Source organism: Mytilus trossulus, chromosome 3, assembly GCF_036588685.1.
Source record: "Mytilus trossulus isolate FHL-02 chromosome 3, PNRI_Mtr1.1.1.hap1, whole genome shotgun sequence".
NCBI lineage: Eukaryota > Metazoa > Mollusca > Bivalvia > Mytilida > Mytilidae > Mytilus > Mytilus trossulus.
This window is the reverse complement of record NC_086375.1, coordinates 33,246,351-33,390,529: the sequence shown is the minus strand read 5'-3', so window position 1 is coordinate 33,390,529 and position 144,179 is coordinate 33,246,351. Positions and strand designations below refer to the sequence as shown.

General features: G+C 31.4%; 7 protein-coding genes across 9 annotated transcripts; 4 read left to right on the top strand and 3 right to left on the bottom strand.

Annotated features, from left to right (window-relative positions):
• The first annotated feature begins 10,985 nt into the window (after nt 1-10,985).
• On the top strand, nt 10,986-29,375 carry LOC134710695 (uncharacterized). Its single transcript, XM_063571086.1, has 12 exons — nt 10,986-11,087; nt 15,176-15,277; nt 16,350-16,448; nt 17,237-17,335; nt 18,107-18,198; nt 18,676-19,024; nt 19,587-19,775; nt 20,847-21,115; nt 25,464-25,734; nt 27,433-27,751; nt 28,335-28,365; nt 29,191-29,375. The coding sequence occupies exons 1-12, from the start codon at nt 11,055-11,057 to the stop codon at nt 29,249-29,251; spliced, it is 1,914 nt and encodes a 637-aa protein (XP_063427156.1). The 5' UTR covers nt 10,986-11,054; the 3' UTR covers nt 29,252-29,375.
• A 1,904-nt stretch (nt 29,376-31,279) lies between these two features.
• Nucleotides 31,280-35,281, bottom strand: LOC134711299 (protein SPATA45 homolog). Its single transcript, XM_063571828.1, has 2 exons — nt 34,980-35,281; nt 31,280-31,554 (listed from the first exon to the last, which is right to left on the bottom strand). Exons 1-2 carry the CDS (start codon nt 35,206-35,208, stop codon nt 31,532-31,534), a joined length of 252 nt encoding a protein of 83 aa, XP_063427898.1. The 5' UTR covers nt 35,209-35,281; the 3' UTR covers nt 31,280-31,531.
• A 1,222-nt stretch (nt 35,282-36,503) lies between these two features.
• Nucleotides 36,504-42,730, bottom strand: LOC134709373 (leucine-rich repeat-containing protein 74B-like). Its single transcript, XM_063569542.1, has 11 exons — nt 42,554-42,730; nt 41,710-41,930; nt 41,214-41,386; nt 40,615-40,722; nt 39,928-40,021; nt 39,702-39,751; nt 38,868-38,949; nt 38,376-38,461; nt 38,001-38,195; nt 37,390-37,485; nt 36,504-37,086 (listed from the first exon to the last, which is right to left on the bottom strand). The coding sequence occupies exons 1-11, from the start codon at nt 42,604-42,606 to the stop codon at nt 36,949-36,951; spliced, it is 1,296 nt and encodes a 431-aa protein (XP_063425612.1). The 5' UTR covers nt 42,607-42,730; the 3' UTR covers nt 36,504-36,948.
• Nucleotides 42,731-46,168: 3,438 nt separating this feature from the next.
• Nucleotides 46,169-53,689, top strand: LOC134709372 (uncharacterized). The gene is made up of 5 exons (XM_063569541.1): nt 46,169-46,367; nt 48,649-48,829; nt 49,406-49,623; nt 51,199-51,447; nt 52,936-53,689. The coding sequence occupies exons 1-5, from the start codon at nt 46,322-46,324 to the stop codon at nt 53,385-53,387; spliced, it is 1,146 nt and encodes a 381-aa protein (XP_063425611.1). The 5' UTR covers nt 46,169-46,321; the 3' UTR covers nt 53,388-53,689.
• A 989-nt stretch (nt 53,690-54,678) lies between these two features.
• LOC134711296 (E3 ubiquitin-protein ligase FANCL-like) lies at nt 54,679-88,597 on the bottom strand. 2 transcript variants are annotated; one of them, XM_063571825.1, is made up of 14 exons: nt 88,478-88,597; nt 82,313-82,443; nt 72,902-73,015; nt 72,254-72,310; nt 63,522-63,619; nt 63,141-63,237; nt 61,265-61,333; nt 59,719-59,869; nt 59,065-59,148; nt 57,564-57,609; nt 57,010-57,091; nt 56,358-56,474; nt 55,764-55,832; nt 54,679-55,270 (listed from the first exon to the last, which is right to left on the bottom strand). In XM_063571825.1, the coding sequence occupies exons 2-14, from the start codon at nt 82,391-82,393 to the stop codon at nt 55,241-55,243; spliced, it is 1,095 nt and encodes a 364-aa protein (XP_063427895.1). In that variant the 5' UTR covers nt 82,394-82,443; nt 88,478-88,597; the 3' UTR covers nt 54,679-55,240. The 2 variants fall into 2 exon arrangements, with proteins under 2 accessions (XP_063427895.1, XP_063427896.1); XM_063571826.1 differs by having other exon boundaries at nt 88,562-88,597.
• LOC134711298 (GTP cyclohydrolase 1-like) lies at nt 88,595-112,293 on the top strand. The gene is made up of 6 exons (XM_063571827.1): nt 88,595-89,030; nt 99,080-99,189; nt 100,624-100,679; nt 103,132-103,163; nt 104,933-105,017; nt 105,918-112,293. Exons 1-6 carry the CDS (start codon nt 88,751-88,753, stop codon nt 106,039-106,041), a joined length of 687 nt encoding a protein of 228 aa, XP_063427897.1. The 5' UTR covers nt 88,595-88,750; the 3' UTR covers nt 106,042-112,293.
• A 12,173-nt stretch (nt 112,294-124,466) lies between these two features.
• On the top strand, nt 124,467-142,667 carry LOC134711295 (protein Smaug homolog 1-like). Of its 2 annotated transcripts, none has more exons than XM_063571823.1 (13): nt 124,467-124,621; nt 129,441-129,684; nt 130,872-131,291; nt 132,081-132,320; nt 133,044-133,153; nt 133,500-133,586; nt 134,074-134,227; nt 134,868-134,956; nt 135,657-135,766; nt 136,307-136,502; nt 136,851-136,926; nt 137,311-137,403; nt 141,489-142,667. In XM_063571823.1, the coding sequence occupies exons 2-13, from the start codon at nt 129,483-129,485 to the stop codon at nt 141,506-141,508; spliced, it is 1,797 nt and encodes a 598-aa protein (XP_063427893.1). In that variant the 5' UTR covers nt 124,467-124,621; nt 129,441-129,482; the 3' UTR covers nt 141,509-142,667. The 2 variants fall into 2 exon arrangements, with proteins under 2 accessions (XP_063427893.1, XP_063427894.1); XM_063571824.1 differs by lacking the exon at nt 124,467-124,621 and adding an exon at nt 124,704-124,794.
• Nucleotides 142,668-144,179: the final 1,512 nt, after the last annotated feature.

Genomic DNA, 144,179 nt, shown 5'->3' with positions numbered 1-144,179 from the left:
CGATACACTATTGCCCATGGTACAATTTAGCAATTTTTTATGAATCGTTATATTTTCAAAACATTTAACGTAAAAGTACGGATATACTTACCTCGTTTTATTTATTCGTCGATTCCCATACACGTGTTCGTCTGTTATCTATTTATCTCAAACCTTCTTATTAAATATGCACTCAGACTATCGGTGCGTCTGCTCCGTGATAATCTGGACAACAATACACATCTGTCACTAAAACACGTCATTAAAACATTTTTTGGAATGCATCTAATTTTTAAAAATGTCATTATAGGTATTCCAAAACAAAGAACGAAAATGAAAGTAGGATTTCAAACTAATGTAGGAATTATATTTTGATATTTAACAAATCTGTGAAAAGGGGGTAGCTTTATTGTTATCACTATATGATAACTCTTTATACAAAAAGTATAATCACAAAAATACTGAACTCCAAAGAAAATTTAAAAAAAGTACGTAATCAAATGGCAAAATCAAAAGCTCAAACACATCAAACGAATGGATAACAACTGTCATATTCTGAACTTGGTTAGGCATTTTCTTATGCCGAAAATGGTGGATTGGACCTGGATTTAAAGCGAGATAATACTTTCATTTGTGTGACGTTCGCACCAAATTCCATTATATTAACAACGATGCGTAAACAGAATAAACAGACACAATAGCCAAACATGTCAAAAATAGGGGTCCAACAGCCCACATTGTTCTATCATCTTAATCACTGTAGATAAAAAAAACAATGTAACAAAGAAGCACAAATAAAACATACATCGAATTTAACAACCTGATTTGTCTTTTTCATTTTATAATATACGATTTTATTTATCGATGTAGATATAAACGATTTTAAATGCTGGCGTAGAATCGCGCGTTTGGCGTCATACAGGTAGATAATAAAATATTTTTGTCGTTCAAAGTATGACGAGATACATAAGTACAGACTCACGTCAAATGGATATCACAAAAAAATATGCCTAACAGTATATTTAAGTAATATTGATAAAATAAAATAATTTTGTCGTTCTGTATTAAAGCCGAATAATACATTCGCAGTCCCTCCTAACCAAATTAAAGGTCTGTTTTGAACTATGCATAACATAAGGTAGGTAGATTTGCAGATCAATTTAAACCTTCCAAATTATTATAAACATTAAACCGATTGCAATATATTGAAATGCTTTTGTGTGATTTAACACTTACCTTGTCAAAATGCTGAATTTAACATCGCGATGTGTGCTGCTAGTACATCAATTTCGAATTGTTTTATGATTGAGTTGAATCAGTAAACCCGAGGTTTATCGGTGTAAATAACGTCATTGAGCTATTGGGTTTGTTGTGCCGTAAAAACCTAAGCATTGTAACAAAAAAATACAATATATGTACATTTTCGGGGGGGATATGTGTATGAGATTTAGAAACAGGACGAAAAGCGAGGCTTGCTGAGCTTTTTTCCAGTTTCGTAGCGAGTACAAACAAATTTAATATTTTCCAACAATGTACACCTATTGTTTTTATCCTGAAATTTATTCTCCACACTTAAAGCTAACTATCAAACATTTCAAAGAAATCGACATAGTGTAAACGCGGACCGCGAAGAGGGTCCCAAAATTAACTGGTGCGGAAAAAAATATCCACATAACCGCTTGCTCAACCTAGAAGTGAGGTAACAGGAGACGTTATTTGTTCAAGTAAGGCAAATACTTATTTTTGTACCTGTTATTTGTACAAGACAACACTAATTGCAGGATAAAAAAGATGTACGGGAAAATGCAAGAATTCAAAGGACGTTTATGTAGCATGAGCTTCTCAAATAGTTTTTGCACCGGAAGTAAACACTTTTTACGAATTAATTTTTTTTTGTCATAAAGTTGTTTACATATGCAAGCATCAAGCGTAAGAATAAATATATTTTACATTGGACACAAAAAAGGAGGTTTTCTCACAATGCAATTTTTTACATTATGTCACTTAATATTCTCGTTAGTTTTAAGTAAATATATGAAATGATATCTGTCAAGATCAATTTCTAAAAACCTTTCAATGTTAGGACACATGTTACATTCATAAAAGAAATAGATGTGAATCAATATTTTTATCAATAGATGCTTTGGAAAAGACTGAAATGTTCAAGATGGTGCATTTTCTATACACTGATATATAATGAATATTTGCCCGATCTAATAACGAGTGTATCTTATTGCATTAAGTTTTGTAGAATCTGATTGTTGCTAGTTTTCAAGTTTTGTTGAATTTGTACATTGTTTTTCAAAATTGAAAGCTTAGAAATTCTTTCGTAAGATTTTTTTTCGTATTTGAAAAAAAGAAATGCACTCTTCCTCTTTGATTGATAGTTTGGGTTTGTGGTACATTTTTGTGGTTTTGACTAGAATTATTTTCTATGTTTTCTCATTTAGAAATTCTAGATTCACTGGGATTCTGCCGTGGTATTGGTATATCGAGCCATTACAGCCTACGTCGCTATAGGCCAGTCGACCTTCATATATATTTAAATGAACTTGAAAAGTATTACCTTTTTAATTTTGTTTTTTCCTTCTTCCGTTTTTAATCCATTTATACCAGCATATTATATTAACAGCTGTTCTTATTAGAATAGATTATTCATTAATAATATTATATATTCAAACTTTCATCGTTATCAATCGAATATTCAAACCTAATTAATCTTGTTGATATAATAAAGTTGATCAGTTTACTAATAATACAGGTTTAATAAAAGTTTAAATTCCGTATTCGTTCTCGAGCCCTCTACTTTCGTATTCTTAACCTTGTACGTGTTTGTGACCTTTTCACTGTTTATAGACGTTTTCAAGAAAGAGGCACTTCTAATGCAGTTTGATATTCATGATGGTTTATCGTTCGTATTATTTTCAAAGGAACAATTGTCGCAGTGTTCATGCAGGGGCAGGATCTTGCAAGATGACAGTTGGTCATTACCCTACGTTAGTTCATATGCCAGCATAATGCCTGTGGTACCACTACAAAGTTGTGTTGTTTATAATTGGTCTCCTCTTGTATACCAGAGTGGCCGGTTCATTACTTCTACCAATTTTGAATTATTTTACTCTTTAACTTTAACTTCTTATCAGTTTTACAAGTGCCGGCGGTTGTATCGTCTTGTCAGACCTCGTTTACTGCGGTCGATATTATTCCACATATTATGTCTTGAATTGTTCAAATCTTGGATCAGAATGTAGATGTGGATTGATTCGTTAATTCCTCATAGTATTTCTTGAATTGTTCAAATCTTGGATCAGAAATGTAAATGTGGATTGATTGCCTATGACACAACTCAAATGATTAAGGGCATACGATACAGTTACAGGGAAGGTGATGACGTTGCTAACGTAATTTGTTATTTTCGCGACGTCAAACTGTGACATATCGGGAAAAGATGCATTTTTCGACTGATTTTTATCATTCAAACTGATGTAATTTGAAAACGAGTTCATGGACCCCTATTTTTCAAAACGGCATTTGGTTTCATTTTGCAGGGAGATTGTGTGACCCAATTTTTATAAAACTGTAAATAGAGGATTTTTTTTAATTGTGATAAACATGCAGTAAAAAATTACGTTTTTTTTCTCAATTCATGAACATTTGATAAATATGAGTTATTTCTGAATAAAAAATTGCATATTTTTTTTAAATATTTATAAAATACAGAAATTACCGATTATTTAACAAAAAACAATTTGTTATTATCTTTAATAACAAAAAAGTTATGTTTTTCTTTCGAAAAAGAAATTACGGCCACAAATCTGAATTTCAAGCAAATATACAAAATTTCGACCTCATTTTACTCAAAAAGTAGCACATGAAGGTATATTTTTTATTACATATTTGATTTAATCAGGTAAAAAATAGCCTGTATGCAAATTTTCATAAACTTGTAAATACAGGATCAAAACTGTATCGTATGCACAGGCACTTGTCTCAAAAAAAAAATTTCCTATATACCTTAATATAACACAAGGTACTTAACTAAATTTTTAGAAAATGACACCCAGTCCCGAATTCACGTCATTTTTTTTATTTCTCGGTTTTCAAACCTACTTAAACTTAATATGCCGTAAATCTAAATTGATTTATCTACACAATGGTATATGACACGACTATCACTGTTGTCGGGATCATTAGTAGCAGGCCTCAGAAGTCGGTCAACGGGATGTTTTTTTGCATTCGTCTCAATTTTTGGCAACACCCGGTCCGCATGTAATTTTATACTGGTTTCTCATTGGTCAATCGTCTGGCTAAAAATAAATGTGGGAAATTTTGGTCAATTTATAACTCTACATTAGTGTCGTTGTGTACACGTGTGTTTCATAACAAAGTTATTTGGGTTTGTTTCACATAATCTGTAAAGAATTTACAATAAAGGTAATAATTCATAGTCAGAGGGAAGCTAACAGTTTTTATTTTAATATTTTTTTATAATAATTCAATCACTGCGGGCTGGGTGTTGCCAAAAATTGAGACGAATGCAAAAAACATCCCGTTGACCGACTTCTGAGGCCTGCCACCAATGATCCCGACAACAATGATAGTCGTGTCATATACCATTGTGTAGATAAATCAATTTAGATTTACGGCATATTAACTTTAAGTAGGTTTGACAACCGAGAAATAAAAAAATAACGTGAATTCGGGACTGGGTGTCATTTTTCAAAAAATTTAGTTAAGTACCTTGTGTTATATTAAGGTATATAGGGGAAAAAAATTTGAGACAAGTGCCTGTGATCGTATGCCCTTAAACGAATTGTAGACAATCGACAATCAAAGGTGACCTAACAACCTTCAATAATGAGTGAAACAAATACCTCATGCGGTCGAATTTATTCTAAAGAGTATGCCTTGAATTATTTAAATCTTTAATTAAATCTACTTCTTTTCAAAAGAGAACATGTCATCGATTCATTTTCGGAAATTCATTCTCGCGGAAGTGCATTTTAACGGAAGTGCATTGTAATGTTTATTTGTCATTAAAAAAAATCTTTTACACTGATCTATTTGGGGTTTTTTTGGCAATTTTTGAAGAAAAAAAATCAATGAAAAATTCGAATGAACAAGAGAAAATAAGATAACAAACTTACCTCATTTAAGCAGACCGACAAATTTTTCAGATTTGAAATAAGGTACTTAAAAATTGGTGGAGTACACCAAATGGGTGGCCAAACACAAATAAGTTGAATTAATCGTGATCAACAATTACAGTATCTGACAATTATTCATATAAGATTACATTTATTTTATCTCAAGACTTTGCTTTCGTGTATTAAAAGACAACAATGAATAGGACGAAGGATTATTTGGTTGACTCTAATTTTAATAAAGGAAGACGAAACCAAAAGAAACAGATTAATTAATGAAAATGAAAAACCATGGCGAAAAAAATTCCAAAACACAACCTAGGAAAAAAATCCTCAATGCTCCGGAATTTCAAGCAAAGAAATTTGTTAAGAAACGATATTTAAGATAAAGTGATCGTTTAGAGTGTGTAGTTCTAAAAAAGGATATAAAACGTTGTGCCTAATACAAATACAAATAAACACCTGAGTGTTTTAAATAATTCATTATCTATAAGCCGTCAATTTTCAGGAAAATACTGACTACTGGGCAGGCGATGCTATGTTGAGATACAAAAGTAAAGCTGCCAGTAGAAAGTTATTCACTTAAGAGATGAAGGATCAAAACTGATTCTGAAATATACTGCATTTTGGCAAAACATTAAGGAATTTTCGGGCCTCAATTCTCTGCAACTTCGTACCTTTTTTTACTTTTTTTAATGGAGCATCACTGATGAGTCTTTTGTAGACGAAACGCTAGTCGGGCACATATACAAATTTTTAATCCGTGTATCTATGATGATATTATCTACTTATTGGCAAATAATTTACTAGTAAAGTTGATACTAAATCTAATCAAATTGTATTACGAATGCAATAAATATCCAGAAAATAATTTGACCGGAATGAATTACTCGTTTCATAGATCACAACGCATATGTTTCGTTTATGGTATCAGAAGTCAAGTCCTTCTTCATCATTTAAAACCTATATTATTATTACTGATTAGGGTGATTTCACTAGTCATGAGTATCACAGGTACCACAAGTGTTACCATGACGGCATAACCTTCCGCGACAAATTATCATTGCTTTTAACTAGATTTTCCGTTATGTATTTGTCATTTTTATGACAATACCTGTTTGTCTTTTGTCAATAACGATATTACGTGCAGACAAGCTGTACATACTATTATATTCAATTTAAAGTTCACTTTCTGATTAGAAATAATTATGTGTACAGTTGACATACCATGGACATTTTTAACAATTGATTTCAATATTTTAATTTTTAAAATCAGTCATGTAAGATTAATTAAGTATGTATTACATACACTCTTAAAAGAAAAACTGTGCAGTGGAAAAATTACAAAAATGAAACAACTTTGTATGGTAGGTATGGTATTTCATTATCATTCTTCCGTTCTTTAAAGATAATATCTGAAGTTGATACTGTACTCTTATTATATTTACGGATAAATAACGTTTCTTTTTGGATTAAAATGTCTGTCTCTTAATTTATTACTTAATTCTTGCAATATTACGATAAAGCTAACGTAAAACACTTTAGTCGGTAATTTGTTGATTTAATTTATCAAATACGGTCTAAATTTAAAATAAGAATATGTGGTATGAGTTCAGGTGAGACAATTCTCCATCCAAGTCACTTTGTATAAAGAGCTACCATTAAAGGTGAAAGTACGGGTTCTAACGTAGCCATGGCTCACTCCGAATATCAAGCTATGAAGAGCACAAAATGTGTAAAACAATTGAAACCAAAAAAAAACTGTCTTATGTATATGTAAAAGACGAGAAATAACCAAACCAAACAAACGACAAAAAACGAACAACAGGCTCCTGACTAAACACATTTGTACCGTTATTTAACACATTTATATCATTAACCATCTTGTAAAAACTTGCGCTCCTTCTTGTGCTGGGTCGAAAATGACATTGTCGTTAAGAGTGAGGCATTTTTTCCGAGTTGAAGAACTTTCTTTCACATTTCAATTCATTGGATTTTTTCCAGCGCATTAAAAAAAAATTTAACGAAAAAATTCTCACCAATAACAATTATTCTTCGGTTTGTATTGTTTTGAGGGCATTCTAAAACTTTTGGCTTACAATCAAATTTTGCAGAAATAAAAACAGAATTACATAATATTTGTCCTTCAAGTTGGTAGTATTTTTCAAAGATCAGATAATTGATTTACCTTTACAAACTTAGACAATACATTTTAAATCAGAGAACAATATAACATAGATTTCCTCATTCCCTAATTTCATTTCTAGTATCTATGATGAGTTTATTTACACTACTACATATGTACGTACGTGTCTGGTAGCGAAATATACGAACCAGCAAAAGTCAATTCGAGCGGTAGTGTCAAAATGTATTTTTGAACTTTTGATTGTAAATTAAAATGTTATTGTTTCAATGTATTAAAGAGTACGAAATCTGAAGTTGCCCTTTTAAACAAAGATAATGTTGTTTTTATAAAAAAAAAAAAAAGTTTGTATTCTACGACGCGTTTAGAGCAGCATTCAGCATTTCTGTTCTATGTTCCTATGCTGTTTTTGTTTTGTTAATTATTACTTTATACGATTCATAACCGTTTAAATAAATGCAACAGTAGTATACCGCTGTTCGAAAGTCATAAATCGATTGAGAGAAAACAAATCCTGGTTACAATCTAAAATCGATCGAAAGACATCAACTCAGTCGGAAACCATGTTGAATAGAACAAAAGAATCGAAGCTCTTTGTTAGAGAAGGCGATAAATGTTAACTGTATAGTTTACTATAGTGAAATTTTTTTTTAAAGTTAATAGAAACAAACAAAACTGCAATTTTCTTCTCAATAACGAGGTGTTTTATTTCAAAAATACCATTTGCATAAGTTTTCAATTTATCTAGTACATAGTTAAGCAGAACAATTAGATATAAAGTCGACGACATGGGTATCTTTCAAGTTGGATGACGAAAATGCATAACATCCGATTTAAAAAACAAAATTACCACGGACGGAAAACATACCAATCTATTAGTTCAGTAATTTTCGTGTCTGCCCTTCCATTATGTGACTGAAGAAAAAATTCAAAAAAATAGGTTACAATAGTATCGAAAAGAGAAAATCGAGTGCACCTTATTATGTTAGGGCGTGTTTGAGTTGAGTATTTTGTCTTGATATCGTACAAAGTAAGAATATTTCATACATCGTCTCACTTCAGATTCTATCATTTTTATATATTAAAGCTACAGGTTGACTTTATAACACAAAAAATAACAGTACTAAAAGATGAAATATATGGGTCAAGTGAAATACCTATCTAATGAGACACAAAAACAGAGAAGGTGTGTTCGCATGGCTATTTTTTACTGAAAGTACTTGACGACTGTCTTACAAGTTGGATGATGAAAATGCATATCTTCGAAAAATTCTAATTTTTTGTGTGTGATAACTAGGGTTTATAGTCTTCACCACTAAACAATCTAGTCTGTCCTTCCACGAAATATTAAATTAAATTTTTTTTAAATGTTTATGATTTTTCGAAAATTCCACCTGACAACCGATCAGACAATAGTTTAAAGTTGAATCAATGCAGACAAGATCATTAGCTGATGCTCATTAGCTAGTTGATACATCTGTCTTTTTAAATATAACTGACATATAAGGATCGTATTGGTGCAATGTGGATAAATTTATCGGTTCCCAAGAGCAAAATTGGTAGCGCGTCATCGCTACAATGCCTTCCATTTTTACGATTATGAAAATGAACTGACGTAATAGGGAGATAATTTTGACGAAGTATGATTCTGACTGAACTATAAGAGGAAAACAACGAAACATCAGAAACACTGACGTGAACATGATATTTTAAGAAGAAATTGTTGGTTTAACCTCGTTTTGTGGCCATCCAAACCTGGTACTTTTATGGCAATGTTAAATATAACACTAAAATGACACCATTACATGACAGAAATGCAGTACAAATAAATGTAAGATCATTTAGGACAGAGACATACACAAATAAATAATATAATAGTGCATTTCGACATGCTAATCACAGAATAAAAACAACCACGTAAAACAACATAGGACAGCACTAAAAAACTGCACAACAGAACCGCAAAATGTCTTTCACTAGACTGAATCAACGCCACAAACGTGTTGTCACAGATAAAATTGAGAAAGGAAATGGAGAATGTGTCAAAGCGACAACAACCCAACCATACAGCAGACAACAGCCATAGTCTACCAATGGGTCTTCAATGTAGCGAGAAACTCCCGCATCAGTATGCGTCCTTCAACTGGCCACTTAAAAAATATGTGTACTTGTACAGTGACAATGGACGTCATACTAAACTCCGAATTATACATAAGAAACTTAAATTAAAAATCATACAAGACTAACAAAGGTCAGAGGCTCCTGACTTGGACAGGCGCAAAATTGCGGCGGGGTTAAACATGTTTATGAGATCTCAACCCTCCGCCTTTACCCCTAGCAAATGTAGAAAAGTTGACGCATAACAATACACACATTCATATTCAGTTCAAGAGAAGTACGAGTCCGATGTAAGAAAAAGTAACAAAATAAAATAAATAAAATGACAATAATACATAAATAGATATAGGAAGATGTGGTGTGAGTGCCAATGAGACAACTCTCCATCCAAATAACAATTTAAAAAGTAAACCATTATAGGTTAAAGTACGGCCTTCAACACGGAGCCTTGGCTCACACCGAACAACAAGCTATAAAGGGCCCCAAAATTACTAGTGTAAAACCATTCAAACGGGAAAACCAACGGTCTAATATATATTAACAAAACGAGAAACGAGAAACACGTATATATTACATAAACAAACGACAACTACTGTACATCAGATTCCTGACTTAGGACAGGTGCAAACATTTGCAGCGGGATTAAACGTTTTAATGGATCCAAACCTTCTCCCTTTTTCTGAAACAATAGCATAACATCACAACATAGAAAAAACATACGATAAAATATCAATTGGCAGACTTAACTCAATCAAAAAACGTATGATTACACAATGAACGAATAAATTTCAGACTACTAGTGATATATTTTTAAAAGATTTGATACTGTTCAAGATCAGGTTTGTAACTATGTCATTTGAAGTATTTTATAACTATTACAAAACATTAATATAGAATTGTTAGTAATTATATCATTGATTGTATTATCTTGCTATATTGGTATTTTTGTTTTCTAAATCTAACTGTAAAACAAATAAATCGTGTACATGTAGTTGATTTAAACTAAAATCTTAAAAATGAACCAGGTGATTATTTATCTTTACTTTTCCATACGAATAGAAAAAAAGATAGAATTACAACTTCAAGCGATAAGACATTTATCAATATCTGATCAAAATATAAAATACAACATCATAACTAAATACATGAATGTTGTATAAACAAGTCTTATAGCAATGGGATTTAACACTCAGCATAACAGCCATATTCGGGAATAGTTTATGTTCGGTACTTGCAAGACCAGATGATATAAATGCATGGTAAATCCCAGTTTAAGACGTGGTAACAGTGTCCTTAGTTAGTTTAAACACAGACACATTGCATTGATCAAGCAATTCCTGACGGTGTCCTCAAAACTTCACAGAGCGTCATTTTTAATCTTAATCTTCTTATAAATTTGTTTGAGCAGTTTCTACGTATGGAGCACACTCCTGTGTATGAAGTCCGTATAGGTTGAACATGCACGTGCATATCTTGTCAACTGAGATAAACAATGTTTCGCATATTATTATTATTTGGTGTATTTCTAATTGCAATGTCATAGTATCTTCTAAATTTGAAACTGTATATGTTACTCAATAACTTTTACTTTAACTTTTCAGCTGATGTCTTAAAAGTTTAATTTTGTCTTGTTTTTATGACTTTATATAGACAATCAAAGACATTGTAGCATGATGGAGAATGAAAGCGTTCTACAACAGCTAGTAAGTTTTTTTGTTTTTTTTTTATAATTTTATCTTCTCATCATTCTTCTTATTTCTATTATTTTTTTATTTGATTTAAGTTGGGTTTACTACCGGATGTTATCTTTTGAATATGTGCTTATGATAACTACTCAATACCCAGTCCTCTCATGACACATCTTGTTTTACGATTTTCATTTGATAAAATATGTTGTGGTGATCACATTAAGTTAACATCCCCTGTACGCTAGGTTCACGGGTGTCATTCGGTTTATCGAGAGAAATGAGCGTGAAAGAATATCTAACGGCGGTCAAGTATTGAGCGACGATCGTGAAAGTTCTGGTAACGGATCGTGAAAGACATTTAATCGAGAAGACATATGAAAGGTCAATACATATTATAATTTTATTAATAACACAGACAAATTTACGACAAAATAAAACTGTCTGTCAAAATGGTTCAACATTATGATTAGTATGTGAGAATATCGAGTTTTAAAAGTACAGAGTTATTACAAAACAACAAAAGGCAGATTGCTTCTCGAAATTTCAATGACATAAAAAATGTAAACAAACATGATTTTTTCACAAATTCGACTAGAAAACCTAGTTTAATACGAATAAGGGCATTCTATTTGAATTAATCAAATGGTTCTTATAGTTATTTTGCATATACATAATCTGAAACTTGGTAAATAAAGAACTATTTACACAAAAATGGACTTTTTGGATCGTGAAAGATCACGTACCGTATTTTTGAAGATCGTGAAAAGGATCGCGAAAGATCCGATGCTACGAAGACGTTCAAATTATTCTTCAATTATATCATAGTTAATATTTGTTATTGGTATTGAGAAAAGCTATATAGTTCAACATCCTCAATAGGTTTAGCTTTTCAAAGTATAAATATTTTCAGAAAATGAAATGTTGGATGATTGTAGGATGAACTTTTTAGTGTCATGTGAAGTACTCACTTATCACGAGTTATAGGATACCCACATTTGGTATATTGGATCCTATAAACTACATGTCCGCCAGACAGGATTCACCTGACCCCGAATTTGCCTTATTTCATGGATGAAGATTCATTTTTGTGGTCAAGTCCGTATCGCGGATTCGTTAAGCTTTAGGATAAGTGTCTGTTGTTATGATTGTGAGGTGTACATTTTCGACTTCTGCACATTGAACCCATTTTCATACATCATTCGGCAATGCTCGTTTTATGTTGTCTAGCCTTTGGATATATACAGTGGAGATCACTTCTAACCTCTCATTAAATCTGTCAGGAGAACTGTTCTAGAACAGTACGTAGAACTGTCAGCCTTACACCTTTTATTCAGTTCTAGGTTAGAACTGTTCTAACTGGAACTGATTTGGTCAGCTCTACCTAGAACTGATTTGGACAGTTCTACCTAGAACTGATTTGGACAGTTCTACCTAGAACTGACCCTGACAGTTCTACTCTAGAACAGTTTTTATAAATTCTACGGCCAGAATTAATTTATAAATTCTACGGCTACACTGATTTATAAATTCTACAGCTAGACATGCTAGAGTTGATTTATAAGTTTTAAGAACTTAATATAAAGGCTTGGGTAAAATATAACTCGAATAATTCAAGCCCTTACCGTCTCCGATTCTCCCCACCTTTCGATGAGTTGGATAATCTTCCATCGACTTAGATATTTGTACATGTAAAGTTATATCTATTCATCAAAAAATATAGAAAATCTGATATTAGATAGCAAAGTAATTGGAAGTGATTTATTTCTTCTAAATTCTAAAGTGTCCTTACTGCAGTTACGTCATTTAGAACTGTTCTACAGTCCTGACTGATTTAGTCAGTTCTGCTGACAGTTCTACGCTTAGAACTGATATGGACAGTTCAACCTAGAACTGATTTAGACAGTTCTACCCTAGAACTGGTCCTGACAGTTCTACCTAGAACTGATTTAGTCAGTTCTGCCTAGAACTGATTCTGACAGTTCTACTTAGAACAGTTCTAGGTAGAACTGTTCTAGGACAGGCGAGAATAGTTTTATGACAGATATTCTGACAGTTCTAATGAGAGGTCAGAAGTGATCTCTACTGTAACTGTATGCTATAGCGCCATGGTATTTCGTGTAAAGTGTACATGTCTGTTTGCATGCTTCATAAATGACCATAATGACGTCAAATGTATTTGATATATTGAATGATAGTAAGATGTCTATGTCTCGCTGTCGGTCAGGGTTCATATAATTTTGACCTTATGTTTCGAATTATTTGGCTAAGCATAACTTTTATATTTGTCAGTTTCTAAGGCGCTGTAAGGATCGGAACACATTTATTTGGTCTACGGGATATTTGTAGAGATCTGTATGTCACGGTTCATCTGACCTTGCACTCTTTTTATTAACCATTGACAATAATAATTTGAAAAAAAATGTGGTATTATTACCAAAGAGACAACTATCCACAAGAGACCAATGTGACACAGACATTAACAACTATAGGTCACCGTACGACCTTCAACAATGAGCAAAGCCCATACCGCATAGTCAGCTATAAAAGGCCCCCATAGTGACAATGTAAAACAATTCAAACGAGAAAACTAACGGCCTTATTTGTATAAAAAAAAATGAACGAAAACCAAATATGTAACGCATAAACAATCAACAACCACTGAATTACAGGCTCCTGACTTTGGACAGGCACAAACATTAACAATGCGGCGGGGTTAGACACGTTAGCGGGATCCCAACCCTCCCCCGAATCTGGGACAGTGGTATAACTGTACAACATAAGAACGAACTATAAAAATCAATTGAAAAGGCTTAATTCATCAGATGGACAAAAATACATTAAGCGCATTAAGCGCATTTGACACTTCTAGTAATCCCCTTGATATTATAGACGTTTCCTAAAATTAACTATCATAAGTAAAGCAGACGAGACATTACCGCATTTGCGATCTGGTATTCTATAGTCTGTAGTATATAGTTAAATCAATCCACATCTGCGTTGTATATACAGAACTTAAGAAAGTATTGTTGCACAAAATGTTGGTTATCGTTCAATCTCAAATTACTTATGAAAGATGCTGTTTTGCTGTAATTTTTTGTTTGATGGATATTATTTTGGTTTAAACGTTGCATATCCATATTATTGGCTATTAGTAAATAGTGTCAGTCTGCCTGAATTGCACTTGACCGATTCTCTGAGAGCTGAATCTTTCAAACTTATTTAGAGATGTTTTAGTTGTTGTTCTTTTAACTTTCGAGGTAAAACGTTGAATAAAAAAAAATAGCTTTAATGTTCATCCTTATCAAAATATATAGTTACAGGCTTCAACCAGTTGCAGGTTTATCAAATGGTAAAAGAAATACTGATTTCTGTTTACTAGTTATAAGTCTGGTCACGCATTATCTTACACGATCAAAATAATGCGTTGCCTGATCTTTCACGATCAAGTTTGATGGATATTCAACAAATTCAAGGTTTTCATATACAAATTAATGCTTTTAAGAGAAGATCATACCTTAGTTTTACTGTACTATGAGATACACCAAAGATTAAATTTCAAATATATCACGATGAACTGAAACATGACCATTATAGTAACAAAAAGCGTGTTATTTGTAATTATTTTCATAGATATGCATTGCGCCTTTTGTGTTTTTTCATAAAGTAATGCATATTTTCTCTTTCTTATTTCACAGTAATGTTTGGGAAGTTAAACCATTTTGACAGACATATTTTTTTGTTCGGATTTGTTCCGCGTTTTGAAAATTAAGCGATTTTTTAAAAGATTCTGACCTAGAATTTCCATTAAATGTCTTTCACGATCCGTTACCAGAGCTTTCACGATCGTCGCTCAATACTTGACCGCCGTTAGATATTCTTTCACGCTCATTTCTCTCGATAAACCGAATGACACCCGTGAGGTTGACTTAAACGACTTGCAGATATAATAAAATCATTTAGGTATTTATATTTTATTAAACGATATTTGCTTTTAGCCTTCCAAATTGCTTCCCATTAGTCAGTTTTAGAAGATAATTCCAGAAAACAAATGTCAAGTTCTGCCATTTGTATCTTTTTTTTCCACAACTAATGTTTTGTTTCAGAATATTGGAAGGCAACCTCTACACATTGCAGCATCAATCGGAAACACAGACACAATAACAAATCTTGTGGGGCGTGGTTCTGATGTTAATTGCACTGATGAGGTAAACATGCATGCTACTACTGGACGTAGAAAAGATTTCAATACTGATAAAACAGTAACTGTCGACTATTAGCCCCTGAATTCCTCAATAGTTTTTTGGGAGTTGGTGTCAATCAATCTGAAGACGACTGTGTCACATGATGTGGATTTTTGTTATTCTTTTGGTTATTTCATGTCGGAGCCGTGCCCACTTCTAGTACATGGTATGAGTTTTTCTCATTTTGGAAAGGCATACTGTTACCTATAATTGATTAGGTCCAGTTTATTTGAAATTTGGTGGATAGTTCTCTCATTGGTAATCATAATGCATCGACATAGGTCATCTTAATTACAATAAGTTTAAGCCATAGTTAAACAGCCATATCATACTTAATGAGAAAATTGTAAATTCACTTGATCTAAAATGTATCAATTAAATTATGCCTGAAACAATGATGGTTTAAACCTGGGTTTTTTTACCTCCCGCTTACAGGGCAATGTTGAAAATACCGCTAAAATGGTACCACTGCTTACTAGAAACACAGTACAAACACTAAAGACAGATACATAAATTGATAATATTATAGTTCATTACAATATGCAAACCACAGAATAACAATGAACATCTCCCAAGAATTTGCCAATGAGACAACTCTCTACCAGAGACCAAATAATTTAGAATTGTATCAACAATAGGTCACATAACGGCCTTCAACACTGAGCAAAGGTTATACCACATATCTAGCTAAAGAGCCCTTAAATAACAATGGGGAAACAGGCACATAACTAATGAGCTCGATACACAGCCATAGTAAAAACAAATCGCAAAAGACACAAAGTATAAATCTCAGAGTAGTAGTAGTTACTGATAACTTATTAAAAGACAATAACAACCAATAACAACTAATAACAACTAATAATGTTATATTTGGTCTATCAATATTTAAATCTTTTGTGTAGATAGTAGTATGATTTTAAACTCGTCATTTCAGCATTTTTAAAAAAGATTATAAAGAAACTTCATTAACTGTTAATTTTTTTTTAAAACTATTATATCAAGTATATTACATTATCGTGAATTATTTGTAATTTAGAATGGAGATACGCCACTTCATTTAGCCGTGTCACGTGGACATGCTCATGTTGCTGCATTGTTGATAGCTCTTGGTGCAAATTTAGAGGCTGAAAATAAGGTAGGATATAATCTGTTTTATTCCAATTTGAGACATATGTTCGCTCTGTCGAAAACAAATGAAAAACAGATATATTAAGAGTATACCATTACTTTAATGAATAGTTACAGATGTTTTTGAAGATTTGTTGTTCTATTACATTCTGATAAAAAAAAATACTGTGCATTGCATTTTGGAAAATCGTTTGTCGTAACATTAATAAATGAAAAGAATATATGAATGAATCATGATATCTCGAGATTTTGCTTGGTATTACAGTAGAATAAATAACCCGGATTTGTTTTCTTCTCTCCGTCGATTTAAAATTATGACTTTTGAACACGGGTATATTACTGTTACCTGTATTTACTATGTGTGTTCATCATAGGTAGTATTACAATATCAAATTTACCAATCTTGTCAACTCGTCTGATTTCATTTTGTTCTATTCAGGAAGATCTTGATTTATGAAAAAGATCGAAATTGATATTTCATGTTTTCTGCTACTTTTAGTCCATAAAGTAATTTGACAAATTAATTTTGTATCTTGGTTAAGTGTTATATTTGTTATTTTATCAAAAATATTAATGATGCATACGAGATCTAGAATAGCAAGATGATATATTTTTTGAGGTACTAAGAAAAATACTCTCATTATGACAATAAATATAGTATCAATTTCGTTTTCTCTGTTTCAATATGTGAAGGTACAATAATTTAAAGTATTAAGCGTTTCAAATGCATCTGCATTGTTATATCAATTAACATTTTCGATTCCCAGTATTCATAATTTCTATGTTTATTAACAGGAAGGCTATAAAGCATTATACATAGCTGTGATGGATAAAAGTCCTCGTATGGTGGAAATATTACTCAGATTTGGTATCGATCCATGTGTAGTAAATTGGGTAACTCTTCTTTTGAACTTTATTAAATGATATTATGGGGAGCCAAAAGTTTTGGTACAATGTAATCTCAATTTTTTCTTCGTTATTTTACGGTTCTATATAAGTTTTATCCTTCAGTGTTATTTCAAGTATTGGCCCTTTTTTTCAAATGTTATAAGTTTAAAGGTAAAATCACAAAAATACTGAACTCTGAGAAAAATTCAAAACGGAAAGTCCGTAATCAATGACAAAATCAAATGACAAAACACATCAAACGAATATACATCACATGTCATATTCCTGACATGGTACAGGCATTTCCAAATCTGGTTATATAGCGCTAATCCTCATACTTGTACGACATTTGCATCGATTTCCATTATATTGACAACGATGCGTGAAAAAATGGCCTTCCGCCGTCTTAGATTAATTAATACAATTTGACCGCCTGATCTGAAATTTAATCGATTGTTTCCTATTCCCGATTGTCACATTCGCATGGCAAGTGGTGAATACATAGCAAGAGACACACCCGGTCTCGGTCCATTTGGTGTTCACGCCGTTACCTCGGTTTTCAACTGTTGCCTTGATTTGTGTCTTATTGGGAATTTGCAAGATTTGAACATTGATAAACTACTCTCGCCTGAATTCAAGGTATTTCACGTGTCATAGAGTAAAAGTTATATTTTTTTTATGTTTACAAACTTACAAACATGCACTGTTTAAAAAACGATATTTGCAATTTTATATAGCTGCTGACTTTGCAATTTTATATTGAAATTGCACTTTTAGGATTGGGCTACCAACAGTAATGGCTCCAAAGAGCATCAGATATTAGAGGCATTTGACAGACAGTGTCAGCTTATTCCTGGGTTCAGAAATGGGTATTTATAGAATTGTCTTTATATTGAAAACACCCTCAAAATTGAGTTATGAAGATGTACAGTAAAGCAAGCATAGTTCAATCAATTAATCTAAATTCATCTAAAATCCTTTTTTTTTTCTTCTTTCTTATAATTTTGTGTGATGTCTTTGTATGAGAAGTTGATTTTTTAATGTAATAAAATGTTAAATTATTATAAACACTAATGTTATTTAATCTCCAAGCAGAGATATCTTTTGTCGTGTTTTGCATCGCTATTTGGACTTCGCTTTTGATTTATAATTCCAACTGGTTAGATTCGAAAATTGCTTCTTAGTCTTGTTTTGCGTACAAAATTTTAAGCCTGGTATCTTTAGAGAGATGGTTATTTTTCTTTGGTCCTCCATAGAGTATTTCTTGAATATTTTTAAAATCTATTACGTGGAGTTGTGTTTTCACACGTTTTCCTTTAAATCTTTTTGTGCATTTCATTATTCAGGTTTGTCAGCAAGGCAATAGTTTCTGTTCACCCACACCAGGCATGCAACTGTAAATCTGTGGAAATTGTAGTTGACACCACAAAGATCAGTAGACCATTTGTTCTTCAGCTTTATAAAATGCAACTTGAATTTTCCAATACCCAATATCATCTACAAACTTCTGAACAGTATTTTAGTGACGTATATGAATTAAGAGCATGGGACTGTAAAGAAAAAGAGATACAACTAAAAGTTCAAGTAAATAGTATAATGCGACCCAATAGACAACTGAAATTTGTGCCTTTGGAAAACTGTTTTGGGCGTATAGATGATTCAGAGAACACGTTCGTGTATACAGAAGATTTGCAGGTAATTGTTATTGCTAACTCAAACGAAAAATTAACAATTTATTTTCCAGGGAACCGTAACACAGACTACTATACCGATATACTGACTCAGAAACTAGCGATTTTCATAATGTTTGTATAAATCAGTTTACTACTTAATTGATATATTATTGAATACTAAAAGAATGGCAAAATGTGATCGCTATTACATGATGTCAACTCCGTCTAATTAAACGTATCACTGATCACTGAAATAATGACTCAGACACTTGTGGTTTTCCTACTCCTAATTGACTTCGGTTTATTTCTTAAAGGACGTTAAAAGATTTGTATGCGCTTTTAATTCGTGTTAAATAACTTTTTATCAAGTTTTGACAACCAAGCACTGCAACCAAACGATATCCAGAAATCCACATACAGTGTCAAAAAAAGATATGTGTTTAAATCCGAAGAAATTTTTAAAATATAGACACAGAAAGAAAAAAAGAAAACTCAATTCGCTTTATGCATTCAATTACCAGTATACACTTCATAGCGGTATGGTTCAATACTTTGGCTTTTTTCTTTAAAGTTTCTCTTTTCAGACAACTGTGTCGCTCATTCTAAAAATACAAGATGGCGTATACAACAAATTTGTATTAGTATCGGAAGAGAAGATTGAAAAAATTAAAATTTCGAATTCAGATACAACATTCCAACCAAACGTTATGCCTGGTGCAAAAGTGTATATACCAACGAATACATTAAGACAGGACACAGTCGTCTCTTTCAAAGTACGTTTACATTATAAAACGCTGTCTTTGTTTGGTCATCGATATTACAATATCGTTTTCATAAGACATCCGTTGGTAGTTTTAAGACACGATGTGACGGGGAGTTTTAAGACATTTTAAATTACAAAGGTGTAAATTATTTGGTTTCATATGTGATTTTTCTCATTGGTTACAGTGCTTTGTGTGGGTGAGTTCTCCGTGTACCTGTTTGCATAGATTTTTAGCAATCATGGCCTCTTACCACTAAAAAGATTGTGCAGGTAGGTCAGTTTTTCTGTGTAATTTTTCACAAAGGTTGGTTTCTAATGGGGATTAATGGTTAAATTGTCAAGACTTATGGAGGTTATGGTTGGCTTTGTTGTGTTTTTTAACAAGAGTGTTTGGGTTGTTTTTTCTTATTAATTTATTTTCAATTTTTGAGATTTTACGTTAAACAAAACACCAAAAGAGAAGCGTCTTCTTGGAAGTGGTATGGATTTTTATGACCGTGATGAGTCTGTTCTGAAGTGGCATGAGTTTTTATGACGGTGAAGAGTCGGCTCGGAATTGACATGACCTTTATTGACTGTGTCGAGTCTTTCTGAATTCGTTTTGCTTTTCTCGGATTGTGAAATTTTATTTTAAGATTAATGGTACAACCAAGTAGTTTTACTAGTACTATTTATTTCATTTACCGTGTAGTTATTCGTCTTTCATCGACATCTCGTCTCGACTATTTGTCAATGGACGTAAGGCAACAAATAATCAGTCGACATGAGTTTATGATTGTCATCTATTTTTAGTTTCTTGTTTTGGTGCTTTTGTTTATTTTAGCATGCACTGTTTAGTAATAAAAAATCAAAGATGGAGAGTTTAGATGCCTTAAGTTAAAAGTTTCAAAAAACTTATTTATCATATTTTTGTATATCGATTTTTTTGTTATCATTCGTGCTATTTGTGTAACTTTCATATATTTTAAAAATCACTGAATGTTTTATCCCATGTCTGTCTCTGTTTTAGAAACTGCATATTTGTTATCGAATGACCGTATGATAAATTTTTTAATGTATTTTATATTTGGTTTTTTTTCAGGTAATAAATACAACAGAATTGAGCGATGAAGTTTTAGGAGGAAGAATATTCAGTGACATTTTAGTTATCAATACATTTCAAAATATTCAGCTGCAGAATGATGTAACAATAACCCTTCCTCTCCATTCGAAAACTGAATGTGATGATTTAGTTGTACTAGCTTCAAACAAGGTTCGTCCAGAATGTGTGGCTGACTGGTGGCAGTTAACCGAGCCTACTGATATCCCCAGTACAGGCTTTGTATCTTTTAATACTGATAGATACCCATTGTAAGTGATTGAACACTGATGTCTTTTATAACATTTTTTTCTGGTTTTAATAACCTTTTAAGGGTTTTATGAACTCCCAAGATAAATCAACCTAATTAAGTAATTGCAGAGTTTCTTTTCAGTTGACCCTATAGGTCTGTATTGTATGTAAGTTATTATTTATAGTTAGAGGCAATAAAAAAGGGACGAAAGATACCAGAGGGAAAGGTCAAACTCATAGATCGAAAATAAACTGACAACGCCATGGCCAAAAATAAAAAGACAAACAGACAAATATAAGTACAGAAGACACAACATAGAAGTTTTCCTATGTTTAATAATTGCAGATCATTTAATGTATACAAACAAAGAAAATATTTCAGAATAGGAAAAATTTATTGACAAAAATACCCAACTCAAATGGAAATTCAAAAAGAGTGAAGTCCATAAACTCTGATAAATACAAACGCTCGTCTCTATCAACCAACGAATCAAATGGAGAATTCTGACTTGGCACAGAGAAAACAAAATGTTGTTTAGTTTATAGCTAAACAAGTATGCATCAACCAAATAACTTAGCAATATCTGTTTGCATAGCAATAGGCACATAGCTGCACATTTCCGTATACGAGATGACTGATTAATTGTATAACTCACTGAATATATCAGTAACATCACACATAACGCTGGACTGGTTTTTTTAGGTATACAGATTTAATGTTGAACCATAATGACATCTTTAACTTTAAACTTGGCATTTCTCATGTCCAGCTTGATATTTTTCATATCTCAATTTAAAAAAAAAAGTTCAAAATTCAAATTTCTTAGTTCCAACTTGATAGTGGGAAATGCAAACTTAGAACACAGAAATGTTTGAGATAACAAATTTTGGACAGAGTTTTAACAACATACTGTCCCTGCAAATGTCGTAGATATCAGTTCCTATAGAAGAAAAGCCAAAACCTCCTATAGATGCGACAACTGTTGTTTGCACAGTGCTCGTATCTAACCAAATTGTGTCTTTCTTAAGGCTTCCCAAAAACATAATCCGTTAAATACAACGTACATTTAAATAAGCTGCAACTAGTTTGAAACTATCATAGTACTATAAAGCGATTCTACACTCCTTTTTAAAAAAAATATATTCTAAACAAAAGTGCACTCAATCCACTATTTTCTACATAAGAAAATGCCTGTATTAAGTCAGGAATTTGACATTTGTTACCAAATTCAAATTCAAGTTCAAAGTTTTATTGCCATATAAACTTTACAGTTTATGACATAATATAACAACAACAAAAACAAATAAAGACAATAACTAAGTTACTCAATATATATACACAAATTCAGGTAAATATTAAAGGGTCACCTGTCCTCAGTTCCATTGACTTTTTTATAAAGGATCCTAGTTTATTCACTTGTGTTGGTGTTGATGGGTTAAGTATATGTTCCGGACCATATGACCATACGCGTATGGTCGTGACCATATGCGTATACTCATATGGTCCGACCATACGCGTATGGTCCGACCGTACGCGTATGGTCGGACCATATGAGTATAATACTCGTTTGGTTATTAACGGACCGGACCATATGAGTATTTAGACCATATAGGTATTTTTTCAAATTACATTATAAACGTTTCAATAATACAAAAACTTTATCTAAAAACAACAGTGATGATTAAATGACAATATATTAATTTTATAATAAACTACGTAAAAATTAAAAATTGATGCCATAGTTAGTTTTCATCGCTAGTAACATTCTTGCATTCTTGCATGTAGGCTTATGTGACATTCACTTCCACACGGCATCATAAATTTTTTGCATTTGCTAGAATTTTTTGCACGATCCTTGTCATTTACACCTTTTGCTTGCGAGTGAAAAGCTACCCTTTTTGCAGCTGCGTACAGTGATACCGAGGGCTACGTTTTTTTTAAGAAGCTCTAAATGACTGCAATACACCATATTCACAACTTATTAAATAAACTGTGTTACTTTTCAGTGACTTCTTATGTAACAGTTCATAAAGAAATTTTTGAGATATATATTTTTTAGTCGACATATATTGCCATTCACCCCTAATAACAAATCGGTAATGACCATCGGTAATGGCCATTGGTATAAAATGTGTTTACATTAAATTTGACAATTAAGTAAAACTAACTATGTGAAACTTAAGAAATAATTCATGGAAGCCATAGATTTGTTGGAAATTTACACATGGCCTGGGCCGTGATATTCGAATTTTATCCTGAGCGTTAGCGAGGGATAAAATTAACGAATATCACGGCCCAGGCCATGTGTAAATTTACAACAAATCTATGGCTTCCATGAATTATTTCGATTCTAATAGGACAAATAAGTTAATTTAAATACTGAAGCGAGGGTTGGTATGCCGTGTGTGGAGCTGTTCTTTTTTACTCCTTGTTAGATAAAGCTCAAATATTCTCATACATCTTTAACTTGCATTAATTTTTTCGTTAATAACCGCTAGAATAAATATGTTTAATTCTCAAACCCAATATTTCCGATCATTTTAATTTACATGACTTTTGTTTTCTCGTAAGCTACCGTCAAATCCAAAATTGACATTTCGTAAAGAAGGAGCTGTCATGTTGACTCGCTGAATCAAAGGCAATAATAGAAAACCTCAGAATTCCATTTTAATACAATATTATACGAACTTCGTTGGTTACAAAAAAGTTTTTATTTTTGTGATATTGACTAAATATTGTTTTTATACTGCAACTTAAATTAGTATATTGATATTTTTTTAAATCGTAACATAAATATCAAGCTTATTTGCATCCCTTAATGAACCCCTCATTGTAGAGAAAGTGTTCCATGATGAAATTGACATTGCACAAAATATACAGTGTTACTATATTTAGGAAATAAACAAAACTAGTTGCAATACATTAATTCTTTTTATTATGCATCTGAATAAGTCATTTTTTTTTAATAAAAGTTCTGTAATGTTTTTTTTTTAATTAAAATTAGTAATACAATAAATTTGGCATATCGTTTGCAATGTAGGTTCAAATACATGTGGATTTACGTGGGAGGTATATTGTAACATCCATTATTATGTATATCTCTGAGTCTGCGCTAAGTATAGATATATCGAGAATTTTCACACAGTGTTGTTCACAAAGCGAAAGAAGCACGTCATATTAGAATTCTTATTTTTATTTAGCTTATCTTTGTATAATAATATAATAATAAAATTACCTATATGATGACGTCATTTTAATAAACTGTAATACCATAAAAAGAGTTTAGAAGTATTAAAAGTAAACTGTAACAGAGTGTTAACTACCCCGACCATATGAGTATATACCCATATGGTCATGACCATACGCGTATGGTCCAAATACTCATATGGTCCGGAACATATATAAAACTTTGTCATTGTCAGTGAGATTAGCAAATAATTACATTAGATGTATGTTTCATTATAATACGTTATTCTGATTGGCTAATTCCACATAACATGTTATTCCGTAAGCAGTTGCATGAGACAATAACATTTTATTCATGATGACACGAGGTCCCACAATAAAGTGCACAGGTGAATTTAAAAATTTAACTTCATGAAAATCGTGTTTTTATAATCCTAGCTAAAAAATGTAATTATAAGTATTGAATGCTTCTTTTTGTAACTTTATAGGGTTGTAAAAGCGTTGACCGTGCGTACATTTTTAGAATGAAGCGCTTCCGCGATTCATACAAAATGTACTTCGGTCAACGCTTTTACACCCCAATAAATTTACAAAAAGAAGCATTCAATTCTTAAATGAATTACTTTCTCTGTTAATGCAGTCAAAATATGTTAATCTAATATTTGAATTATGGGAACAATTTATTAAGAAATGTTTCTCATCATCTAGTACTTTGCATTTTTTGCAAAGTCTCTCTTCGCGAGGAATTTTAAAATGCCTCCCTTTTTCAATTAATAATGAATGGTCACTGATTCTAAGTTTTGTAATTAATTTTCTAAATTCAAAGTTGGGGTTAGAGAGGTAAGGTTTGATCAATAGATTTGGCTCAAGTGCTTTATAAAAATTTAATTTACTTTTATCATCAATAGATGTTAACTTACTTATCAACAGGTTGTTGTAGTATGAGTTTATTTGGGGTTTAATATAGCTTTTAATATTTTTTAATTGTTTTAAATTATCACAGGTTTTTAGTCTATCTATATCAATGTTAGATTCAGAAAGAATATCTTTTGCTGCCCATTCGCTTGATGGGTTTAGTCTTTTTATTTTGCCATATGATCAGGGAGTTTCCGTTTAGAATTTTCCTCAGAGTTCAGTATTTTTGGGATTTTACTTTTTTTTTCACTAATCATATATTATAGATTTGCAGTTGTATCTAGAGCCTCACTGTCATCAGAATCTAGCTTCTCAGATATTCACGAGACACTATGTAATGTATTGGAATATAAAAGAAAAATAGTAATAATGATTTTAACAAAGGAGGTACCAGAGACTGGTGGAGACCTGTACATTGTTGTGCATTGTGTTTTACATGAAAAAGCGAATAACACACAAAAGTTGTGGGAAGAAAAGGGGTATACACTTCTAGGGGTTTCGGATCAATTACTCTGTGTGATGAACACTAAATTCCAGGTAAATTTAAATTATTTATTTATAGTCAAAACAGTGTCAACATAGAATACAGTTCTACTAGACCCAAGATAATCGGGTTTTTTCCGGTAATATGTTTTGTAACGAAAGTTACAGGGTATATATCTCCCAATTGATACGATATTCCCGTGCTTGCATTTCCTATCATGATTTTCTTGATAGAGGGTTGCTGCTCACAAGGAAGCTATTAAACCAAGAGTTCCAAATGGTGAAGTTGAAATCATCCCTTGAGTTTGTAAATTTTACGGACGCCATCATGAGTTGGTTGACCGTTATGGAATAACCGTTTCACAAATGATATCGGATATGTTCCTTACTTCGTAACTACAATCCACTTCCCTTTCATGAATGTGACCTACCGAATTAGACTATTTACCGGATTTGTTATCACATAAGCAACATGACGGGTGCCACATGTGGAGCAGGATATTCTTACCCTTCCGGAGCACCTGAGATCACCCCTAGTTTTTGGTGGCGTTCGTGTTGTTCATTCTTTATTTTTCTATGTTGTGTCATGTGTACTATTGTTTGTCTGTTTGTCTTTCTCATTTTTAGCCATGGCGTTGTCAGTTTATTTTAGATTTATGAGTTTGGCTGTCCCTTTGGTATCTTTCGTCCCTCTTTTACAGTTGCTGCACACAAAAATATTATGCACATGAAATTAAAAGAAAATATACCACCAAAAGCAACATAAGCAGCATGTACATGAAGGCAACAAATCCTCAAATTCTTTTGTAGAATATTAAATGTCTGTTAACATTATATTAAAGTCAGCATCAAAAACGTTACAACTAGATGTATAACTCCTTGCAATTTAAATTATATAGCAACGGTAGTTTACCTGTGTTCAAATCTCTTATCTTCGTTAAGAAGATATAAATTAAGATGAAAAAAAAAGAATTGCACGAACTAAACAGGAGCAAGAATGTTGTATCAACAGGATCAGCGTCTCTTACTTTATAGATAGAAGAAGATGTGTTTGAGTGCCAATGAGACAACTCTCCATCCAAGTCACAATTTATAAAAGTAAACCATTATAGGTCAAGGTACGGTCTTAATATGTATGTGTCACACGCTTTTAAGTAAGTTGATGAGTATACTGACATCATATAATGCAAGAGTTTTTCTGCAGATTCAGAGAATCTTTAGTTCTTATTTCATAAACAAATACACAAATATTAACAAAAATGCCAAACTTCAAGATAAATTCAAAAAAGGAAGAAGTCCATAAAAACATCATAAAATCAAACGCTAGACTATAGCAACCAACCGAACGACTGGAAAGCAACTCTCACACTCCTGGCTGGATACAGGTATATGACGATATGACGAAGAATATGAGTAGCTTATATCTGTTTGGATTTTTTGGATCCTCAATGCTCTTCAACTTTGTACTTGTTTGGCTTTATAAATATTTCGATATAAGCGTCACTGGTGCGTCTTATGTAGAGGAAACACGCGTCAGGCGTACTGAATTATAATCCTGGTACCTTTGATAACTATTTATACCTAGCTAAATCTCTCTTTTGTGTGACAGTTGCTTGTATTTCAATCATATTGACAAACTTGGGTTAGCAACCCAACAGACATAATTGGTTAATGTGACAATACATGGTAAATTTAATGTTTTACTAGAAGTTAAAACAATATTATATAGACTGAACATTTGTTTCATTTCAGATTTCATTATCAGGTAACATTGTTGAAATATTCCATACGAAAAATATGGAATTACTATTTCAACTATGTAAAGAAAATTACAGAATATTTAATGTAACAATCGCAAATAAGGAATGTAAACCCGGGGGTACTATAAAGGTGCTTCTCGCCACAGCTAGAAAAAATGTTGGAGATGTTAATGAAGAAGACGCTTCTTGTATTTCCTGTGGTAGTAACAGTCCAAAAACAAAAAGGATGGATGAATTCACCTCAGTGTTGTCCTGTCGTTTGTCCTTCAATACAGAAGCTTTGGAGGTCAAGGAACAAACAAACATTGACAGTATTTATATATTAACGGATATATTAAAACTATTATTACTATTTAATGTTTCTTTTGTAAAAATTTTCAGTGTGTAAAACGGTTGACAGAAGCACTTACACTATATTGTGTCTACATTCAATGCTTTTGCAACCCAATTATTTACAAAAATAGTATTTCAATTATTAGTATTTTAATAACATTGTATATGTGTATGTTATTACCATGAACTTACTGGATTAGAACTAATACATTCGTTTGTTTATTATATGCTATGTTTTAAGTTGTCACTGAAAGCACCTGCAGTCATATTTGTCGCATTTTATACGAAAATAAAATAAAACTAGCAAATTAGAAGAAAGAATTCGTATGAAACGTATATGTTATGTTATTATATAATATCTAATCCCTCATTTGATAACCGATATATATGTTACACAAAGTACGCTTTCTACGCTAACGCTAAATGTTAACGTCTTTCATTTGAACAAACGGCGTCCTAAAAGTATGTGTTAAGCTGGCAAACAGTCGTTCCATAAGTAAATTTTATCGGGAATTAAACTCATGGGGCTGGAACACTCACAATGGCATTTTTTTGTTTCAGCGTCAAGTCAAAAGGCAAAGCTAAGAAAAATGTAAGTTCTTTATAATAGCGGAGGTTGAAACTGTCAAATAGGGTAAAAGATGCCAAACATTAAATAAAGTACAAATATGAATCACAGAAAAAAGTACAGAAATCCGGAGGTAAAACGACGCTGATGAACGGAAAAAAGTTTTAAAAAAACACGTATTTGTTTAAGAATAGCAAACTAAATTCCGATAAAATCTATGTTATTGATTAATAACAAGCTGTTTAATAGTTTTGGTTTTTGCATGCACAGAAGTGGTTCCAATATGTATTGGGCATGAAATTTAACGAGAAGAAAAGTCTACAATCTCATGAACCGTGTATTTGAATGGAAACTACTCCTTTAGTAACTGTGTTTTGCTGGGTGTTCTGTTTAGTGTGGATCTATTCGAAAAAGACGTGAGTGGTACCGAAACAAAATGAAAAATATTGCAAACTTAGACTACTGGTGCCTTCCGTAATCATAAAAATACAAACACTTACTACTTCTTATCGCGTATGTGGCTCGTTGTGTGTCATGTCATCTTGAATCAAAACGCGTGGATCTATTCGAAAAAGACGTGAGTGGTACCGAAACAAAATGAAAAATATTGCAAACTTAGACTACTGGTGCCTTCCGTAATCATAAAAATACAAACACTTACTACTTCTTATCGCGTATGTGGCTCGTTGTGTGTCATGTCATCTTGAATCAAAACGCGATAGTTCGTACGGGTTTCGATATTTTCAATTTTGAATATAAACAGACAATGATTTAGCATTGTGTATGTCAACCATAGTAGTTCTGGTATATTTCTGCAATAAATAACGAATTTGAATTTGTTTTTTATAGCTTCGATGGATTCAGATTGGTTTATAACAGACCAAGAAACAAAATAGTACCCATGGTCTGACCTTTGGTACAAAGAAGCACTTTCTTGATACATTGTTAATACTTATACTCGTCTTGTCGGCCATTGCATGTCCAGTATCGCATGCAAGTGACCATTTGTCGAATTGGTATCATTTATTACATGGTTAAAAACAGATAGTAGACATAGGGAGCTCTGTTATAATATCAAAGTGTTTTGTATTATCTAATGAAATTATTCATTGATTGTTGATCTTGAACATCTATTCATTTCTTTTCTAGTCTCATTGCGATTTAAATCTTGACTTATTGTATATACCATTACATCATGTTGTCATTAAATATATTTGATATCTAGCATTTATCTTGCTGTATCATGAGACACGGCCGCCCCCTCCACCCCTATGAATTATTAAACGTTCATTTTGTATTATTTATATTATCATGCAGTGCATATCAAATATACTTTATGTGTCGCATTGACTTATAACCCATGATTAATTTTACTACATGTGCAGGGATTTCTTGATGTGTTTAAAAAGAGTAAAAGTAAAATTTATTTATTGTTGTTCTCTTAACCCTAGTAAAATACCATTCACCAAAATAAATTTGGAAGATATAACTTTGATTAATTGGTATTTAACGTCAGATTTCAAATATTTCATCCGTACTCTACTTAATAACTTTTAAGTTCACGATTTCATAAAAATGAAAGTATATTTACACTACACAATATTTTTAGGAAATATGCCGTTTTCGCATTCACAAAGCAACTCTTGACTCCCCCTCATTTGACGAAGTTGGCAAAGACATACCTATGGGAAGGGATGTCAAAACAAGTCTCCCTGTCATTTTCACGCTCCCTCAGCGCTTTTTTGTTGTTGTTTTTTTTTGTGTGTTTGCTTAGAGCACAGAAGATTACATTGTTGGTATTACATCAACGGGTTTTTTTTTTCTATGTTGCGAGCAAAATTCCGATAACAGTGGTTGTCTTTGAGTATGGTCTTTTATAGTTCAATTTTTCTTTGGTTTAAGCAGGATTTAGGTCGCTAGTTTGCACTTTTTTTAATTATTTCAGAATTTGGCATCCCGCTGCATTTTTCGAATAATTATACGGTTTATTTTTTGTCATTATTGGAGGCCTTGTGTGTTGTTCTCGGGATTTTTCATTGCCAATGATACCAAAACTTCTTATTTTTTACAGCTTGTCCAGATTTTATCATGGCTATTAAGAGCTTGAAATAGGATGTGGATATATAAAAAGAAGATGTGGTATGACTGTCAAATAGACAACTCTTTACAAGAGACTAAATGAATAATGAATCAGAAATTAACAACTACGGTATAGGTCACTAAACGGCCTTCAACAATGGGTCCTTTTACGTACAAGTTTTTGAATAACTGTCTCATATCTTTTTTTTTATGTAAACTAATAAGATCGTCAAAACTTTATCTGAACAACGTTGCTTTCTAGACAAACTGTAATTTCGTTTTTTATGTATTTTGCCGTTTGAGTTTGCCATGTGATTAGGGACTTTCCTATTTGATTTTCCTCTGATTTCAGTATTTTTGTGATTTTACTTCTTTATTCTTTAAGCATTAAACGAGAAAACCGACTTTACTAAAATGCTGGGAAAAATTTAACTGACGCAGGATAATTTAGAGCTTGACAAATTATATATACTTTTGTTTATTGTTGAACATCGCATGTTGAGCTCTATGTGTCCCCTGGTTTATGTGTATTATTGGGTTGACGTCACATTGACATACACGAAACATCTCCTTTTATTCGTGAAACTTATCATTGTAAAATTGAGAATGGAAATGGGGAATGTGTCAAAAAGACAACAACCCGACCAAAGAGCATTGTGTATTCAATTTTAAAAAATAACCTTGAAATGTGATTTAGATTAAGTTTATAACTTGATATTTTGTATATATTGGTAAATTTAGAGAAAGCATTTCAATATCAGTCATAAACTAAAATACCTTTTGAAAATATTACGTAATTTGTAGCAATTAACATTAAAAGGATATTATCTGCACCAACTAATAAATACATGACAAGAAATTAAATTTTATAATTCAGTTTTAATACTAGACACATGTAAGAGTGCATCTTATTGCACTTGAGCGTATGAATACAATGTAATACTGAAAGGTGTATATGAATACATGTGCAAAAGCAAAGATGTAAAAACAATATATATCGAATAAAATGAGCAATAGCTTAAAGTATTTATAATACTGATAAATGAAATGTTTTCTTCTTTTGATTATTTTTTTGATGTCATTCGTTTGTCTCTTTCTCGTTCATTCTTCTCTATATCTGTAGCACACTTTTGTCTGAAATAAAGAAAAAGAAAACATATTAGTGTTAGAGAATGAGTAAATAATTTGAATCTAAAACAGTAAAATATAGATACAAGAATGTGTCGTATGAGTGTCAATGAGACAACCCTCCACCAAAGTCACAATTTATAAAAGTAAACAATTATAGGTTTAGGTACGGCCTTCAACGCGGAGCTTAGCTCTTACCGAGCAGCAAGCTACAATATGTGATCATCTGTTTGTACACAACATGTATAAGTAAAATAGTGTTTTGTGCACCAATACGTGTTACTGTTTCTCGCTTCATTGTATTTAAAAAAACATAAAAATGAAAGAACAAAAAAATGAAAAAAATTAGAAACAAGGGAGACACCGATTTTAAATAATTTTTAATCGTCCGCACCACATTCAGATTCATGAAAATTGAATGATTGTTTGTTGATTGACGTCCAGTGGCAAGACTTTAAAATAATCAACTGATTTTTCTTTCAGACACTGCGAATTTTAAACTTCTCCTCTCTGATTCACTTTCACTTTCGTAAATAATTCCTTTTTTCTGAATGAGATCTATATATAAGTGGATTCATGTTGTTATTATACACGAAGATTCCTAACAAACATTAAAAATACGAACACTAATATAGTTTGACATGTAGTTACATCGAAGCCAAGCAGATAACGAAGATATAAGCAGCTATACGCAATAAAGACTGTTATCATGAATTTCAACTATAGTTAAAGTAAGCTTTACTTTTAGTATTTTGTTAAGTTTAAACATATATACTTTTAACATTCTTAATATACATTGTAATGCAATCACAGACAGACAGACAATGAAGTAGAATGAAAGCTAACATGCAACGTATGAGCTAAGATTTTAATTTATTAGCTACATCGTATACTGTAATTTCAAATGTATGTTCATGTTCATGTGAACTTGTTCTGTGAATGTCTTACAAAAATTAAAAGAGCTTTGAATAAACGTATGATATACATGTTCCCTGTTGAGCATTATCTTGTTAATTAAGTAATTCAAAGCTACGTTTACAAAATATTAAACTTCTAAGTCCTCTAAATAAACTACGCCTGTAATAATTTCTGAACAATTATATGTCAAACACATTAAGGGAAGTAGCTATTTTATTCTAACTACTCTAAAAGGGATTACTAAAAACTCTTTATTTTCTAAAGAAAAATATGTGAGGTTTGTCGGTTTCTTTCAAGTCGTTTTCAAACAGTTCCGGTTTACCATATATATCGGTAAAGAGTCTTATGTTTAACAGTTATGCTACTGTAGACTTAAGAGCGTAGTTTGGTATTTTTTTATTGTTTGACATGCTTGTCGTGCTTTTTATAGCTTACTCGCTGTATGTGTTTTGCTCATTGTTAAAGGCCCTATGATAAACTATTTAACTATAGATGCAAAGATCTACCTTATTTGGTGGAGAGTTGTCTCATTTGCAATAATTCCACATCTTCTAAATTTTTAATATCATTCATGTAAGGTTATATCGTGACCTCTGAACAGTTTTCTATGTTGCTGACGCAAGAACAAATAGCATGTCTTTCCTTTCGTTCATATTCTTCATGTGAATGGATAGAGATACGTACGATTATCGGATGTAGATGAATTTTAAAACATGACTATACTTGGGAATTGCATAAAATCTACAAGGTTAGTTTCACTATAAGCTTAAAGACAATAGTTCATTATACATTTAAGCATATGGAAGCGTCTTACCATGATACTACTAAATCAGAAAACCTAAAATTTCAAAAGTAATACAATGTAATACACAAAGTGTTTTGATATGCATAAAATACAAGTTAACCAATATTTATGTTTTACCTCAAGATCATCAAGTAACGATTTGATAATAACATAATAAATCATTATCTTTTTTCAATTTTAATAAGTGACCTTTTTTTATATCAAATCTTATTAGCGAGAAAAAAAATAAGATGGTCGGGGATTAAAAGTTTTAGAGCTACATGTGGGGCACATTAACTTGTTTCACATGGTATAAAAAGGACAATTTTAAAACTTCAATTTTTCTTTAAAATCATAGTATTACAACTTCAGTTTATGCGATTCTAACATCATGATGACAATTTTCTAAACCTGCAACAATTTTCAGAGAATATCCTTAAAGCTGCTTCAACGCAAAAAAAACATGTCTGGCTATAAATCTATAATGAAGAAAGGAGTAGGTTCAGTAAGACCTCTTTTTGGCCCCAAAATATAGCAGTTTTACAAAATTGTTAAAATTTAAACTTTTTCTTAGCTATTGGATAGTAGAATGGTTCTGCTACAATAATATGGGCTGTTTTTGACAATACAATGCACATATATTGGGTACTAGAACCATGAAGTCGTGCTAAATTACTAAAATCTTCACAATTCCAGCATTTTAGTTAAATTTTAGACGGTTTCCGGGTAAAACGAAAGTGGCCGCATTCGTGTTCATCCAAAATATTGAAATGGAAGTTGTATTTGATGATAATACATTACATATGTAAAGATTGAGGATGAACACGGATGCGGCCACTTTCGTTTATGACAAAAACCATCTGAAATGTGACCTTTTTTCGCATATTTGGTCGATTTTTCATAGTTGAGCTTGAATTGGATCGTTTTTAATGACTAAATAGGTTAAAATCTTGCACATAGATTAATTGAATCATATGAAATAGACACTTCAGTGTTTAAAAAGTGGTCAAAATCTTTTGTCAGATGAAACTTAAATTGAAGGCCAAAATCGATCCTTACCGGACCTACTCCTTTGAACACAATTTATATTTCCCAATGAATGCATTTTTACAGATAATCTGTATTAGTCTTAACGATAAATCGACCAGACTGTGTAAGAATTCCCCAAAAAGAACACAGGACAAATCTATAAACTATTTAATTAGTATACCTTGCAAATTACATTATTGAACGGATGCCAGGTAAAACAAATTATGTCAATAAATGATTTATTAAATAGTTGATCAATAGATCAACCTTTTACATGAGTTTAATCAATAAAACAAGGTTAACGAACTGTGGCACGTTCACACAATTCAAATTTGGCAAACATTTAGTGTCTGTTATGATTCAACACCTTGTTTAATCTTGTATTATCGTTTATTTTTCCTATATGTAACACATGTGCATATAGTACAATAATCAGGAGCATAGCCGATATAAGATTTGAAGACATTCGTATTTTTTTTTTTTTGCTGAGACTATGATAAATATGCTAGTTTAGGACAATCGTTTGGGGTGGTAATTTTTGTCATACATGATATATATCATGGTTCTGTTTGGAGATACTGGTCAGTTAAAAATATTAATAGGACCGGGAAGTTGAAATATGCTCGCAACAAAAAAGATCGGACCATTTATCAATGAAAGATTTTGCCATACATCAGTACTATATTTTTAAAAATCTTACTTTGTTCCCTGTAATGTTTTCTTTCTCTGTGTGTAGGTGCATTTATCTCAAATGTACAACGTGGCTGATATCCAGGTTTGTGTTCATCAAATGCTGTGCTTGTAAATTGATCCCCATGATGCTTTCTTTCTGTTCGACACCAGCTCTGTTCCTTTTTCATTTCTACGGCACACCATGATTCCCTAGCTTCTCCAATCGCCCGAGCATCAGTTGGAGATAGTTTCGACATTTTGCAACTAACACATGTAACCTAACAACGATCAATGACGCTAACGTTCCGCTGTTGCCAAGTAATAATCAAACGTAGAAACTAAAAGTAATTGATAATTAACTCAATTTTATTTGAATATAAGTATTGATTACTTATAAATGACAATTAATTTCATTAAACTATCATTGTCCACTTCAACTTTATTAAATTTAGATGGCACTATTTACAATGCGAATTAATTTCATGTTTAGTTTTAAATCAAGTCCGGATCGAAGCTTTATTTTTCCGACTTTACAATGTTATTTTAAAAAATTTAAATGTCCGGTAATTTAAGTATTGATTACTTATAAATGACAATAAATTACATTTAACTTAAATTGAATTTAAATGGAACTATACGCAATTCGAATTAGTTTCTGTTTTCGTTTAAAAAATCCTCTCCAATCGAAGTTTTATTTTCCGACTTTAGTTAACCGTTATTTTTTTATTACATGTATATGTCCGATAATTTTTTGTTTTAAAGATTTGTTTACATTCCACGGGGCAGTATATCCAATCATTTAAAAGAAAAGAAATAGAACTTTAAATTTCTGATTTTCATGTGACTGATCAATTTTAAGTGACAATGATCACAAAACTTCGAATAAAACTTTTATTTTTGGTTTTTGTGTTCATCCAGAACGATATATACAGTTTAGCGAAAAAAGTTTTTGAAGCAATGGCCAATCACCATCCCTACCTTTACCCTTGTTCCATGGCGGATGAAATTTCGAACTGCCTTGGAATTTATAAGATACAGTGTATGAAATAAACACGGCATTACTTAGAAGAAGGGTGTTTGAATTGCAGTTGGAAAAACTAAATTATTCTGTATGTATGTGCTTGTCCCAAGTCAGGAGCCTGTAATTTCGTCGTCGTCGTTTGTTACTATGTTACATATGAAATTTGCTTTCGTTCGTTTTTTGTACTTTAATTAGGCTGTTAGTTTTCTCGTTGGAATTGTTTTACATTTGTGATTTCTAAACATTTAATAGCTGACTATGTGGTATGGGCTTTGCTCATTGTTGAAGGCTGTATGCCATGATCTGTTGATATCTGTTATATTTGGTCTCTAGAGGAGAGTTGTTTCATTTGCAATAACACCACATCTTCTTTTTTTATTCATATAAACCAATTTACTAGTGGGTTTCGTGTCTAATATTCGACTGCTACTCCACCAAAGAGGAAAACAGACGAAATGTCCTAAGAATGAACTTTAACCAAAGTTTATATATAAACTACCATGTAACGACATATACTAGTATTTGAGAATTATCAAATTTGATCATATCTACAAGCAATGTTTTACTGTAGTATATTCCCACTTTCATGTTCTGAAGTCTTTACAAAGAACTAATGGCTCATCACTCTGAACATAAACATTTTTCTTTAATTTCATATAGGTTCACTTATCCGACCGTGTTGCTTATAAAAGAAATAATCAATTAGTTTGATGTCTTGTTTTGTAGAATTAATCCTTTAGTCTTAATCTTGATACAAAAAGTCATTGTTTCGAATTTAATTCCATTTTACACGGAACGGAGAGCTCGACATTTTTTCTCTTGAAAATTACAGATGAAAGACTGTTAGTCTATGGCACTGATGACAATATATGTTTATCACTTACGGCTTATATCATTTAGGAAAGCTATTATATGATGTTAGAACACGCTCAGACAAATGAAAACCATAATCCTGATGAATAATAACACTTTTTTTTTACATTTTGTTAGGTCTAACACATCGAAGAATAAAATCCTCTGATAATACTGTTACATCGTGAATAACTCTAAAATTGTCTTTATTTTCCTTAATGTCTGATGCAATTTCTAAACAGCTTTGTACGACGGGCACATCCTAAAATGACAAAAAAATAGAAACGGTTCAAGCTATAATAAATTAATATCTAACATATGAGTTTCAAGCACTTATACGTGACAGTCGTCTATTTAAAAAAAATCGATAGCAAATAAAATTCAACTGATAAATTGAGTGCAGTTTTGCTAATTTTGCTAATTTCAAAAGCAACTAGGTGTAGACAGCCTAAACACAAGATTGAAAAACAAAATCAGTTTTTCTTGTTGTTCAGAATTCTTTGAAATTATTTTAGAGTTTTTAAGATTCCATAGAGATAAACATAATGCATAGATGATATTTTACCTGAAGTTCCAGACGGTCTATGGCACTTGTATGGTTTTCTTTTATGGCGACAAGAAGTTCTAAAGCTCCACGTGTGGTAATCGAATTGTAATTCATCTGTTAATTACAAAATATTACCAAATACAAACTTAATAGAAAATATTTATGATAGATTTGTCTTTCTTTTACAAGCAAAATTTTAAATTCATCTGCGATAATTTAGTTTATAGTGATATGAAAATGAAGAACTGCAATTCATAAAACTGGTTACAATGGAGTATTAATCGTTGGTTGTTTAACGTCCAGTGACAAATAGTTCAACAATGTTCTGGTCTAGAATGACACATTAATTAAATTCATTTAAGTAAAAGAAGAGTTTGTGTCCTTGTCCATCAGAGAGTATATTTGAAAATAGAAATAAAAAGAGCTGTCTCAGTGGCGGATCCGGGGGTTGGGCCCCCTTTTTTTGTTTTGGAAGATCAATGCATTTGAATGGGGACATATAGTTGCCCCCCCTTTTGTCCTGGGTTGGGACCCCCCCCCCCCCTTTAAAATGGCTGGATCCGCCCCTGTTTTGAGTTGTTGGGTTTTGCATTTTAATTCTAAAATTCGCGGTTTAAAATAGAAGTTACCTTTAAGCAGGTCAACGTATTATTAAGAACTAAAGCTTTGGCAAGATTATGACATCCTTCATATCCGATTCTATTACTGGACAAATCTAAGGTGTCAAGGCAAGAATTTGATGTTAGTGCTCTACCAACTGCTTCACAACCCAAGTCTGCAAAACCATTCCAGGACACATTCAGTTGTTTTAACGATTCGTTATTCTAAAAGAAAAAAATATAGAAAATTTCCGGCTTTGACGCCTTTAAAAAAATTCAACTGTAAATTCAGCGATAAAATTTGGACAATTTTTACATTTGTCAATCAAAAGTTTTATTCTTTCTTTCCTATTATAGAAAGAAGGAGTAGGAGACAAAACAACCCAATTTTACAAAATGTCTGACCTGCAAACTGTTTCCAATAGCAATAGCACCACAGAGTCTCAACTGGTTCCAGCTTAAATCTAAATCTTGTAAATAGTCATTGTTCTCTAAAATATAAAATTAATTGTATTGACAACCTATTGAACATACATTTGTGTAATTGAAAATGTACATACCAAGGTTAAAATGTACATATAGTATTCAATACTTTATATATTTGGTGCTTTTTCCACATGTCTGTTTTAAATATATGAACAAACTTTTAAAAGCAGTCGAAAATGGCATAACTCGATAGATACAAAGAAGAAAAACTAGTAATAAAGACAAGGACCGGAGTTGGAGGGATATTTATTAATAATTACACCAAAAAAAATGAGTATTAGTCTTAGAGTACTCGCAGTTACTGACAGCTAGTTTAAAGCCAATATAAAGTAATAAAAAATTATGTATCTAAGACTAAAAGTTCATCCAACATTGACATTTTTTTTTATTATTGTTGTCCAAGTAGCATACCTAAAGCCTCCGCAAGCAGCGACCCTCCTTGTTCCTGGATATTGTTGTCACTTAATATTAACTGACGTAGGTTTGTATTTTGCTGTAAAAAAAAGTAATCATCATAGACTATTGTCTTGTCTAGTATTCTGTCATTAGAATAAAACAACTGTGAAAAAAGCAATCATAGTTGGGTGTACATGTGGCTCAAACGACAAAAGCAACGTACTGTAACGACAAATAAAAGTTGTAAAATATTCCTACAAACGTAACTTTTTTCAGTCCATTTTTTTTTTATCAAACCTTTGTTTTATCTTTGGTTTTTTTTTTTTTTGTGATGTTAAATTGGTGTCTCAGTGTCGTAAACAATACATATTTTTTCAGTTTGATTTGAAAGAACTGTTTTTCAAACTTTGCGCGATCTTCTGTAGTACAGTTCCAAAATTTAGGGAAAAAAATAAAATATTTGAGTCTATTTATTATGGTAGCATCTGAGCAACAAGACAAAAAATGTACATAATGAAAGAACCACGAAGATAGCACTAATGCAATGGTCATCCGGCAACCTAATTCCTTGCTCCACATAATTTTTTCTCAGTTATAAAATCTGTTATATTGAGCAACTTTTTAAATAGAAATATCTACTTCACCAGAGTGACGATTGAAATTAAATCATACTTCAAATATATTAATATTTCGATCTTTTCACAGATATTGCGTGATACATTAAAATTAATTTAATGTGTAAATAATGTTTAGAATTACAAACACGCTCTCTAGCAGTATTATATAACAGTTATCCCGATTTCATTCAAGATTAAATATCAATAAGTTACATAACAATAACACGAATACCTTTAGAGCTTCTGAAAAGCATCGGGCTTCGTCATTCCCAAAACTGTTACCTAAATCACAAAACAATTTACATGTATAGGATAGCAAGTAGAAAAAATAACAACATTTTTCTGTATTTGAAATCTCAAAGTCTGTGATAGAAAATTACAAGTACATTAATACTTAAAACCATACGAGGCATCTTTTTAAAATAATAATAAAATGGAAGAAACAAAATATAATTTACCTGCAGCATTTAGAGATTTCAGATGTGATTTGGAACTGAGCAGCTGTTCCAGAAGTATGGCACCTTTAGAACCAAGGTCGTTATAGGAAACATCCTGTGGAGAAAAATAAAACATGCTTTTTAAAGTTGTAATTTTACACTACTGTCGCCGGTATGGGTGAAGGTTGGCGCCTGTTAATTGTTTAAACCTGCTGCATTTTATTGCATTTGTCTTTTAAAAGTCAGGAGTCTGTCGTTCAGTGGTTGTCGTTAGTTGGTGTGGTTGACAGTGGTTCATATGTATTTCTCGTTTCGGTTTGTTTATATCAATATAGATTGGACCGTTGGTTTTCTTTTTAGAATTGTTTCACACTAGTCATTTTGTGGGCCATTTAAGGATTGCTTTACGGTATAAGCCAAGGCTTCATGTTGAAGGCCATACTTTGACAATTAAATGTGAACTTTTGGTGGATTGCGACTTGGATTGAGAGTTGTCTCATTGGCACTCAGACAACATCTTCTTATGTTTACTTGTGATTGGTACATAAATTATTGCAAGCAGTATAGATATTTCTTTTCTCAAAACTGCTGACTGTAAAATGTTTCGGCTATTCTTTTGAATCCCTTTTAATCATGGACCTTTATTATTCATACATCTTTGGTTATCTCAACGTTTGAATCAAAACTTTTACTCATACAACAACTTACAAGGTCAGTTATCGACACGTTTTCCTCCAGCATTCTACTGAAATGTTTCAAGCCTTCTCCTCCAAGATTGTTTCCAGAAATATCTAATATAGTTATGGTATTGTTCATCTGAAAATCACAAAAAAATATTTATGTCGAGTCTGCTTTGTATTGAAGATGGTGTGGGTCTTAAACGCACAGAAAAGATATGACCCGTGTAAAGCTTAAAACTGCTGTCAATCTAGTATTTGGTTTTGAAAGCTGGAGAAATTCAGTTCTAGTAGATAGCAGTTCAATGCATGTTGCTACTGTTAAGTTAACTTTTTTTTTTTTTTTTTATTTGATTCAAGTTATAAATTGATTTATCTGAAACAAATCCGGGTCGTAATCCAAAACCGAGGGAAACACATCTACTATTAGAGGAAAACAACGGAACAACAGAAACACTGTCAAACTGTTACAAAAACAGACGCCAACATACATAGAAATGTACTAGTATTTGAAAACAACTGCCATATCCCTGACTTGGTACGGGATATTTAAAAAGTGATGAAACATCCATTTGTAGGGTCCACTCAAATTAAATAAACTATGAAGTTTATAAGAAATATTAAACTCACCGTGAGTGAATATGCTAAAGGTTGGATGTCGTGGCGTGTCAGTCTACCGTTGTTGATTGACAGTTTGTCTGTTAGTAAATGTTTCAAAACTCCATCACGTGGTGTGACCCCAAACTTCTTACAGGAATTATTGTACACCAGTACACTTGTTTCTGTGCCGTCTTGAGTAGTTTCTGGTGAAAACAAAGAGAGAAAAAATGGTTGCATGCAGATAGAAAAGAAAAAAAACATGAAAAAAATGTATGTAGAGCGAGAATTCTTTTCGATAAAACAATAAAATGTTATTTATATTAGTCTCTAACGTATAACCCTTTCTCAATTTTTCTGGGCCCTCTATCTCCTTTTTGTTAGATTAAGGAATGATGGAGCAAACGAATAAACGAACGAATGAACGAACCAACGAATTAAGGAACGATGGATTGATGTGAATGAAAGAAAGAACGATGGATGGATGGATGTGAATGAATAAATGATTGAATGAATAAAAATAATACACCTTGCTGCTCATCATCGCTTTCTGACAAAGAAGCGTCCACGTTAAAGTCTAGCCATAAGTCTGAGTTAGCTTTTGAAGCTTTACGGGTTAATCGTTGGTCATTGGAGTATTTGTGATGGCGTCTGGTTGACTTTGGACTCTGTTGTCGTCGTTTTGTTTTTGCTCTTCCAATGTGTTGTCTTTGGTGCGAGCCTATCTTATGGTGGATTGGCATACGTTCTCTATAAGTAAAAGTTAAATGAAAACATGTTTAGGCGATGACCATTTTATAAAAACTAAGGTTAGAAGGGGCAGGAGTTTTTTTTATAAGTTTCTTGGAGTGTATTATGTGCAAAAAAAAATCTCTCTGAAGGAAGCTTACCAATAAATATCGAAACCAACAAAATGATTAAATTCAAATAAATACTCATAAAGTGTAGTTTCATTTGTAAAATCGTTATGAAAACTAATTAGAAATAAATGCTTGTGCAAAAAAAGTCTTCTTCCCCTCCCCCTTTTATATATCATTGGTTTATTGCTGACATCATATATAACTTTTTTTCTTTTTAAAATTTTTAATGATTTTTAACTTTGTTTCGTTAGATTGTTATCGGATTGTCGTTCATATCTTTTTATGTGGCTTTTAATGGTCAAATCATTGTAAGTATTTGACACAAAACAGTTCTTGCATGTTAACAATTACAAATATTTTAGTAACTTTGTACGGTAAATCATAAACTAAAAGATAAAATACTTTAAGTACACGAAAGTGATATAATAAAGTAGATAGTCTTCTTATAAAGAAATAAATCAATATTATAATAATTTATATACTTTAGAAATATTAAACTATCAAAATACGTACAGATTTGGTATAAATTCAGGTTTTCTTAATGTATTCCAGTCCTCATCAGCCATTTTGTTTATATATTTGTAGATTTAGACTAAGATAGTTTAGATGTTGCATTGGAAGAACAATTTTAACATTTTTGTGTTATATTTATCCTATTTAAGAACGTCAATAGCGGGACTATGGCTATTGTAGAAGATTTTAGGAAGGTTTAAATTCAAATTATTTTGTCACATTGATATAAAGACATTTAAAATTTACCGGAGTAGAAAATTGTCATTCTCATAAAAAGAAAATTTGAAGGTTAAATTATTATTTTGATTGAAGGCATACAATTAAATCATATATGATATGATATTTTGATATAGTGAGACAATTTTTAATCATGAAATCATGAAAGGGAATCCATGAAATCGATATCATTACATTTATGTTTCTGCAAGTTTATGCGCATTAATCTATAAATCCATTTTAATGTCTTTCTTTAATGTACAAATAAGTGCATTCTATCGTTAATGAGTTAATTCAAAGTGGAATGTTTGCTTCTTTATCGAAAATAGATACGGAAATTAATACATCCTTAAACTCTGCATGTGTTTTTTCAGTCAAATATAATCCTTAAATTGTGTATTGAACATTCTAAATCTTGATTTGATAATTAAAATGCAGTTTCTCATATATAACCTGATGTATACCCTATATTGGAGAAGCAACATTTCAAATATCTTTGAAAGATAAAAAGATAGAGAAATTGGCATCAAATAAGTACTTGAATTAACTTTATTTACATATCATGAAATTCTTTTATGCCAATTTGAATATCATTGCAGGAGTTAATTATTGCGATTGTTGGTTAACAGATAAAGATGTAATATTGATAATCGAAAAAATTGGAAAAATACAATAAACAAGTTCTTGTATGCTGTTCATTGGAATGTTTTTATTATATCGACATTCATCCTATGAAATCTCATCAACAAACAGCATAATTTCTTCACATAACCTTGTGTTGCATTGATTTTTGTTCATTGCTCTTCCATAGTGACGAATGTCCTATATGTAGACATATATTTTGCTCATGTGAATTTCAAATGAATCTCAATTGAAATTAAAGTGAAATTCAACTTCAACGAACGAATACGTGGAACTCGCATGGAAATTTCACTTGAATGTCACCGTTAATTAATAATTATCGCTATTTTGCTAAATTTTCATTTGATCTTACTGACTGTTAATTTCCTTTCTTAGCACAGTAGAGTGATATGAAAAATAGTATCTATTTTACGAAATTTTCATTTGATCTTACTGACTGATATATAGAATATCGTTGATCATCTCAACGAGATTGGTTTTCTCGCTTGAGCCGGTTTCAGCGAAAGTGAGAAAAGCAATCGAGTTGAAATGAACAATGAATGATAATCTTTTTATCGCTATTTTACCTATGACGACGTTGTCATTTTCATTGACCCACGAGCACCTTCAGTTTCTGGCGATATTTTTTTTTTTATTTCACTCGACTCCGCTGAGAAATATAGATTCTTACATTGACACCAGTGGATTATCGGATTTATCCAATCGCGATAGTTAAATTATCAATTTTAAAGTTCGGGCCGCCTCGGCGAGTACTTTAAAATTTATAATTTAACTATCGAGATTGGATAAATCCGATAATCCACGAGTAACTATGTAAGAATCTGTTTCTCTAATGATTAAAAAGACATTTTCTTTTTTTGTTTACCGAAAATCCCCTTCGAGTGCCTTTCACATAGCACGAAGTTGTCAATTTCATTAACACCTGTTATCATATTTTGGTTCATCCAGTCAGCCAAAAAGGTCATGACCCTTAAAATCAACCAATGATCTTCTGAGATCACCAGCAACCACACGTTGATTAAATTTTTTTATACAATGGGTTCGAAAAGGGATAAATTTCCATAGAATTAGAGAAACGAAATTATCAGTCGGCAAGATCAAAGAAAATTTTCGTAAAACAGCGATAATTTCCTTTCTCAGTGCAGTAGAGTGATATGATAAAATTATCACTAGAAACTAAGAAAAGACATGCCTTTTCTCAATGAAAGGTAAAATAGCGATAGACAAACTATCATTGGTCATCTCAGCTCCATTGATTTTCTAACTTTCGCCGTAACGGCTCAGGTGAGAAGAGCAATTTCGTTGAGATGATCAACGATAAACTATAATTATCGCTAGAATTTCAGGGCGCACGTACTCTGTCAGTGAATTTAAGAACGTCTTCATAGGTAAAGTCTGTAGAAATAAACAGATTAGCATTGACATTAGCATCAACTCGATTGCTTTTCTCACTTTTGCCGAAAGTCAACCTCGTTGACAAGCACATTTTGTATTGATTTCATAATTTGAAATAAATTTGGAACTTTGATGTTATTTGAAAAACTTTTTTGGTTTAAAATTCACGTTTAAAATCAGTTTACACGACTTTCACTATACACGTGAATCTCAATGCACGTGAGATATTTTATTCTTGTGCATACGGAGGAAGTATAGAGAACACCCTAAACTTACTTTACACAGAGAAATGTTTTTGTGCTTGTCAATAACACTGTTCTGTCTCTTTAAAATGTTGCTTTCTCGACCCTTTGTAAGTTTAATGTAGATATTTCGATTTCTGGTTGACAATTTCACGGTCTGTCCTAGATATGCACTTTTATAGTGTTACTAAACTGTTGGTTTTCTGTGTAATGTGTTGTTATTGCTGTTCGTCATTATTTTGACCATGGTGATGCCGTCTGTTTTGATCAGACTTTTGATTTTAGATCCCTCCCTTGACATATTCTCTCTTTCTTGCAGCAATCGAACAACACATACAAAACTAGGAAGACATGGAAATGTTGTCTTTCATGTCACAATCAAGTTGTATTACTAGCTAATAAGCATAAACAATACTAGTAGGCTGTTTGTACTTTAACAGAAGGTCTTAAAAAGACAAGGGTGTTTACCGTATGCCAAGCTCTAAATTATCTCAGGTATATATGAATGAATGAATGAATATCTTAATATCAAAGTGCAACCTGAATTATAGCAAACAATAACTTTCATATATACAAGTAATTTTCAGCCAGCCAAATAGGCTTATGATGCACTGTACATTGTGTATTATTTTAGACAAGTTTCAAAGGAAATCTGAAAACACACACAAATCATTATGCAATTATTCAAAAAAAAAATTTAAAAAAATTTAAGTATATAAGAGCCTGACACTGAGTGACAAGGTATATACTTAGACAAACCTAACGTATACTAAAGTAACTGAATAACATGCCAGATTAGCATGGTATAGTTATGCAACCGAAAAAAAGTCTCAAACTTTTATTGTGTTGTTATGCTAAGAAGGTCATGTCGATCCGTCTTGTTGCATAAATTGCTTAGGATAGAACTGAATCACACCGTATTGTGTTGTACGAACATATCGAAGACCTGTCAAGCTATTAAAAGTATTATCCCTGTAGTGTTATATTATCTGTTTTAATCACAAGGAAGTTGGATAATCGAGTGTCCCATCGTCTTTGATAACAGGAACAAACGGAAATAAAAATCCAATAAATAATAAGAAAACTTGTCTTAATTTCATTGTCAATCCATAACCTGGGTTGTAAAGCGTCAAGAATTACTTCTGCTTTGTGTGTTTATAACTTTATATAGATTCAAATGATGTTATTGTCTTCTATTAGAAATGTAACTGCTTCCCGCTCAAAAGTTCATTCGTTTTTATAGCAGACGAACAAGCAAGTTAACGCCAGAACAATGTTGGTAGCGGTTGTATGGATTGCTTTATTTTCTGTAAGCCATGGTAAGATTTCACGTTATTAAAAAAAAAATCGTTATTCTATATGAAGGAATATATGTATTAACTGTATTTGGCAAAACTTTTAAGAATTTTTGTTGGTCTTAAATGCTCTTCAAGTTCGTACTTTATTTGGCATTTTTAACATTTTTTAATCGAGCTTTACTGATGAGTCTTTTGTAGACATAACGTGCGTCCTTGGCGCAAATACAAATGTCATTCCTGTTGTCTATGATGAGTTTATTTAAATATGTTCATATTTTTCATCATATCAATTATAGGTATGAGTGGTTATAATGTTTCTTGTCATAAAAAATTCAATTCGCCTTATTTAATCTTGAAAAACATTTACAACAATATTCCGTGCTAGAACCTTCATCATGTTCATATGAAGTTCTCTTAATATAATTTGTTGGACTCAAATTGTTGGACTCAAAATGAGTAAAAATTGTGGTATTTTATCAGAACTAGGGTTTTTAACATTATGATTTTGTATTTAAGTCAATTGTTGAATGCATCTATAGCTATAGACAAGAGATTCACAAATATACCATAACTGCTTTGTTCCACTGTTGATTTTTTTTTTAAATATTAGAAAGTTTTGAATAAACAAGAATTAAAACAGTTGTAACAAAAAAAATTTTTTTTTTATATACGTTGCAAATATTCATAATAAAAGTTAGTAAATGTTTGAAAGATTGTAATGTTTAAATAAAAATGCTTCTAGAAGAAAATTGTTTGAAATTTAGAAGAAGAAAATCGTTATGAAAATTGTCTCTCTTCAATTTGAATTTAGAACAGCTATTGATTTGTACGTTATCGTATATCTAATCTGCTCATAAGCTCAAGTTGAATTTTGCCGTTTTTTTTAATATAACTAGAGATGAAAGAATTTGCAAAAAAATCCTCCTCTTGCTGTGAAATCCATGTTTTCACTTCATGCAAAAAAATGTTACTCTGACAGATATTCTCTCTTTGGCTTTGATTGCCAAAACTCCTTTTTGTGTTTTACTGGACAATCAGCAAAAAATCGTGTATTCATTAAGCTATGAAGACAATCAACTAATGCAGTTGGAAAATTTATCAAAGTCAATATGAGTTAGATCTATTTTATATTTTTCATGTAGCTATAATATATCATACAAACCAAGGGTGTTATCGAAGTCTTATTAAACTGTTTTGTGATTATGAGTTTTAAAAAATCTATGTATATATGCTTTATTCCCTTATACATGCATGTAAGCTCTATAATGATCTTTGTTTGTCCTTTTTTGTGCTATGAAATATGTTCTTGTTCTTGTTCTTACACCACGAATAGCATTGGTCCGATCGTATGTATAAATCACACTATGGTTATGATCATATGGTAAATGCAAAATGCAAACCGATAGCTTTCAATAATTTCGAATTAAAGTCTAACAGGAATTTGAGTTTTTTCTAACACAAAAGATTATTAATGCAGGATAACGAACATCTTGGTGTAATAATATTTTTTGGGGGAGTTCACGAAATGTTATGCCGTGTCTAGATATTCATAACTTTTTATATTAAAGCTGAAATATTAATATTCAAGGGTAACCTTTTGATAGAAAATTATGTAAAACAAATACATTTTCTTTTCCGTATATATCAAATATTTGTTTAGTCGCATTATTTTATATATGTCAAATACATTTTCTTTTCCGTATATCAAATATTTTTTTAGTCGCATTATTGTATATATGTCCAGATATATATATTCGATTAATTACGCTGAAAGTTAAGAAGGATGAAATATGCGTAGCTTTAGTTTAAACATATTTATTTATAGTGGATTGGGAAACACCTTTTGCAACTTATATTAATCCCTTTCCACTTTGTGGGTGCGAGTGCTGACTTGTAGCGGCATTATCCTGCCCTTTTTCGAAATCTACAAGGGTGTCTTTAACGTGCAAGAGCTATGGCTCTCTTTTAACACGGGTCAGCCATTTAACGTCCCTTCCGATGGACTATCATTGTAGCTTTATTACTATATGAACCTTTTGTTCGTTCTTTTCGATTTGATTTTTATTTTTACAAGTCATAGTGATTTTTTTGTACGTATTAAAATGGCATGCTGTCCATCAAGAGCCCTTAATTGCAGAAATAAATATTTTTATTTTATTCTTTATTTATTCCGAGAGGGAGCCGAGAGTTGTCAAAGCTTATATAAGAGATAAACATTTTCCTTATCAATTTCGTCTATTCAATGTTTAATTTCCATGTTAACAAAATTAAATAATGTGTGTGTCTTTCGTTTGTGTTTAAGGAGGAACAAAAATACCCGAAACCACCAATGTCATCTTTAGTATGATAGAAGGGGACATGAGCTGGAACGAGGCTTCCGTGGAATGCCAAACACGTGGTGGCCGTCTTCTTAATATATATGATGAAGTTCGGAAAATTGCAACCTCCTATTATGTTAGACACATGAAAGATTCCAGTGTTTTGTAAGTTTCTTGTTCATAGAATACATAGGATCATTCAACACTTTAATTATGGCGGCAATCGGCTTCTTGTGGAGAGTTGTCTCATTTGTAAAAATACCACATCTTATGATTATATTGAATAAATATAGGAAACTCGCTTTTAAGTCTGTTTTTTCTAATCATACATAAAGACATGAAACGACCACCAACACATATTTTTGATTTCATGATCCCATTTGATAAACTAATTCCAAAAAATTATGAAATGAGATTCAAGAAACAAAATATGTCAAATCATCCAAGTTCATATTAAAAAAATGAAGGATACCAGGAATTTTAATCCGCGTTCAAATGTTATCAGCTCTTTATGCTAGACATAATCAACCAGCCAGCTAGCAAACTCAGACCTCTGAACTAATCCATTTAAATCAATCTATATTATATGAATAATGTATATTATATGAATAATGTATATTATATGAATAATGTATATAATATGAATCAATGTATATTGTATGAATCAAAGAATATCATATGAATTAATGTATATTACATGAATCACAAATAGTATTTCATGAGCAATCACCTACAATTCAGGTCGTCTGCCTTCTGGATAGGATTGCATGATGTAAATGGTAGCAATACAGATGGTATTTTCAAGTGGTCAGACTGCAGCGCCATAACGTCTTCATATTGGTCGACCACAACACAGGCGAACGGTGAATTCTGTGTATCTGCCAGCCAATTTGATCTGTCATGGAAAATTCGTCCTTGTACTGACAAACTGCCTGCTGTATGTGAAAATCGTCAACCATGTAAGTTTGACTAAAAAATGCACAACCCGTAACCGAAAAAAAAGATACATTGAGTCAATATTAAGATAAACAGAGGTGGTATACATATATAGCCAATGAGACAACTCTCTAAGTGAGACCAAATGTCATAATGGTTTACAACAGTCAATTTATGTCACAGTACAGCCTTCCACAATTAGCAAAAACATACTGCATAGTAAGCTAAAAATTGAAGGCCATGACAATACTACTCATTTTGCAACTTTCGAAGTAAACATACAGACTTACAGAAACTTACTAAAAAGAAATGATCATATCCATCTAAACGGTACAAGAAAACGTGTTTATCAAAATCAGCCATATGAAGAACGCATACGTGATGTTGGATTGCTTTTTTACCACAGGCAAGTGTCTCGGATCCCCCTTTTATATGCCTTAATATAACACTTATATATGTCAATTTAGATTTTCGACATAACAAGTTTTCTCCGCCCCTCTTTAGTAACTGAATACCATCAACTTTTTGAGGAAGTTACTTTACATTTACTGGGTTTGACAACCGAGAAATTGGCATATAACGGTATTTCGCGATCGGTTGAATTTATTTTTCTAAGACAAATGCCTGTGATTTTAACTGACTGTCGAATGACGGGAAAACACTACATACATAGAAAACTATGATAACGACTGTATTACAACACTACATGCATAGAAAAATAACGACTGTACTAATGCAACACTACATGCATAGAAAAATAACGACTGTACTAGTGCAACACTACATGCATAGAAAAATAACGACTGCACTAGTGCAACACTACATGCATAGAAAAATAACGACTGTACTAGTACAACACTACATGCACAGAAAAATAACGACTGTACTAGTGCAACACTACATGCACAGAAAAATAACGACTGTACTAGTGCAACACTACATGCACAGAACCTTCTGACGATCACATTTGTTCCGGTAGGGTACACAGATTCTGCACCATACCGGTATCTTGCACCAGGTTAAAAGATCGTATACCTGTATTTAAATGGTTTTAAAAACATACGCTAGACACTGAAGTAGCATATTCGTTAAGATGCAGCCAGTGGTTGATCCAGACATTTTCAAAAGATAATAATTATTAAATATAACAAACAAGATTTTAACTTGTGACATGTTCATTTTTTTATAAATAGATATACGTTGTGCCTATATGGGTGGATCCAGTAATTTTCAAGAGGGGTTCCCAACCCAGGAGAAATAGAGGGGGTTCCAGCCATATTTCCCTGTTCATATGCATTGAAATATGCAGAAAAGGGGGTTCTGCCACTGAACACTGTAATCATCCGCGGTTTAAACAAAGATTGGTTGACCAGTGTTTCATTTCAGGTAGCAAATATTAGTTATATTATGATATCTTCAGGTCAAAGTAATAAACAGTCAGTATAAAAATGTATCACTATCACCCTACAACAAATACGCATTATTTATTAAGCAATTCGATGTTTGTTTTCTCTAAGCACTTAACACGATGCTCTTAACTGAAATTCAGCCTGATTCATAATATATATATTATCACCTTTTTTCTATTATATCCACAGGTTCTTGTAAACTTAGTTTTGATTCTGACAATTGTGCTGATTTAGAAACCTCTGTCAGCTCAACAAAACTTGGACTATCAGAGGAGGACTGTAAGACTCAGTGTCTGCTGCATGTCCGGTCTAATGAGCAGTGCTGGGGTATATCTTATGATCCCAGCACGTCAACTTGTATTCTACATGAAAGACTACAGACAAAAAAAACATGCACTCTTCCTCTAAGATATTATAGGAAGGCTTGTTTTTCTTACCGTAAGTGAATACTTTTGATAGCATAAAGAGTTTTTTTTTTTTTTTTTAAATATATATGACATTGATGAGAAATGTATTATGTTAAGGACTGTCTGGGATAGTGAAACAATAAGGTGTATATGTGGGTATGTGTACGGCTAGTATGAAGTCTTTATACATCCTTTAATTATAAATATTTTGGTAAAGAGAGTCCGGGATAAAGGTAAATCAAGAAAATCTATACAGGCCTCTACTCATAGTTATCAAAGATACGAGAATTATAATTTGATACGCCAGACACACGTTGTGTCTACATACGACTCATCAGTGACGCTCAGATCAAAATAGTTATTAAACTTATTATTTTCTAGAATTGAGTCCATACTGTTGCTTGTGGACTGTTAGTCAGGGAGAGAATAATCAGCTTAGTAATTAGTGATTTGGTACTGACATGATCTATACCATATATTTTTTCAATTCTACTTTTCAAATTTCATTTTGCAAATATGACCTTATACAGATTAAATGGCTTTTTCATTCAAGGGTGCATTTAGGTCATATAGCTCTTTAGATATTCAGGTCAGGCATGGGGTCATTGTAATCAGCTGTTATCGATTACATTTTGCAGTGTAATTGCATGTAATCAGTAATCATACATTTTCTAAATACAAGTAATTGTAATGTAATTGATTGCAAGTAATTGATTACCAGAAATCGTAATGTAATTGATTACAACTAATCGTGATGTAATTGATTACAAGTAATCATGGTGTCATTGATTACAATGCAAAAACAGGTGTAATAATGATTTTAGGTTATCTTGTTCATACATTGGTACTGTAGGTATTACTTCAATGGAAAAAGCAAATGGTGACCTTACAAGACCTGCTTTCCCTTAAAATAAAAGTGACCTATATATCAGTTTTTCCATAAATCAGTATTAAGGGTCATCTAGGTCTGGTTAAATCAAAACACATTTTAAAATGCCTTCTTTTATTATTAAAGGAACCAAAAGAGCAAAAAAAATAATATAGGTCAATGTACTTGTATTCAAGATATTAGCCATTGAAATTCATCTAGGTCTGGTTAAATCAAAATACATTTTAAAATGCCTTCTTTTATTATTGAAAGATCCAAAAGAGCAAAAAAAATAATATAGGTCAATGTTCTTGTATTCAAGGTATTAGCCTTTGAAATTTAAGCTGGAAAATTTTCTCTCTTGCTTTTTCATGGCTTAATCATTGACAAGTTTAAGTTCTCAAAAACTATTTAAAAAAAAATAAAGATTTTATAAGACTTCTACAGATGGCTTTTAATTATACATGTAAAAGATTTATAAAAAGAAAATGGCGGTCAACGGGCAATTTTTTTTAAAGGGATTCAAATGGATAAAACAAGAGGATTTTGAAAATCTGCCAAAATTTCCAAAACATGACACACAAACATCCTTACACACCATTTCCTTGATGAATGATGAATAAGATAAATATATTTGATTCCTTTTTCCAGGTGCCGATCCTTTCCCACGTAAAAACACAATTTTCACCAACACTGACGTGAACCCGGAATCTGTGTGTACCACAGGTGATGACCCAATTGAATCTAGCATTGATTGTAATTACACACTGTCGGTGGACATTACACCTCCACCCTGTTCCTGTCCTAAATGTGGATCACAGGTGTCTGGTTTACCTGATTTCTGGGGTAACAGTACATTACAAGAACAAATTGATTGGCTTGTAACAAGCCTGAAAGTAGATAAAACTAATACTTCTATCATGCGCCGAAGGAAATACAGTGCTACCGATTCTCGTGTGACTGCAGCCAGTATTGGCTATGCAGGAGCTGCCATTTTAATACTGGTTGTCAGCGGTATTGTTATTTTAGATATGAACAGACTATGGAGAGATATCAAACAGGCATTTAAAGGAGTACACATGTACATATTAAATAAAAAATGATTCCATTTGATGGGTTGAAAACCAAGGGTTTTTCCAGATATAAATGTACAAAGCTTGAAGACACATTACAAAACTTTAAAATCTCATGATTTCCATTTTAAATACATGTATGTTTAAATTTTGTATTAAAATTTTCATGGTTTTATTGATTTGTGTCCTTTGTTTAAAAGTTGTGTAATTGCACTAGATTTTCGTCATATATGTTTCCAAATACATATAACTTTCAAGCTTCTGAATTATGAAGTCGACCTTTCAACAGTGATATGTGTTTTATGCTCCTGTGATCAGATCAAAGACTGGAGTGGAAGATCAAGAGGTAAAGGGGACTGTAACTTCCTATTACTGTGGATTTATCAATTTTTCGTGGATTCCAATTTTCATGGATTAAAGAAACTTCATATTTTTTTTTGGTACATGTATTCGATTTCATGGCTTTGTTAGGGTCTGCATACAAGCCTATAGAAAATCTGTACTTTTTTTATTATTTAAATTCATGGTTCACCTGTAACCACAAAATCAACAAAAATTGGTATCCAACGATTAATAATGAACCCACAGTAAAACATTTCTGTAACAACCCTGATCATATACAGATGTTTATATCCTTGAAGACAATTACTTTTCATGAACAATATATAAATATATTACGGATTACAAATGTGTCGAGGTTTGTGATTGGATAACAACACAGAGATGTCAGCATATATTCAGGAAACTGCCGGTGTATATACGACGTTTTTATCCCCAATTGGAACCCCAGAAACGTCATCATAACACCGGTTACTATGTGACGTAGTCAAAAGCTATCAGACTGTCAGAGGCTCACAGAGGGAAAATAATGACGTGCTTCAGTCAATAATACATTTTTAATACAAAATTACGCAATTAACACTTTTAATACTTAAATTTAATGTTTTAGGTGTTATTATAAATTATAATTTACACGATAAAATTATGTTCACAGCAAATTCGAAAATCCTTCACGTATGCCGAACTAATCAGATTGGGTTTTTCAATATATATGTGTTGTCAACAAATACCTGCATTGGAAAATAACATTAAGTCAGGGGTAATCTGTAATATATGTGTAATTCAGGTCTCAGACAGGGTATATACTGTGACATTCCCGGCTTAATGCTTATATCCCCTTCGCCTTCGGCTCAGGGGATATAAACTCTAAGCCGGGAATGTCACAGTATATACCCTGTCTGAGACCTGAATAACATATAATGTGTATGTTATGTTACACAGAAATGATATCTTATATATTTTATCTTTAATTTAGAATTCTATAACAAAATTTTATGTAGCCAGTTTTGAAAAATTCACATTTTGAATAATTTAATAGACATTCCGCTATTAAACGTTATGAGATTTCTTAGCAATAAATGTTTCAATGTACAATTAGTTCATTTTCTTCCAACAAATCATAACTTTTTCAGGTTTCTAGCTGTGTCTGAATGATACTTGGAGAGTACACATGCTATATGTAAGAACCTGTAACACATAATTAAATGCGGTCATCTATTAACAAAAGTGTTTTTAAACTCAACAAAGTCAACAATCAAATCACTGTAAATTATCATTGGCACTTGTTAAAAAGTTTTGAAGATGCCCTTGACTCAATGGTATCACTCTCCTAAATAGAACTGGTAAATCTATGGGTTGTGCAGCATTTATTTGCAGAAGTGTTTTTAAACTCAGCAAAAATCTATATTTTAATCACTGTAGATTATCATTGGTATTGGTAAGCTACTCTTAGGTTTAATGTTATCTCTCTCCTAAATAGAACTGGTACACCTCTGTTTTGTCCATGGTGGTTGGATTTATATATAGATATTATTGATCTGTAATCAAGTTGTTGGCATCTTGACTGTAATTGGCTGTAAAAAAAGAGAGTAACTTACAAATAAAAGAAACAACCAAAAAAACAACAACAAAAAACAAAAAAAACTTACAAAACCCATATTTTAATATCTATTTAATGTTAAAAGGAGATAATTCTATGCACAAAAGTGCAAGGTACAATGTATGAGAATTAGTCTCCATGACCAAGTGGTCTAACTAGTTGATAGGCATTAAACTAAAGAATACTTCTGTTTACATGCATTCCAGATATGGTAGAGGTGCAAATCTAACTATTGTCAGTAAAAAAAATGTTAGTAAACTCATCTACATGCTAGCATTTACATATTTAAATAATTTAACTATGTCCCAGTGTTCCAGTTCATCAAATTTTGCACATTTTAGATAGTTGTGGTAGGTGGATTCATTTTGACAAATAAATTATTAATCATTTTAAACAAACATATTTAAAACAGCAAATATTGTATACTGGGAACTAATGTGAACATGTAAAAAAAACAAATTATTTACCTTGCTGCAATATGGGCATTCTCCAAAAACTGTATTAAAACTTTGTCTGCATCCAGATGACCTCAACCACTGAAAATATATCAAAATATCTAAGATGCATAAAGAGTCAATATAAAAAAAACCAATATGATTTGGTTAATTTAATCCAACTCTTATCTAAAATATTTATAACTTTATATACATTTACTGTAGTATGCTGCTTGCTGCTGTATAACAATTTACTAAGCAGTTTTTATTATTGGCCAACATATTTGAGGGGGGATAGGACCTTTATCGGGACTCCGGGATCAAGTGTTTTTAAGCTCGGGATTTTGGGATTGACCCTTTTGTGATCTGGGAATTCTTTTTTGAATTTCAGGACCTCGGGATTTCATGTTTTTAAGCTCGGGAATTGGGGATCAGGACCCCTCCTACCCTCCCTCATATTCGTGTGCATATTTTAAAGATATCGATGGGAAAATGTTTAAAAGGGCACATGGACAAATTAATATTTTTTCAAAATGTAAAATATCACAGTACATGGTCATAATAATACTTTTCTCAACAAATGTTGTGATAAAAACGTATGTTATTCAACAATTAGTTGTATATTACCTCATACAAACAGGAATGATGGTAAGCCTGTTCACATCTACTATCGTTACATACTTCATTGGGTAATTCTGTCTCCAGTTTATATGAATAACAGATCCCACATTCCATACTGAACTCCTGAAAATATATATATACTAGAAATAAAACAACACGTTAATTAGTACAATGAAAATATTGGTTGGTGTGCCTGTTGTGCTGTGAAGTATTTTGGGGAATTCTTTGTTATATATCATGTTATGTATTAGAACCTTCATGATTATCTAAGGTTGCATCTTAGTATTTTGCAAACTTTTAACTTTTTGTAGTCTCTATTGAATTCATTCAAATTTCATCTAGATTGTGCAATCTTGAATTTTACCTTAGATAACTTTGAAGTCTTTTCTGGTTTCATTGATGTAACTTGTCTATGAACGCATAGCTTTCTTATTCCCTTCTTTCAACAAACTAAATGTAATATAATTGTACTTGAGGAAACAAAGATTGTTTGATTGTTGGTTGCATAATGTCCAGTGGCAAACAATAGATTAGATGTTTCTATATAAGTAATGAGAAGGGACCATGCGACATTCACAAATGAAATGTCACGCAACAGCTTTCTCAGACTAGCATACTATAAAAAATTATACAGCAATAAAATAAATGAAACTGGCACCTCTTTCTTTGATGTTGTAGGAGTAGGGAAGATTATGTCTAATAAACTCTGTAGATTCTCTAGCAGATTTCCTTCTGGATCCCTGTAAACAGTATTCAGAACATTTGTTAGATATGAATTCCCATATAAATAGAGGTTTTAAATAAAAATTTCAACAATTTGTTATATTTCTTGAAGTTCTTGTTCAATGAATTTGATACAAAGTCTAGACTGAGCTTGAAAATATGATGTATTTTGAAGTTGAACATATATTTAATTTCTAATAATTTTTGTTATCTATATCCTTGAACCAATACAATTAGGCATTTTACCTTGTACGTGTAAAATTAAGAATAATTAAAATCTTGCACATTACTTTATTGTATTGATAATGCCACATTTAGTGCAAACATATTTTTTTAAAGCTATTTTAAGTATATAACCATGTAGCAAAGATGGTAGGTGTTCACTTTGTGGTAAGCTAACAAATACCAGGCTATTTGCTTGTGATGTGATATTTCATGCTTTTAAATGTCCTATTGTCAGATAAAATGAAGAAATCAATTATATCTTACCAGTGATAAAGGTTAGAGTTCATGTTCTGTCTTAATTGACTCACACCTATAAAAAAAAATATGACCTTATTTCAATATATCAGATGCATACTAAAAACCTGACATAGTATGAGTTACAGAATCTGCAGATTTCATTACGAGGGCCATAACTACCTATGAGGCAGGGGAGGCAACTGCCTTCCCTAAATTTTCTACACCCAATATTTTTTTGAAGTAATAAAACGAAATATTGACATTATGTAAACGAAGAACATGAACTAATATTAAAAAACAACACAAGTTTACAGTTTGAACAGTGTTATCATGATATGTAATATATCTATCACTTTCCGGATTTTTGATCAATAGTGAAATGTTTCAGTATTTGTTATATTTATTTTGTGGCCGTCCGTCTGTTAATCAGTATTTGTACGCCTAAAAACACATATGAAACAGTTTTGAATAAAAATCTCCAAATCACATTTATTTAGGGACTCAATTAAGCTGAAGAGGTTCCCTTTGTATTGTGAATCGTATATGATATCGTAAATTTGTTACCCGCTGAATCATCTGTTAGATCATTTTTTTAAACGTGTCCCGACTGTACAAGAACATTATGGTGACTGCCTTATTAGTTAAACACTCCTATTCATCTAATAGGGACTTTCTATACTAAGTATATACTAGTTTAGAAAGTCCGTGATTAGCGTAGTTATATAGATGTCTGTTCAGCTTTCAACAATACTGAAATTCCTTGATAAAAAAATATGTTGCGTTCTATGATCTTGCTTTATTATGTTTGTTTTTTTACTTACCAGTTTGCATGGTTTGATTTCTAACAAAAATATTTTTAAATACAGATAACAACTGTTTGCATAAAAATTACTTCCAGGACCCAGCAATACTGATGTTTCTAATCTTAAAGTAGGGGAAATCGAAGGAATATTTTTAACCATTTTACTGAGAGGAAAAAAATCTGTGTGGGGCTGCGTGCATGTTTTGCATAAAAATTGCTTCCAGGTTCAAGCAATACTGATGTTTCTTAAGTAAGGAAATCGAAGGAAAACAGGTCATATTAAGCCATTTTACTGAGAGAGAAAAAAATCGGCGGGGTTTGGGGCATCAAGCGGCAGTCCCCAAACCCCGGCCTCCCAAATTCGAACCCTAGTTATGGCCCTGAATACCAAAAAGTAATGCTGCAGATGCTGACATTTTGTAAACTTTTTAAATAATTTCTTTATTCTTATTCTGAATTTGAATGAATTTTGACAATAGAAGCCTACCACTAAACCAAGTGACATTTAACATTATGTTATTCCATTGAGCATTAATGGCTACCTAATGTAACTTCACAACTTCTCAGCAACAGCAAACTTGCTATAACACTGTACACTCTTACCCAGTCAATAGGTATACAATATTGCATTTGTGACTTGTCATGTAATCGAATTTACCTTATAATACTAGGAAGAAATATTTTGGAACCCTATTTCCACTGGAAGAAATATTTATGACAACTTACTATGATCAGCTCCCATAAATCTACAACTGGGTAATAACTGTGGTTGTCTTGGATCCACTGTAATTTGAACTGATGCAGATGAACCTGGAAACAAAATCATTGAAACTTAAATTAAATTTTTATGATAAGCTTTGATACATATTTTCTCACAGACCTCTTTTTTGGTTGATGTTGGTTGCTGTTCGCTATTTGTGATTGTTTTGTTTTTATTGGTTGAGGGCTTGAGGCAGTCAGAATACCTGGAGAGAAAACTGACAATCCTAGTCAGATTAAGACTAAGTTGTAATTTCATGACACTTTCAAAAACATGTAAAACATTATTTTCTAAATTGCTTTACATGGGGATGAGGGAAATAATAAATGTGATGTTTTTAGAATTACTTTTTAAATGTATTGGTGACCTTCTGCTGATGTCAGTTCTATGGTCAGGTTGTTGTCTCTTTGACACATTCCCAATTTCCATTCTCAATTTTATTCCTTAAATAGAAATATCTTAACTGATTTGGTAGTATGTCCTGTGTAACACATATTGCAGTATAATGTTTCAGCATAAATATATTTTTTATACTACAGAAATGATTAAAAGTGCTAGTGTATGCTACTCAAGCTGACCATCAAAACCATTTGGTTCACATATAAGCTATTTTATCTTACTAATGGCAATACGTCTGTATACTGCACTGAAGCTTGGATTGTCTGGTTCTAAGACCCAGGTATTCTTGTCTATGTCTTCCATACAGTCCCAAAATAACTGGTAACTATTTACACTGTGTGTGAACTGGTTGTATAAATCTTCAAGTGTACTCTACAATATATTAAAACACATTTTTAATATTTTTTTTAAAGATTATTACCATTCCAAAATCTAAATTGCTCAAGTCTGTTAAAGTATGGCAAATAGCCTTAACGAAATTTTGGATTGAATTGTGTAATAAAGTTTTCAATTTTTTTATACTATATTGTATTGTTAATATACATGTATTTCCATTCTCAATTTTATGTACATGTAAATATTGTATTCCTCTTATTACATATATGGAAGGTGTCTTGAGTGATCAAATGTTTGAAAGTTGAAACTAAAGCTAAAATATTCCAAAGCTTGCATTATGTTACTTTGACACGCTCATCTCTTATAGGCAGTCCTGTTTAAGTCTGACCCAATTTATACAAAATAACAATCAAGTGATAAATTTTAGCAGTGCCATCTAAAATAGAAATGCATACTTTTCAAATCCTATTTGATTTGAACTCCTATATGTCATGTACAGATAAGTTTATTCAAATGTATATTTATTGTAATGTCATATGAAATACAATTTAGCAATTTTTGAATTGCTACATTAATGTCCAATTTTATGTTTTCAAACTATCTCTTTTCTAATGTTATTTTTCTGTCCATGGTAAAAATATTTTTGGAGAAATATGTTTTCTGGAAGTCTCAAAGGGAGATAAGTAAGTTCTATTACAAATTCATATTTAAAAAGAAGATAAATCAAACATATTCAATTATCTCCCTTGGAATTTTATTTCCAACATATCTAAACTTTATATATATTTCAATGAATATCAAATTTTTTAATCAAAATTCAAGTCTGTTTTATAGTTATATAGAAGACATTTTAAAAGACATAGTTTTAACAATTAAATCTTTACAATTGTATAGCAATACAAAAAGTCAATTAAAAATCACTAAAATCGATGTGTTAAAAGAAAATAAATCCTTTTAATTTCAATGACAGTTGTGGAAATCAAATCAAATAGGAATGATGTAACTAGCTTTCATTTTTCATTTCACACAACTATAAACATACAGTTAGAGTATTTGTTTTGACTGTGGGTCTTCTACTGGAGGTTATCAAAAACATATGCACAGTTTTGATTTGATGAAACAAATTGCAAATTGTGTCAGCCTTTTGAATAAACTGCAAATTGCAATAGATTGAGAACAAATTAAACAATCATGCCAGTTTTTTTCAAACTGAAGAAAAAGTCAGAAAAGTTCTGAAAAAAAATGTTTGTTAGAATCTTTAATTTAAATTGAAAACAATAAATTGGTCTCATTTGTTCTTTCCATTCTTGTTTTCATACATACAATAACAGTAATATTTAGATTATTTAGATTATTACAGATCTTACATGATTATTTCATTGTGTATGAAAAAATAATCTTTATATCGAAAATGAATAAGTGATAACCTACTTTATTGGTCCAATGGGGATCAAATGGTACAGGAAGATCTGTTATACACTGGGGTGGTTCTACAGGATGCTAAAATATATAGTCATAATTGTATAATGTCAGGTGAATATTTTGATGAAATAAAAATCATTGTTTTTGTAACATAATATTTCATTTTTTAGTTATTTGAAAACAAAAAATGGCTCCATAGATATATGTTCAACAACCTGCATACTCTTAGATTTGCTGTGGATTCATCTTTTCGTGGGTATTAATTTCCGTGGAATGCTGAAAACTTGCATAATCATGGATATTTGATTTCATGGTTTTGCCAATCTCTATATACAAAGCCTATTGAAAATATGTTATTCCTTGAACATTTGAATTTGTTGTTCACCTAATCCAAGGAAACCCAACAAAATAGGTATTCAACTTATAATGAATCCACAATATATCAACCACTGTAATTAGAATGAGAAATAAAAAGAATGAATAGCATAACTAAACTGTTGACATAGATAACAAGAATGTGTTCATAGTACAGGAAAGCCCCACTCGCACTATCATTGTCCATGTTCAGTGGACCGTGAAATTGGGGTCAAAACTTTAATTTGGCATTTAAATTAGCAAGATCATATCATAGGGAACATTAACCTGACCTTTGCACTATCATTTTCTATGTTCAGTGGACAGTGAAATTGGGGTCAAAACTGTAATTTGGCATTTAAATAAGAAAGATCGGGCGTATGACATTTGCGCCGATTTTGAAAATTTTCATTCTTTCATTCTTTCATTTGCGCCGATTTCATTTTTTCATTTGCGCCGATTTATATTTTCTCCTAATTGAATTTACAGGTAAGTTACAGGTAATTTAATACTTTTACATGTAAATTCCAGGGAATACAAAGAAAGCCAATTTATAAAAAAAGCAATGCTCTATCATTATAAAAATTCATCATTCATCACATGGAATTGAACTTTTCTAAATACTTTTCAGAGTTCAAAACAGTTATATAGAATAGATGTTATGATTAATAATTCATAACATTTGTACAACTGTCTAACGGGAGAGGTCTTTAATGATATAATCTTATATTTATTCACCTGTAATTTACCTCTAATTTACCTGTAAAAAAATGGGCGCAAATGAAAAAGAAAATGGGCGCAAATGAAAGAAAAAATTGGCGCAAATGCAAAACACCGGAAAGATCATGTCATGGGGAACATGTTTACTAAGTTCAAAGTTGATTGGACTTCAACTTCATCAAAAACTACTTTGACCAAAAACTTTAACCTGAAGTGGGACGAAAGGACGGACACACAGACCAGAAAATATAATGCTTCTCTACTATTGTAGGTGGGGCTTAAAAAACATAATGCCCCTCTTCTATCGTAGGTGGGGCATTAAAATTATTCAGAAGTTGAAATTAAAATGGCAAAATTTACCAACATGAAGCTATGCAAAAATAAATAGACAATAACTGTGAGGAAGGTGTCAAATAATCAACATGGTAAATGGATATGCCTATTGTCATGCAACAAGGTACCAAATACCAAAGATTTACATTTAGTGGTTACCCCTTAAACTGATGTTATAACAAATTTTAACATGTAACCTATGCAAAATTGTAAATAAATGGACCATGACTAAGGAGGCTCAACCAACTAAACTGCATGATAGTGAGATGACCAAATGATGAATCTTAGTGTACACTAAATATCATTGACTTACAATTAGTGGTTTCCTCAAAATTTTACCTAATCTCAAGGTTAATCAGATTGCTGAAACAACCAATGCAGGAAACAAATACATGTAGCCTAGGTCTCACTTTCAGAACCTTGTCACAGAAGAGACAAAAATAGAAGTCTACACAAAGCATACAGTAATATAGAATACCTGAGGATGAAGCTTCATTCCAAGGATGTGTTCTCTCCCTTTATGGTCTGTATGAAGGAATTGTAATAATGTGAAGTCAGCATCTACTGATACAAGTCTGAAATTATATGTGAACAGTATAAACATAATTACTGTACCACACATAGTGAAAACCAATAGTTTTTTAATCTAATGAAACTACATGTACCATGAATATTTTTCCAAAATCTCAGAGTTATCTTTTCTAAAATATATGTATTAGATATCTGTTTAAATCTTACCTACACATTACAACTATCTTCACTAATACAATCATTTAGTTAGAACTTATTCAACTGAATTAGTGGCTTCTTTCTTTTGGATAGCATAGTCTGCCTGAAATTCACATCAATTGTAACTTACCTGTCCCAACCCAAACTCTCAATTTCTGATATAATCTGACCACATTTTATAGGTTCTTTGGATGACTTCGTACTTTTGGTCACTTCCAACTTCTTTTCCTGTAAATAAAAAAAAATAACTGATATTGTGGAACAATATAGAATTGCACATTTCAAACTTTCCTTAATATCACATGACATAAACTAGAGGCTCTAAAGAGCCTGTGTCGCTCACCTTGGTCTATGTGAATATTAAACAAAGGAAGCAGATGGATTCATGACAAAATTGTGTTTTGGTGATGGTGATATGTTTGTACATCTTACTTTACCAAACATTCTTGCTGCTTACATTTATCACTATCTATAATGAACTTGGACCAGTAGGGCCACTATTAAAAATATTTTGGTTAGCCCAAACCCTACCCAAAGGTTGAGATAGTGGGTAGGTAGGTAGGCATTTTCTTTTTTTTTCAAAAAAACAAATTGAAGTATCAGATGTTTATTAGTCTTCATGCCTATTTGTCATTTTGATTAAAAAAAACTTCTTCAAATCAGGACAATAACAGAATTTGAGTAGGCAGCTTTTTTCTGAGTATGTAGCTTTTGGGAAACAAAGCTATTATTTATTGTGGCCTAGTTTCTGTGGAAAATGTTACAGGTAGTAAAAATTTACAAATTTTATGAAAATTGTTTCAAATTGACTATAATAGGACAATAACTCCTTAGGGGGTCAATTGACCATTTTGGTCATGTTGACTTATTTGTAAATCTTACTTGCTGAACATTATTGCTGTTTACAGTTTATCTCTAATAATATTCAAGATAATAACCAAAAACAGCAAAATTTCCTTAAAATTACCAATTCAGGGACAGCAACCCTACAAAGGATTCTCTGATTCATCTGAAAATTTCAGGGCAGACAGTTCTTGACCTGATAAACAATTTAATCAGTCAGATTTGCTCTAAATGCTTTGATTTTTGAGTTAAAACCCAAAAACTGCATTTCACCCCTATGTTCTATTTTTAGCCATGGCGGCCATCTTGGTTGGTTTGGCAGGTCACGCCACACATTTTTTAAACTAAATACCCCAGAGATGATTGTGTCTAAGTTTGGATTAATTTGGCCCAGTAGTTTCAGAGGAGAAGATTTTTGTGAAACATATATAAAATTTACAAAAAATGGTTAAAAATTGATTTTAAAGGGCAATAACTCCTAAAGGGGTCAATTGACCGTTTTGGTCATGTTGACTTATTTGTAAATCTTACTTTGCTGAACATTATTGCTGTTTACAGTTTATCTCTATCTATAATAATATTCAAGATAATAACCAAAAACAGTAAAATTTCCTTAAAATTACCAATTCAGGGGCAGCAACCCTACAAAGGATTCTCTGATTCATCTGAAAATTTCAGGGCAGATAGATCTTGACCTAATAAACAATTTTACATATGTCAGATATGTCCTAAATGCTTTGGTTTTTGAGTTATAAGCAAAAAACTGTGTTTTACCCCTATGTTCCATTTTTAGCCATGGCGGCCATCTTGGTTGGTTTGGCGGGTCACGCCACACATTTTTTAAACTAGATACCCCGAAGATAATTGTGGCCAAGTTTGGTTTAATTTGGCCCAGTAGTTTCAGAGGAGAAGATTTTTGTAAAAGATTACTAAGATTTACGAAAAATGGTTAAAAATTGACTTTAAAGCGCAATAATAGTCCAGTCAAACTAAGATTTTACCTCAAACTAATTGCAACAGAAAATGTTTTAGTTCTAATCTATAGCATTATGCCCTTTATATACACAGAAAAAAGTCCCATGAAATCTAACTAAAGGAAAACTCAAAATCAACATTTTTAATTTCCTATGGAAATTAACATTGGAAGGGGAGATAACTCTTACAAAAATGAGTTATTTTCGGTAAGTTTTTGGTTGTATTTCTTGAAATTTAGGTATAGTATGATACTTTGATGGGGTTGTAAGTTTGTATTTGACTAAATTATATAATCTTCTACTCATGAAATGTACAAAACCGAAATGTTATGGGTAGTTTTATTTTTTTCGTGCATTTTTCATTAAAGAAATTGCAAATTTGAAGTTTTGTGACCATTTTGAAAAATAAATGTGAAAAAATGGTATTGTTTATACCTGCATATTATATTTTTTCAGCAACTTACCTATCTAAAGAAACTTTAAACCACAAAAAGAAGAATACATGCTTAATTATTTTGATTAAATTTGCGATTCTTTACCTTGACATGTTGAAAAATTCAATAAATGGTGAACTAATGAATTACGAAATCGAGATTACAGCTTGATAAAAGATATGAAAACACCTTTAGAGTTTTTTGTTATACTTTAAAGACCACTAAAAAATCAAGAATACATACATTCTGATGAACAGAAGTGGTAAAAATATAATTTTGTATCAATTTTAATTGATATTACTGCCTTTTTTGCAAGAGTTATTTCCCTTTTCAATGCAAATCTCCATAGGAATTTTAAATGGTGATTTTTTTAGTTTTCCTCAAGTTAGATTTTATGGGACTTTTTTCTGTGTACATTTGGGGTATAATGCTAAAGATTACAACTTTAAAATCTTCTGTTGCAATTACTTTCGGGTAAGGGTCAAATTTATGCTAGATTGACTGGACTATAACTCCTAAACGGGTCAACTTATCATTTTGGTCATGTCAACTTATTTGTAAATCTTACTTTGCTGAACATTATTGCTGTTTACAGTTTATCTCTATCTATAATAATATTCAAGATAATAACTAAAAACAGCAAAATTTACCTAAAATTACCAATTCAAGGGCAGCAACCTAACAACGGGTTGTCCGATTCATCTGAAAATTTCAGGGCAGATAGATCTTGACCTGATAAACAATTTTACCCCTGTCAGATTTGCTCTAAATGCTTTGGTTTTTGAGTTATAAGCCAAAAACTGCATTTTACCCCCTATGTTCTATTTTTAGCCATGGTGGCCATCTTGGTTGGTTTGGCAGGTCACGCCACACATTTTTTAAACTAGATACTCTTATGATGATTGTGGCACAGTTTGGTTTAATTTGGCCAAGTAGTTCCGAGGAGAAGATTTTTGTAAAAGTTAAAGTCATAAGAAACCTCAAATCAAAACTAGAGGCTCTAAAGAGCCTGTGTCGCTCACCTTGGTCTATGTGCATATTAAACAAAGGACACAAATGGATTCATGACAAAATTGTATTTTGGTGATGGTGATGTGTTTGAAGTTCTTACTTTACTGAACGATTTTGCTTCTTACAATTATATCTATCATGAACTTTGCCCATTAGTAACAGAGAACTATATTTGGAAAAAATTTACATAAATTTACCAAATTAATGAAAATTGTTAAAAATTGACTATAAAGGGCAATAACTCCTTAAGGGGTCAATTAACCATTTAGGTCATGTTGACTTATTTGTAGATCTTACTTTGCTGAACATTATTGCTGTTTACAGTTTATCTCTATCTATAATAGTATTCAAGATAACCAAAAACGGCCAAATTTCTTTAAAAATTACCAATTGGAGGGCAGCAACCCAACAACCAGTTGTCCAATTCATCTGAAAAATTCAGGGCAGATAGATATTGACTTGATTAACAATTTAACTTCTTGTCAGATTTGCTCTAGATGCTTTGGTTTCATAGTTATAAGCAAAAAACTGCATTTTACCCCAATGTTCTATTTTTAGCCGTGGCGGCCATCTTGGTTGAATGGCCAGGTCATCGGACACATTTTTCAAACTAGATACCCCAAAGATGATTGTGGCCTAGAAGTTTCAGTGGAGATTTTGTAAAAGATTACTTAGATTTATGAAAAATGGTTAAAGATTGACTATAAAGGGCAATAACTCCTAAAGGGGTCAACTGACCATTTTGGTCATGTTGACTTATTTGTAGATCTTACTTTGCTGAACATTATTGCTGTTTACAATTTATCTCTATCTATAATAATATTCAAGATAATAACCAAAAACAGCAAAATTTCCTCAAAATTACCAATTCAGGGGCAGCAACCCAACAACCGATTGACCGATTCATCTGAAAATTTCAGGGCAGATAGTTCTTGACCTGATAAACATTTTTATCCAATGTCAGATTTCCTCAAAATGCTTTGGTTTTTGAGTTATAAGCCAAAAACTGCATTTTACCCCTATGTTCTATTTTTAGCGGTGGCGGCCATCTTGGTTGGTTGACCAGGTCACGCCACACATTTTTTTAAACTAGATACCCCAAAGATGATTGTGGCCAAGTTTGGATTAATTTGGCCAAGCAGTTTCAGAGTAGAAGATTTTTGTAAAAGATTACTTTAATTTACGAAAAATGGTTAAAAATTGACTATAAAGGGCAATAACTCCTAAACGGGTCAACTGACCATTTTGGTCATGTTGACTTATTTGTAGATCTTACTTTGCTGAACATTATTGCTGTTTACAGTTTATCTCTATCTATAATAATATTCAAGATAATAACCAAAAACAGCAAAATTTCCTCAAAATTACCAATTCAGGGGCAGCAACCCAACAACCAATTGACCGATTCATCTGAAAATTTTAGGGCAGATAGATCTTGACCTGATAAACATTTTTATCCCATGTCAGATTTCCTCAAAATGCTTTGGTTTTTGAGTTATAAGCCAAAAACTGCATTTTACCCCTTTGTTCTATTTTTAGCCGTGGCGGCCATCTTGGTTGGTTGACCAGGTCACGCCACACATTTTTTAAACTAGATACCCCAAAGATGATTGTGGCCAAGTTTGGATTAATTTGGCCAAGTAGTTTCAGAGGAGAAGATTTTTGTAAAAGATAACTTTAATTAACGAAAAATGGTTAAAAATTGACTATAAAGGGCAATAACTCCTAAACAGGTCAACTTATCATTTTGGTCATGTTGACTTATTTGTAGATCTTACTTTGCTTAACATTATTGCTGTTTACAGTTTATCTCTAACTATAATAATATTCAAGATAATAACCAAAAACAGCAAAATTTCTTAAAAATTACCAATTCAGGGGCAGCAACCCAACAACCTATTGACCGATTCATCTGAAAATTTCAGGGCAGATATATCTTGACCTGATAAACATTTTTACACCATGTCAGATTTGCTCTAAATGCTTTGGTTTTTGAGTTATAAGCCAAAAACTGCATTTTACCCCATGTTCTATTTTTAGCTGTGGCGGCCATCTTGGTTGGTTGACCGGGTCACGCCACACATTTTTTAAACTAGATACCCCAATGATGATTGTGGCCAAGTTTGGTTTGATTTGGCCCAGTAGTTTCAGAGGAGAAGATTTTTGTAAAAGTTAACGACGACGGACGACGACGGACGACGGACGCCAAGTGATGAGAAAAACTCACTTGGCCCTTCGGCCAGGTGAGCTAAAAAATAATGCATATGTTTTTTATAACTCAATGGATAGTTTTCATTATAAAACTTATGTACATATACTTTTTTCTGAAGAAAATTCTTTAATTCATTCATATTTAGAAGAAGTTTACTTTATTTTAATTGCTTGCTTCCAGCAAGCAATTCCCCCGACATATTTTCCGTATGCAAAGTGACCTCAGTGTGACCCACCTCGTAAAAATCCGGTGATCACAATACGCATGAATGTCCTTAAAATAAACTATTATCTGAATTTACATGTTAAACACGTGCTCAATTTCCATGCTTTTTGTTGATTTTATGTCGATTGTTGACAAACAGGTGACAATCGTTAAGCTTCAGATTTAAAACACGAACTTTAATTACCTGCCATATTTTCACACCAACACTGGCCGATTGAAAAAAAATTGACGATTATACCTAATTTACACGTAAACTAGAGGCTCCAAAGAGCCTGTGTCGCTCACCTTGGTCTATGTGAATATTAAACAAAGGAAGCAGATGGATTCATGACAAAATTGTGTTTTGGTGATGGTGATGTGTTTGTAAATCTTACTTTACTAGTCTTGCTGCTTACATTTATCTCTATCTATAATGAACTTGGCCCAGTAGTTTCAGTGGAAAATGTTAATAAAAATTTACAAATTTTATGAAAATTGTTAAAAATTGACTATAAAGGACAATAACTCCTTAGGGGGTCAATTGACAATTTCCGTCGTGTTGACTTATTTGTAAATCTTACTTTGCTGAACATAATTGCTGTTTACAGTTTATCTCTATCTATAATAAAATTTAAGATAATAACCAAAAACAGCAAAATTTCCTTAAAATTACCGATTCAGGGGCAGCAACCCAACAATGGGTTGACCGATTCATCTGAAAATTATAGGGCAGATAGATCTTGATCTGATTAATAATTTAACCCCGTGTTGGATTTGCTCTAAATGCTTTGGTTTTTGAGTTATAAGCCAAAAACTGCATTTTACCCCTATGTTCTATTTTTAGCTGTGGCGGCCATCTTGATTTGATAGTCGGGTCACCGGACACATTTTTAAAACAAGATACCCCAAAGATGATGATTGCCAAGTCTGGATTAATTTGGCCCAGTAGTTTCAGAGGAGAAGATTTTTGTAAAAGATAACTAAGATTTACGAAAAATGGTTAAAAATTGACTATAAAGGGCAATAACTCCTAAACAGGTCAACTGACCATTTCGGTCATGTTGACTTATTTGTAAATCCTACTTTACTAAACATTATTGCTGTTTACAGTTTATCTCTATCTATAATAATATTCAAGATAATAACCAAAAACTGCAAAATTTCCACAAAATTACCAATTCAGGGGCAGCAACCCAACAACGGGTTGACCGATTCATCTGAAAATTTCAGGGCAGATAGATCTTGACCTGATAAACATTTTTACCCCATGTCAGATTTCCTCTAAATGCTTTGGTTTTTGAGTTATAAGCCAAAAACTGCAGTTTACCCCTATGTTCTATTTTTTGCCGTGGCGGCCATCTTGGTTGGATGACTGGGTCACGCCACACATTTTTTAAACTATATACCCCAATGATGATTGTGGCCAAGTTTGGTTCAATTTGGCCCAGTAGTTTCAGAGGAGAAGATTTTTGTAAAAGATAACTAAGATTTACGAAAAATGGTTAAAAATTGACTATAAAGGGCAATAACTCCTAAACGGGTCAACTGACCATTTCGGTCATGTTGACTTATTTGTAAATCCTACTTTACTAAACATTATTGCTGTTTACAGTTTATCTCTATCTATAATAATATTCAAGATAACAACCAAAAACTGCAAAATTTCCACAAAATTACCAATTCAGGGGCAGCAACCCAACAACGGGTTGACCGATTCATCTGAAAATTTCAGGGCAGATAGATCTTGACCTGATAAACATTTTTACCCCATGTCAGATTTCCTCTAAATGCTTTGGTTTTTGAGTTATAAGCCAAAAACTGCAGTTTACCCCTATGTTCTATTTTTAGCCGTGGTGGCCATCTTGGTTGGTTGACCGGGTCACGCCACACATTTTTTAAACTAGATACCCCAATGATGATTGTGGCCAAGTTTGGTTCAATTTGGCCCAGTAGTTTCAGAGGAGAAGATTTTTGTAAAAGATAACTAAGATTTACGAAAAATGGTTAAAAATTGACTATAAAGGGCAATAACTCCTAAACGGGTCAACTGACCATTTCGGTCATGTTGACTTATTTGTAAATCCTACTTTACTAAACATTATTGCTGTTTACAGTTTATCTCTATCTATAATAATATTCAAGATAACAACCAAAAACTGCATAATTTCCACAAAATTACCAATTCAGGGGCAGCAACCCAACAACGGGTTGACCGATTCATCTGAAAATTTCAGGGCAGATAGATCTTGACCTGATAAACATTTTTACCCCATGTCAGATTTCCTCTAAATGCTTTGGTTTTTGAGTTATTAGCCAAAAACTGCAGTTTACCCCTATGTTCTATTTTTAGCCGTGGCGGCCATCTTGGTTGGTTGACCGGGTCACGCCACACATTTTTTAAACTAGATACCCCAATGATGATTGTGGCCAAGTTTGGTTCAATTTGGCCCAGTAGTTTCAGAGGAGAAGATTTTTGTAAAAGTTAACGACGACGGACGACGACGGACGACGACGGACGACGGACGACGACGACGACGACGGACGCCGGACGCCAAGTGATGAGAAAAGCTCACTTGGCCCTTCGGGCCAGGTGAGCTAAAAATGAGAAATTCGTGCACAGAAGACTAAGTGTATGATGTTTGTAAGCATTGGTTCAAGAATTGGAAGAATATTTTTTTTCACCTGTCACTCGTTTCTTATGACTTTAACGACAACGGACGACGACATACGACGGACGCCAAGTGATGAGAAAAGCTCACTTGGCCCTTCGGGCCAGGTGAGCTGAAATCAAAATGGAAAAGTAGTCAGAAATATTTATTAACCATGAAATAGGCAAACCAACAAAATATATAAACTTAAAAGTAGAAACACACAAAAAAATCTGATTGATTTACATTTTCCAACATTTACAATTCAGACTGTTTATATTGCATGGTAAAGACTTAATCAAGTAAGAAAATCCTCCAAATCTATTGAATGTACAAACAACCTAAAATTTAAGAAATCCAAAAGTTCATGTTTAAAACAAACTGACCATGCTAGGGCTTTATAGCCAGTCAAGGTCATTAAAAACTTCCAAAATCATAATGTTATAAATAAAAGACTATTGAATGACAAGTTTTGAATAGTATAGCAAATGTCAATGATGAAAGTTATTTTACAGGCTAAGATTTAAATAACTTACAATAATTCTTGTCATTTCTTGCAGAAAACTTGGCAAAGATTTACTCTGTAAAATTCTCTGGAAAATAAATTTCAAATGTCTCTATACAATTTTATCGTCTGACACAATGTACTTTTTCTAATACAATTGTTTTCTTTAATTTGATATAAGAAGATGTGGTATGAGTTCCAATGAGACAACTCTCCATCCAAGTCACAATTTGTAAAAGTAAACCATAATAGGTCAAAATACGGCCTTCAATACAGAGCCTTTGCTCACATCCAACAGCAAGCTATAAAGGTATATATTATGCTCTTTTTACATGTTTCTAAAAAAGAAAAGTATTAAGAAAGAGATGTCTCAGCAGTTTGCAGCATACATTGAACATAATACAAATGGAGGATTAAATTATATAGCAGGTGTGCTGAAGCCATATAATTGCATACCAAATACAATGGAATTCAAGGGTTCAATAAATCTTAATATGTAAAGAAAAATGTTTTGAGGTCAATGTGCAAATAATTATTGAAAAGTTTTCGTTTGTAATTGTTATAAATGTATCATATATATCTGCCTGATAATAATTTTTTATTTCAATTCTATCAATTATTATAAAATTTGTATATGATTTAATAGTTTAATGCAAAGCTTTTCTTTAATTATCCTCACCTGTTTAAGCACATCCAGACAACTGTCCAATAAGCATTTTAATTTCCAGTCACATGACAAAGTAGCTTTGGCGATGTCAGATGGATATTCTAGGCACAAACGGAAATCTTCATTCTGTAAAATAAAATAAATCGGTAATGAAGAAAATTTGTTGATATTGATAATCTGTCCAAGTATATCTTTGATAAAAGTATAAAATAGGCAACAAATTTTAATCCATTACCAAATTCTGTCAGCAAAAAAATAAAACTTTGCCAAAAAAATTGAACTTCCAACATAATTAAAGAATATAAGCACTGGATTAATAATAATGGAATCATAATAGAATTCTCACCCTGAACCAATTGACAAAAAAGCTGAAAATGTATGAAAGGAACTTTACTACAAATTGAGTATCAGAAAAAAGAAATTATCAAGGAAACCAAGTCAAATTATTTTTGCAACATAATAAGAACTAAAATTTGGTTAATAATTTCAATCTTTACATAAATAAGGCTGTTTGTTTTCTCGTTTGAATTGTTTTACATTGTCATTTCGGGGCCTTTTATAGCTGACTATGCAGTATGGGCTTTGTTCATTATTAAATGCCATACGGTGACCTATAGTTGTTTTAACTATCTCGATTGGATAAATCCGATAATCCACTGGTATCAATGTAAGAATCTATATTTATGTGGGAAAAGAAAGACATCTAAAGAATAATGTTCCATGTTGGAGACCATAAGGTAACATTAAATTGTTTTTATCAACAACATTTGGTCTTGGATGTTGATTTGTCTCATTGGCAGTCATAATTTATCTTCTTATTGTTATATTATTAAACAAAAAATGTTGACCTATATTCAATAGACACGAATTAATACAGACAAGATATAATATAGAATATTAGAAAATGATTCACACAAAGGTTATTTATATGATGTAAAAAGACAGTTAGAAAAAGACTTTCCAAGCATTTCTCAGAGGTTACATGCTGAGTGTAAAACCATCTGTGATCTCTATATTGCAAAACTCAAATTGATCATCAACCATATCCCATCAAAAAGTAGTTAAAACTCAGATTCTTTAGAATAGTAAGAAGTTTATTTTACTTCTTAAAGTCACCTGTTTGTCAAGTTCTGTTAAAAAAACATGATCATAGAGAATTTGATGAAGGTCGAATGAAAAAATCAAGAGAAACAAGAATTTTAAAGTTGATGTTGGTATTGTTGCTATGGTGGTACAGCTGTTTCTATGGTATATTTTACATAGCTGTTTATCAGTATTGATATATGCATCTAGCTAAATAGTATCTATAAATAAAAAAAGAATTTTCATTCATTGTTATCCTTAGGAAATTTTTGTATTCATATAAATTACTGGATTTTTTGAAAAAAAATTATGTTACTATGGTAACAATATGTCGCTATGCACACAAAATAAGGCATTCCCTTAACTTTGAATCTTTTTTTTATATAATTTGAAAACCACACAGTGATCCATTTAACTACTGATCAATTATATAAGCAATTGTGAAAAAAAATATTTAAAATAAAGATCTTGGTTGTATTGGCTCAATTTGACCTAATTCCAATTCATGCTATTTTTAGCATGATTTTTCATGGATCGCCCATTGAGACCCCACTTATTTTATTTTTTTCCTGAATCTATTAATGATATACCTACTTGGTGAACAAAAGATCAATTCCAATTTATGTTGACAACTTTTAGTAAAATTAGATTAAATTATGCCAAAAAATGCTAAATTCTGAAATTGTGGATTTTCTGAAATTAGCACATGTTTGTACTATTTTTTTCTTGAGAATGTGTTAAACTGAAATGATTGAGATGTAGTAAAAATATTACCAATAAAGTGTATAATGCATGAATGGTATTGCATTTCATTCAATTTTTAGTTGTTTTGTTTTATTTGAGACTGAAAAATGCTCTTTTTTCCTTAAAAAAGGCCTAAAACAGAGCCGAAATCGACAGGTTCCCGTAACCATGGTAACGCACTAAATTTTTTCAATTTTTTTTTCTTGCAGTTATGTTATATGATGAGATGAATTATTTGACAAAGTATGACTGAATTCTAAGAACATGCATTTCCAAGCTCCTATTTAAGTACAGCTCTTTATAAGAACCAGGCAGTGTGCCATATACATGTGATATATGGGGGGTTTCAGATTTTATCTATATTTGGCCTAGTAGAAGCAACAAATGAATTCTGCTCAAAATATAATTTTGAGTGGCAAAATATGAGTGGTTGCCATGGTAACGGACACCCAATTTTTTGGCTGTTAAGCGTTGTAAAATCTTTCAAAAATCAGCTAAATCACCACATTTCAGAGCCTGATTATGAATAGAGTCATGCATTTTTCATTAATTTTCATATATAACATTGATAGATCATGGTTTAAGCTTCATTTTAGTGAAGATTGCATGTCAACCAAATTTTTAATTTTTTTGTAAAATTTTGTGAAAAAATGCATATTTTCAACTTTTCTGAAATTGGGATTTTTGCTGAATTACCACATTTTCTCCGGTGTTTTTCAGAAAAGTGCAAATGTGTACAGAATAGTTAGCACTGTAGTTATGAAGTTTGGATACTACTTTACCAAATCTAATAGAAAAATGTGTGGGATTTTTTTTAGTTTTATCACCATAGCAACCGATTTTTTCCTTGGAAACGGAGTTTTCATTTGCAGAATATTGCAGTTTAAGAGCTTAAATGTCCTGAATTTTTCATAACCGATAAGAAAAATACATAAAAGCTAACGCAAACTTTAAATTACAATCGTCAAGTGTTGTTGACTTCAATTGTTACCCCGGAAAGACATGTTATCCATAGCAACATCCACTAAAAAACTGCATAATTAGAAATGTATGTAAAACAAATATATAAATAAAGGGTTCAAATTTGAATGTGCTTTTATTCTTTGCTTCACTAACAGTCTTGTCTGGGATTTTTTTCTTCAGATTTTCAATAAATGTAATATGTCATGAAACATTAGGGGGGGGGGGGGGGGGGCTTGGAAAAAGGGGGAGGGTGGTAAGTTGATTTTTTTAAATGTTGCATACAAGTAGATATTTGAAAAGATAATTGCGTTTCGTAGTCCAAAGAAACATTGGTTTTCGAACTTTAACTTCAGTTTAAGTTAATAGAAATCTATGAAATTTAAACACACAGTTATTTACCACATAAAGAAGGTTGGGATTGATTTTGAGAGTTTTGGTCCTTTTAGTTTAGGAATTAGGGGCCAAAAAAGGGCACATTTAGACATTTGTCTTGGTTTTCACACAATAACTTCAGTAAGTATAGGTAAATAGAAATCTATAAAATTCAAACACAATGTTAAAGAACACAAAAGAAAGATTGGGATTGATTTTGGGAGTTTTGGTCCCAAAAGTTTAGGAATTAGGGGTAAAAAAGGGGACCAATTAAGCATTTTTCTTGGTTTTCGCACCATAACTTTAGTATAAGTAATTAGAAATCAATGAAATTTTAACACAAGATTTATGACCATAAAGGAAGGTTATGATTGATTTTGGGAGTTTTGGCCCCAATAGTTTAGTAGTTAGGGACCAAAAGGGTCAAAATTTACCTTTGTTTGATTTCATCAAAAATTGAATAATTGGGGTTCTTTAATATGCCGAAAACTGTGAATGTAGATTCTTAATTTTTGGTCCCGTTTTCAAATTGGTCTACATTAAGGTCCAAAGGGTCTAAAATTAAACTTACTTTGATTTTAACAAAAAATGAATTCTTGAGGTTCTTTGATATTCTGAATCTAACCATGTATTTAGATTTGGGATATAGGACCATAATAGGTAAGTTTAAGTTCTTAGACTACATTCATTCTGTGTCAGAAAACTATGTTGTGTCAACTATTAAATCGCAATCCAAATTCAGAGCTGTATCAAGCTTGAATGTTGTGTCCATACTTGCCCCAACTGTTCAGGGTTCGAACTCTGCGGTCGTATAAAGCTGTGCCCTGTGGAGCATCTGGTATAAGGTTGACAGATGATGAACTTCATGGGATTGCAATAGCCGGGCCAACCTGGCTTATGTAAAGGCAAGATATATATGGCCCTAACAAATGTAAGAAAATTCTTAATTTCTTATGGCACACATCCGTCTGAGGTGTTATTTCACCAGCATAAGTGACAAAATTGACCCATAACATAATATTAACAAACCAATAATAAAATCATTTGGTCAAAGCATTTCTAAACTGAAACTGAAGTGTGATGGACGGGTGGATATAGACGGACAGACAAATTGAACACATTTTAAGTTGGTGGTGATTTTAAAAATAATAATAGGCAATGGGTGATAGCTAATATCGGAAGTCCAGTATAATGGAATCCTCTTAATATATACATGTAGCTATTAACATATCATTTATGACTGCTTTGTTGTACTACTATCCCGCAAATGAAATTCAGGATCTCCGAGATAGCCAAATAGAATACATCTGCTAAGTTGGAATTGTGCTAATCCCGGTAAAATAATTACGCTATTACCGGCAAAACTATAAAATTAGAATTATCAAGCAATATAATTGTATCAATAAGGAATCATTCCTTACTATGCGTCGTTCTACATATATCTCACAAGTTCTTGATATCGATAACATAATATCTTGTGATGTGTGTGTATGTGTGTGTGTTGGGAAGGGGAATTCAGCTGAAGCACACTTCTTATCCTTCTGAAATCTCCCTCCTCTCCTTTAAGATAGTAAACCGGTAGATAGAGGTATCAATTTTTTAGGATGAATCTTCAAAAAAAATGTTTTGTTATTCTCAAAGGTTTTTTTTTAACCTTTAATTATACATGAATTACGCCCTTATTTTCTGTATCTGTCTCTGTAACCTTTACAAAAGACTGCATTAATCCTGAGATTTGGAATGGAACCACTAAGCTGAGAATGTCTGCATTAATACAATATTAATAACAATAATGATTTGAATACAAATTCCACAGATTCAATTAAACTGCAACACTAGACACAGCGCAGTACATACTAATTTTATTTTTCTTTGTAATTTTCAATGTTTTCTAGTCCGAACAAGTTGTAAACATTCATGAATACAAGACTTAAGTGTCCCATGTGAAATAAAAAAGTAAATATCCAGTGTCCCACTCTTTGTAAACACATTTGCTTAATTCAAGGAACAAGGGCAAAACTAAAATAAACACTTTCGTGCCGCAATTTTTATTTTTTGGGGGGATGGGGGGGGTTGTAGTAGGTTTAACCCATGTTCGTCAGTACATTAGTTGTCACAAAGTTGGTTTCTGTTTTATAATTTTTGTTTGCCTCAATCAAATCTTATGAAACATTTATACACAGAGATCAAGTTTGAATTTTATTGGTGTCACTGTTAACTGTATAATTTGCCTTATATGGCCTGGTTACCTAAAGAAATTTCTAAAAGTTACCATTTAATCTTAGGAGAACCTTTCTGGAGCCCTCTTTTCGTCATCAATTCAGTACTATATTTTTCGACTTTCATGTAGATTTGTTTCTATCTTTTCGTAATAATGGCATGTAACCGAATCATTAACAATTATACCACATCTTCTTTTTTTTTTAAATTAACAGAAAAGATTAAAAAAAAAATCTACATGAAAGTCGAAATATATAGTAGTGTATGCATGACGAAAAGAGGGCTCCTGAAAGGTTCTTCTAGGATCAGATGGTAACTTTTAGAAATTTCTTTAGTTAACCAGGCCATATAGATTACATGCCATTATTCCGACAGCCCATTGGTCCGACAGTTTATTAGTCTGACATCTCATTGGTCGGACAACCCATAAGTCCAAAAACGTATTTGTCCGACAGCACATTAGTCAGATAGCCAATTAGTCTGACAACCCATAAGTAAAATAACCCAATAGTCCGACAATCCATTGCTCCGACAGCCCAATACTCCGACAATCCATAAGTCCAACACGTATCAAGTCAAGCAAGGATAACAGGATAACAAAAAAATGTCTGTCTGTATTATTACATTTAGATACAAAAACATGTTTTTAAAGAAATAACTCCGTATATACAAATGTATAACATCAGGCTTAGATAGTTCGAATACTTTCTATATAATCAATTCGAAATATGTATATAGAATAACACAGAACAGAATATTTCATTTTTCCAAATTAAAGGGTCTATAAAGAGCATATACAAAATCAGTGATGGTGCAAACTACTGATGATACCTCGCCCAAATAATTCGTTGTTGAGTTTTGAATCTGAAAAAGCATCACATAGTATAGCTGACTAATATAAACCCCGAAACCAATTTTCAGAAATCATTGTACTTTGTTGTAGTTCTTCAGAAAAATATGACGATATTTTTTTAACTTGGCTGTCATGTGCAACGTGTTCGGTAAACAGGAAGTTGTTGAGTGATGAATATGAAAACTTATCACACGATATAGACGACTTCAATAAACCTTTCAGAAATCCTTGTAATGTAGTTAATGAAAAAAATCAACGAAAATATTCATTGGACGGAGGGATGAACTGAACGGTTGGAAGGACGGACAGACAGACAGAGGCAAAACAGTATACCCCACTTTTTTGAAGCGGCGGTATAATGATTGGAACAACATAAAGACTTTACAACAATAATAATATGATATAAATATCTTTATAGCACCATAAGCCTCAGTCGCAATCGGAGCCAAAACAAAGTAGAAAAAAACAAACTATATTTATCAAATAACAGTCAGTATCAAGATATGTACTACATAATTCAAAAGAACTATTTTTTTTAACAATACAATCGTCAGTATCCCCCATAATAGTCAAGTATTCTTGTGTTAACATCGAGATGTGCTAGAAATGTACTGAAAGAGTTCCTCCCTCAAATTGGTATGAAGTGAGCATTCGATTGAAAAATGACACTCATCCTCAACTCTATCAGCTGTACATTACGATTTTTCAATTCTTAATGTAATGGGTGAGCACCGATTGTTAACTAACATATACACTACCTTTCTTAAAATCTAGGGAAGCGTATTAGCGCCACACATTTTTTAAATTTTTTCTTCCAATGTTTGCGCTACAACGCAAACCTTTGCGAAATAATGCAAACCTTTGTTTTATCTTATTTCTTATTTAAAATTCAAAGGAAACCGTTATTATTAATAGAGGAGGCTGTATATATGTATTACTATTGTAGTCATTGCAAAGTAAAATCCTTGAATAATTAGATCATAATTAGATCATATCATTAACTTCAATAATGAGCAGAATATTATAGAAAATGTGGTATGAATGCCAATAAGAAAACTCTTTATCTAAGTCACTACTCCTAAAAGTAAACCATCATAGGCCAAAGTACGGTTTTCAACATGGAGCATTAGCTTACACTGCATGAACAACATACTATAAAGGCCCCCCCCAGAAACGATATTCTTGTTACTACTAGTTTAAATATATTACAAAGAAAATAGAGAAAATTGCATTATACGGAAAAACAAAAATCAACCCTGCTTGCTAATATAGCTATAACCGAATAAAATATACTACCAAAGTAAGCTCTCGTTTGTGTAAAGTAGGTTGGCAAGAAATATATATAGAATGAAGATGTTTTATTAATAAAATTATGTTCTCTCTATTCATGCTATTTAAATTGCTATCCAAGCATCTTAAAAATACTTCATTATATCAAAATGAAAATTCAATTACTTTCTATCACAGAATCTTGATCATATTCTGAGATTTAAAAATAAAATGTTTCCTTATAAAAAATTCATTTTAAGTAGAAAGATAAATTTGTCCATTTGACTTGGAGTTTCACAATTGTATGACATTATTTTGGATCTTTCAATTTAAATACAAGTGAATATCGATAGGGGATCAATAAAGGAACCAAAAGAGTAAAAAAAATATACAGATCAATGTGCTTGATTTCGAGATATTAGCCATTGAAATTTTGGCGGGAAAATATTCTCTCATGACTTTTCATAGCTATTTCATTGACAAGTTTATATACATTCTCAAAACTATCAAAGAATAAATTGAATTTTATAAGACTTTTACAGATTGCTTATCATTATACATGTAAAAGATTTATAAAAAGATAAAGGGGGTCAATGCCATTTTTTTAAGGTATTCAAATGAATTAAAACCTGAGGTTTCGGAAATCTGACAAAAAAATCAAAATCATGACAAGCGAACTGCAATGTACCTTAACTAACCTCTGAAGCTAAACCCAAGTTATAGATTATCGATCTTATATGAAATGTCTGTGAAAAAATTGATTTTATTTATAATCAGGCTCTCCGACCAAACATAATCTTTTCAAGAATCTACATGTATGTTATCTTTAAAAAATTAAGCTACCACCCCCTTTTTTTCTAACCTTCCAACCATAATATTACATTATATATTACATTTGTTGAACCTTATGAAATTAATAAAATAGACTGTAAGTGAAGCAAAGCAGTCATATTCGGATTAGAAAATAAACACCCTCTATTTATGTATTTTTAAAAAAAAAATTCTATTTATGCAATTTCAAAGTGGATTTTGCTAAGGATAATATGTGTTTCCGTGGTAACGATTGAAGTCAACAACACTTGACGATTGTAATTTAAAGTTTGCGTTAGCTTTTATGTATTTTTCTTATCGGTTATGAAAAATTCAGGACATTTAAGCTCTTAAACTGCAATATTCTGCAAATGAAAACTCCGTTTCCAAGGAAAAAATCGGTTGCTATGGTGATAAAACTAAAAAAAATCCCACACATTTTTCTATTAGATTTGGTAAAGTAGTATCCAAACTTCATAACTACAGTGCTAACTATTCTGTACACATTTGCACTTTTCTGAAAAACACCAGAGAAAATGTGGTAATTCAGCAAAAATCCCACTTTCAGAAAAGTTGAAAATATGCATTTTTTCACAAAATTTTACAAAAAAATTACCAACTTGGTTGACATGCAATCTTCACTAAAATGAAGCTGAAACCAAGTTCTATCAATGTTACATACGAAAATTAATGAAAAATGCACGATTTGATTCATAATCAGGCTCTGAATTGTGGTGATTTAGCTGATTTTTGAAAGATTTTACCATGCTTAACAACCAAAAAATAGAGTGTCTGTTACCATGGCAACCACTCATATTATCCCACTCAAAATTATTTTTTGAGCATTTTTCATTTATTGCTTCGTGTAGACCAATTATAGAAAAAATCTGAAACCTTCATGTATCGCACTCTGCCTGGTTCTTACAAAGAGCTGTACTTAAATACTATGGTCCTTACAGAGAATTGGTATAAATTTCTGTGTCATTTTGGTCTCTTGTGGAGAGTTGTCTCATCGGCAATCATACAACATTTTTTTTTTTATATTTGCTATTTCTATTCTTTTTTTAATGCTTAACATGCTTAGATTTTATGAATTTACATGTAATTACCATAACAGTTATATAACCATCGTATCTTGTTCCTTCTTTATTCTGTAGCACCATATTAGGAAACTCTAACAACATATCCATCTTACAAGCAGTTTTTCTTCTCTACTCTTTTTACACCTGGAATCTAGTCACTAAGAAATATAAACAGCCATTATTCATAATTTGGCAAACAAGTTAACCAGCAAATAATGATACTTTCCAAAGACAATTGGTGTTAAAAAATAATAAACAAAACATCTTTAATTACATTATACATAGCTTTATTGCCATTTTACAAAATTTTCCTTTGATCTTGCTGACTGATAATTTCCTTTCTCAGTGGAGTCAAGTGATATGAATTATAGCTGGAAACCAATCAGGTAGTGTTGCCAATTTCAATTGACAACATTGTCATAGGTAAAATAGCGATTAACAGATTATCATTGGTCATCTCAACTCGATTGTTTTTCTCACTTTAGCCATACCAGCTCAAGCGAGAAAATGAATCTTGATGAGATAATTAAAGATAATCTAAAATACATGTAGTTTGTTTACGCAGACGATACTGTATTAATGGCTGAATCAGCCACAGAACTTAATTTGTTATTAGAAAAATTCGAATCGTATTGTGATGTTTGGAAAATGAAAGTCAATGTAGATAAGACTAAAATCATGATTTTTTGCAATGGTAGACAACCTGCTGATCTTAAATTTAATTATGGTAATACTGATTTAGAAATTGTAAATGAGTTTAATTATCTTGGGATTTATTTTTCAAAAAATGGCTCATTTAAAGCAAACAAGAAGCATCGCGCAGAAAAGGCGACGAGAGCCATGTATGAAGTTATCAAAAAGGGGAGAAAGCATGGCTTATCCATAAGCTGTCAATTAGATTTATTTGATAAATTGGTTAAACCTGTTTTACTTTATGGCTGTGAAATTTGGGGATTTGGAAATAATGATATATTAGAAAGGGTTCATTTGAAATTTTGTAAACTTCTACTACATCTTAAATCTTCTACCCCGAATTGTGTTATATATGGAGAATTAGGACGTTATCCTATTAGTTTAGATATCAAGGTTCGCATGATTTCATACTGGGCGAAACTGATTTTTAGCAAACCCAGTAAATTATCAGCAATTGCATACAAATTAATGTTTAGTTTATATCATGGAAATAATGTTAAACTTTATTGGATGAAATGTATAGAATTTATCCTTAATGAAACTGGTTTATCTTATGTATGGTTATCTCAAACTTGTGTAAATGAAATTTGGTTAAAGAATGTTGTAAGAACATCTCTCCAAGATCAATTTAAACAAACATGGTACTCAGATATTCAAACGAGCTCAAAAACATTAAATTATCGCCTTTTTAAGGAACTTTTCGGATTCGAAAAGTATTTAGACATTTTGGAACCCCGTGATATTTATACTTTGTGTCAATTTAGACTCATTAACCACAGATTACCTATAGAAAGTGGAAGATGGAAAAAAATTCAGAGATAAAAGAATATGCGAACTATGTGACTTAAAAGATCTTGGAGATGAATTCCACTATGTAATGAAGTGTAAATTTATGGCTATAGAAAGACAAAAGTATATTGATTATCCAAATATAATTAAATTTAAGGAAATAATGAATATGAAAAAACAATCATATTTAAAAAAGCTATGTACATTTATAAGGCATATTAATTCATGTGTGTGTTCTCCTGGCTAAACTCAACTTATACATGTATTTGTAAATAGTGTACATATTATGTTTTCTCTAATTTATAACTGTGTTATTTATTACATGTAACTTCTGTATACCATTGTATTTACGAAGGTTTGTCAGAATAAAGATATATACATGTATATATAAAGAGTGGGCTGAGTTCAAAAATTTAAACCTTGCTCCCATATTTTTATCATTTCTATGAGAAACTTTGTTTATGCTGTACACAACTCCCGAAATTAGATTACAATGTATGACTGGAGAATCATACATGTAGGAAAAATTCTATTCAAGTTTCAGTAAGATTCTGTTAATTACTTAATTTTTTTTTTTTTTTAATCAATTCTTTTAAACTATATCATAATGGTGTTTGTCTCAGATTCTTTTGTACATTTTTTCTATTTAAGGAGTCCTAACAATATTTGTTAAAGATATACAACATGTTAACAGTTAAATCAATCTTTTTGATCTTTGAATTCCATTATCAATTTGGCCAAAAATTGCATTGAATAAAAAAATAATCCTGAGTTTTCACTACACATAAAGTGATAGTATTTGTATTATTTTAGATCAAGAACATTTGCAGGGGTTGAAATATACAATTATTGATAACAAAGCAAAATATTTATCATAATCAAATTTAAAGACAACATAAGAATGTCATTCATTAAATCAGTTACATATGGGAGATAAATCATAATTTTAATTTAATGATAAATTAGAGTTGTCTCCCATTATATATTAAAATGACACCCCAACACCAAGGACTTATCTATATATGTCCCTGCCAACACATATAAAGTACAAAAATTTAGTGCTTTTCTTTTCACAATAAACACAATTCCTGTAAAAAATGAGAACTTTTTCAAATTTTTTAAGAAATTTTGTTCGGCTCTAAATTATAATAAAATATTAACAATTTCATGTGAAGGGGGTTTGAATTTAAGGATGTACTTAGGTTAGGTTTTGGAATAAGTTTCAAATGTTCTGACTCCTTGGTGATTTTCCATACAGTATAAGGTAAAATATTTTGTCCCATATTCAGCAGATTCTTAATTTTATTTCTTTTGATTTGATACCCAACTAACATGACTAATACCAATGCAAATATAAGCTAACAGTCTGAGTCAGCTTTACCTGCCATATTTTATAAATCAAATATCTCAAAAAGGAGCTCCATGACCTATTTATATTTTTGGCTTATTTTGATCATTAGTTTATACTTTTCAAACTTAAAGTATGAACTTTGAATTCTTGATTTATCTAAAGGAGTAAGTTCGGTAAGGGCCATATTTGGACCCAATTATAAAGTTGATAGTAAGAAGACAATAATTGTTTTGAGTTGCCTTATAGGCATGTGGGAAAGTGAATCCAAACTGTTTTTGACAAAGTTTGATTCTAACACGTTGATTTTTACATCCCAAGATGGTCAAGAGAAGGGATTTCGGTGAAATTTGACAATATCAGCTGGATTTCAACCAAATAATGGTCCAGGAAACACAGAGCGCAGGCGTCGACAAGCTTAATATTCAAACAAGACATGTGAAATGTCTTCACAAACATTATTTTAAAAGATCTTTGTTGTCGACGTATGCGCTCTATGTTTCCTGTCCAATAATCTATAGAAGTTTACTGATTTTTATTGATTTTTTCGTGAAAAATCAATATGAGTACAACTTGTGACGTCACAATGAAACGCAGAAACGTAAAATTTTCAACAAAATGGCTTATATCCTAGCTAGTCAATGTATTAACTATGATTTATCGTGATATTGGTCAATAAATCCGAATTTGAAATTTACGCAAAAAAAGGGGGCCAATTTTGAACCTTATCGAACATAATCCTTTACCTTAGATCACCTAAGTACATCATTAAGGACATATTCTCTTTTTTTTCTACCTTTTTCAAATAGTATGATACAAAACTACAGGTTAAATGACCATTGGCAGATCTCTAAGGTCATCTCAAGAGTTAATTAGATGGTGGGTACACTGAAATACACCCAAAATTCTAAAGATATATCAGAATTTTGGGTGTATTTCAGTGTACTTGTATTTCAGTGTACTTATAACGCACATGCATTGCTAACTGTTAACTTCAGGTTAAATGTAATTTGGATCAAAAAGGTGATAATGAATTTGACAGATAGTGCCCCTTAAATAATAAAATTTTACTATAAGTACCACATTTATATTTATGATCAAAGAAAACGAGGTCAGGGTCAGATAAACCAAGCTGTAAATACATGTACACCTTTAATACAATCACTTCATGCACTGAATATAGATTACATATTGCTTAATATACCATGTTATACATTGTTTTAGTATCAAATAAAGTAACCAAACCATGGAAATTCTATATTGACCAGTGAGCTATGAAAATAAATGGAGACATGACAAGGTCAGATGAACACAGCTAGACAGACATTTACACCTTAAAATCATTCCATGCATCAAATATGGTTTACCTACGACTTATAGGATCTAAGTTAACCAGGACACTGAATTCTGCCACTGGACCATGAAAATGAGTTGAATGTCAAATAATACCTGCTAGACAGACATATACACCTTATAATTATTGCAAACACCAAATAAAGTTAACATTTTGCTTAAAGTTTATGAAAAGCAGACAAGACACAAAAAACTTAGCATTGAGCCATGGACCATGAAAATGAGGTCAAGGTTAATTAAAACCTGCCAGCCTGACATTACATGAACAAGAATTCCATACACCAAATGTAGATGACCTTTTGAGTACAGTGTTAGAAAAACAGACCAAAACACACAAAAAATAACATTTTGCAATGAACCAGGTCAAGGTCAAATAAAACTTGCTATACTGTTGCTAATTTGTTCGTTTGTCTTGAAACAACAAATAGCACAAATATGTTGAAAGTGGTGTTTAACATCAATCAATCAATATAGTCGCTTTTTTTCGCTTTCTGATGTAAAGTAATGAAATGAGATAGTCTGAAAATGTATCCAGTTAATAAAAGTTAAAAAAAATAGCGTAATCATTAATTAGAAAATATTTAAGGAATGACTATTTATATCTCTTCTGTCTACGAGTATGAAGAAACATAAAAAAAAATGTGATGCACACTGAATTACTAGTGAAGAGCTTTATTTCAAAGTGTGAACCACATTTTTCAGTCATTGCTTATTATTCAATTTTAAATTCAAACAAGAGTAAATCATGAAAAACTTTGATGACAGATGACGAGTTACATTTACATATAATCTGAGCAAGTATAAACTCACTGATCCATCAAATGAAAACATATTTTTAAAAATGTTTTTTAGCATAGTGATGTCATGCATACCGTAGTAGTCCCCATTTGTTAATTACAACAGATTACAATAACAAATACCAAATGAACCCAACAAGATGATCAAATATAGTCAGTAGGATATATTAACTAAGGATTTGTGAGAAAAATTACAAATTAAAGAATTTAAACATCCTTGTGTTAACTAAATTTGTAAAACAATAAGTGTGTTTCCTATTACATGTACATCTTTGAAAAAAATAAGGTAGGAAGGTAAGGATTTAAAAAAAAAAAAATTTCTTTTACAATTCAGTACATATGCGTATGGCAGTATGGGCTTGATGGGAGAGAAATAATTCTAACTTATTGACAATGATTAAAAATTGAACAACTGAAATTTCAACAATTTCTATATGACTTTCATGTGTCCGGCTAACAAAAAATCAGCAATCCCAGAGGCGGATTTAGAGGGGGGCCCAGGCCCCCCCTTTTTGAGAAAAAATTTGGTTGCTTATATAGGGAATCATTGAAGCGTGACTGGAGCGGGCCCCCTCTTAGGTCAGTTAGTGGGCCCCCACTTATGAAATATCCTGGATCCCACACTGAACCCGGCCTCACGCTTAAACCCCAATTAGACCCACTGCATATGGAAGTAGTGTAGTGACATCAATGAGAAGTTGCCCTGTGAGGCTGTGTGTTAAGTTCAAACAGAAATATCAAACGTAATACCAAGATGACCGATTTTAGACTATGGTAGGATTCACATGCATCTGTGTGTATAAGTCTCTGGTCTAACTATACAAATCCCTCAGACGCCGATCCAGTCATTATAAAAATGGGAGGTTCCTGACCCAGGACAAATGGGGGGGGGGGGGGGTACCTACCCCCAGAACCCCCACCCACTCTTTGAATCTGCCAATGCTTTGATAATCCTTAAGGTAGTCCAAATAATTCTAAGCTTTTAAAAGTATGGAAACAGGAAAGCATTTATGTTTAAATGGTCTAACTTTCTATAATACATATATTATATAATATAGATCCTGTATCTTACATTCTGAAAAATAACCCCTACAAAATAGGACTTGTCATCTGCTTCGGTGTTCAGGTGTTTCTGCATTTACATATCGTAATTGTTATTGTTAACATTAAACTCTATCAACTGTCAACGCTTCTAACAACTTACTAACTTACTAAAAAAGTCTAAATGTGTAAAATGTCTAAAATTCGGTTTTTCCCGCAGTTTTAAAATATAATTGGAAGTTTCAACTTTCATACAAAATTTCGTTCTAGAAAACGTTTCATTGATCGTCTACCGTTCAAAGAATTTTAACGCCTCCACTTACAGAAGAGTTATAAATATAAACAAGCACATTGATTTGCCAGGCAGAAAAGGACTTAACAGCTTTACGAAGAGCATTTAGAAACTGTCACTTGAATATTCGCAATCTACGGAATTGAGAAACAATGACTGAGAGCGGAGCACATCATTATATTCCTGATCCAGACAGTGAATTGGAGAAAAAAGTTAAAAAGCTGACTTTGGGGGCTGGTGAAAATGACAAGGACACTGAAAATGATAAGCCTCGTAGGGATGAAAATGCACAATTAAAAATTACAGAACATTATAAAGGTATTCTTTCGAATTTAGGTGAAGACCCAACTAGACAAGGATTAGTTAGAACTCCTGAAAGGGCTGCTAAAGCATTAATGTTTTTCACAAAAGGATACAATGACAACATCAAAGGTTAGTACATAGAGTTGCCTAAAAAGGGATCATTAAAATATATCTATTTGATTTAAAAACAAAATTTTGAAATTAAATATTAATCTGCTTTAAAAAAATATATATCATAATTTTATTTTCACAGTTATCTTAATTTTTTTAAATACTCCTTTTATCATGTTTATATTATATAGCAAACTTATTTTTTTTTATTATGTATCTAAATAAGAGAATATCTAAGTTTATAATATTTTCAATAAACTTCATACTTATATATAAATTTATTTCTGCCAGAAAATCTATGTGAAAATCATGTATAGATTGTATATACAATGATATATGTCAATTTCTAAAATTATATAAATTTACCATATTTATGAATACATGTATTTACATTTTAAAATTTAAAATTATTCTATAAGGGTAATACAAATGTTTAGGGGGTCACTTTTTTACCTTTGAAATATGTGAATAATAAAGTGGTCAATAATTAATGGTGTCATATTCTACTATTCACATGATAATTGTCCTGAACAAGTACATGATGTATGAAATAACTGCCACTGGACGTTAAGCAACCAGCAATCAATCTATTCACAAGTACATGTGTACTGTACCTAAGAATGTCAGACACTAGTAATTAATAAAATATTTGATGGCTATCTTATCTACATATTTGTCAAAATTTTATTTACATATATACTGGGGAAGGTCATTTGACTCCAATGTCTATCTCCTATTATGTCATAGACTTAAGTCTTATTCAAATTTTACTGCAAAATTTCATATATGACGATTTTTATTAATCTAACTCGTTGCCCTTCAGCTGAAATAAGAATTATTTTAGAATTATAAATATGATTTGTCTTCAGGATTTCTCTCTCTACTTTTTGCTAGTAAATTTACTAGTATAAGATTTAAAAAAAAAAGGGAAATGGAGTAAAATAGTATGAGAAATCAATGAAATAAATGTACCAATAATCTGGAATATTCTTCCTACCCCTTTTACTTTATATTTTATTTAAGTTTTTTAAATAATTGCTAACAAAACCAAATAAACTAAAGCAATACTTTTCTTATTTATGCTAGTGTGCAATCCAAATTTTAAAAGAGTGAGGGAAAATCAGTTAAAATTCAGATAAAATGTACTGAAATACATGTTTACAAATTACCTGCAAACAACTTTCACGACATAACAAAACTATAAAAAAAAAAAAAGTCACAATGACATGAATGTATACATATTACATTTTGTATTTTGTATTATAAAAACTTTAATGTACTAGGAGTGAATGTATTGTTAAAACCTGGTAGAAAGGTATGAATGGTTCAAAGGTCATTTTTGAAATTCAGAATTACATGCATGAGGTTCTGGATGGGGTTTACAGAATAATGAATAAAGGGGGGGAAATATAAAAAGATATAGAACACAGAAAATTCAAACGAAGAACCCCCAACCAGACCCTCATGCTTGTTACATTGTAAAAATAAAGCCTTAAGGAGGCTCGAGGGTATAAAAATTTAAGAAAAAAATAAACAATTGTTTTTCATTACAAATTTTATTTATTACCTTTTGTAGTTGTTACTTTATCATATGGTACAACAATCATTCAAAAAAATCAATTCGTGTTGGCCCCAGATGACTTTTAAAATGTATGCATCATTGAAAAAGTCCCAAATTATCTTCCTTTGGTAGAAAAATGCCATTTTTTGGCTTAAAAACTGAAATATCTTTTTAAACTCATTGGTGACATATTTTTTTTAATATAATTTCCATATAAGCTGTACTTAAATTAAATTATAGTAAAATTTGAGCGATTTCTGTAATAAAGTTCTTTTTTTATTTCGATATTATTTTTATTTCTCCTATTACTTCAACAGAAAAAAAAACACCTTTTCAAAAATGTATGTTTCTTTCGAAGGCAGATTGTGAGCGTAAATGAACGGTGACCCCACTTTTTTATTTTATTTTTCTATTAACTATAAGATAAAGTTCATTTATAGAAAAATATAGAGAAATCCTATATAAATGATTTAGACCCGCGAACCCCCTTAATGAAAAAAACATGTAAAGGTGTTGTTAACAGTAGGAAGACCTCACAGTTATGATTGCATGTACATGAATAAATCATTATGTCATTATGACACTGTAGTATAGTTATATCTGTTGGTCTATGTACATATGTATATAGATATAAATTAAAAAATCAACTAAAGAAATAATTAAATAGTCTAACAAGGATAATGTGTGATTACGAGTATAGAGTGATTGTGGAAAGGTAGATTGGTAAAAAATGTATAATTTACACCAAATTCCAAAAAACAGGAATATTCAGTGTAAACTTTATGACAGGGTTTATTTGACCTTCAACCTCATTTTCATGGTTCATTGATTAATTTCTTTCTCAGATACTGCTGTATTAGCAATACAGGTCAATCATAATTGGTATACGGAGTGATGTGATTGAAGTGCATCCATCTGAAAAGGGTCATAGCTGATCTCATTGTCATGATATCATGGTCTCAAATAGTATAATAAATAAGTGTATCATGTTTAGTTTATGGAGTGATTGTTAAGTGTTCTTGTCCCTTTAGCTAGGTCCCTCTGATCGTTTACATTGGAATATGGATAATGTTAGGTTTATGTGATACTAATGTAGCAAAATCACTACATCATTTACATTTATAAAAAAGAAGATGTGGTATGATTGCCAATGAGACAACTATCCACAAAAGACCAAAATGACACAAACATTAACAACTATAGGTCACCGTATGGCCTTCAATAATGAGCAAAGCCCATACCGCATAGTCAGCTATAAAGAAGGAAGTCTTCCAAGGTGGGTTTAAAAAGGAGATACTTAATTTTTACTACTTTAGAAATGCCCAGGATACTTCCATACCGATATTAAAAGATCATTCACACCACTCTGTGCTAAAATAGAACACCCAAGGGAGGAAAAGACTTGAAACAAACTTAACTTTAATTTTAAACACAAGAATGTTTATAGAACTTATGGTTTGTGTTTCTGGAAATCTGATTGAAAGAAATCTTAGCTATTAAGTTTTTGTTACCTTCTTTGTAGTTTTAAATAGAATTTCTGGTCAAATGTGCAGTACTTTTGTTAACTGTTTATATAGAAAAAAATTACAAATATATACAATAAAAATAAGGTGATGTGGTATTATTGCAAATGAGACAACTATCCACTGAGTTTCAAATGAAGTGGCTGGAAGCAATTACTTTAGGCATTGCACATAAGATCATGCTTTTCTGCACTGTATCAATTCATTATTTTCAAATAAACCTTTTTCAGTCCTACATTTACAAAGTTAAGATTTAAGTGATAGTTTATGTAAAACCTTTTGAAGAAAAAATACCAAATTGATGTATATCACAACCAATGTCTCTCGTTTTTGCTATTTTATTACTGTGTGTTGCATTTAAATTAAGAAGCATTTATAATAAATAAAAATACTGTATATTTTATGATTGAATATTTTGCAATTTCATTCAATTAGGCAGAAATATATTTTCTTGTTATGTTATGGAACCTAAATAGCACTTAACTTCAGAATTTTGGAAATCCATTAGATATTGTTTACTTAGAGAACTTGCAGTTTATTGAGGGGCCTAATGGGGGGTCCTCATCACGGATCACGGAAAACAAAAAATATCAATCACGATTCACAAAAAATTAACATTACCAAATCACGACTTAATTTCCTCAAAATCACAGATCACGATAAAAATTGGCATCTTTCACGGATCACGACATGAAAACATCCTCGATCACGAAGAACGAAATTAACCCATCAGCCCCCTCTTTATTCTTTGACTGTCTGAATCTGTTATTCATATATGTAAATAACATTCATGAATGGATCAAATGTTTCCTATGGCCTGATCAATACACATAATTCCACTTAAAACATTTGACAAATCAGTTCACATCAACAAAACAAATCACAATTTTATTGATCCTTAATTTTGTCATTTTTACAATTTGTCTGGTAACTAAATATAAACACTGACGGCACTCCTCGTCAGTATTGCTATTTTACCAATAAACCATTCCGCTATTTTGTTAAATGTTTATAAATGGTTTAACTACTGGTTAACTAGCAAATTAGATCTGTTAAATGGTTGCTGAACTTTTATTACAGAATTAATTGGATTTCAATATAGTTTTATTGAGATTTTCATTATATGTCCATTTTAAACTTGCATGACATCAAAAATGACATTTATCATTAGCTCTGATGCCAGTTTTACATACAGATATGCTTCTGTTTAATTTTATGTTCTGCTGATGATTTGAACTTGAGCAGATTTTCATATCTTTACATTTACATGTAAATATCTTTATGGAATCTATCCAAAACTGTCTAACCAAAAATTGCTATCTAGTTATTGGAAAAAACAGTTATGAGCCACTCAAATCATACCTAAAAGCTGTTTTACACATGTATTGACATCATTGAAAAATTCATCTTATAGAAAAATATCTTGTGCTGTACAGCTTTGACTCTAAATACAAATGTGAATCTTAAAATAAGGCTTGCATTTTTCTCGGGTTTGTACTAAATTCAAGACATTTGAAGCCCTAATGGAAATATTATTTATAATGAATAAATTACATCAGATTTTTTTAATTTAATGGGGCATAAAATAATACTTGAAGTTTTTGTCATACTTGACAGGTTTTTATTTAAAAAAAAAAAATTAATTATACAATTTATATGGAAGAGGACTTATTACCTTTCCTTAATAGTACATTCCTTATTTTTATATGTAATAAAATTTCAAAATTGAAATACTGGTTTCTAAAAAGATATTAGATTTCTTATGAATCTCTGAAGGATGTTATTTCTGTAGCTTTTTTTTAATTTAATATGGAGTATTAAAAAAACTGCATGAAAGATTTTATTAAAAAAACAAGTTACATAGTCAATTTATATGAAAGAGGACTTGTTACCTTTTTAGCTCACCTGGCCCGAAGGGCCAAGTGAGCTTTTCTCATCACTTGGCGTCCGGCGTCCGGCGTCGTCCGTCGTCGTCGTCCGTTGTCGTCGTCGTTAACTTTTACAAAAATCTTCTCCTCTGAAACTACTGGGCCAAATCAAACCAAACTTGGCCACAATCATCATTGGGGTATCTAGTTTAAAAAATGTGTGGCGTGACCCGGTCAACCAACCAAGATGGCCGCCACGGCTAAAAATAGAACATAGGGGTAAAATGCAGTTTTTGGCTTATAACTCAAAAACCAAAGCATTTAGAGCAAATCTGACATGGGGTAAAAATGTTTATCAGGTCAAGATCTATCTGCCCTGAAATTTTCAGATGAATCGGTCAATCGGTTGTTGGGTTGCTGCCCCTGAATTGGTAATTTTGAAGAAATTTTGCTGTTTTTGGTTATTATCTTGAATATTATTATAGTTAGAGATAAACTGTAAACAGCAATAATGTTCAGCAAAGTAAGATCTACAAATAAGTCAACATGACCAAAATGGTCAGTTGACCCGTTTAGGAGTTATTGCCCTTTATAGTCAATTTTTAACCATTTTTCGTTAATTAAAGTTATCTTTTACAAAAATCTTCTCCTCTGAAACTACTTGGCCAAATTAATCCAAACTTGGCCACAATCATCTTTGGGGTATCTAGTTTAAAAAATGTGTGGCGTGACCTGGTCAACCAACCAAGATGGCCGCCACGGCTAAAAATAGAACAAAGGGGTAAAATGCAGTTTTTGGCTTATAACTCAAAAACCAAAGCATTTTGAGGAAATCTGACATGGGATAAAAATGTTTATCAGGGCAAGATCTATCTGCCCTAATATTTTCAGATGAATCGGTCAATCGGTTGTTGGGTTGCTGCCCCTGAATTGGTAATTTTAAGGAAATTTTGCTGTTTTTGGTTATTATCTTGAATATTATTATAGATAGAGATAAACTGTAAACAGCAATAATGTTCAGCAAAGTAAGATCTACAAATAAGTCAACATGACCAAAATGGTCAGTTGACCCGTTTAGGAGTTATTGCCCTTTATTGTCAATTTTTAACCATTTTTCGTAAATTAAAGTAATCTTTTACAAAAATCTTCTCCTCTGAAACTACTGGGCCAAATTAATCCAAACTTGGCCACAATCATCTTTGGGGTATCTAGTTTAAAAAATGTGTGGCGTGACCTGGTCAACCAACCAAGATGGCCGCCACCGCTAAAAATAGAACATAGGGGTAAAATGCAGTTTTTGGCTTATAACTCAAAAACCAAAGCATTTTGAGGAAATCTGACATTGGGTAAAAATGTTTATCAGGTCAAGATCTATCTGCCCTGAAATTTTCAGATGAATCGGTCAATCGGTTGTTGGGTTGCTGCCCCTGAATTGGTAATTTTGAGGAAATTTTGCTGTTTTTGGTCATTATCTTGAATATTATTATAGATAGAGATAAATTGTAAACAGCAATAATCTTCAGCAAAGTAAGATCTACAAATAAGTCAACATGACCAAAATGGTCAGTTGACCCCTTTAGGAGTTATTGCCCTTTATAGTCAATCTTTAACCATTTTTCATAAATCTAAGTAATCTTTTACAAAATCTCCACTGAAACTACTAGGCCACAATCATCTTTGGTGTATCTAGTTTGAAAAATGTGTCCGATGACCTGGCCATTCAACCAAGATGGCTGCCACGGCTAAAAATATAACATAGGGGTAAAATGCAGTTTTTTGCTTATAACTATGAAACCAAAGCATCTAGAGCAAATCTGACAAGAAGTTAAATTGTTAATCAAGTCAATATCTATCTGCCCTGAATTTTTCAGATGAATTGGACAACTGGTTGTTGGGTTGCTGCCCTCCAATTGGTAATTTTTAAAGAAATTTTGCCGTTTTTGGTTATCTTGAATACTATTATAGATAGCGATAAACTGTAAACAGCAATAATGTTCAGCAAAGTAAGATCTACAAATAAGTCAACATGACCTAAATGGTCAATTGACCCCTTAAGGAGTTATTGCCCTTTATAGTCATTTTTTAACAATTTTCATTAATTTGGTAAATTTATGTCAATTTTTACCAAATATAGTTCTCTGTTACTAATGGGCAAAGTTCATGATAGATATAATTGTAAGAAGCAAAATCATCAGTAAAGTAAGAACTTCAAACACATCACCATCACCAAAATACAATTTTGTCATGAATCCATTTGTGTCCTTTGTTTAATATGCACATAGACCAAGGTGAGCGACACAGGCTCTTTAGAGCCTCTAGTTACACTGTATCGTAACCTTAGTAGATAAAAGTTGTAGTACATTGCTCTAAACCAAAACCAGCAGCTCCTCTCCTATTATAGAATTAACATAGCTTAAGACGACGAGGATTAATTTACCATATATTCCAAGTCGAATGGAGTACAGTAAATTGAAGAAACTTGTCATATATATATATATATATATATATAGCTCCCCAGTTATCATTTATTTCTGCCATAGCATCATTGACTAGTTGTCAAAATCTTAAAATGAGGATTTTTTTTTGGCAATCAACAGATTTGTATTAAATAAAAGACAATTATGAAGCTTTCATCCAAATATGTAAGAAAAATTTAAAACTTTAAATACTGATTTTTAACAGGATATTAATTGAACTACTTATGAACCTCTGATGGATGTATGTTAAAGAGTAGATTTATATAACATTGTACTTTTAGATTTTTGTATTCAATGGGGCATACAAAAAAATGCATTAAGTTTTTTCATACTTGAAAGATTTTTATTCCTAAAAACGAGTTATGTATTAAATTTATACGCAAGAGGACTTGCTACCTTTTTACGCTGCATACCTTAGTACATTAGTACATTGATTTTAACCAGAACCAGCATCTCTTCTCCTTAAATAGAATTACATAGGTTATAATTAATACAAATAGGAGTAATTCACCATATATTCCAAGCAGAATTGGAGTACAGTAAATTAAAGAAACTTTGCATATTGCTTCCCATTTATATTTTTATGCCCCAACTATGATAGTAGAGGGCATTATGTTTTCTGGTCTGTGTGTACGTCCGTCCGTCCTTCTGTCCGTTCGTTCATTCAGGTGAAAGTTTTTGGTCAAGGTAGTTTTTGATGAAGTTGAAGTCCAATCAACTTGAAACTTAGTACACATGTTCCCTATGATATGATCTTTCTAATTTTAAGTCCAAATTAAAGTTTTGACCCAAATTTCACGGTCAACTGAACATAGAAAATGATAGTGCAAGTGGGGCATCCGTGTACTTGGGACTCATTCTCTTTTCTTTTGAATCATCATTAACTGATGGCTTTTGATTTACATTACTTTTTTAATTGATTGTTGAATGTTATAGTTCATTAAAACTTTTACACCAAAGAAAATCTGAATGGAAATATTTGTTTTTTTTGCACCACCTCTGATAGTAGAGGGTCATTATGTTTTCTGGTCTCTGCGTCCGTCTGTCTGTCGAGCTTCAGGTTAAAGTTTTTGGTCTAGGTAGTTTTTGATGAAGTTGAAGTCCAATCAACTTGAAACTTAGTATACACGAGCCCTGTGATATGATCTTTCTGATTTAAATGCCAAATAAGAGTTTTTACCCCAATTGTAAGGTTCACTGAACATAGAAAATGAAAGTCCAAATTTCAGGTTTAAGTTTTTGGTCAAGGTAGTTTTTAATAAAGTAGAAGTCCAATCAACTTGAAACTTAGTAAACATGTTCTCTTTGATAAGATCATTCTAATTTTAATGCCAAATCAGAGAATTTATCCCAATTTCACGGTCCACTAAACATAGAAAATGAAAGTGCAAATTTCAGGTTAAAGTTTTTGGTCAAGGTAGTTTTTAATAAAGTAGAAGTCCAATCAACTTGAAACTTAGTAAACATGTTCTCTTTGATAAGATCATTCTAATTTTAATGCCGAATTAGAGAATTTATTCCAATTTCACGGTCCACTAAACATAGAAAAATTTCACGGTCCACTAAACATAGAAAAATTTCACGGTCCACTTAACATAGAAAATGATAGTGCAAGTGGGGAATCCGTGTACTGTGGACACATTCTTGTTGAAGACAATTTTCTTCCATTGGATAAAATTCCATCTGGCTTGTGAAAGTATATTTTGTAGATTTGCTGCATAAATTTTAAGCAGTGAACATGATTGAAGGCAATTTAAAGCTTTTTTCATGTGCAATGTCATTCTGTTGCAAGGGAAACCATGTGCATGACTTTTTTAGTGTGATTGATTATATTCTCATTAACAATTTCTTTTTATTCATATGTTACAAATTTGAAAATGAAAATGTCTGTTAGAATTTTAAAATTTAAATTTTTTTGCAAAGTGAGTTCAATTTTTGTCAAATAGTTTTATTTTTTCATCTTTTACAGAAAAAAAATCAAAATAATTGTAATGTTGAGAAGGTTATTTAGGAATTATTAAATATTCAGTGTTAAAGTATATTGAATCCATGTACTTTAACAACGTATGTTAACATAACCAAGTGCAAACATATTCAAATACTATATATAAATCAAACAGGATGTAATATTAAATAATTCAAGATTGCATTTGTTTTATTTTTAAATATCTACATATAGACCATGATTTTGGAAATTTTTGATTGCAGAAAATAGAAAATACTTTAAACTTAAAGAATAAGTGCAAACAAATGACATTATATCATTTTCTTGGTACTACAAGTTTTAGTTTAAAGCTTATAATGACCTGGAAAGGGGACAGGTATTCTCTGAATTTGTTCTGTCCTTCAACATATTTGATATTGATATTAATTTTATGTATTGTCTTTATTAAATATGTGATTTTGCAATGAAGTTTTATATGAAAGGGTCTGGTGAGGGGATTTGTTTCTATAGTATTGATTCTTTTGAGTAATTTTCTTATTTTTTTTTTATATTTAAGCACCTCAATTTTCTCTATTCTTTTATTCTTTTCCTATTTTTCTCTATTCTTTATTTTTTGGCCCTTTATGATATATTTTATCAATTATTCTCTTCTCCAAATCTTCATTTAACAGATTGTTTTTATTTATTTTACAGAGGCCTTAAATGATGCTATATTTGACGAAGATCATGATGAAATGGTGATAGTTAAAGATATAGAAATGTTCTCCCTATGTGAACATCATTTAGTTCCCTTTTTAGGAAAGGTAATTTTAATGATACTGTATAGAGTATAGAGCAATATTTGCATTGGCAGACCTCAAGAATGAGGAGAGGAAGAAAGGGTCTTTCCCCTTTTCTCATGATTTAAAAAAAACTAACTTTAAAAATCTCAAAATTAAAGTAGACCACACACACACACCTGTTTTAACATCAATACATATGCACTGTTCAATTCCAAGAAGTTAACTTTTTGAATTTTTCAAAAACATGAAACCTTTGTACCTTAAATAAAAAAAAGTGATTACAAGAACTTTAAAAAAAAAAAAGTCAAGTATGAAAGAAAAATTACGTTTAAATTACCATTCTTCAAACATTTTTTGAAAGATCAGCCTTATGCTTTGATTAGGAAAGCAAAAATAGAAATAATGCTTTATTTAGAACATGTTAACTAAAAAGGAAATGAATAATTTATTTCACCAATAACATATGGTTTACAATGATGAGATTTTAATCCCTTTTTACACTTTACAACTAATGGAGGAGAAAAATGGAGGAGTTTTCTGAGAGAGCCATCAACCTAGTACAAATGAGATATTTACAAATCCGTCACATTTTTGTCTGGCCTGCGTCTAAAGTTGCAAAAAACAAGACATAGGTGTTGATTTTAAGGTGACAGCTGCAGCATCAACAACTGTTAAGTTTTCTGCTTAAGTTAGTTTGATTGGAACTAGTTGTGATAGACTGTTGATATTTCATTTAAAGTTCTATTACCGGTACTTTCAGTACAGATCAGTTTAGTGACTATTTAAAGGTCCTGCCCCCTTGGTCAGATCCAGTTACTGAATTACTTTGCAATATTCGATGTTAGGTTTTCTGCTTTAGTTAATTTGATTGGAATTGCTTGTGATATCAAAGATATTTTGAAGTTGCATTACTATCAGTGTAACATTTCAGTTTGAAGACTTATTTGAGACCCTGCCCCCTAGGTCATGGTCCAGGGACTTTGAATTATTTACCCTTTTTCAATTAAGTTGTCTGCTTTTGTTTGATGGGGACTACTTACAGTATTTATATTTTCTTTAAAAAGTACATTACTCTTTGTACAACTCAGTTTGTGGACCATTTCAAGACCCTACCAACTAGTTCATGTTCTAGCAACTATGAATTGATTAGTAATGTTGCTATTCTTCTGATTGTTTTTCTCAGGCGAGACATATCTCTGTGGCAAGAGTTTTGGTCATAGTTATAGATTGTGAGAATGCTTTTGCACAAAACATATACTTTTGATACAATATTGAATAAATGGTATATGTCATTTTTCAATAAAAAAAAATCTCTACAAAAAACACTGTCTAAACATTATATAGAACACTACATCTTTTTTTCAAATTATGCCCCAATTATACAGCACTTAAAACATTTAATATTAGATCAACTTTTAGTATTTGAAGTATTAAAAATATCTCTATCCATTTCAGGTTTCTATAGGATATTTACCAAATAAACGGGTATTAGGACTTAGTAAATTAGCAAGGTAAGAATTGATATATCTAATTGATTCTATCAAAGACGCAATCAATTCCAGATTGCATTAGCGCTATTGATTCGTAGAAGTTTGTTTATATTAAATCTAATAATTGGTCATTTTATTGTTACTGATACTTAGGTGTGGTAAAGATAAGCCAATAACTGACTTTACATTACCAAACCCAGTAAAAACATGTCCGTAATAACATTGATATTTAGCCCTATATTAGGAACACAGAGGCGAGTGACATCATTGATACTTTGTGCCACTATCACTCCCTTTAAAAAAATGCTTTATCCATCCATAGATTTTCTTTAAACAAATTTTACATGAATAAACAAGTATTTAGCATCATTGATACTTCGTGCCACCATCACTCCCTTTATGAATTGCTTTATCCATTCATAGATTTCCTTTCAACAAATTTTTCGTAAATAAACATGTATGTTTAGTTTGCCTTGATTTTTTATGGTTTGTTTAATGTCAGCCAAGTATAGTGATTGGAAATCAAGTCACATTATAGATATAGTCTCTTTATTTAGTAATTCTGATATATTTTCATAGCTTTTAATGATTTTGAATATAATACTGTACAGTGGGAGTTTATTTCGATGCTGTATTGAAAAATTTTAAATAGCTGTGGAATTTTCCGTTTAAATAAATTAAAATCAATTTCTTTGTGTTTATCTTATTGAAAAAAGATTTGTTTAACTTACATTGTATTTAAAAAAAAAGATTGATAACACATTTCTATGCTTAATTTCATGGCTTTTAATAAAACAACAGAGTTTAGTCTTTGAAGTTAAAAATAATGAGATGAAAAAGTAGTTGATTTTTGTTGTCTCTGCAATAAACAGGTACTCGGCAAAAAGTCAAAAAAAAATAATACTAAACTCTGAGGAAAATTCAAAATAGAAAGCCCTAATCATATGGCAAAATCAAAAGCTTACTTACACAAAGATCATAATGTTCTTTCTTGATGTTTATTTTTGATTTCTTTGGTTTATTGCTAGTTTATTTCAATTCCTGCAGAGACCTGAAGAGTTGCTTTGTTGCCAGGTTCTGGCTGTTACTTATAATGAAAGTCATGTACATTACTCAATTTTCTATCTTCTACCAGGAACAGATATACTGTTCCCAAGCTTCTACCACTACTCATGCCAGCTTAGGGATTAAGTTATCATAGTCTTTATCTGAAACACAACAAAAATCAGACACCAATTAACATTAAAGCTCAATAATTACATTAGATGTATGTTTCATTATAATACGTTATTCTGATTGGCTAACAGCACATCACATATTATTCCGTAAACAATTGCATGAGACAATAACATTTATCATGCATGATGACAGGAGGTCCCACGATAAAGTGCACAGGTGAATTGAATAAAACTGGATAAAAAATCGTGTTTTGATGATCCTAGCTTAAACAAATGTAATTATAATTATTGAATGCTTCTTTTCGTAACTTTATAGGGTTGTAAAAGCGTTGACCGTGCGTACATTTTTAGAATGAAGCGCTTCCGCGCTTCATACAAAATGTACTTCGGTCAACGCTTTTACACCCCAATAAATTTACAAAAAGAAGCATTCAATTCTTAAATATAATATATTATATTAATTCTTAATGCTGATTGGTACCCCATAAAAACTCAGTTGAAGGGTAAATAAATGATTTATATTGACAACCTGTAAAACAGTGATTTCCGTGCAGAATAAGATATTAGGTACATAAAACACAATCCTATTTCAATAGAAGCTATTTTGAGTTTTTTAGTTGGCAAGACTGTGCAAAAAAGACCAAGGGGTAAACATGATGGTTAACATCACCATATTTGAGTACTTTTAACCAACTTATTTTCGCTGATACTTTATTTCGCATTTAGTGTTTTTGTATCCCAATTAACAGCAATTTAATTTCACGTTTTATTGAATTATATATATTTGCTAAGATTTATATTCCCCCTTATTTTTCTTTTCATGACAGTTGCAAAAATGAATTGCTTGCAAAACTATGTTGGTTTACAATTAAAAAAAAATTATCTATATTTATTAATGATATAGAGAGCCGTGGTGTAGTGGTTAGTGCATCGGACTACTAACACAAAGGTTCCTGGTTCGATTCCCGTTTGGGATGAAAATTTCAGGAACTCAATTTTCGGCTCTCCCTTGACACCATTTGTGAGTATGGTCTTGAGGAAACGATGATAGTCCGTCGGACGGGGACGATAAATGGCTGGCCCGTGTTAAGAGAGAGCCATATCTCTTGCACGTTAAAGACACCCTTGTAGATTTCGAAAAAGAGTAGGCTAATGCCGCTACAAGGCAGCACTCGCACCCGCAAAGTGGAAAGGGATTAATATAAGTTGTAAAACTTGTTTCCCAATCCACCATAAATAAATATGTTTAAACTAATGATATAGACTTTGTCATAAGATTTCAATTTGTTTTTCAGAATAGTAGAAATTTACAGTAGACGGCTACAAGGTAAGAATTTTCAATCAACAATAAAATTGGTTTATTTATACAATTAAATAAAATTTGATATAATTATTCCTAATACTGAAAATTAACACAAAAAAAACAAGTGGAAGTATGGAAGATCTGCAGCCAATTTTGATCTTCTTAAATTCCAATTTCTTAGGAAGCAATAAACAGGTAGAAAAAAAATCAAAATATGCCCTCATGAATTTTACAAACCCCTTTTCATTGCTTTCTTGCAATACTAAGCTTACTGTTTGTGTCATATGTGTACATATGTATGTAATAATATCTTCCATAGATTTTATATTCAGTATATAAAATGGTAAAATATCATTTCTTTTAGGTGTATCCATGGCAACAATCTGCATTTATTTGCTATGAAATATTGCAAAAAGGGGGAAAAGACGCACATATTTCCCCAAAATTTTGCTAAAAAGTAGAATTTCAACCGCTTGAAGTAATACATTATCTGAAACAGTTTACATTTATCTTTCAGAAAATCGAATGAAAATCATGTCTTTCATCTCTTTTTTGTGTAAAACTGCATCTAAAACTTCGTGTAGAAGAAAATGTTTGTAAACATCACATTAATTTCTGGACCAATGGCCGGTCTAGCTAAGAAAATATAGAGAGTCAAACAGAAAATAGCCCATAAAACATGTAAAAAATAATCTTGATGTTCTTATAAACCATCTTTGAAGGCTAAATTAGTGCTCAGTTGTCTAAAAATGAATTTTATTACACAAGAACTTTCATATTTGAAGAATCCACCTGGGCCCAAAATGCAAAACCAAACTCCTAACTGCATCCACCCACCTAAAATAAAATCCTGAATCACTGCCTACTACTGATGCTTATCATAGATGCTTGATTTGTTATTCTGTTTGTCATTGTGTTTACCATGACGATGTCGTTCTATGAAATGCACTTTATCTTATAGTACATTCATCTCTAAATATGATTTAATGCACACAATTTGTGATTTAATCATGATCACTTTATAAATAAAGATCTCATAGTAAGATTAAATACCCATTAATTTTTAAGCACCAAAAGAAAAAATGAAATAAAATTAATGATTTCTTTAAAAGCTCAAAATCATTAAAACTCTGATTTATTAGCCATGTTCCACTTATATTGTATTTAAGTGGCACTCAATACATTATTTTCAGGTATATGAGAAATACTCCACGGTTCTGTAACTTGCAGGATGAAAAGTTATTTTATTTTCGTTGAAATGAGCCAGTTAAACAACATATATGTTGCATAAAAATACACAGTGATTCAATGTGAATAAAAGGAAAATGTAGTGTGTATGTTCATGAGACAGCAATCTCAAAATAAAAACAGCCAAAGACATTTCTACGGAAACATGTATTCTTCAACAATAGACACAAGTCTGAACAATATTTCAAGCTTTGAATTTACCAAATTTCTATAAAAAAAAAGAATAATAATTAGAAACATTTAAAGATTAACTGTTTTAAAAATGCCTCATTCTCTCCTCCTACCTAAAGCAAATTAAAACATCATATGTGTTTATTTAGAGCACAATATCATACATTGACTTCAATATATAAAAAAGAAGATGTGGTATGATTGCCAATGTGACAACTACCCACAAAAAAACCAAAATGATACAAACATTAACAACTATAGACCTGAATAGGTTACATATAAAGTGAAGTAATAAAAGACTTTAAAAAAAAATTAAATGCCTTTAAGACCCTTTATTTTGATAGTTTAGACTTATAAAATTGATTATTTTTTAGTGCAAGAAAGACTAACAAAACAAATAGCAGTGGCTATAACAGAAGCTATACAGCCCTCGGGTGTAGCTGTTGTAATAGAAGCTACGTAAGTTTTAGTATAAGCTATATTTCAACTTATAACATTAATCATTTACTTATGCATGCAAACTAAAATTAAAATTGGGGGAATCAAATTTGATATTTTTCATTGAAATATTAGTAACATAGTTGGGTAGTTGCCTCAATGACAATCATACCACACCACCTTATTTTATTATTTATTTTATTTTGTTGAAAATTTACATTGGCTGAAAATATATGAATATTCATGTGACATTATTATAACATTAATAAAAACCAATGAACTAAGTGAATATGAAAATGCAAAACAAAACAAAAAAGTAAAACCAAATTAAGAAATTCACCAGTGAAAAGTCTGCTTCTACTTGTTATCAGTTGATTAAAATCTGACCAGAACAATAACCCAATGTCGACTTTGGTATCAATAATTCTTTATCACAATACAAATACTGATGACCATGCTTTGTAAGTACATATGTTAGGTATCTTTGTTATGATTTAAATGAATATGGGTTTGTTTGTGCTGTCTCTTTGATGTTGTGAAAATTGTTTTCATTCATTCTAAGACATTAATCATTTGTTTTTGCATATTTCAGACAATACTTTAAATTCTGATATTATTGCCATGTTTTTATTATTGCAAAATATGCGACAGTTATAATCACAACAATTTAGTATTGCATTTCAATAATTTTTATATGAATAAAACAGCATTTTCTCAATATTGCAAAAAATAAAATCAAGTTTAAGTCTAAAATGGCAAAATTGCAATAATAAATGCAGGCAATAATTTCTGAATTTAAAGTAATCCATTTATTGTGTTTGCATATTTCAGACCAGAATTATTTGTATTTACATATTTCAGACAATAAATCTTTGTATTTACATATTTCAGACAATAATTCTTTGCATTTACATATTTCAGACACATGTGTATGGTTATGAGAGGGGTACAGAAATTAAATAGTAAAACAGTAACCAGTACTATGCTTGGGGTATTCCGTGACGATCCAAAAACTAGAGAAGAATTTCTAACATTGATACGTTAACAACAGAGCATGTCATATGTGATACAATAACAATAGAGCTGATCATCTAGTCGTGCTGATTTTTATTTGTTAAAATTTGTTAATCTTCTGGAAGCCTTTCTTCCAAGGAAGGAGTAACAATTTTACTTCCAATTTGGAAGTTGATAAAGGAAATATTGTTTTTAAAAAGCATTTATAGTATTTAAATTTTTAATATTTTAGATACTGGTTATCAAAATATTATTTAAGAAGTCACTGTTTATTGAGTTCAGAGCCGATTATGCGGTTTTGAAGTCTTATGATAGTGAAATTTTTCACTTTTGTAGATAGCAATTTTCAATGATTAAGAAAAAAAGATGTGTTTATGGACTTAATATTTTATACAAATTTTGAATACCCTCACAAAAATTCAGTACTGAAATATTTGATATACCAAACCCATTAAAATCCACAAAAGGGCACAAACAAAAATAAATCCTCAGTTTTCAGAGGAAAAAAAGATTTATCTCTAAGATTTATAGGGTTTATATCTATCTTTTAGTTGTGCAAGGGTAGTCATAAACCTTTTAAAATGGGTTATGAAGGCTATAAAAATATGTTTTTTATTTAGAAATGATGTTTTATTATGAGTTTAATATTTTCATACATTCCTGAAAAACAGTTCGGGTATGGTTTATGTGATATTTTTATTTAAATTATATTTTTATTTAAACATATATTATGTTTTATAATCTGCAATAGGTACTTGTTACAGAGTAAATTTTAATAACTTTTTTCAAATTTTCTAAAAGATGAGATATTTATGCCTTTGAGCCTAGGAGAATCAGTTCATATACACAAAATATAAATTTATATTTTTACATTTTACTCCTCTTCTCAAGTATATACCCAGTGATATAAATACATTTCCTCTGGGACAACTTATAATGCAGTTATTGAGTTTCGCACAATTTTGATTTGCACTTGCATCATTTAGAATATAGCACAAACTCTTCACTCTTTTTTTTTTTTACTATTTTCTGAAAAAATAATTTTGTGTTTGCATTATGAATGGTGGTGGATGTACGTCATCAAATGATATATTCAGAAAAGTGTGGGAGAAAGTCACATGTACCAGTCTCTTCTCTAAGACAGAGAGAGGAAGGCTATAATTGCATTCATCTTGTCTGTCTGTTCTTCAAAAACAAATATTTCCCCCTATCTTTCTCAGCTACTGCCAAACAAAATGAATTTATATTTAATCAGTTACTTAACAATGATGATTTGTAACATGTGAACACTGTTTGAATCTTTTACAGCTAATTTCCTATCAAATGCTGAGTCAAACTTTGGTAGGCTTGCTTGCTCTGTTTGTATAAATGTTAATTCAAGCTTTCTAATTAACATTACAACAAATGGAAGTTATTAACCACCTTGACTGGCTATACAGCCCTTGCACAGAAGGCAATTTTTATCTTAATAAACATTGACATCTTGAATCAGTATATATAGGCATATTTTAACCCATATATATTATGTTAAATTTGATTGGATGCTATCCCAATTACAATTGTACAATATACAAACAAAGCAAGCAAGCTAACCAAAGTCTTGCTTTACATTCATTAGAAAATTAGCTGTTAACATCACCTTCCTGTTTGTTGATACTTTGGATTTTTCAATATTTTAAATGAACCTAAATATTTACGCCACAAGTACAAAAAGTTATCAAAAAATAGTATGTCATCATCCAGGAATTTGTGAGTTGTAATGTGTGCAAGCTTTTTGTGTCTGTCAGACACTCAATTTGTGTGTTTTTTTAAAAGATACTCAGTGGTGGATCCAGAAATTTTTAGAAGTGGGGGCTCGCTGACTGCCTAAAAGGGGGCCCACTCTGGTCATACTTCAGTGATTCCCTATATAATCAACCAAATTTTTTTCAAGAAAAGAGGGGGCCAGGCCCCCTGCCCCTCTAAATACACCTCTGATACTTTGAAATAATAATGGTATGCTTAGCAAGACAATGCAAGCATTGTTGAAAAATTGACTCTTATTTGTAAAACTGTCAAAATGAGAGATACCCGGTAATTTATTTTAATTGTCTTATACTATTTATTGATAGCATATTTTGTGTAATATTTATTAGAACCAAATGCAATAATAAAAACCAATTGAAAGGAATAATCTATATGAAATTACATTGCTTTTGTATTATAAATGATTTTATATAACAGTGACATGTTGTGTAACTTGTGTACTTAATTGTTTTCTTTATATTGTGGGTTCTCAAATTTAGTTTAGCTTATGGAGTGTATGTCAGTTCTGTACACTACAGGACATACACCCCCTCCTTTCAAAGGAAAAGATACCTAATGAGACACCAATTACCAATAGTCCATTTGCCAATTACTGATTTCATTCTGTTATTACACACTTTTTAAACAAATTACTTCCCTTTGCTAATGCAAAGTATGATGAATTGAAAATGATGTATCGGTGGTTTACCTCATTTGATATGAAAAATAATTTCTGATGTTGTAAGTATTTAGCTAAACAACAAGTTAATGTAAATAAAAGATTTCAAAACCTTAAAGAATACTCACATTACGCACAGGTAAATTTGCTTTTTCTGCTAGCTCTCCATTGTAAATAAAAGTTAATGTTCCCCCATAAGGGAGACAACTAAAAAAAGGTCTCTAATTACAGGGTCAACTACGGAACTGGCAAATGGACTACAATGTATTACAACTTAAAATAAAATAAAAATTAACAATGAGAATCTCACCTTAAAAAGAAAATCTGAAAGGCTGACCATCTTAATATTTATTTGTTTATGTTATCATCATATCAAATTATTTATTTGTTCTCAGTGACTAAAACTATATGTAAGTATTAATTAACCCTCCTTTTTCTCGCAATGTACTTACGGTAAAAATATGTAAAACAACTAATGGTGGGTGATCAATTGTATTTTCACTTTTATGTATCTGATAGCTGTCTCTTGTTATGCATATGTCCTAAATCTTCATCTTTCTAAAATAATCATGTAGAAAATATGTTTTAGATTGGAAATCACTGTATTTTATATCAGAATTATATCCTTCTTTCAAGGGTGGTGTAAAATTCGAATATGCAGATTTTTTCAAAATTTTATAAAAAAAACCAACCAAATTACCAAATTTCCAATGATATGGTGTCTGGGACCTAGACTATTGTATTTATATATTTATATATTGTTAATTTATTAATTTGTTATTTCAAATGCATTTCTTTGAAGTTTATTATCTTTTTTCATTGGGCTTTTTGTGACTACGCTTTATGTAGGACATGAAACCACAAAGGACCAAGAATAAAAACTGATGGTTGTGATTTAAATGAATCATTCCTTAAATTTGAATCTACCACATATATTTCAGTGGCAGATCTAGGATTTTATAATACTTTATAAATTCCTTAAATATTATAATAGAACTAGAATTTTTTAGGGATGATTTTGTGCTCAAAAATGATTTATTTTCCAATAAAAAAGAGGGAATATACCCTCTTAGCTTCCCTGCATCCATCCCTGTATTAGTTATTTTGGATTAATGTAAACCAACTAATTTTCGTGAGCAATTTATTTATGAGTGTAGAAAATAATATGATTTGAAATTGTTGCGAATATGTATAACTTTCCTTATTTAACTACATCAAGTAAATTAGAAAATCAGGAAATTTTATCACCATTAAGTGGACTAGAAAAAGCTTAACGCGAAATATTGTATCTGTAAAAATATGTTTTGTTATATATTTTGCTCTGTAAACATTAACAGATATATTTCAAAGGGAGATTATTTGTTGTTTTTAGTGAAGTGTATTCTAAAAAATATATAATTTTCTGATCTCATAGATATAGGAAGATGTGAATCGTCTAAAGTATTGCTCATTTTTGTCGAGCCTTCGACTTTAGTCGAAAAAGCGAGACTAAGCGATCCTACATTCCGTCGGCGGCCACAAATATTCACTCTGTGGTTAAAGTTTTTGAAATTTTAATAACTTTCTTAAACTATACTGGATTTCTACCAAACTTTGACAGAAACTTGTTTATGATCATAAGATAGTATTTTGTAAAAATTAAATTCCATTTTTTCCATATTTTACCTGTAAATGGATTTAGTTTTTCTGCGGGGAAACATTACATTCACTCTGTGGTTAAAGTTTTAAAAATTTTAATAACTTTCTTAAACTATCCTGGGTTTGTACCAAAATTGGATAGAAGCTTATTTATGATCATAAGATAGTATCCAGAAGTAAATTTTGTAAAAAAAATAAATCCACTTTTTCCGTATTTTACTTTTGAGTGGACTTAGATTTTCTTCCAGTTAACATTACATATGTGTAAAGTCTGCAGTTAAAGTTTTTAAGACATTTATTAGATTCATAAACTATGCTGGATTTTTACCAAACTTGGACAGAAGCTTCTTACCATCAAAAGATTGTATCAAGATGAATATTTTTATTGATTTTTTTCTTCATTTTTGTTGAGCCTGCGATTTAGAGCAAAAGTAGGCGAGACACTGGGTTCCGCGGAACCCTTACAATTATTTTTAGCAACAGTCAAAAGTATCGTTATCAATTTCAAATTGGTAATGATACTTTTGACTGTTGCTAAAATATGAACAATACTTTCCTCTGAAAGTCTCCAAGTTTAAAAAAACTGCCCAGTCAATAAATGTATTATAATAATATACCTTTTGTACTTATGGTTTATATTTATATACATTGTTCCTGTGTTATATTTATATTTTAGTAATTTTATTTTTACTTTGAATTATAAGACAAAAACCTAAGCTGAATTATCTGTGTACATGAAAGCTTTTTTATAAATATATACTAATAGATGGAGATTTGTAGAATTAAGTTGGTGGTTGGGCTATGAACATATAAAAACTTATAAATTTGTCAATGAGTGAAAAATTATTTTTTATCTTGTACATGGAGCAAAATGACTGCATAAAAATTATAAAATACGGAAACATTTTAAAGGAGTAGGTCCAGTAAGACCCCTTTTTGGCCCCAAAATATAGCAGTTTTACAAAATTGTCAAAATGTAATCTTTTAGTTATTTATTGGACAGAAGAATGCTTCTGCTACATAAATATGGACTTTTTTTGACAACGCAATGCACACATATCGGGTACTAGCACCATTAAGTCATGCTAAATTACTGAAATCTTCACAATTCTAGCATTTTAGTTAAATTTTAGACAGTTTTCATGTAAAACGAATGTGGCTGCATTTGCGTTCATTCTTTATATTGAAATGTAAGTTGTATTTGATGATAATACAAAACAGATATAAAAGTTGAGGATGAACATGGATCACTTTCATTTTTAACAAAAAGTATCTGAAAAGTGACATTTTTCGGCATTTATGGAAGATTTTTCATATTAAAGGTTAAATCGGATCTTTTTAAAGACTAAACGAGTTAAAATCTAGCAGAAAAACTTATTGATTCAAATGAAATAGCCACTTTAGTGTTTAAAAAGACGTAAAAATGTTTCGTCAGATGAACCTGAAATTTGATGCCAAAATCGGTCCTTACCGGACCTACTCCTTTCTTTGCATTGTAAAGAAAATAAATAATCATTTTTAATTCAAAATATGTCCATTCAAAATCCTAGAGTCTCTGATGACAAGATACTTTGATTTCTTGCCTCAAATCATTGAATTATGGATCCAGTGTTTCGGTTATAGTACAGAAATTTGACAACACTCCTTTCTACCTTCTGTCCTGGAATCAACCAATGAAATCTCAGCCTTCATATTTTTGAAACTGTGTTTCAACAGGACAAAACTAGAGGATCCAAAAGGGTTTTCTTAACAGAACGTAGAAAAGAGCAACATATATTCTTGTAAACAAAGCATTGACACAGGATAGACATTTCAATCTTATTGTTTAAACTTAAGCATCTTCTATACCCTTTAGGTTAAATATAGGTTACAATATATGGCGTTCATTATCACTGAACTAGTATATATTTGTTTAGGGGCCAGCTGAAGGACGCCTCCGGGTGCGGGAATTTCTCGTTACATTGAAGACCTGTTGGTGACCTTCTGCTGTTGTTTTTTCTATGGTTGGGTTGTTGTCTCTTTGATACATTCCCCATTTCCATTCTCAATTTTATCAAATTCTTAAGATCCTATCCATGCTCATGTGAAGCACTATCCATGCCCATGTCAAGCAACAACAATCTTTGATTATTAAAATATTCAAGTAACAAAATGCTGTGTATGTGTAAAATCATACATTTTTAAGAAAACAATTTTATTGATATTAAATAAGTTACAGAAATTATTGCAAGGTGAATTCGTCTGTCATGGGCAAAGATAGATAACTTCATTTCAAAAATGGTTCTTCTGCTTAAAATGACAATCTTTCCCCTCAGTGCTAACAAGCACTTTGATTTTATAACTTTTGAAACTTGTTACTATGTGATGATTATCTTGTTGATTTTACGTTATGTTGTTTTAATTTGCATTGTTTTTATTTAATAATCAAAGTAATTTGTAACAGTTCCATGTCAATATTTGTTGATAATGTAATAAATTTATACCATAAGTATTGTCTTATTCTATTTTAGAATTCACTTAATTCACTCATATTGCAATCCCCTTTTTCTTTAATTTATTATTTCACTACAATAAGAAGAATGTTTGTGTGCAATCATGAGTGTCTAGATTGACAGTCTTTCAATTCTGCATTTTTGAATATTTTAAGCCATTTTTCTGTTCCCTTTATAAAATACGCCCATTATTTAAAAAAAAAATAACACTCTATGATAATATCATCATTTTGATTTATATTTGGCTAAATTTTCTCTATTTATTTTTGGATGATTTTTTCTATATTAATAGTCCATTATTGTATATTCTGTAATATAGACCTTCAATTTCAATTATTGACTGAAAACATTTAAGCAGTGTAGACAAGAATTTATTCAATGATTTGAAAACAATAAAATGCTTTTAGCATATAAGAAACATTCAATGTAAATTAAAGCCCAACTAAAGGTGATGTATACCCTGTCTGCAATGAATTTCTCAGAATATGAGTTTTGTCGAGCCTGCGACTTTTTTTGCAGAAATCCAGCTACTGCAGCACTATTAACCTACAATTTTTAACGCTTTAAAGTTAAGAAGATGGAAGACCAGGATGTTTCATACTTTGTATATAGATGCCTTTTGATTTAAGTGGTTTCCGTCTGTTTTATGTCCATTGTCCTTGACCTCATTTTCATGGTTCACTGACTACTTGAAAAAAAGTTCAGATTTGTTTGTAATGTTAATGTCTCTCTTATTATGAGTAATAGGATTTCTATATTTGGTATGTGTACCTTGTCTATCAGATAGTTTTAGTAGTCAACTCCATATCCCATATTTTATAAGCAAAAAGGTCCACTGTATGGAATGATTGGAAGGTGAATAGGTCTGTCTGGCATGGTTCATCTGACCTTGACCTCATTTTCGTGGTACAATAGCCAATGTTAAGTTTTCCTAGTTAAGATCGTTTCTAAGAAAGTTCAACTATAGTATATTTGGTGTATGTATGAAATGATCTTAATGTGTTCATATATTTTTAGTTTGGGCTATCTGACCTTGACCTCATTTTATTGGATCATGTTAAGTTTATATGATACTTGTAGTAAAGCTTTACATTTAGGACTATCAGCATAAAATCAATAGTCAGTGAAGAAGGGATACGTTTTAGTGTGTGCACTCTTGTGTAAGCATGATGAGTTGGCAATGAAGGTGTAAGCTTTATATATCTAAAAGGGAAGACCCTGTTTACTTAAGTATATTATATACTGATGCCTTATGTTCTAAAATTTCCTTTTTTCGCTGACCTCATTTTCGTGGTTCATCAACTTCTTGCATAATTATTTGTAGTATGCTTAACACAGGTGTGCAATTGTTTATTTGTTCTATAGTCATTGCAAGGACTGCATTTCCTTCAGAAGGTTTGACCTGACAGTGATCTTATATATCAGAGATCAGTGGTACACATTACAGCAGATTTCATTGATTGTGTAGCTTAAGGTAACATCTTTGATTAGTTTGCTTGTAAGCTGAACCGGGAAGTCATTGGTAGGTTATGTAAACTATCCCATTTTCAAGAGTAGACTAGTCCGACACACATATATCTGATCTATCTGTCTGTTGGACTATGTAACGTGCAAGGACTGTATAGTCAGTCAAGGTCGTCAAAAACTTCCATTTGTTGGACTATATATGCTACTTCAAAAGCCCTTAAGGATGGTAGTATACCTAACCTTATAATGACTTAACGGTTCAGCTAACAAGCAGGCTAACCAAAGATATTACCTTTAGCTACAAATTCAATGAAATCGGCTGTAGAAGTGTTCATGCACAACGTGCATAGGTTTCTCAGATACTGTAAGCAATTGGTCAGTCATATTGTGTGTTTAAAATGATAGAAAGAGCACATGTCTGTCTGACAGTGTTCATCTAAAATTGACCATATTTTCATAGCTCATTGGTGTACAGTTTTAAGACCCCTCTTTTAATGGTCTTAGAATAGAGAGTGGAAACCGGGAATGTGTCAAAGAGACAATAAACACAGAAGGCCATCAATCATATACTGTAAGGATCTATAAGATATAGGATAACTTTAATTAGTGTGTGGAATGATTAGATGGAAAACATGTTGTCTGGTAGAGTTCGACATTGAGCTCATTTTTATGGTCCTTTGGTCTGTTTTCGGTTTTTGTGATTAGGTCGGTTCTTTAGATGCTTTAGCAACAGGCTGACCTAGGTTTTTCAGCCGGTATACGGATATGGATAGTAAAGTGCACATTGCTAGAAAACAAAGAAATATCGATGGCATCGTCATATACGTTAATAAAGTAATACAAATAGACAGGAAATACTAAAAAATATATAAAAAACATTGATTAATAAAATTTTAATCTGCTAACCGAGTCCCTGTGGATGAACATGTCTGTCTGGTAGGATTCTTGTTCGATAAGAGTGCATGGACTTATATGCTGAAACCTGTTCTTTTCTGACTTTTTGTTTTTCCGGAAATTTTGCATAAAATGCCATTAAAACCCATTGATACTGATTTGATATCTAAATCTTCAAACTGAGGTTTATCCACAGGTTTATTACTACTTACACACACAAAACCGTGATAATGCATTGTTAATAACATTCTAAGCATCCTATCCATAAATGATTCCGGAGATTTTTCAGTGAAATATATACTCAGATATTCAAGTTACAAAAAGTATATTTACATTGTAATTTGAAATAACAAAAGTTTAACTCGTGAAGGTGCAGGAATCTAAACTTTTCGTGGCAAGACCTATTTTTTTCTTCTGATTATTTTTTTTTTCTGCCGTCTGAGATGCTTTTTTGTTTTACAACATATCGAATGGATGTTTGGTCAATGATGTTGTTCAGTAATGGAGGTTTCAAAACTCACCCTGTGTGACCGAACACTTATTCTTATAGGAGTTATCTCCCTGCGTCCCCTTTTTCTTGTTATAACTATATCTCTAAAACCGTAAAAGATTTTTACAAACTGTTTTCACCAAATTGTTCGTCTACTCTTAAGAATAATTTGTTTTATTTTGACTGAGGTGATCAGAAGACATCTTATGGGAGTTATTTCTCTTTGAAAATTTGAAATAAACGATATGTTGGGTTAATTCATACGGTATAAGTTGTAGAGGCCTACAGTCTTTCGATATGAAGTCCTTGGTCCATTTAAAGTAAATTGAAGTCAAGGTCAAAGGTCAAGGTCATGTTATAAATTTTGAATTTTGCTTGTTGTCGTTATTCAAAAGAAACTGTAACAGTTAATGATATGATATGTTTGCGAAATCACTGTTTACAATAAGGCGCAACTTCAACTTATTCAGTCGAAGTGTTTTGGTTAACCCTTATAGGAGTTTTCTCCCCTTATGTATTTGAAATCATTATTTCTCCACAACTATACAAGTGATTGACCTCGGACCTTCTAATTGAGTTCACTGACCCATGACCTTGAAATTGAGGTCAAGGTCAAAGGTCAAGGTCATGTTATAAATTTTGCTTGTTATCGTGATTCAAAAGAAACTGTTACAGTTAATGATATGATGTGTTTGCCAAATTACTGTTTACAAAAAGGCGCAACTTCAATCTATGAAAGTCGAAGTGTTTTGGTAAACCCTTTTAGGAGTTTTCTCCCCTTTTGTATTTGAAATCATTATTAATCCGCAACCATACAAGTGATTGACCTCGAACCTTCCAATTTGAGTTCACTGACCCATGACTTTGAAATTGAGGTCAAGGTCAAAGGTCAAGGTCATATTCTAAATTTTGGATTTTGCTTGTAATCTATATTCAAAAGAAACTGAAACAGTTAATGATACGATGTGTTTGCCAAATTACTGTTTACAACAAGGGGCAACTTCAACCCATTTAAGTCGAAGTGTTTTGGTCAACCCTTTTAGGAGTTTTCTCCCCTTTTGTATTTGAAATCGATATTTCTCTACAATCATACAAGTGCTAGATCTGGGGTCTTTTGATATGAGATCACTGACCTATGACCTTGAAATTGAGGTCAAGGTCAAAGGTCAACTTGACGTTCTAGATTTTGACCTTTGCTTTCAATTTGTTTTTGTTCATTATAAAACAATTAAGTCTTCTGCATATGCATATTAATCTTATTTTTCTATATCCGTTGAGGTACCAAATAACATCAACAAGGAGTGACCCTTTCTAACATCTTTTTTTTTTAAATTTCATTCTAATAATCGAGGTTGAAAGACCTTCAATTGTTCTCTGAAGAATTGGTTTTTAATTGTTAAAGTAATCTTTAGAATTGGAGTTATCTTCCTTTGTCCATATTATATTTAATTCAATATTACATCCATGCAATGTTTAATTTAAATAACACTTTCATTGTGTAATGTTTTATGGACTTTTTTTTCCTTCAATTGTTATTTGTCTGTCTTTTGAATAATCAGAACAGAAGCATTTTAATCTTATGTAAATATGAACCTTGTTTTGTATGAAACGAACAGTTTAATGTGCTTGTTCACAGGTTAACGTCAACATGAACCCGTGTCAACCTACCTTAAGACAAGTCTTAATCTTGGTCAACCAGTTTAGCTTTGCTCTTATTTCTGAATACCGCTCATTCAAAAGAAAAGCAGGTAAACACCAATTACCAAGGTTAAGTTTGACTTCAGCGAGAGTACCCTCCCCATTTCAGTGACCCTTTTACTACGCTGAAAAAGAAATTTGTGAATTCAAGCAATGTTAGCTATATATATAGTAAAGCTGTTAATCTCAAATATTTAATCTCCAATTTTTACCTAGTATTTAATATTTCAGGATAATTGGCTCACTTACTTGGAATAGTAAAATATCTTCATTTAAGGGCAATAAAAACCCCTTTATCGACTGGGTTGGGAACCCCCTTTTCAGTGAAAATGTGCGGGTCTGACCTTGCATAAAGTGTCAGGTAAGATACAAATAAGGTTCTGTTAATAATTTTTCTGACTAGTCACTTTTTTTATGAAGATCATTGTACACAAAATGCAGATTCTCTACAAACACAATGTCTTTGAAATTTTGATATCGGGTAGGAGTTCATTTTTTTATATCAATTAATTTGTTTTATACTTTTTTTTTAGTGTTCTTTAACTGCATAAATGTAAATTATAGTATTTGCCTTTTTTTTGTTTGTCACTTTTTATTCTTTTGAGTCAGTTAATACCTTTAACCACCATTTGTAATTGTATATGATTGACGGTCGAAAACCAACGAATTTGAATAGCATTGTAGATCTTATTCAATCCGTCTGATTAAAATCAGATCTTTCATACTGCTTGACTAGATACGCTTGTCACGGTGTGTAAAACGACAAACACGAAACAAACATATCTAATAGAGCAGAATGAAGGATCTGGTTTTAATCATAGTGTATCTTATTTTTACATTTTGTTTAGAGACGACATCAAAAGATCAATATAGGATTTAAAAAAACTTAAATCAAATAGTTTGGGGGTTGGGGGGTAAAACTTTCTGCAAGTGTTATTTCTTTACATCGATTTTACATATATCCCTATTGGTCAATATTTTTTTCCCAAATTAAGCCGTTAATTCAGTAGAAGGGGGGTCAGTGAAAAAAATATGTGACTTTTTTTTCCTACGTTGAACTTTTTATGTCGTCCCTTATTTTTATACAATTCATATCAAATGGTTATACGTGAATTATATATATTCGTCTGAGAAAAATTCAATGATATCCCGTATGGGATACGTCTTACATAATGTAAAAAAGAAGATGTGGTATGATTGCCAATGAGACAACTATCCACAAAAGACCAAAATGACACAAACATTAACAACTATAGGTCACCGCACGGCCTTCAACAATGCCGAGCAAAGCCCATACCGCATGGTCAGCTATAAAAAGCCCCGATAAGATAATGTAAAACAATTCAAACGAGAAAACTAACGGCCTTATTTATGTAAAAAAATGAAAGAAAAACAAATATCATGTAACACATAAACAAACGACAACCACTGAACAGGCACATACATAAATAATGTGGCTAAGTTTGTTTTTTTTGTCTTGTCCTGAATTGTTTGTAACTGAACATTAGCCAAACAACAGCAAATCAATCAACCCAAACATACCCAAATTATTGTGTACATATATTATAATGATTTATTCTATGTTATTTGGAATTTCTCGGTTGGTTGATTGGTATTTGCCTACTGACGACCAGTGGCAACAGATGTATGTACATTTCGGCTAAAGTTGTGTGTATATATCTTAAATTGTATCCTTTACGGTATCAAAACAATAAAGACTGGATAAAAACAAAACGAAAGGGAAATGCCGTGCGTTTGTTTTATTTTTTCCGCGCAAAAAAAAAAGAAAATAGTCACTTCACTTTTGTACATATTTTTTTCCAGCATTCCGTTTTTGCAGGATACTCATTTTCGTACTGTAATGTGCAAAGTTATTTTTATTCTGTACATACAATGCCAAGTTATTAATTTTTAGCTTTTCTAGTCGTCCGTTATCGTCTGTCGTCGTCGACCGTCCCATGCAGGCTGTCGTCATCGTTCACTTTTACATTTTGCACTTCTTCTAGGGTAAAATTGAACGGAATGAATCCTGATATTGTTACGTATAAATATTTCTGATGAGGTGCTGACAAAGTGTTGCTACTTTGTAGCTGATCCATCATCCAAGATAGCCACCTGCGGGGAAATTCGTTTAACATAGGACCCTATGGATAATACAAACAAGTTTCCTTTTTGAGAACCGCCGAATGGGAATGAAACCTAACATGGTATGAATGTTCCTTATGATGTCCTGGCCAAGTGTTTTAACTTTGAAGCCGGAGATGAACTTAGTTTAACATACTAGGACACTAAGGGAAATACATACAAATGTTGTTTTTTTAGAGAACCACTTAATATAAGAATGGACAAAACATGGCATGAATGTTCCTTATGGACTGCCGACTGAGTGTTCTAACTTTGTTGGTGATTAATCCTCCAAGATGGCCACCAGCGAGGTCTTAGTTTAACAAAGTTCCTACAGTAAATATTTACATTTTTTAGAGAAACATTGAATGTAATTGACATTTTGTTGGACTTCTTGTGCTTATAAAGTCATTTACTGCAATTTTAATGAATTTGTTGGTAATTTTTGTTATCTTTACAAAAGTCTTCTGCTTTTGATTAAATTACGGGGCCGTCATATTAAACCAAATTTGGCCTCAATAAAAATAAGGGTAGTCTTTGGTGATTTTACTCTATTTTTACATGATTTCCAAAACCAAAGTATAATCAGGTGAGCCACACAGGCTCTTGAGAGCCTCTAGTAAAACAAAAGTCCTTCTGTGCCCGCCCTTTCCCTTTTTTCGAAAACAAACTGGTCGGCGCATTCTTATTCTTCTCAGCTTCTAACATTTAATTGGGACAACAATTTGATTGAAATGTCTATCTGAATTTCATATACATTATGCAAATATAGATGTGGTGGCCACCACTTGACAATTTGTTCTGGAAGGTGGCAGAATATGTGTGACTCCAAACGACTTTGGTCACGAGTACCATGTATGACATTATGAATTATGTAACATTTGAGTTAGAAAGCAAACAAAGTTTTTACGGAACAACTGTTTGCCCAACCAAGGATTTGTACTATAATACAAGACAAATCCTTGGTCCAACCCTTATAGGATGATTTCTTTTTTTATTTTGAATCCATATTTCTCCAGTAACTGAAAGTGATAAATTAAAAAAAAATCATATTTGATAGATAGCCGAAAAACTAATTAACAAATTTCTCGCGAAAAAACCCCTGACTTAGACAAAAATACCCCCATTTTTTTTTGAAAGCGAAATTATTGCTCTCTCTGATATTTATAGTTATTAATTATGTGAAAAGTCAGTCCCAAGTTTATTTCATAGATGCATGTTATAATTGTAACAAATATAGTAAGTTATGTTTTTATGCGTTCATTTAATAGTATGTTTAATGAGAAATAATTGAAGTATTCGTGTTTCGCTACCAATAGCGGCCCCTTTAGAATTTCGATAATTTTTCATTTTTTAACCTTTTTCAGAAAAATCTTTATCTTAATGATGTTGACTGTAATAAGTAAGACAGGCAAGAGAAAGTAATTAATTTGCTAATATCACTGACAATGACAAAGTTATATATACTTAACCCATCAACACCAACACAAGTGAATGAAATAGGATCCTTTATAATAAAGTCAATGGAACTGAGGACAGGGGACCCTTTAATATTTACCTGAATTTGTGCACAGGTGCTTGAGGACAGGATCCTCTATGAGCCCCATATAGTCCCTCCCCCCTTTTTTTTATTCATAAATCTCAGATTTTTCGATATATTACACTTATTTGTACCATATATATACTAATATATCATATTTATACTCTAAATATGCATGTTTACTATCAAGGGAACAGTCATTATTTATCAGCTGAGGGGGTCGGTGCATTTTAGGGGGGGTCATTATCAAAAAAATCACACAGCTGGGGGGGTTGCCATCAAAAATTTTATTTTACTGGGGGGGTCACACAATGAAAGTTTTTATGTCTGTCAAGTATATAAATTGTTGACGATATTGTAAGTAAGTGTGCAATCTCTTTGATGATTTCTGTCATTTTAAAACCTTTAATAGCACCAGCAGGATGCCCAATCTCTCATTTGTAGTGTATCTAATCACTCATTTGTTATGGTTCATTATCCATAGGATGTGAAAATTTACAACTAATTCATAAGATTTACAACTGTATAAAACATGAAAAGTTTCTGAACATGCAGTTGAACATGTTTATTCCAACTTTCTAAAGTGTTAAAATCATGTTGATGATATTTCTTAGGATAGATGTAGGACTGTTAAAGATGTGTACATTCTAAAATCATGTGATAATTATATAGAAATTATTAATTTATTAAATTATTACAAAGTTATCGATTAAGATAAAGAATATTTAATGATTCAAGTAAGGGCCTTTCATTTTGTTGGGTAGCATGGCATTCACAAACAAAAAACAGTACACTCAGGGATTTTGTAAAACATTTCCACATTGAAATGAAATTGAATGTTCTTATAATAATAAACCTATAAATACATGATATATATATATATATATATATACAACTCGTCTAAACATCAACCCAACAATGTTAGATCTGTAAATTTGCTTTCGCATATATATATATATATATATCATGTATTTATAGGTTTAAAGTCTATATATATATATATATATAAATATAAGCTCCAAAATAATGTTAAGTGTATATTCATATTTGAAGCAGGACGGACCACAACCATAAGTTGCACTCCCTAGAACTATATTATTAGAAAAATAAAATCCACAAAACATTTATAAAACTTTAAAATTTTAATAAAGGCATTAAATGTATTGAGACATTTTCCTTCATTCTGTACACGAATCTTCGAGTTAAATTGCGATCTATATTTTTTTCATTTAAATGCTTATTTTGTCTTTTTTTCTTCTTGCATGTGTCAGAAATTTCGTGTTTCAAGAAAAAAAAAATCTGAAAAAAAATCGATGTGATATTTCATGTATTCAGGCTGTTTTATTCAAAGTAGAATTAAAATGAAAAAGGTAACCAAAATCAGGGCCCAGTTTCACGAAGCTGTCTTAGGACTAAGACATGTCTTAGGATGGTCTTACGACATATCTTAGTCCTAAGTGGGTTTCACAAAGTGGTCCTAAATTAGGACATCTCTTAAAGTTGGTCATAAAGTTAGGACAACGCGAGAGGTGTCTTATGATGGTCTTAGGATAGTTATACGTTTATTTATACAAATTACAATTATTTTTTATATTAATTTTGAAAAAAATATCTTATTAACATCTAAATATCTATTCTCCTGTTCCTGCTTTTAACGCAATTTTTCTAGATTGACGGATTATCATGATTTGTCAACAATGTAAATTCGATGTATAATTGATATCAAGATTGCACGATTTTATCCCTTAACCTTTTATAACCAATAAAGTCGAAATTGAATTCAACTCACTTGTACCAAAATAATTATCATTTTATATTCTTGTTTTCTTAATTTTTCATTAAAAATTTCATATTTATATTGATGTATTGTTTGAAGATAATTTATAAATAAATGACTTTTACTTTTTTTATATTTATTTTGCAAATTATGTCATTTATATTGATCAATACGTTTAGAATAATTTATGGTAAGACATACTACATTTACATGATTTTTTTCCGTAAATCATATTTATATTTGAAAATTTAAAGAACTTGAGACAGGTTTAGGATGTCTTAGCTAAGATCATCCTAAGACAGCTTCGAGACGAGGTCTGAGATATGTCCTAGGATAGTCATAAGAGGATCATAAGACATGTCCTAAGATATGTCTTATGACATGTCTTATGATAGCCTTCGTGAAACCGGCCCCAGGTCTATCAGCTTCAAAACAAAGAACATTGAAGGTTATGATGAACATCAAGGGAATATAAAATCACCTTATAGTTTTTTTGCTTTATCCAATAAAAATATTTGAAAATAGTTAGAGAATATCAGTTATTAATGACTGCTAACATGCAGTCAAACTTAACTATCTTTACCAAATTAATAAGTTCAAGCTACTTATACTAAATAATAGAAAAGAGGGACAGAAGATACCAGAGGAACTTATAATTGTAGAATGTAATATAAAAAATCAAAGAAAATGACTGCAATCAGGGAAAATTTCTTTCTGCCATGCATACTCGGTAACAGATAGTGTCAATGTCCACATTCTTCCCATAGTTATTTGCCCACTGTTAATTAATAGGGATTTTTTTTAGTAGGGGGGTCATACTTATGAAACATCATTTTAAGGGGGGGTCATTATGTGGTTCATAAAAATTATGGGGGGGTTGCCAACAAAACTTTTTGATGTGAAAATTTGAACCGACCCCCTTAGCTGATAAATAATGACTGTTCCCCAACGTGAATCTCTTCGTTCTATAGTCGAGATTCACGTTGGTAGTAAACATGCATGCATATTTAGAGTATAAATATGATATATTAGTATATATATGGTACAAATATAAGTACGTCTGAGTCAGTGACATATATCGAAAAATCTGAGATTTATGAATATAAAAAAAGGAGGGGAGGGACTATATGGGGCTCATACAGGATCCTGTCCTCAAGCACCTGTGCGAAAAATCTGAGATTTATGAATAAAAAAAAGGGGGGGGGACTATATGGGGCTCATACAGGATCCTGTCCTCAAGCACCTGTGAATTTGTGTATATATTTTGAGTTACTTAGTTATTGTCTTTATTTGTTTTTGTTGTTGTTATATGTCACAAAGGCAATAAAACTTTTAATTGAATTGAATTGAAAAAGTATAAATTACCGTTTGCTTTTTTTTCTCTTTGAAAATATTAAAATAATTGAAAATACAAATATATCTTTTGTATATTTTAATCAGAAGCATTATACAATAAAAATCGACAATTGAAAAAGTATAAATTACCGTTTGCTTTTTTTCCCCTTTAAAATATTAAAATAATTGGAATACAAATATATCTTTTGTATATTTTAATTAGAAGCATTAAACAATAAAAATCGACAATACTTAATCATTTTCAAAATAAATATTCACACACACACATAATGTGACACACAAACACGCATATAGAAGTTGATTCAATTAATTGATTAGGGGCACCTGTTCGAGAGGTGGCGCTTTTCAATTCGATGTAGGTCAAAGTTCGCTAGTCACTTTGGATAAATTTCATGGCTGATATTGCGTAATTAGTTGATGTTTATCAATAAAACAATCTCTCTTCCAGTTCTTCTAATTAAAATGATAATGTTGCTGTTGTTTTCTTTAATAGTTTCTTATATGAAAGCTAAACTATAACATGACATTTCTGTTTCTAATTATTACCGCCATACTTTGCAGTATCATGACGTCACTCATCTGTGTATTTTTAACATGTGGGATGTCAAAACAAAAATTCCTCAGTCGTGCAGGCTACTCAAAATCATTGAGGTGAAGGAAAAGTAGGAAATGTAAGTGTCAATGTTTTTAATATTATTTTAGTTTCAAAAGTTTCGTAAATGTTCAAGAAAAGAAGGTTTAGTAATCGCATTGTGCTAGTGACTAAACTGTAAACAAAATGGATGTCCCTCCCTGTCAACACAGACAGTCACCTGGATAATACCTGTCTGGCAAATTTATGATGGTAAACATGTCGTAGGATTATTTCTAGTAGTTGTATTATGACATTCATGACTGAAAGTTGTTGTTTACTTGCTCTATACTATTTACAAATGACAAAACATGACCATGACAGAAAAGGGGGGTGAAAACGTATGTAAAATAACAGTAGAACTATATTTTTTAGAAATAACAAAGGTTCAAAAGATTAACAGTCAGATGAGAAACCAATCTACACTAAAAACCTATTTATTATTATAATATAATGGTGGTTAAAACTTAAAAAGATATGTAAATGTCAAAATGTCATAAAAAACGATGTGTATTCTATTAGAGTATTAAAGTCATATTTTAATGTATCGAACATTGGCTTAGTAGTAAAAAATCTGACTTATATCTGTAACATTGTTCTTAGCAGTAGGCGTCACAAGATTGCTAGAAAAACGTGTAAACAGAGTTCAGTTGCAGAGACAAAATAAATATTCTATTTGAACATCTTGTACATATTTAGCTGCGGAACCGTAGCTCTTAGGTCCTTATGTTATTTTTTGACTATTTGCAGACCATACATCTATGGTCTGCAAAATAGAAAAAGGACCATAAGAGTTATGGTTCCGCATCTAGTAGATATAGGAAGATGTGGTGTGAGTGCCAATGAGACAACTCTCCATTCAAATAACAATTTAAAAAGTAAACCATTATAGGTTAAAGTACGGCCTTCAACACGGAGCCTTGGCTCACACCGAACAACTTTTTGCTTGTATTCATGGTATTTCTAGTCGAATCTCAGAGTCAAATGATTATCTTATGCTTTAACCCTACAAGACTTACAAGACTTCCGAGTTCGTATTAATTATTTGAACTACTAACTACTTGTATTTGTTGTTTGTTTGTTTGTTTGTTTTGTTGAATGAGAAATCATGATCATTTGTATAATTATCATGTTTATTAGTTTATGACCATAAAGCATTTATTGATCATTGTGTTGATACATGATCATGATGATTGATCTGTTGTGTTGATAGGGTCCCATAATAAGGTGCTTATTAATACAGGAAGGCGTCCCAGAAAAAAATTGAAATAGCCTTGCCAGACGTCATAATTATTTAGGCTAGGTGCTTAGGTGCTTATTGAAAGTTACTAAGTGCTCAAATGATTAAAAATGTAAATAATTTAAATAACAAGTATTTGTTTTTTTAAATAAAAAATATTGTCAACTTAAAAAATATAGTGACTATATTTGAGGGTATAAAAATACAAATGTATAGTAGTCTCAGATCCAACCTGGAAAAAATTACAATTAATAATTATAACATCCAATAAAAGATCAAACTACCTTGTTGATTATGTAACTTTTGCCAATCAGGATGACCATCATGTGATTGAATTAAGTGATTTTAAGTAGCATTACCTTGTTCACAATCATCAGACAATAAACACATCAATTATAGACTACTGATTTGATATTAAAGTAAGTCATTATGATGATTTATTTTTTATTGGTTCCATTGGACTAAATATAATTCTAGCTCTCCTTTTAAAAAAAAATTATTTATCTTGATTCAAATTCATCACCAAATTCTTAGAAGTCAACATAGATTACTTACTTACTTACTTACTGCCCGGTATGCCATCGGCATGTAGGGCAGCAACAAAGGTTCTCCATTTCTGTCTGTCTTTGGCCATCTTTTCTACTGTTCCCCATGTTTTGTTCATGGTCTTCAGTTCTCCTTCTACAGTACGCCTCCATGTGTTTTTTGGTCTTCCTCGCTTACACCTTCCTTCTGGAGTCCAATGTAATGCTGTTCTAGTGATGGAATTACTATCTCTTCTGATGACATGTCCAATCCATTTCCAACGCCTTTTCACTAATATTGTACCCATGCTATTTTGCTGACACTGGTTTAGAAGATCTTCATTAGATATTTTGTTTGGCCAGAAAATGCGCAGGATTCTTCTTAAGCTTTTGGTATGGAAAACCGACAGTTTGTTTAGATTATTCATTATCTTATTATGGGGCCGGATCAACGTTGGGTCGGATCGACTTAGGGACATAATGACTGGATATAGAATAGCCCCGCAGTGGTCAATGAGGGAATTTGTATTTAGGCTCAAATTTGTGGTTTTCCATAACACTTGATATGCATTTCCAAAATGTAGATATTATTAAAATCCACTCACAATTTTATCTTTATTGTGTTCGATCATTTGCACTGATTTTAGTAGATGCTAAACCATAGCTCATAGGTCCTTATGTTTTTTTTTGACTATTTGCATTGCGTATTAGATGCAGAACCTTAGCTCATAGGTCCTTATGTTATTTTTTGACTATTTGCATATTAGATGCCGAACCGTAGCTCATAGGTCCTTATGTTATATTTTTACTATTTGCGGACCATGACCTGAAGTCTGTACATGGATACTTCTAGGTGTTAAAATATCCATGTCTAGGGATATGAACGTAGATAATTTATAATATCCCTTATATCCCCTGTGAATAGAAATTGAAAATGAGAATAGATTTTTTAAAAATCCTGTGACAAAAGTCCAAATACATATTTAGATTCAGCATATCAGAAAATGAAACAACCCTAAGATTTCAAGACTTGTAATTTATTAAACCACATCAACATGATCAAGAAATATGCATCTAAATTTTAACACTCGTGTATTAAAAAGTATTGTTTCTGGCCCCTGATATAAACTAAACATTATTATGGCGATAAACCCATGAAAAAAAATTTACTTTCAATTCAAGATCTAGCTCTTAAATGAAAATATAAACAGCATCACAAGTTTTCTAAAAATAGAAATAATTAGGTCCATGACTTGTAGATAAAGATCAATACTTAAACATGTTAAAAGCATTTATGAGTAAAAAGATTAATTTAAATAGCTAGTTTTAAAAGTAAATCAACATTATAAAACAAATTGATTCAATATTTACATTAAGATGACAAATATTATTTCTTACATGTGAAGTAGGATCAAATAGAACTAGTTTTCATGTTAAATGTAAACAAACTATATCTTCTAATGGTTCTCTTTAAGAGCCAATAATTTAAATACACAATCTACCACAAAATGAAGTGTATTACATACATGTCCTATTTGAAAAGCTCAATTCATAAGATTTATAAGGAAAACATTTAGTTGAATGATCAATGTTTTATATATTCTGTCAATTTCTTTACTATCATAAATCATACATGGAAATAACGTTATATTTTTTTAAAAAGCTTATTGTGTCAGAGAATGTAGAAAGAAAATTAATAAGTGTTCCAAACAAAACAAAACTGACTAAGGACAATCTATTATTGATAAATTATGTAATTTAAAAGGAAAGTCCTCAAGATTAATACATGTAGTTGCCATTTGAATTTAAATATTTGCATTATACTTTATGTATCAATAATGAATACATATTCTGATAGACAAGACAGCTTGTGTCTACATTTTATTGTAATTTTATTATTAAATTTGTAAATTAGGTTTTAAATAAAATACAGTTTTTTAGCAACCCAGATCTATAGAACTCCAAAGAAAGTTTGCAAACCTATTAATGTTTTGCACCATGATCACCATCAGATTATTATACGACCATAAAAATTAGAAAACTGCTTAGGGTTCAACCTCTGCGGTCATATAAAGCTGCCCCCTGCGGAGCATCTGGGTTCCTGTTTTATTGAAATGTTAAGTAAAGTCTATATTCCATTGTTTATATTAGAATATTCCTAAAAAAAAACAGCCAGTCATTAGAGTCTTTGATCCATTTTAAACTACGATTAATCCTACTTAAATTTCAATGAAGAACACATCATGTACGTTAGAAAGTCTTCATGAAGTGTAATCCCAGAACATTAACCTTTTCTTATATTAGCCAGATCTTTTTTAATGATAATCTATTACAAAAATATTATAAGTTCTTAGTCTGGAGGCTTAAAAGTATAAAGTCTCTCAAGAGTAAAAGTACCCCAAGGATGACTGGGGTATAGACACATGGTCACCAGGGGCTTCTGATCAAAGATTTAAGAGGCTGCTTGTTTTGTGGACTATATAGATTTGCCTCCACATCCAGAAAGCATGATTAGGATGGGAATATTTAATCTGATGCCTTGGTTAAGAAGGTGCATGTGTATTCAATTTCATAGTTTCTTGACCAGAATAGGCTTGAAATATTTGCCACTGGACAATGAGTAAAACAAGAGTAAATCAATCTAGATACTGACATTTCATTAAGTCCAGTGGACATGATTATGTATTGTACATTGTAAGTGCTTCAAACAAACCTTTAATGGCCATTGAAAATCTATTTATATTAATTAATTACATAATTTAAAAGGAAAGTTCTCAAGATTAATGCATGTAGTTGCCATTTAAATTTCAATATTTGCAGTATGCTTTATGTATTAAAAATGGATACAGACAAGACATACCTCTTGTGTCAATAATTTTTGTATTTACTTATTTTGTTTCCCCCAAGAAGTTTCTACCTTTTTTGTCCTGAACATGCATGAAATATTTGCCACTGGACGTTAAGCAACTAACAATCAACCAATCATTTTTTGTAAAAGCATGAAAATATTGTAGGTAAAGTTTATTAGCTCCTTTGAAAGAACATTTGTCATGTTTGTTCTGTCTATTTCATCATTTTATTTCCTTTCCTTTCAGAACAAATATTTTTAGTTCAGAGAATGTAACAGAGTCAACAGAATGAAGTCTAATAATATGTTTCGTGATCACATGAACTCTATCTACAGTTGGTTTGAGAGCTGGAGTGAATGTGAACAAACTGTAGCATTATATTCTCTGTTAATGAGAGCTACGACAACACAGTGTCGATTCTTGTCACAAGTGCTATCCCAGAGGAATTATAGTGATATCCTAGAGCTGGAGAAAGAAGCTAACCAATCAGGTACTTACAAATTATGATCAGTAATTACTAAAAATAAATTAAAAATAAACATGATATTAAGGAACAATGTCTCTTTTAAGTTTTGAACTGAATTGAAATATCCTGAATTAGGTTATCAAGCTTACACAAGACATTCATTAGATCAGTCACAAAACTTACAAATACATAGTAAAATGCATACATTGATTGGTTAAATATTTCTCAGTGTGTTTGAATTTGTTTGATAGCCTTTTGGTCATGACTGTTTGTCTCTAAAATTTAATTAACTGTGCATTTGTATTCAGATATCGCAGATCAAATTTATTCGTTCTTTGTGTAATCATACGTTTTTTGATTGAGTTAAGTCTGCTAATTGATATTTTATCGTATGTTTTTATATGTTGTGATGTTATGCTATTGTTTCAGAAAAAGGGAGAAGGTTTGGGCCCATTAAAACGTTTAATCCCGCTGCAAATGTTTGCACCTGTCCTAAGTCAGGAATCTGATGTACAGTAGTTGTCGTTTGTTTATGTAATATATACGTGTTTCTCGTTTCTCGTTTTGTTTATATAGATTAGACCGTTAGTTTTCCCGTTTGAATGGTTTTACACTAGTAATTTGGGGGCCCTTTATAGCTTGTTGTTCGGTGTGAGCCAAGGCTCCGCGTTGAAGGCCGTACTTTAACCTATAATGGTTTAATTTTTAAATTGTTATTTGGATGGAGAGTTGTCTCATTGGCACTCACACCACATCTTCCTATATCTATGACATAGTAATCTGGACAAAAACAACTTTAACCACCTGCCATGGGCAGTTGTTTAAAGACTCCAACCTTCATTGGCTTTAAAAGGAGAAAAATGACTATTGTGGATTATTGGTGAGAGCCTTGTAACTTTTATAATACATGTAATACATGTACATTAAATATTTGTTGCTTTAAGCTTTAAGTGCTATTCCAAAAAAAATTTGAGTGCAGGGATTGAATACACTCAAATTGATTTAACATGACATAATGTGTTGTTAGGATCTTAGAAAGTTGTCTACCATCACCCCCAACATGGCTTTTAATTATGGAACTACCCTTAGGAAAATTAACCTTTATACATGTTATATTATTCTGTTTACTGATTAGGACATGAAGCAAGATAGTTCAAAATTAAATAATACTTTTATTATTCATAACTAAAAATATTTCTTGTCTGTTTCAGCTTATATTCACAATTTGTGTAATGAAAGTAAAGAAAGTGCTATATCTAAACTGTTGGCCCATTGGCCACTTCTTCATACAGGTAACAATGATGCCAAAAAGGAATACTTAAGACTGATTCCGATTATCTTGTCATATTCAAAGGAAAATGGAAGTCACATCGAAGACACTAGACAATTATTGTCATATTCATTGATTCATCCAGCATGCACTAGTGAGGAACGGTCACAATTCACCATGTGGATTGGTCAGTTGGAGGAAATATTTACATATGGAATCCAGCAACAACAGCAACAAAATAGTGAAAAATCTAGTGACACAAACTGTTGGCAAGAAAAACATAGTCATAGTGAAGAAAACCATCACACAACTTTACATGCTACATATTCTGCTCCTGCTAGATATCCTACAAAACCTCCATGTAAGTGCTTCTGACATGTGTTTAATTCTGACAGTCCAGCTTTGTATTGTCTAATCTAAATCATGTTGGTATCAGTATGACAATAATGACTAGATACAAAATTAATGTTCAATTTTGTAGAATTGTTTGTCTCCTAGAAGATTTCTTGTTTCTTATATTAGGTGACACATGAGCAACCAAATATGCATTTTCCATTTCTGGTAAACATGGTAAAGAAATATACTTGTGAAGCTAGAAGCCAACATCAGATTTTGATTTATTATGCTTTTTTTCATGCTAAAAATCTTAACAACAAACCTTAAAAAAAAGATATTATACATTTTCACTTCTCATAATGCAAATATGATTTAACAAATACCACAAGCATCATTTATAAAACTATCTTTTCTTTTTAAATTATCACATGTACCTTACTTTGCAATCTAATATATTCATGATATTGTACTACTACTGTTAAGTCATTTTGTTTAAGGATTGAAAATGGAAACATGTTTTAATATAATGTACCTGTATTATGAGGCCACACTTAAAAATATTTTGATTTGCCCAAACCCTACTCAAAGGTTGAGACAGTGGGTAGGTAGGTAGGCATTTTTTTTTTTTTTTTTTAAAGAAATTGAAGTATCAGATGTTTATTAGTTTTTATGCCTATTTGATAAAAAAAAACTTCTTCAAATCAGGACAATATAAGAATTTGAGTAGGCAGCTTTTTTCTGGGTAGGTAGTGTTTTGGCAAACAAACCTATTATTTATTATGGCCTGAATAACCTTATTACTTTTTGTTTTCAGTAACTCGTACTCATGCACAATTAACCAGAACAACATCTTTAGTACCTCCACCTTCCACATTAAATGTTTCTATCAATGAATGGTTATCATCTAGTGATACACAGATAAACCGTATAGAGCATGCCCCATTATCTCCACAGAGTAGTATCACATCATCTGGTAGTAGTAGTGACACACATCAGGAAGATGGACCACAACCTACCCGTAACAGCTTTCTTGAAGGTCGAAGTGGTATGAGAGGTGAGTATTGTGTCAATAAATGGACCTTTACCTTTGTAAACAGGAACTTTTAAAGTGGAGTACAATTGGTCTCAAGTCAACGTAAATTTTTCTTTCATGGTATTGGTAAAAATAGGCTCAAAGTTTGAAAATTTCAAATGGTTTACTGCCATTTCTAAGCATTCCATTTCTTATCTTGCATCATAAAAAATGAATAGTATACAAAACCATTGTAACAGGATACATGTATATTCATTTAAACTTTTGAATTTGAACATTCACAAAGTCTGAGGTTAAACATTTTAAAGTTGAGGGGACTGGAGTTAAAATCAAATAGTTCAATATTGAAGCATTTAGCAATGATAAGTGTTCTATTACTATAAAGTAAAACTGATATTTTGCTCAAGACAAGTAGAGGAAGATTTAGTTTGTTGTGATTTAAGGTCTTTGAAAAACTAAGACATACTTTTTGTAAGTTGCATTTGATGCACTCATACAAGTCGTTCATAAAGTGTATTACATGTATAAATATGACATTGTCTTTGCATCATCTAATATAAATGACTTCACAGACTTGATAAAATAAAACATTTAGTTCTGTTGTCATTACTATATTGACCAAAACATATAATATTGATCACTCATTAGTGGTAATATTTTAAAAGGCAGGAACTCGAAAGATCTACTACTTATATTCATATAATAAGCATTCAAAATTGAAATGTATTGCATTTTCTGTTTCAGATGTTCCCATGTGGTTGAAGTCTTTAAGGTTACATAAGTATGCCTATCTTTTCCAACAAATGACATATGAAGAAATGATGAATTTGACAGAAGAATGGCTGGAAACTCAGGTAAAACATTAAAAACAAAATGAAGGCTTAAGTTCGTGGGTGAGAAATGCAAATGGAATTTTTAACTTTCAATTCCATTGAGTTTCAAATAGACTCCAGTGAAAATTAGACATTCAATACTGCTTCAACAATAAAATTGAGAATTTATAACTAAATGAAATTTTAAAGAATTTGTATTGGTACATGTTATTTTGCTATTAATGAGTATACTTATCAACACCAGTGGGTGGACAATGATTAATCTGTCCAAGTATAGCTTACATCCATTTTTGAGATTATTATTATGAGACCTGTTGTAACTCCAATCGGAATGTACTTTAATTAGAAGCATAACTTTTTTTTCCAGAATGTAACCAAAGGTGCTAGAAACAAGATTGTACTGAGTATAACCAAGTTACAGGAAAGACAAGCTAGATTGAGAGATATGGAAAAGGTATAAATCAAATTGGAATTTTGATCGCTGGATTCACTTGTATTTCTTTACAAACAGTTGTTGAAAAGCATATTATTTACAAAATGATTTTAAGTACCTGAAGATTTAAAATGGTTTTCCATTGACTTGCAGATTTTTCTGTGAATCACTTATGAATACAAAAAGGGACATTTTTGTACTTTTTTAGCTATGGGAACTTGAAATAATTGAAACTCATGTGAGTGAGAATATTTAACTGTAAAGTTTAAATAATGATGAAAAAGATGTGCAGAGTGCCAAAAAATATGCAAAACTTGAAAAGTACTAGCAGCAAAAACACCTTAAATTTCAAGATTTACCTGCATTAAAAGGGAAAGTATTATATAATGTTTACTAGATTTTCGTCTTAGTATAAACCAAACGAATGTTTCTTTCTGTTCTTGTAGGTGTAAATATTTTATTTCATGTATTTGCATACTGATTTTTAATCTATATATTTATTTTCCAGGAAATAATGGATGGTGCATCTTTGATAGAAGCTTTAAATGAAATGAAATCCATGTTAAATAGTCCTCTGAAAGGATTTAATCAACAATCAGAAAGTGACAATTCTATTGCTGTTAATGACATTCCTTCCCAGTTTACAAGGACAATGGGAAAAGGTTGGAATTCAGAATTTAGTCAATAATGAATCCACTGAAATTTTTATGCCACACCACTAGGCAAAGGGGTATTAAGTGTTGCCCTTGACCATCTTTCTGTCCATCTTAAAAATTATTTTTATGAATATTATAAGCAAGCTTGAACAAGAGCAATCGTGAAACAGACACATTCTTCATTCATTTTCTGTTTTGTTGAATAAAGATGAAGAAATTTAAAGTTTATATTATAAAATAAGGATATAAACAGGTTGCATTAGGCCATAATGAAAAAAGAAAAGAAAATGCCCACCTACCTATCCACTGTCTCAACCTTTGGGTAGGGTTTGGGCAAACCAAAATATTTTTGTAAGTGTGGCCTTAGTATAAAAGGATTTTGATTTTAATCACTTTATATTATTGATAAATTTTATTTGTAAATATATAAGTAATTTGGCTTTAAACTAAAGTTTTATTCAAAACTGCGCTCGCAGAATATAGCCTTTTTTTGCGCTGATTCTGTGTATTAAAATCAAGCATCAATCAATCAAAGCTAAATTAGAAGACATATTAAAATATCAAATGATGTTTATGTTAGCAAATTTATGAATGTTTCAAGAAATTTGGTGAACACATATTAACCGATATTGAATTTATTTTTCAGTTTGTACACAGCTGTCTGTCTGCAGTCAGCCAGATGACCAGAGTTGTAATTTGTACATGATACTGATAGAAAAATGTATCAACCATGAAGTAAGTGCATAAATTTTCTCTTGCACAATTATTTTTATTCATTTCATGTTTTTCAGTTAATTGCATCTAAAAAAATTGTATTTCAATATGTTTAATTAAATTTTTAGTTTTTGACTCGGAAATGGCAATATCAATGCAAGCATTATGTTTAATTTAAAACAGCAAGCACAAAAAGTAATGTTATTCATTTTATTTCTGTTTTTTTTTTCAATTAAAAAAATATTGCTATTTTACGAAATTTTCCTTTGATCATGCTGACTGAAAATTTCCTTTCTCAGCAGAGTTGAGTTATTTGAGAATTTATCGCTAGAAACTAAGGTGTCGTGTGGTGTTGTTAATGAAATTGACACATCGTCATAGGTATGATAGTGATAAACAGGTTAATATTTGATTTTGCTCAAAACAACAGCCGGTGCTTCAAAATTCCACCTAGCAAATCTAATCAATACAAACAGTCATTCTTTGTAAGAACCATACCAGACAATCTCGTGTGTGCTAAGACAATTGAGAGCTTTAAAACTTTGGTTTCTCTCACAACGTTTGACTAATTTTCCAACGCCTCTCTCCCGTTGCCACTGATGCCATATACTGGCCTTGCAATGTATTTATTCAGATTCAGAATATTGGTCATCTCAACTCAGTTGCTTTTCTCACTTAAGCCATACTGATAAATATAATTTCAACATTTTGTTATTTTCAGGCTTTTACTGACAAACAGAAGAAGTTACTTGCTTCATGGAAATTACAATTACAGAGAGTATGGCAACCTCAAGGTTATAGTAAATATGGTCATGATCGAAGAAAAATAGGGTTTGTTTACTGGACTAATAAAAATCTAGCACTTCTAGGTTAATAATTCAAATCATGTCAAAACTTTTGTAGTCATACTACTTAATTGATAGGAAAAAATTATCTTTGCATTGTATGAGCAATTTCTTTTCATCACTCGGTTCATGGTATTTTAAAAAAAGGCATGCATGGCATATGTTAACAATGAAAAAATAGATTCAACTAAAATCTAATTAATGATGTCAAAATAGGAGATCCCAAATATTGTTAGAAAGCTGAAGTACACAGAATTTCTATACATTTATTTTATATAATACTTTTTTTTTCTTCTTTTTTTTTATGGACAGACCTGACCTGAATCTTTCAAATAAAAAAAACTGTAAATCAACATATTAAAAATATCTGGCTAAATTTACTTAAATTTGATGTGCTAGGCATTTTTGGTCCTCAATGCTCTTCAACTTCGTACTGTACTTGGTCTTTTTAACATTTTTTTATTCGAGCGTCAAAATTTTTCAAAATTATTAATGACATTTTATAATTTAACGAATATGTTTTTAGGTGGGGAAACACTTTCCCAATGTCAACTAGAGGAGGAATAGTGCAGAAACCAGTGATTAGGCTACAAAAATCTGGTCCCCAGTTTACTATCGGTCCCAAAAGGTCTATAGTAGGAGGGACAACCAGTGGACATGCTCCATTACAGAGAAACAGTTCATTGAATCCAGATATGTTCACACAGTCATTTTTATTAGAAGTAAGTTTTGATCATAGGTGTCTTAGAAAAATAAAATAAAAACAGGGTAGTCAGGTAGTCGTTCAATTTAGTCATTGCAATTTTGTTTTTACTGTTTTCTTTGTAATGGAACAATATTTGACAGAAATGCTGTTTAAAATGTGCATATTTGCATTTCAAAGGAGTTATACCCCTTGTAGAGGAAACACAGATTATGCACATAAAGCAAAATTAATATTTATATGGGTTAATCATAGCATGTCTGAAATGTTAAGATACAATTGTTGTAAATCAATGGTCTGAATGCATGCTTTGAAATTTGAATACATAATTGCCAATTTTGATGTTATTTAATGTTATTTTTTACAGCATGGAAAAGCTCCTGTCGCAAGAACATATTCAGCCCCGTTAAGATCAGCAGCTAGCTACGGACTAACCATGTCAAGTAAATATATGTACTACACAATTGTTTAAAAAAAATGACTTGAAATATACTTCCACTATTCTAGGTTTCCTAAATTTGTTGTAAATACTTGGGTAAATATATTTAAAAAAATTTCACCAATTTTTATTCTTAGAAAATAGGTAGCCAAAGAAGTATGTCTTCCACAGTTTTATATTTCCAATAATCCAAACGTCTATGAATTGAATTGGTTTTTTTTATAGCACATAGAAAGATATTAAGTGTTCTTATACATGAACAACTAGTCTGCAAGAAATAAATGAAGCTTTGTTTGCCCAAAATCTGTTTCAAAATATTTTGGTATGCAACCTGAGAGAATAAATGTCAGAGCATACAACAGCCATTAGATGTTCTTTATTTTTGTAGATTTCGAACAATCATCAACAGACACTGCAGAGAATTATGCTCAGTTGGACTCGCTGTGTCTTAGTGTGACGGAACATGCCTTAGGCAGTTTAGGTATTTATAATTAGTAGTCTTAACCAACTTATTTTGCAAGCAGAAAATAGTACAAATCATCATGAACAAGTCAAACTTGGATCGCATCTTATATTAATTCATTAACAAAGTTGGGAAAATGCTAAGAATGGGCTAGTTGCACAGTCTTCACTTGCTCTCGGGCCTGTAAAAATGATATCTACAGGTCAACAAAATCTCACTAAAAAATTTCAAAAATTGAGCTTCAGGTCTGTAGATTTGATAGTTCATCGTGAAGACTGGTTGCAAAAATATGCTGTATACAATTTTGTAGTAATTTTTGTGGCACATAAAAAAGCAAGGAAAAAGTATGTTAAAAATATATTTATTAAAGACCATGTTGTATTAAAACTGCTATGTATAAATAAAAAAATAAGGGAGGATGTGATGGATTTTAAGGGATTCCATAAGTTTAGGCCCTTGGCAAAATTTCCCTGTTTTAAATGAGGAAATATCATTTCAAACAGTGTTTGCAAATTAATAATCAAATAAATAAAACTGCCATTTTGTTGCATAAAACATGTGATTATCGATGGAATTGATTTTTGTCTTTGCTTGTGCTTTGTTAAGGTGTTTCCATTGTGGTCCATATTATAATATTATTTATAGATTTTTGACAAAATTACAAAGAAGGCTATGGGTGTTTAAGGGTTGAGACATTCAATATGATTTTTAATGCAATCACTTGTTTGATAATTATATACATATAAGCAAAGCACCCTTTTGTCACAGAGAGAAAACATATGTCGATTACAACGACAAGTATTAACCTCACAAAAAGAAAAAAAAGAAGCAGGTGAAAACAGAATTTATGCATGAATATCGGTAGTTGTTATGACTGGCAATTCTTTGATAATGATCATAATAATTAAATTTCGTGTCCATTCAATGCCGATATGGTTGTTAAGTATATATAATTATTTACTCAGTGCTCAACAAGAATATTCAGTGTTACAACTGGTCGATGTGCATGCAGTATTGATTATCCAGGTTCCAGTTTCTGCTTATAATATAGTTTTATAGTCTTAACCAGTAACCTATTCTGAAAATTTCGATTATTATAAAAAGAAATTTCATATAGGTTTTGCTAGCAAGTTTTTTGCTTGTTGATTTTTTCAATTAGTTTATTTTACTTTTACTAATACATAATGATACTAGAAAAAGTACTGCTGTAATTTCTTCATAGTTTAGATAATTGTTTTTGGGGAAAGACAACTTCAAGCCGTCAATCCCCTATGGGGCTGACCAGAGGTACATTCCCTCACATCATTCATTTTGTTTTTGTAGTGTGGAACCCCCCCCCAACAAATCTTACTTAGATTGAAGAGAAGGAGACCCAAAAATGAATAGTTTGACTTTAAACACTTTTTTTACACATTTCCCTTCTGTTTTACGAAATTATCGTATTTTGAGCTCTCCTTTACACTATTTACGTTTCTTTTACAATCCGGAAAAATTAGTATGACGAAATATTCTAAATATATCCAACCTACATTTTATTTTATAGTGACGTCATTCTTGGAAGAAGCAGGGATATCCTTCACCAGTTCACTGGTTATTTAAATCATTCTTAGAGATCCTGCACTAATTACAAATCGGTATAATTTGTTAAATCTGAACATAATAATGTTTGCTGTAGATGATTCAAACATCAACATGCAATACTTTAATTTGTAGGTCGACAACTTTCAAAATAAACAAAGATCGTGGGGTTACTTGAGATAGGGGAAAGAAACGATTTTATTATTTTTTCTGTAAAATTCTGTTTTTAAATCTTCCTCCAATGCAGGAGCACCTCAATTGATGAGTAATTACGCACTAAAATAAAAGTTAATGTATTTAAACACTTAAAATGTGACATTTCATTGGATTAGTAGTCTTCTATTAAATTTTTTTTTTGTGTACCTACATAATCATTGTAATGGTAAAAAAAAATGGGAAAAAAATGTTGCATTTTGTAGTTTAAACATATTTATACATGAAATTTACAAATATTTCAAATTTAGGATTTGGAAACAGGCTTCACACAGTTTACATCAATCATATTGTTTTTTATTAGTACCTGTTTCCCTGTGATGAGAGTAACTGGGAACTTTAACAATGGAAATTTAAAACTGAATAGATTTTTCAGTCCACACTTTCTTAAGAAAAGACTTAAAAATCCAAGAGTAATGTCACAAAAAATAGAAAATGGCCCTAGCCTGCAGTTAAGTGGTACACAATCAAGATTTCAAAAATGTTGTAGTTGTTGTGAAATTACAGAATTCAGTTGAATTTTAGATAGTGAGCTATCAACTTTAATCAAATATTTAGATTTAGAAGATGCAGATCTCTTCCATTGGTCCAAATTGAATCCTAAACTATGGAAATGAAATTACATAAACAACAATTGATTTCAATTTTGTCAACCTTTCTAAATGTACTACCTGTTCTCTTTTTCATTCTTTACATGAAAACCATCAAAAGATACCCCCCTTTCCAAAAAAACAATTAAATAGAAACGAGGGCCGTCTTTCCTCTCGGAGCTATTCAGCTCTTTGATTGTTTTATTTGACTGGAAAGTTTGATTCTGTTTCTTGTTTCCTTAATTGGATTGCATTGATTTCTGGGTAATTAAATATAAGAAGATGTGGTATGAATGCCAATGAGACAACTCTCTCATTCAAGTTACAATTTGTAAAAGTAAATCGCTACAGGTCACAAAGGGTCTTCAACACAGAGCCTTGGCTCACATCGAACAGCAAGCTATAGAGGTCATTAAAATGACATGTGTAAAAAAAACATTTAAGCCAGGAAAACCAACATTCTAATCTATATAAAAAACGAGAAACACTTATAACCCCACATCAACATACAGCAACTACTGAACATCAAATTCCTGATTTATAAGAGGTACTAAACCTTCACCCTTATCCATATAAAAACATCAGATTCAAATGGTTCATTATGTCCCATCAGCTGTTTTCTTCCTTTCTGAAAATATCTTGGAATATTATTGATTACAGTTAAGATTGTTATTCAATTGATTGATATATAATCAACATATTTTTATGTACCACTTACGATAGTAGAGGGGCATTATGTTTTCTGGTCTGTGCGTCTGTTCGTCCGTTTGTCTGTCCTGCTGCAGGCTAAAGTTTTTGGTCAAGGTAGTTTTTGATGAAGCTGAAGTCTTATCAACTTGAAACTTAGTACATATGTTCCTTATGATATGATCTTTCTAATTTTAAAGACAAATTAAACTTTTGACCACAATTTCACAGTCCACTGAACATAGAAAATAAAAATGCGAGTTTCAGGTTAAAGTTTTTGGTCAAGGTAGTTTTTGATGAAGTTGAAGTCCAATCAACTTGAAACTTAGTACAAATGTTCCCTATGATATGATCTTTCTAATTTTAATGCCTAATTATATTTTTTACCAATTTTCACGGTCCATTGAACATGGAAAATGATAATTGGAGTGGGGCATCCGTGTACTTTGGACACATTCTTGTTATTTGATAAGCCAAATCACAACTTACTTATAAGAATAACCTTGCTTAATAAAAAATTAGGAAGAGTAATGAAATTCCTGAGAGTGCACAAATGTATGTCCCACCCCCCACCTCCACAAAAGAAAAATATTCTATCACATTAAGCTTTTCGGAAACCCTGAACAATATATATATATATATAATAATAAAATGCATTCATAATAATTCAGACTATACATAGACAGTAGGAAAGATGATTAAAAACAAATCAATCCTGTCAGCTGATATTTCATAGTGAATGTTTGAAATTTATAAAACTATAAATAAGTTTTTAGAATAAGATTTAATGTCTTTTTAAAGGAATTTATTGCTGTCTAAACTGTAGAAAGTCACTCGCAAACAAATACCAAGTCTGAAGTACTTACTGTATATATAAATAATCATATTCCCTAATATGCAAATCATATAATAATTATTTAATCATGTTTTACAGATTTGAATGAAAGATGTTGGTGTTGAATGACCAATCATATAAACATATTCCCTGATTTTTATATGCAAATCATTTGATATTAAATTATTCATGTTTTACAGATTTAAATGACAGAAGTTAGTGTGGAATGGCAATCTTTTAGCAGGGTAAAACAGACCAGTGTTGAAAAACTCCAGCTCAAACGGTGGTTATGGACACCTGGTGCTTGCCATATTTTATCACTGTGTGATGTGTATATATGTTATTACTGGACAAACACAGTTTTAAAGTTATTTTAACTGTTGTTAAACAACTTGTAATGATATGATTATGACCTGAAATGTTTTTAAGATGTGAATGTTGCCAAAAATTCAACATATATATGTCCCTTTTGTAAGGTTGTATTGTGTAGAAAATTGTCATTGATCTCATGTGCCTTCCAATTGAAACCAGTCTTTGTTAGAAAATCAAAATATGCATTGTTTACAAAACTGTCTATTTTTACATTTCTTACTTTATCATTCTGCTTTATTGGTGCAAAACTAAATCATGATTAAAAACAAATGTGCTTTATACATTGCTCAACCATGAACTTGATGTTTGTATCAGCATTTTGCAGTGTCAATCCAGTCACATATTAAAACCATGTCGTTCCATTTTTTGTTCAGTATAAAGGTCATTGAAGTGTATAAAATTAGAAATAATTAAACGAGGTTGGGTTCATGTTTTGAGAAACACTAGAAAAATATGTACCAGCTTCTTAAGAGACAGTGCCATGTTATTAAATAGAGAGAAGACTCTTTTATATGTAATTACTTAAAAACATGTGAGGAAACTATATGTAGGTCTGATTTACGTGTAGAAAATTATCAGGATTTTGCACTATGTGCCCATGTATTTAGAAGTAGATGTATAAAAAAAAATTATAATTACTGCAGACAATAGGTGTATAGCAGTGGACGTAATAGTCCTCTGAGAGGATTGTCCGATTATTTTCCTTAAGTTTTTTTATTTATGTTCATAAATTATGTTTATAGAAACCCTACAAAGCATTCAAAAGCTAGTGTTCAGAGCTTTAAAGTATAAAAAGGCAGAAAATGGGCTCTGATGAAAACCTTTTTTCCCCCTATATTTTTAAAAATTCATAATTCCAAAAAGCTATTCATATAAATTAAATGCATTCCTGCAGATTTATAAATTAAATATTTTATTGTTGAAAATATTATTTGGGTAATTTATGACAAGGGAAAACCTGAATAAAAACTTTTTTGGGGGTTTATTTTCATCGGGGAAAACACGAAGAGAAAAAAGAAAAATACATGTGTTTTGTAGGGTTGCAAAATGAACCTCATCTCTATTATAAAGGGTACTTTTACAAAACATATTAAACTATGATAACTTATTGAACTGCTGGATCAGTTTGTATATATAATCAAGGCAGCTTTGTATGTGTGTGCCTTGATGGAATGTTTGTAATGCTGTACCAATCAAATTCATTATTTCTGGTACATATATTTCTCAAAGAAATCATTGTATGAATCATTTGAAGTATTGTGAGTATTATATTTATACAGTGAAACCTGTTTAAACCGAACCTCTTCTGGACTTGGAGATTTTGTTCAGTTTTCGTTGATGTTCGGTTTTATTAGGTTCTCAACGCATACAGTTGGTATGACGGTCCTAAAAACATGTTAGGTTTATGCAGGATTCGGTTTAGTTAGGTTTCACTGTACATTTTTTTGTGACAATTTATACACCAGTAGTATAGGTGAAAGCACACTTGATTCTGATGTCATTATCATGGCATCACAGATGCTTTATATACCTCATTTGAAGGCTTTTGTTATAGTATATCACCACCACAGCAGTATTCTCTTGTCTTAAATTTGTATATTATTCTAGAATTCTCTTTAAATAGGATAATCTTTAATGACAATAGTAGAACTAGTTTCTCTACCCATATGAGGTATATAAGAATGGCACTTTGAAAATTAAGCATTAGTACATTTGAGCGTTTTAATATTTCGTGGATATTTATTTGTCTGTAAAGTTGCCATCATGAATTAAAGAAAAATGAATTCCATTCATGTGTGCAATGTATGTGAAAAAGAAAACACACCAACTATCTTTGAAAAACCAAAGTAATTAATCTGAAGAAATATAATTATTATTATTAGAGTTAAATATTGTCTCTTGTTCAAAAGGAAAACAAAGCCTAAAAAAATTGTTCATAGGGAAAATAATAACAATGTAAAAATGAGTTTTTTTAAGCCATAAAGGGTGATTTTTTTAATGCATTTGGAAGTCTAGTTTTCTTCATTCATTGAAATAAAGAATTTACCATTTTAGATTTTATTAAGCATTTTTTAAAGTTAGAACATTCTTAAAACTAAAGACCTACATTTTAAGATGGGGAATATGAAAATAAAAAAGTATTTGTTTGATATATTTGGTACTTTTAGAAAAAATACTTCTTTCACAAGTTCTTTTTGATAACTTGCTTGAAGAAGGGGTTACAAATTCTTCTATGGCCTTTTGATTTGACATATTATTTGAATGTAATATATCATTTTGGTACCTGTAGAACAGATTAAGTATTTTACAAAACTTGAAGGTTGTAGTAATTATTAAAGTGTTCAATTATTTATAGTGTTCTCATTATATAGGACAGGACAGTAGTCCTGTGTGAGTGAATGAAATTTGTATAAAAATTAAAGAACTAAGATTGTTGTGGATTTCAATGAAATGTAAAGCATGAGGCCATGTTTGATTAATTTTTAGATTCTATTTTTTTTTTAGGAAGGCTTCAATTA

Excerpts from the sequence above, each read along its gene's own strand:
- LOC134709373 (XM_063569542.1), bottom strand. The coding sequence starts at position 42,606 with ATGGCTGATGAGGACTGGAATACATTAAGAAAACCTGAATTTATACCA. Across the intron at positions 40,022-40,614 it reads ACGTGTCGATAACTGACCTT|GATGTTTCCTATAACGACCT; the intron begins GTAAGTTGTTGT and ends TTTTCTCCACAG. Across the intron at positions 37,486-38,000 it reads ATACGTTGACCTGCTTAAAG|ATGAATTACAATTCGATTAC; the intron begins GTAACTTCTATT and ends TGTAATTAACAG.
- LOC134711298 (XM_063571827.1), top strand. The coding sequence starts at position 88,751 with ATGACTGAGAGCGGAGCACATCATTATATTCCTGATCCAGACAGTGAA. Across the intron at positions 89,031-99,079 it reads ATACAATGACAACATCAAAG|AGGCCTTAAATGATGCTATA; the intron begins GTTAGTACATAG and ends TTTATTTTACAG. Across the intron at positions 100,680-103,131 it reads GGACTTAGTAAATTAGCAAG|AATAGTAGAAATTTACAGTA; the intron begins GTAAGAATTGAT and ends TTTGTTTTTCAG.
- LOC134711299 (XM_063571828.1), bottom strand. The coding sequence starts at position 35,208 with ATGTCGAAACTATCTCCAACTGATGCTCGGGCGATTGGAGAAGCTAGG. Across the intron at positions 31,555-34,979 it reads AAAACATTACAGGGAACAAA|ACAAAAGTGTGCTACAGATA; the intron begins GTAAGATTTTTA and ends TCTTTATTTCAG.
- LOC134710695 (XM_063571086.1), top strand. The coding sequence starts at position 11,055 with ATGATGGAGAATGAAAGCGTTCTACAACAGCTA. Across the intron at positions 11,088-15,175 it reads AAAGCGTTCTACAACAGCTA|AATATTGGAAGGCAACCTCT; the intron begins GTAAGTTTTTTT and ends GTTTTGTTTCAG. Across the intron at positions 16,449-17,236 it reads ATTTAGAGGCTGAAAATAAG|GAAGGCTATAAAGCATTATA; the intron begins GTAGGATATAAT and ends GTTTATTAACAG.
- LOC134711296 (XM_063571825.1), bottom strand. The coding sequence starts at position 82,393 with ATGGATATGTTGTTAGAGTTTCCTAATATGGTGCTACAGAATAAAGAA. Across the intron at positions 57,610-59,064 it reads ATTTATGGGAGCTGATCATA|GTGTGAGTCAATTAAGACAG; the intron begins GTAAGTTGTCAT and ends TTTTTTTTATAG. Across the intron at positions 55,833-56,357 it reads ATCATTCCTGTTTGTATGAG|TGGTTGAGGTCATCTGGATG; the intron begins GTAATATACAAC and ends ATATATTTTCAG.
- LOC134711295 (XM_063571823.1), top strand. The coding sequence starts at position 129,483 with ATGAAGTCTAATAATATGTTTCGTGATCACATGAACTCTATCTACAGT. Across the intron at positions 129,685-130,871 it reads GAAAGAAGCTAACCAATCAG|CTTATATTCACAATTTGTGT; the intron begins GTACTTACAAAT and ends TGTCTGTTTCAG. Across the intron at positions 132,321-133,043 it reads AGGTCGAAGTGGTATGAGAG|ATGTTCCCATGTGGTTGAAG; the intron begins GTGAGTATTGTG and ends TTTCTGTTTCAG.
- LOC134709372 (XM_063569541.1), top strand. The coding sequence starts at position 46,322 with ATGTTGGTAGCGGTTGTATGGATTGCTTTATTTTCTGTAAGCCATG. Across the intron at positions 48,830-49,405 it reads ATGAAAGATTCCAGTGTTTT|GTCGTCTGCCTTCTGGATAG; the intron begins GTAAGTTTCTTG and ends CCTACAATTCAG. Across the intron at positions 51,448-52,935 it reads GAAGGCTTGTTTTTCTTACC|GTGCCGATCCTTTCCCACGT; the intron begins GTAAGTGAATAC and ends TCCTTTTTCCAG.